Below are 125,582 nucleotides of genomic sequence, written 5' to 3'. Positions count from 1 at the left end.
CGACACGCCTTGCCAATCCAGACTCATCACTGCCTCGGCTCCTTCATTTGGACAACTTTTCCCTCCTTTCATCCTCCGCTCACGTGCTCTCATCCCTCTGTGTGCGGTAACCCTCCCCCGCGGTCTTACCCGTGCAGAGGAGGTTGCGCTTAGGAGGATCCGAGTCGGGGTTACCCTCACACCTGCCGTCACTCGCAAGTGGCCTCAGTACTGAGATTTGTTTCCTCGGCCAGGGTGTCCGATATGTAAACACGAGAACATTGAAGCCGACATTCATCACTTACTGTGGGACTGCCAAGAAGCCTACAAGGATCCGACACCTGAAGGTAGCGGGTTTTTCACCAAGCAACCCTGCTTCATACATTGCCTGGACGCAGGGACCGTACCATCGTTCTCTACTGGACTTCATCAAATCAGCTAGCATTTTTCCAATCATTTAATCACTACTACGTCTTTCATCACACCTTAAGCTTCACCGATCATTGGTGCCCTGGGGCAATAAATATCACTTAAAAAAAGAAAGAACTTATCCAAGCCCACTGGTCAGGTCAGCTAGTCACGCTCCGAAACACACGCACCAGCAGAGCTATTCTTGAAAAATTGGCAGCGGTTTAGCTCTGGCTAAACCTGGAGTGACTCGATAGCTACAGCTAGCCGAGTCCGTGGAACTTGCTGAGTTGAATTGCAAAGTCAGTCTTTCGCCGCTCCGTTTCGCTGGGCGGTCCTTCATCTTCGTCCCACTAGACACGGCGCATGCTCAGCACCACGTGGCTGGTCACATGACCAATCACGTGACAGTGTGGCGGCGCAGCCACGGGGTGGCGGCGGCGGTCCTGGTCCTAGTGGACGGGGTACTCTATCCAATGGATGGATTGATGGAAGGTAGGAGCGTCCCCTTTGAAACGGGGTGATGGCACTTGCCACCATGCTCAGCTTTTATTTCCTTTATTTTTGTTTAACTGTGTTGTAAGTTATTAAAATTCGCCATTTTCTTTAAATACGTCTTCCTACACTTTTAACCTTATGTCACCTCCCTGCTTTTGAGCCACCAATCTTCCAAACGCTTTTTGGTAATTTCCACCGCAGATTTATTTACATGGATATTGTTATTTCTAAACACCAGGGCCTCGGGAAGAGTGACTGTGCCTGAATCGACATCGGGATGGATACTATCGCATTTTAGTATGAGGTGTTCTATTGTTTCTACCGATTTACCACACACAGCACATGTGTCATCATCTTCGTTAAATTTCTTTTTGTAGCTGCGCGTTCTAAGAAACTCTGACCTAACTTCAAAGAGTAGGGCACTGTCTCTTGAGTTATCATAAAACGCCTCCTTCCTCATCTGCTTTTCCAGTATCGATATACTTCTACACTACGCTTCTTTTCCATTGAATCTGTCCAATTTTTACCTTCCGCGACTTTAACCTGTCGTTTAATGCTCTCTCTGTTTGTCCGTCCTCGTGTCTGGCATACTTACTGGTCAGCTTCCTAGTTCTTTTCCGTCATTGTGAGACAACGCTATTTCTGTATAGGTATTTAAATACCTTAGCTGCCCACCTGTTATCGTCCAATTTCCTCAGGCGTTCTTCATATAGAATTTTACTCTGAGCTTCCCGTGTTTCAAACGATGCCCAGCCTATATCCCTTAGATAGGTTCTGCCATCCTGCGGGCACTCCAACGAGAAGTGGTATAGAGTAGGTTGGGCCGTGCTGCATGACGGGTAGCGAGCGGGATATTAATGCGACCGGAAGAAGGTGTGGCGGAGCTTCGAGAAGGAGTTCGTCTGGAGCTGGCGCCATGCAGTGGAACCTACTATCTGAGAGCAGATCCAGGTGGCGCCAATACCAACGAAATATGCACTCCTAATACAGTGCGGGTAGGAGGCAAGCTCGAGTTGAGGCGACCATTTGGGGGAGATTCCTACGCCCTTGAAGAGGACGCTGCAAGCTACCCAGACAACCCGGAAGCCAAGAGCATGCATAGCGACCACGAACCGGACCGGCGACAAGCAGATATCAGGTTAAATATACACGTGCTCGAGCAGGACAGCAGACGAGGCAGCTATATGCACTTGCCGTCCGCTGCATCTCTGTCGACCCGGAGAATGAGGACATCAACAAATGAGAATGCTTACAACATTCGTATACAATAAGAAAGCACGGCGTAAGATGGCGGGTGCTGCCATCGGTGGAATTTGTGTGATACAGGTTGGTCTCGGGCACATAGAGAGACATTAGACGATTTTGCTCGGGTCGTAACCACCGGATTAGTGCTTTCGCATTAAAATCCGGACCGTAATAACCGATTCACAAGCGGCATGTCGGGCCTACACCCCCGGCCTGTTATCAGAACAGGTGCGGCACATCCTCCAAGAGTGTTCCACGGGCTCACTTCCCCTCATTCGACTCGTCTGGACACCAGGCCGCGCTTTCATTTCTGGCAACGAGAGCGCCCGCGCGCACGTGACCTGACCGCCGAGCATCAGGGGGAAGGGGGAGAGGGCAGGACATATGGCGCAGAGAACAGCATAACAACACCGCCATCCACGGAACCTTTAACATGTACACTCATCCTTGAACACACACACACACACACACACACACACACACACACACACACACACACACACACACACACACACACACACACACACACACACACACACACACACACACACACACACACACACACACACACACACACACACACACACGCGCGCGCACACACGCACGCACACACACACACACACACACACACACACACACACACACACACACACACACACACACACACACACACACACACACACACACACACACACACACACACACGCACACACAAATCCTTCAACAGAGCGGACGCCATAGCCTGGCGCCAGCTTCAGACGCATACTTTCCCAAACGTCTATCACAAGCACCTCTTCGTTCCCACGCAATACCCTGGATGCTGCCCAGCATGCAGCAGGCCAACACCCACACTCCTCCACTCCCTATGGTCATGCACCGACCCAATGGGGCACCAACTGCCCAGTTATAGGGCTGCGCATTCCCACTATACCCCCCCCCCCCCGCGCGACACCTTATACCAATCTAAGAATCTCAATTATCCTCCACCCCACTTTCTCCTCCTGGTAGGACGCTCTGTCGAGCACAGACCCACAGGACGAGCAACGGCTGATCGAGTGGACGCGCAGCATAGCTAACAGCAACAGAGTCCCGGACTGAGGACACCGCCTGAAGACGATGGCGATGAACTACTACCAACCTACCATTGATTAAAATACAAGCTTTACCTTTTTCACGTTCAGCACACGGCTGATAATGACGGCAGTTAGGGCGTTGATGAGCCAGTGGTCGTGGTGGCAGACATTTTATTGAAGACCTTTGCGCCCCCCCCCCCCCCCCGAAATGGGAGGGGACCTTATAGTCCAGGGCTCCTACAGCCTTAGCTGGTGGCCGGTGAGCGGGCGGTGAAGCGGTGGTTTAGCGAGACAAAACAGACATAGCAGTGTTTCTCATATGGACACAACAATGAGTGTAGACATACTACCACCCACAACTCTTCCTTTGTTGATTAACGACGCATATTGCGTTGCTGCGTCGACAGGTCACACTTCGTCGCCCATGCGATCATGATACTTCCGGACGGCAGTAGCACCGCACATCGTTTGCTACCTATAATGTGATCACAACCATCGTTCGGTCGAAAGACGACATTTTGTTTCTCAAGGACTGCGTGCAGACTTCTGGCATGGGCATAAAGCTTCTAAATTTCTACTTGAAAAACGACTCGTGTGTACGGCAGCTCTACGCAAATTTACATTGCAGCGTCCAGTCAGCCGAAAATACGTCCTCGCGGAATGTTTCAGTGCCGCAGAATTGACTCTGTGATATATAAAGTGGTGCATTCTTCATCACCCGAATTTGCGAAGCCTAACCATTTCAAGCACCGCTCGCCATTTCTCGTGAGAAATTTTATTTATCCGCCCAATTCATTTACGCATGCCTCAAGAAAGACATTTCGTCTGCGTGGTATACAATGAAAAACGCCAGCGGTTGTTACGCGGTAGCATAGAAGCCTCATCGGAGTAAAAAACCGGAGACGAACGTCCGACGTTCTCCAGGTGAATCCTAATTGGCTGGCGAGTAGTGACGTCATCAGTTACGACACCAGAGCGGAGAAGTCTCTTAGGCTGGAGGGGCGTGACGTCATCATCCCGGAGAATGGCCATCGACTGAAGAGACGTAGCGTCACCAGACCAGGTTCATTATGTGAAGCCTCCGCCTGTCATCCGGGGCACCGTGCAGGTGGCGTACGGGAAGGGCTCTGGAAGAGAAAAGCAAGTCTCACGAGCCCCAACAGTCACTTCCGGCACAGGCATCAACAGCTTCGAATGCTATCGCATTGCCAGTACACAATGTAATTAGGCGTCCCTGTCTTTTTGTTTTACTGCCACGTTAGAAATTTTCTACATAGAGTCACAACGGTCGAGAACTCTAACATCGAAACACCAGTATTTTTCTAAACAGTAGTCGAGGGGTCAGGGAATCTATTGTTTATTTCGAATACGAATATGGCGCCAGAAACGCAAAAAAAGATATGATTACGAGTGACAAACCTGCCTGCATAAAAACAGCGGAGGACGTGCTACCAGTCTCTCTGTTTTGAGTACTGTTTGCTGCGTCGGCTAGTTGATATAAAAAAGAAAAAAAAACTATTTGGGATACAAAGGGTGCTCAGTTCGTCGGAAACAAAGAAACCCGTGCATTGTGTGATGTCAGCGCACGTTCAAGAACCCCAGGTGGTCGAAATCGTCCGCAGCCCTCCACTACGACGTCCCTCATAGGCTGAGTCGCTTTGGGACGTTAAACCCCATGAACCTTAAGCCTAAAGAAATCGCTGCTAGCTATTGCAGGCTCCTGGAAAAGGCCCTGAATTTCTGAAAAAAAAGCCCTGAATCGACGCGTGCGCAACTGTGTATAAAAGGAGCCGTGGCACCCCGGCTAACCCTAATTTGCCGCAAGTCCACTGGTTCCCGTAAACACGTCCTCGACCTAACTCACGCGCCGCTGCTGTTTATGGGTAAGCGGTATACGAATTGGTATGCGTATGCGACGGCCGTCGCCAGCCATGCGACGCCGTACGATGGCGAGGTCGCGTGGGCCTCGTACATGCGTCGACCCAGTGCTGTTTGCGGTGTCGGGAAGTGCGTTGCGGCTCGGGATGCAACGGCGTTGACGGCCGGCACGCTGGAAAGGAAAAAAAAAGAACGAAAGAGAAAGGAAACGCGTGTCAGACAATGGCGTGAAAAACGACCGCGACGAGCTCTCTGCCGGGTCAAGCAAAAGTCGGATTCGCGCTTTTCCGTGCATCAAGCACGGAAGGCTTGATGCACAGCTCGACATATACTGTTCCGGCTATTGTTTCAAACCAAGGGTCTGCTCGCGGGGTCTGCGTGCTCCGGAAAAAGCGGCCGGCTATTTAAGAGCGTGAGGTCTTACTAGTAACGTTTGTCAAGGACACGTCTGTCTGCAACGAAGGTCAAATCGACCAGTTACCACGTGACCAGACTATATCCCGTAGCAACTGTGGGCGAGTAGCGCCTCAATTTATACCTGTATACTTACGATCCGTTATAGTATATGCACCACTGTACCAGACTGTACCAGAAAGTTGGAAGAATGCAAACATTATCTTAATTCACAGAAAAGAAAACAGACCGATCAGCTTACTGTCCGTTGCCTACAAGGTATTTACTAAGGTAATCGCTAATAGAGTCAGGGCAACCTTAGACTTTAATCAACCAAATGATGAGGCAGGCTTTCGTAAAGGATATTCCACAATAGATCATATTCGCACTATCAATCAGGTGATAGAGAAATGCGCAGAATATGACCAACATCTATATATAGCCTTCATAGATTACGAGAAAGCATTCGACTCAGTGGAAATCTCAGCAGTCATACAGGCATTTCGTGATCAGGGTGTAGAAGAGCCTTATGTGAAAATACTGGAAGATGTAGTATATAGGGCATGCACAGATACCATAGTCCTCCATAAGTCGGCAATAAAATTCTAATAAAGAAAGGCGTCAGGCAAGGAGACACTATCTCGCCAATGCTATTCACCGCCTGTTTACAGGAGGTATTTCGATGTCTGAATTGGGAACAGTTGGGAATAAGAGTAAATGGAGAATACCTAATTAATCTGAGATTTGCTGACGACATTGCCTTGCTGAGTCACTCAGGAGGTGAACTAAAACTCATGGTCAATGAGTTAGGCAGAGCAGACCGGTGGGTCTAAAAATTAACATGCAGAGAACCAAAGTATGTTCAACAGTCTAGCAAGGGAACAGCAGTTCACAATTAGAAGCGAGGGGATGGAAGTGGTTAAGGAATACGTCTACTTAGGGCAGGTAGTGACAGCTGATCCGGATCATGAGAGGGAGATAACTAGAAGGATAAGAATGGGGTGGAGCGCATATGGCAGGTTCTCTCAGATCATGAATGGCAGTTTGCCAATATCCTTCAAGAGAAAAGTGTACAACAGCTGTACCTTACCGGTACTCACCTACGGGGTAGAAACGTGGAGGCTAACGAAAAGGGTCCAGCTTTAGTTAAGGACAACACAGTGAGCCATGGAAAGAAAAATGATAGGTGTAACGTTAAGAGACCGGAAGCGGGCAGAGTGGGTGAGGGAACAAATGCGGGTTAATAACGTCCTAGACGAAATCAAGATGAATAAATGGGCTTGGGCAGGGCATGCAATGCGAAGGCAGGATAACCGCTGGTCCTTAAGGGTTACGGAGTGGATTCCAAGAGAAGGTAAGCGTAGCAGGGGGCGGCAGAAGGTTAAATGGGCGGATGAGATTAAGAAGTTTGCAGGCATAGGGTGGGCGCAGCTGGCAAAGGACAGGGTTAATTGGATAGACATGGGAGAGGTACTTGCCTTGCAGAGGGTGTAGTGGGATGATGATGATTATGATGATGATAATGATAGTATATCTGCCAGTATAGCGGCGACCTAAGTTGGCTCCCCCCTCCGGGACCACCATTTGCATACATTTTGGGGGCCAACCGTGTGGCGCAGAATGTTCGAAGTGGTGTCAAATGACTCGGCATGGTCAGGGTGATAAAATAACTAATTGAGATGAAGGCAAAATATATGTGGGATTCGCAACGACGACCTTTCCGCCCCCAAACCGTGCATTCCGAGGACTTTCAGACGGCTATTACGGCCGAGCCATTTGTCTCAGGGTGTTCTGGATGGTGTGAAACTATTCGTCGTGTTGTGATGCACACGTTTATAAAATTTATTAACTGATATAACGAGGAAATATACCGGATATAGCGAACGTGGCTGTAAATCGCAATAGTGCAAAATCCATGAGGCAGACGTCGCTGCTTTTGTCAGAAGGAACGTTTGGATTTGGTCCTCATGTTTGCTGAGCACACCGATGTAAACACTTGGAGCTCCCGTAGCTAACGCTCTCAAGTGGAACACTGAGGCAATGTTGGAGGAGGATTTTTTTTTTCAATCGGTCTTCAGCACAAGTGAAATAAAAAGGTAAAGGCCAATTCCTCTGAGAAATTCCACCAGGTTCCGCCACTGAGGCCCACATGCACACATGTACAAGTCGGTGTCCGTACATCTGGACCATACCCTAAACGCGACAGTAATCTTAACCTATACTTGAACAGTTCTGCGGCACAGATTGAATTTGGGCGAACAGAACTGCGAGATAAAAAAAATTACAGGATTGCACTGCCATATTTTGAAAAAATTGTCATTCCGAGGGTGGCGTCATACCTTAGAAGAGACAACAAAGAACAAAAAACTGAATTTGCGTTCACGGGTTCCACCCGCCGCGGTGGCTCAGTGGTTAGGGCGCTCGGCTACTGATCCGGAGTTCCCGGGTTCGAACCCGACCGCGGGGGCTGCGTTTTTATGGAGGCAAAACGCTAAGGCGCCCGTGTGCTGTGCGATGTCAGTGCACGTTAAAGATCCCCGAAATTATTCCGAAGCCCTCCACTGCGGCACCTCTTTCTTCCTTTCTGCTTTCACTCCCTCCTTTATCCCTTCCCTTACGGCGTGGTTAAGGTGTCCAACGATATATGAGACAGATACTGCGCCATTTCCTTTAATAATAATAATAATAATAATAATAATAATAATAATAATAATAATAATAATAATAATCATGTTTGGTTTTGGGGGAAAGGAAATGGCGCAGTATCTGTCTCACATATCGTTGGACACCTGAACCGCGCCGTTAGGGAAGAGATAAGGGGGGAGTGAAGGAAGAAAGGGGTGTCGTAGTGGAGGGCTCCGGAATAATTTCGACCGCCTGGGGATCTTTAACGTGCACTGACATCGCACAGCACACGGGCGCCTTAGCGTTTTTTCTCCATAAAAACGCAGCCGCCGCGGTCGGGTTCGAACCCGGGAACTCCGGATCAGTAGTCGAGCACCCTAACCACTGAGCCACCGCGGCGGGTAACCATTTCCTTTCCCCAAAAACCAGTTATTATTATTATTATTATTATTATTATTATTATTATTATTATTATTATTATTATTATTATTATTATTATTATTATTATTATTATTATTATTATTATTATTATTACTTCTTGTCAGCTTAAGAGGGCAAATGCGAGAGCCTTTTCCTTTCGTGTCTTTATCGCTCGATTTTTCATTTTTAATATTGAAAATTTCGTTGTTTTTATTTTCATTTGCATTTTTATTTTTGTTTTATTCCTTAATTTTTGTTTCTCATTTTATTTTTTATACTAAGTAAGCTTTCTCACGCCTTTCTATCGTTTTCCATCGAATCAGTCACACAAAACTTGATTCAAACACAGTATTTATTTTAATTAATCCATTTTAACCAATTACAACTAATTACAATTCATCAGCCAAACTTTTCCCATTTCAAGATCTACTCACGCACTACCTAACACATTCAAACTTTCGCGCATTTATCTCCACATAACGACATAATCGTGCGGACAAAATCTGCGGACACTTTTTGCTGACGCGACATAACCATATAATGCTTTTGCATCAGTAATGCGCTGTTAGACACGCGGATTCAAGAAGAGCGCATACGACAAGGAAGAGCGCTATACCTAATTGCAGTCTTAAAATCCCAGCTACAGCATTCACCATATCGTTTCTCACCCTTGGGAAGGAACGAAAAGTCTGAGTCTTTATTTTATTTATGGTTATCAGTTCGAACTGCCCTTCGGAAAACATGTCTAAGCACTCGAGGCTAACATTTGGCTAAAAGTTTCATCGACTGAATTCTCGAGAATACGAATTCGCGCCTTTTTCTGATTCTGACTGGAACGGAACTCGGCCACCAGCAACAGAAGCACACAGGCTTCGGTCGGTTCGTGCTGATAAGGAAGTTCTTCTTTATAGCCGCAGGGATGCGTACAACACATATGTCGCGAAGCCTACTCAGTCTAACTCGGATCAAGTGTTTTCTTCGCTAGGCGCTCGAATCGCCTGGCAGTCTGAAAGATAGATAGAACGATACATGAAATGACAATCTGTGTTAATACCGTTATTTTCAATGCCATTCAGTATGTTTCTATCCTGTATGTCTTTTTTTTTACTTAAGTATTCACAACGTTTTTTTTTTATAAATTAACCTCATGCAGTTGCACAGAAATCAAATCGACCGTATGTCATTGCACTGAACAGTACAAAATCAGTTTCTATTCAGCATATATAGTTGAAATTGCATTGCCATCTACGTAATTGTATGCGTTCACCGTTTTCCACAGTGTTTACACACTGCTGCCTTGTACGGACATCAGGCACCCTAAAGCTCTCAATGACAGCTTTTGTGCCCGATGAACCCCAACTCTTTGTTGCAAATAAAGCATTGGCTGTAACGGTCTCCTGGCGCCGTCAAGCTGCCTATATATACTTAGCTTTTAGCCTGCAGACGACCGGCCAGTTTTTTTTTCTGGAAAAACAGTGAATGAATGAATGAATGAATTCTCCTGAAAACCCCCGAAACGCGACACTGAGAACTGCACAACACAGCGCATATGTGTTGTGCACTCCTTAGTGTTGCCTTCCGCTTTTCGGGCTTTATAATTAATGTTAACGAACGAGAACACATCAGAACATTGGTAATCTTCATAACGTGGCAACTGTTCCATCAAGATGGGGTCCGTGCAATTGTTGAGAACAGGAGCAAACGGATGGAGGCACACCGCTGACACTAGCATTTGGCTTCAATAGAATTCAAACACACAAAACAAAGTCAAGAGCTATAGGGTATACAGTGGAAGAGTGTGACGTGACAAATGAAAAAAAAAACATGTTGACAATGAGATAATCCGCATAGGAATGTAAGCGCATGGCAGTTTTCTAATGTTAAAGCAAGCATTACTAGTCCTATTACGAGCAAAGCTGGCGGCGTCTGTGACTGTACTCGTAGATGGTGCACAAAATTTCAGCGATGGAAAGAAAAATAGGGTGACGTCATCAAGCGGTCGCAGAACGCACGCAGCAAGCTGAGCACCGCTATTTCAGGCAATCATATACATGTCGTTCGTCCGTCTATATGTATTCCCCACAGGCTGATCTCAATGTGGCGCCAGTTTTCCCGACTCATTTGTACAAAAATGTGACGCGACCTTTTGTAGTACAGCGTTCCAGGTGGTGACAGACGATTTATCGTTGCATGCATAGCTTAGACGTTTCAGTCAAGTTGGACGCTAGCTTGCCACAGGTATTCGAACCGGTGACATATGCACCTTCAATTGTATGCCTTCCCAGACTCCGTGCAACCTCGCTAGACAGCAAGTTGACGTTCTTTCCCATGATGCTGGCGCTCCTTTAGCCGACGCTGGCGTTCTTTCCCATAGCGATGTTTCCTTCGCGTGAAATTCTGAGCTGCACACCCACATGGCGACAATGTGACAGGAGTTATAAGGGTTCTCTTCATCAAAGCCATGTGTGTTCTCTGATTCATTTATTGGCAGTCTTCGAATTTGACCAATGTAACCAACACAGGTCGAACCAACCTGACTTCTTCGGATTATATGCATTGATTTTTGGGATTTTTTCGCATTCGTTCATTGCCGTTCTACCGTTGGCTGGACGGAACCTATATTATCCGATCTCCATCTAACAGTTTCAGTTAAAGGCATGCCGCCCACTCAAACACTCTAGCTAAGATTTAGGACACCTTTGGAACATGCCAACGATACAGGAAGTTATTTATGAATGCATAAATTAATTTACACATTTGTGCGTTTTTATCGCCCATAGAGCCTATTCGACCTTGCAGTAGAAAGGACAACACTGGCTTGAAATGCAAGAACTACAGGTATACAGGTCAAACAGTCGAAACAAAACGCTCTTCCGTCGACGCAAAAAAGGTCGTCGAACAACAGTCAAAACAAGTTGGCATCGACAGCAGGAATGCCCCCCCCCCCCTTTCCCAGCTCTTGCCGGGAGCGGTTGCAAACACAAACAAGGGCAACCGCAGCAGTAACGAACAGAGCAGGAAAGAGGGCCCCGTCGACTCGACCTCCTAACTTTGCACGTATACAACCTGCGTGCATGCTGCCAGGCTCCGTTGCATGACGACGGATGGAACCGGAATTCGGACGCAGGTCTGGCGCCACGTGACTGACGTCAGAAACTTCGGCCTTCTTCGTCATACCAGCTGCGTGGAGAGACCACGAGTCCCGTTTCAACGAACTCCGCGGCGCACATATCTCCGCCTGCACCGAAGCAGACTGGTCTCGACGGGTCGTAGTTGATGTCCTGGCTTGGCGTCGCCACGTCACTGAACCCAATGAAAACTGGCCGCCTGTTTCTTCAGGAGGGGTGATGACGTCATTCGCGTGCCGCGTTTCTGCCACGCGTGCCTGCCACGGTTTTCTCATGACGGCAGGGTTTTCGCACAATGAGCCAAGTAGTGCGACAGATGCTCTCGCATTAATAACTACGTGAAATTCGCTTCCGCTCTGTGCCTAACTTGTAATTGAATTTATTCTTCCATGCAGTTTCCGCTTTCGGTTTCAGCAGTCGATAGACGACTGCGAGCAGCCGCGGTGGCTCAGTGGTTATGGCGCTCGTCTGCTGGCCCCAATGACGCGAGTTCGATCCCAGCCACGGCGGGGTCGCATTTCGATGGAGGCGAAATGCTAGACGCCCATGTACTGTGCGATGTCAGTGCATGTCAAAGAACCCCAGGCGGTCGAAATTTTCGGAGCCCTTCACTACGGCGTCCCTCATAGTCTGGGTAGCTTTAGGACGTTAAACCCCCATAAAACCAAACCCAAAAGCCGAAGGGCGACTGCGACGTCACAGGTGAGTGCCAGATCATGTGAGACAAACAGAAACTTCAATAACTGTTACTTGTTCACTCGCTGCCGTTCCGGCTTCTGAAGCAGTTTAGCGTAAGAATTACAACGATCAAAGCAGTGACCGTATTGCACCAGCCAATATTTCTAAATTTATGCCGGTAGCCCCCATATGCATTTTGTGCTCTCGCCCCAAGGTCACCCTTACCCACATCCTCCTATCATCCCCGGCGTCCGCTCTCCCCGTCGGGCCGGTGCCTCTCTGAACCTGGGAGGACTGGAAGACCTCACTGCGGTCAGTGGACCTGTGTGCATGCAGGCAGAAGATTGCCGTCAGCCGGGCGGCATACGTCATGGACCAACACCGCGTGAACGTTCAGACCGTGAGTGGGGTCGTGAGGAGACCCAGGAGGCCCGCGGGCCTCGAATTCTCTTGCTGAATAAAGTTTTTGCATTCATCCATCGATCCATATTGCAGTCTTTATATGCCTCATGTGGTCTCATACTTACTTGTGACGTCACAATCATCGTAGGGCAACTGAAACTGAAACCGAAACTGAAGCTACAGAGAAAAAAATTCAATTACAACGTATTTATTGAGAACTGACCTGCTGGCAACGGGGGAAGAAGAAGACGAAGACCTAGTGGGTGGCTACGTGTCTGCTTCTAGGTTAACATTTCGTTAACATCGAACCTTGTGAAATTGGTGGAAAGGGTCCTTCTCAGCGGTGTCATGTCATTCATTTCAGAAAATGCTGTATTGAATCCATGCCAAATTGGTTTCAGGCCGGGTTGTTCAATTTGGTGTGCTCATACTGACCTTGAGAGTCGTATTAAATTATCTCGCAACAGAAAAAAGTTTGCTGCGCTTGTCACCTTGGATGTCAGTAAAGCATACGACAGCGTGGAGCACTCGACTCTATTACTAAGATTACAGGAACTCAACTTCCCAAGCTATTTTGTAGCCTGGATATCTGTTTTTTTTGGAAAATAGAGAATTTTACTGCTCCCAAAATGGTGTTTCCTCAAGGAGATTTCCACAGACAAGAGGTGTTCCGCAAGGATCAGTTCTCTCACCTGTTCTTTTTAACATTTTTCTAAGCTCAATTCTATGCATTCAAAATGTGAAAACTTATGTGTACGCCGACGATATTGCATTTTTTGCATCAGCGAGTGACATTCACACTCTTTATCAAACCCTACAAAATTACCTCAATGTTCTTGACAACTGGCTAGGAAGAATTCATCTGTCCCTTAATGTGAAGAAATGCGCATTGTTAGTATTTCCAGTTTCTGTTCCAGTAAATATCTGCCTGGTCTATAGAAATAACATATTACCTCAAGTTCAGACGGAAAATAGAAATAACATAGTACCTCAAGTTCAGACGGTGAAGTATCTCGGTGTAATATACGACCCTACTCTCTCCTGGCGGCCCCACATTGAGCAAGTTTCTGCAAAAGGAGTTCGGGCCATTGGCATCCTGCGCAGGCTTTGTAGTGCTAGGTCAGGCATGAGGAGGCATACGCTTCTGATGATTTATAAAATGTACGTCCGCCCAATTTTGGAGTTCGGGTGTGTTTTATTCTCAGGAGCTCCTGCCTATAAACTTCGCCCTCTTGTGCTTTTGGAGCGTGAGGCGTTGCGCCTTTGTCTGGGGCTTCCAAAATATGTCGCCAATGCTGTTCTGCACCTTGAGGCGCGAATGCCTTCGTTATCAGCTAGGTTTCGCCTTTTAACAGTTCAAACATTTTTAAAATTGTGCGACTCACCTCTTCACGCTTCCAGTATAATATTTCTTAGTCAACCTTCCGCCTTTTTTAGTGCTGCCTGGTCTCGATTTCATACCCCGCAGATATGTTACGTGCAGTCCCTCCTTGATCGCATAAATATTCATTTCACAGATGTCCGCCAAATATTTAACAACTCCTCATCTGTCCAGATTGAATTCGATGATATTTTCCCATCGAATGCAAAGCTGCAGCCCTTCCCACTTCTTCGGGGTCTATTGCAGGACCACCTAAGGTCCTTTCCCTCTCATGTTCTTATTGCTACTGATGCCTCGCAGGATCGCGAAAAGGCAGGTGTGGGAATTTTTTCGCCTTCACTGGATTGGTCTTTTTCTCTCCGTCTTCCTGACTTCACTCCATTTTTCTGGCTGAATTATTAGCAGTAATCTTAGCCTTACGAAAATTAGAATCTACAGTTTCCCAGGTCGTGGTTATGACAGACTCTCTGTCCATTTGCTCTTCCTTATCCTCACCCACTGACTCTCGGCCGTTACACCTCTTTAAGTTCCTGATTCCGCTCCATCTAAATTCGGTAAGGTTGCTTTGGGTACCCGGTCACATGGGCTTTCACTTAAATGAGGTTGCAGATTCCTTAGCAAGAGCCTCTCTCAGCGGCCCAATTGTTGCTGTCCTGCAATCATGTGCATATACAGCTGCGGTGAGGTTTCGCAGCTACACAATATTTCAGGAATTTGCTGCCTCGGCTCTTACATCATCTCCCGAATATCAGCATCTTCTGCATCCTTGGAGTAGCAAAGACTGGCGCTCACGCAGACTAGAGGTCTCTTTCACGCGCTTGCGTTGCCGGGTTCTCTTCTAAATTTCTACCTTCACAGATCTGGCCTGGCAGCTTCCCCACTGTGCCCTTTTTGTGCCGAACCTGAGACAATAGATCACTTCCTGCTGTTCTGCCGCCGCTTTTCTCATTTGAGGAAGAGTATTTTGCAGATTCCATTTCATCAACTGGGCTTGCCTGTGTCTTCCGCGGTTGTTCTTTCCATTGGCGCTTCTTTGCTTGGACGAAGCGACAGGAGTGTGCGCTCTGCTGTGCAAAATTTTCTTCAAGAAACGCAGCGACTCCCATTCTAATTTCTTTTTCCCGCCCTCAATCAGTACGACATTGCAACATTACAGGCATTGTGTACTATTATGCACATTAAGCAATTGTCCCGTCTTTGATCTCCAAGTTAACTGGACCCCTTTCCTTCCCTTTTCCAATCTCTTAGACTACATACTATTACCACTCCTTTTCCCGTCAAAACTTTCCTGTATCCAGTAAGTAACCGCCTGTGTCTTGGCCACTCCCCCGTAGTGGGTATGTGCCAGCAACGTCTGAGGCCTTCCTTCCTTCCTTCCTTCTAGGTCTGTGTTTTCGCTCTTCGCTGTCTTCTCGCGTGTGGCGTGGGTCGGACAGTGCCCTCCGTGAGACCGAATGCTGACGACGCCCCTGCAGAGAAATTCCCGGCACGGCGGGCGCATTCTCAAGTGAGAAAACCCAACCGGAGCCCTCAGGGGCAAGCTAGGCTTAGCTCGGCGCTGCCGAGCGAGGCCGCGCTACGCGTCTGCATGGATTCTGCGTTGTCGACGACGGCTACGCGGATGCCCGCTGTGTTGCCACCTGACGCAGCCTCCACGTCCACGCAATCGTCAGCGCCTCTCGGCCTCCAGCCTGCGCCGTCTTCCGATGCTACGACTTTGGCCTGTGACATGGACTGCTCTACCGCCTCCGTGCCCGTGGCACTCCCTCAAGAAACTGTGCCCGTCGCGCCAGTTCAGTATTCCCACCAAGGGCCGTCACCAGCGTCTGAGCCTCCTCCACATATGCCTCCCGTGAGTCAAGGCTCTCTTCCGCCTGCTGCGAACTCGTTCCGCGTTACCATCAAGCCTACATTGCGCTTTGATATGACTGCCATCCCTGCCCGGAATGTTCAAGCCACAATTGACCATGCCCTTGGCTCTTCGAACTACTGCGGGTTTGTCGTCCATCGCCCATCGAACACCATCACGGTAAACTTGTCATCCTTGATGGACGCCCAGAAACTTTGCGCAGTTACGCGGATCCCCCTGGATGACAGCAAGCATGTCCCGGTGCAAATATATTTTGCATCTGGTCCTGACACACTCCGCTGCATGGTTTATCATGTCGACAGCACGAGCCCTCCCGAGGAGGTGCGCGCAAATATTCGCTGCTCAACTCATGTTGTACTGCAAGCAAGGCCTATGGGTCGCCGGGGCTCATACCTGCTCATCCTGCAAGGTCCGTTGACTCTCCCGAAGTACCTTACCTACTACGGTGCGATCGTCAAGCCACAGCCCTTCCGACCTCGTCGTATTTTTTGCTATCACTGCCACAAAGAAGGACATATGCAAAATACCTGCCCTAATCCAGCAGCTATGGCCGACATGAATGAACCAACAGCTCATTGTGCCCTGTGCAAATCGCCGGACCATGACATTCGCTCCCCCGCTTGTCCAAAGAAGAAGCAAGCGAAGAAGTTTCACAAGTCGCCTGCAAAAATGGATGTTCCTACAAGTAATCGCTTTGCAGCTCTCGCATGTGACGACAACGACTTCCCTGAACTTCCTTTATCTGAGCCTGCTGCTCACCATACGTCTCCTCGCCAGCGTACATATGCACAAGCAGCTCACCTTCCCGGATCAAATGGTACGCCAAAACGTCCAGTGCATCCATCACATGTGGATACCACAGAGGAAGACACAGCTTTAGACAATGCAATCGCGGAGGCTCGCCGCCGACTAGACTCACCCAGCGCCGGGAACAGCGTCGTTCTCAATCCTCTCGAAGAATTCTCATAACTCGGGAGCAATCATCAGAGGAATCACCTAGGGTAAGCACTGGCCCACAATCAGGTGCCGACCACCTGTTAGCCGTGACTACCCCGACAGTGGATAAGATATTAGCGCTGATGAAGCAGGTGGGTGACATCCCTCATCGTGGAAGCTCTTCGGCCTCGTCATGGATAGCGCATCATCATCGGTGGTGGTGCAGTGGAACTGTCGAGGATTCGCTAATAAGGCCTCTGAAGTGTACATCCGCCTTCGCGACGGAAAGCTGAGGGCATGGGCGTTCCTACTGCAAGAGCATAATGCACTCCCACGCCTTTCAGGTTTCTGCGCATACCATTCACCATCTATCCCTGATCGCCGTTGCACCGCCTCCTCCCTCAGCCCAGGTAAATCTGCAATTTATATTCACAGTTCAGTTCCGCACACACCGCTCGACCTTTCACGGTGGTGCAACACACGTCAAGAGGTTGTCGCCCTTCTCGTAAAACCTGCACGCACACCCCTTATTCTAGTTTCTTTTTATAGTCGTCCTGGCTCCGCATCTCCCAATCAGGGATGGGTTCATTTTCTACGTTCTACCAACTCGGGTATCCCTATTCTAGTTGGTGGTAACTTCAACGGTGGTAACTTCAACGATGACCCTTCGGCTCTTCCTACTCTTCATTGTGCTACCGCACGGGCGCGGCGCTATGCAAAGCGGCTAGGCAGGCAACGCTGGGCTGCATGGTGTGCCCGCCTGTCCTCTACGCAGGGCAATCGACATCTTTGGAGAGTGTTTCACGCCATGGAGCGCCCTTCTCAGGTTGCAGATTACACAGAGAGCATTCGCCTCGCGCTCAATGTGGATGAGGACACGTTTGCACAACAAGCGGCCCGTCAATTTTTTCCAAACCATGACTGCACCGCTACGTCTCCACCTGATTTATCGGTAACAGAGCCCCCCGATGGGATTACTTCTGACCTCACCATGGCAGAGCTGCTGGCCTCCATTGACCGCTTAAAAACTACTACTACTCCGGGGCACGACGGCATACCTAACTCCTTATTCCGTAACTTGGAAGGGAGGGCTTTGGAAACCCTACTTGATACTTTTAACGAAGTGTGGCTTTCTGGCGTCATGCCGGGAGACTGGAAGCATTCTATTGGGGTTCCAATACCCAAGTCAGGCCAGCCTCCAGTATCTCTCTCGGCTCTTCGTCCAATTTCCCTTACCCCTACCATCTGCAAGCTTTATGAAAACATTCTAGCCGCACACTTATCATGGTAGCTGGAATCCCATGATTGTTACCCAGATTCCCAAATTGGTTTCCGCCCACAAATTGAAACGGAGGACGGCCTTGCTACTTTGGCTGCTGACGTGCTTGACCACTCTCCACAGAGTCACCTTGTACGAACCGTAATCGCTACTGACATAACAAAGGCATATGATAACATCCTTCACTCTGCCATTCTTGCCTCCCTTCAAACTCTTGGTCTCCCTCACCGGTTCCTCCTCTCCATTCACGCCTTTTTAGCAAATCGAACCTTCAGCGTGCGTGTCCACGGAAAGCCCTTTGGTAATTTCACTTCCAATAGAGGAGTGCCGCAGGGCTCCGTTCTCGCCCCAACATTATTTAATGTGGCTTTAATTCCTCTTATTCGAGCCCTAGAGACCATCTCTTCTATCCGCGTACTTGCATATGCCGATGATATCACCTTGTGGGGCTGTCATCCAGATGCGTCTATTCATCAGTCGGTCCTTCAACACGCGCTGGATGTATTGACATCTCGCCTCCCACCTCTGGGTCTAACACTCTCTCCTACTGAATCATGTTTCATTCGAATTGGAAATAAAGCCGCCTTACGGAAAGCTCCCCCTTTAAATTTTACGGTACATAATTCTCTGATTCCTCAGGTAGAAACTGTTCGTATTCTTGGTCTTCTCCTCCATACATCTGGGACTGGCACCCCGTGGCTGACAGCCACCCGTAAATCGGCTCACGCTACTCTAGGTCTGATTCGTCGCATAGCTATGCGCTCTGGTGGCGCACGTGCTCATACGGCCCGCCAGCTTGTGCGCTCTATCCTTCAGCCACGGATAGTATATCAGGCACAATTTCAACGTCTCACCCGCAGACAGTGGGACTCCCTTGAAGCTATCAATCGTGAGGCTATGCGCGTCATAACATATCTGCATCGTTTAACATACCTGTGCTACAGGAGTTCGCCCAACTTAATACACTCAGTGAAATCATCGACCAACGGGTGGCAAATAGAGCTCGAAAACAGTCTCTCAAACTTCATCGTTTAAAGACACTTCCACCGTGGTCCTATTGCCAGCTCACTGACAATCGCCCCACTGTTTCCCCGTCGGTATCAGCAGCGTATCTGCCTGAAGGGTGCATATTATACACGGATGCATCTAATTCTGCAGAGAGGGAAGTTACTGCTGTGTATAGTCCATCTCATCCGCATCTCAACTCTCGCACGACGTATACTGCGGATACGTGCACTCCCCTGGCATTGGAACTTCAAGCCATTTACAATGCCATTGCTTCCCTTCCGCTCGTTCCAACATTCAATACAGTTCACATTTACACCGACTCCCGCGCCGCCCTTAAACAGCTTAAGGCTGTTCGACGAACGTTCCAGATTTCACAATCTATTCATGTGCTCTGCGCAAAGTATCCATGTCCTGTGCGCATACACTGGATTCGCGGCCATGCCCAGGATCCACATAACATTCAAGCGGATGCTATGACTCATCTTCATACATTAGACGATCCACCACCTTCCCCTCTTCCCCCAGATCCGTTCCTGTCCCACGTTTCCGATTCCGAAGTTCTGCGCCAGCGAACACGCGCTCTAATTCCTCCGTGTTCGCACCCTCTCCCCCGTAGTCTTACTCGGCAGGAGGAGGTATCCGTGCGCCGGATTCGGGCAGGGGCGGCTCTGACACCATCTGTCCGTCATCGGTGGCGTGCCAAAGATCTGCCACTACCTGACAGGTGCCCTCACTGTGGCGCTGCACCGGACATATGTGATGTGCGGCACTTGTTGTGGACGTGCCCAGCGACGGCTGCTATCAGAAAACGGCTCCTCAGGGAGGTGGGCCTGCGGTGGAACCGCGACAGTGACTTCGTGAAGTGGACAATGGACAACCGTTTCATTAACTACCTCTGCGACTACCTCAGCGCAACGGTTCTTCACTCCTTCTTTTAACTTTCAATCCCGTGCATTCCTTCCCCCCTTTCCTTTTTCAACTTATGCCTCATGGCACACTTCTCGAATAAAAAAAAAGAAAAAAAAGAGAACTGACCAATTCCACGTGGTGATCCATGTTCACTAATTACGCATCATTCCAGAGCGAAAACACACTCAGAAAAATTTGATGTTCCCACTACTTTAAACCCTCCGTGGTGGCTCAGTGGTTAGGGCACTCGGCTACTCATCCGGAGTTCCCGGGTTCGAACCCGTCTGCGGCTGCTGCGTTTTTATGGAGGCAAAACGCTAAGACGCCCGTGTACTGTGCAATGTCAGTGCACCTTAAAGATCTCCAGGTGGTAGAAATTATTCCGGAGCCCTCCACTGCGGCACTACTTCCTTTTTTCTTTCACCACCCCCTTTATCCATTCCCTTACGGCGCGGTTCAGGTGTCCAACGATATATGAGACAGATACTGTGCCATTTCCTTTCCCCAAAAAACCAACCAACCAACCATTACTTTAACGTGCAGAGCACAGTAATTCTACTTGCGTTCTTATTACGAATAAACAATGTATCGTGCAATAGTTTGTGTTTTGAAATAGAATGTTGGGTTGCTTAGTTCTGAGCTTTGCTTTCGGTCACCTGATTTGTTGTCCCTTTGTGGTATGCATTCCTATCAAGGCTCCCAGTGATGTCTTGAATTTACAGTTTCGATCGGACATGCGGTTTCATTTTTCACTCTCCTTTCTTAATGAAATTCTACAAATTATGCTTATTTATACGGTTTCTGTGGTGCTTATCGTCCTTCAGTCTAAGCACCTGAGATGCTTGACCGCCAAAAATGCGCATATAGCTCTGTAAGCATGCATGCATGTCCAATGCACTACTTATCCTATGAATTGCATGTACAAATACAGTATAGGGATGTTTTTCATGTTTTAGTGTGTAACCACCACTATGACCTCTTAACCTCAATAATTCGGGCGTGTGGTGAAGCCTCTGAAATTAATCACATGATGCGGAAAATGGCGAGAAATAAACGAGACTTTGAATGAGGGTGACCTGGAGAAATGTAATAAATATTGCCGCAACTGGGTTTCACACCGGCTGCTTGGCTGGCCATTGCACGAGAGCACTATGCTATCGCCGCAGCCGATCACGGCTCGTATTGTTGTTGTTGCTGCTGCTGCTGCTGCTGCTGCTGCTGTTGTTGTTGTTGTTGTTGTTGTTGTTGTCGTCGTCGTCGTTGTTGTCGTCGTCGTCGTCGTCGTCGTCGTCGTCGTCGTTGTTGTTGTTGTTGTTGTTGTTGTTGTTGTTGTTGTTGTTGTTGTTGTTGTTGTTGTTGTGCTCATACTATGGCACATGCCCACATAGGGGGACTGGCCAAGAATTGGGGGGCACATAGAGTTTTTGAGGTAAATAATGTCTGGATGAAATTTAAATGGATGGTAAGGACGGAAGAAGTAAACAAAAATAAACAACGAAAGAAAACGGGAAATGCATAACGCACGCAGGAGATCGAGACTGATGTTTATAGCCGAGTATTTAAATGATAATGATAATTGTAAGAATAAAAATAATAATGAAAAAATAAAAATAACAAGGTAGCCGTCTTGATTCAATTAAAAAATATTGCACGGCAGTAAAAACAGACTTGTGGCTGTACCGAAGTATGGTGGCTCCAAACGACAGTAAGACTGGGCTGTTCAAACAAAGGCCAAGCTGTTGTAGAGGTTTCTCTAAAAACCGTCTTCGCATCATGGAGTACCGGCGAGAAAACAACAAAAAATGGTCTATGGTTTCGTGCTCACCACAATATACGCCGACGGGATTAAGCGCCAACCCAGACCTGTGCAAATAAAAATTTAAGGGTGGGATCCTGCAGCGGAGCCTTGATAGCAACTTCATGCTGTGAACTGTATACATCGTTGTCTTCATCAACTTCCATATGCGGCGTGAAGGAGCAGACAGGGGACCGCAAGGAAAATAAACATTTACTAATGAAAAGGAATAGCACCCTGGAATCCCAAAGTCTAAAGCCAATAACTCAGTCTATAGCAGAGGATTGAAAAGTAGACTTAGCCCTGTGACAAAATTTAGAAGAAACTAGTATGAGTAAGCCTCCTCCTCTTGACTGACGATCTTGTCGAAATGAAGAATAATTTTGCAAATGAAAAGAAGTGACCGACAGTTCCACTGGAGAACTCTTAACACCCCTATGGTTGAGAAATCCGGGCAGCAGCAACTGCCTGCCCTAAAATAGTTTCTTTCGGCTTACAGCCAATCTGTTGCTTCTTTGATTTTGGCTCAGGATGTGAAGAAGGGCTAAACATAGGAGATCCGCTGCGTTTGAGGATTCGCGTATCCGAATCCACCATCTCTTCATCATGAATAATCTGAGCATTATCTGAATTAGTGGACCGAGGAAGCGGAGAAACAGCAGTAACTTGTTCTTGGGGCTGAGACTGCTCAGACAAGGAGTGTTGGGTAATTAACGAAGGCATGGATGACATGGCAGAAGTCATTCCAATTTGCATGGCCTGGGTAATCTGTGTTGCCAGAGCATAGATATGCACTCTGTGACAGTGGACACTATCCTGTCAACCATCTTAGCCATAGAGGCTTCCACAGCGGTCGCTATTGCCTGATAGACGAATCTAGTGTCACTCCTGAACGGGCTGACACACCTGCATGGCCGTGAGCTCTGTCTTTAATTTCTGATATTTCCTCGCGCCGCGAACAGCGTGTGCGGTCGGTGATGTCTGGAATTTGCAATTCATGATCCCAAGAAGGACAGTCCATGGAATTTGCAGCGTGAGACCCGCCACAAAGGCAGCACTTCTCGTTTTGATCTGAGCATAAATCTGCTGGATGGTCATTGCCGCATTTGCAACAGCGCAAGGTGGACTTGCAGCCACGAGCACTATGGTCATATCGCCAGCAATTGCTGCACTGCAGTGGCTTAGACGGAAGGGGATCTACACGGGAGATTAGGGGCCATGCCTGAGGGGCAGGCTGTACCCGCAAAGGTGGCAATAGCTGTTTCCGTTGGCACCCATTCATTGTTCACCTCCCGGCTACAGCGATACACAGCAACGACACCCGCTGCAGAGAGAAGGTCGAGGGCCTCAACTGGAGACAAGAAAGAGTCCACACCGCGAACCAAACCTTTTGTACAGGTCAGATGAGACGGAATGAAACTGTTTGTCGGAAGAGACCCAAAAGAAGAGCAGTTTAGAAGATCCTTTACGCACGACAGGTCTGGTGAACGGCACAGAATCCCGCCACGTCCAAACTGGCTTACCTCAGTGATTGTCTCATAAAGGGAAGTGGCCGCCTGGAGAGCAGCTCGAACAGGCCCTGGATTGTTAAATTTGATAGAACCACCATGCTTTGGCGCCAGCGCCACAGGAATGCTGCGGACGCCGGAGCGTTGAAAGGCTTCCAGAGGCATCTCATGAGGTGGTAGGGAAGCCGACCAAGGGGACCTCCCCTGGCCGGGAGACTGCGTAGACATTACCTGTGATTTAGAAACTTACCGCGTGCGTTATACACACAAGAAAAAAGGTGCAAAGGCACGGGGGGAAAAGGAAAACAGGACCAGCTCCCCAATACTTAGCCAATCCCTCGGCAACACACTCTCACGCTGTGCGTCGCACGTCGTCGTCTTCGTCAACTTCAATCTATGCTCAAGTCACGAAACGAAAGGAAACGTGCTTTAAATCGAGCTTTCGCAGTGTTGTAGGCGTTACCGAAAAAACGTAACTAAATACGTTACTCGTTACGCTAAGAAAAAAGGAACGCGTTATCCCCCTGCGTTATCTACATAAAAAGTAACGCGTTACCGTTACCGTTACCGAAAAAAAGTACCGCACGTTACTTTGCCGTTAGTCCATGGCCATAAATTTTAATTAGTGCGTCTTCGCCTTAAGAACTCACGATAACAATTTCATAAAGCTCATATTTCACATAGAACCTCTAGCCCAAACAACGATTTTACGCGAAATCCTGATTTAAGGAAATTACTTTGCACAAAGGTGCAGGAGCTCAGCAATGTTATAGTGGCCTAAAGTTGCCTGTAGAGTTACATGTGGTGGATTCTAACTCTGTGGCATATGGCGAAGCCATTTTCTGAATGTGACATTAAACGCAATATGACACTGCATCATCAATTCTAACTTCACAAAGAAAACATCGCTGAACTCTGAACAAATTTACAATACTTCTGAAAAGTATGATGTTCCAAAATGCTCGGCACACTTCCACTCTGTAGAGAGTTGTGAAGGCAAGTGTGTGAATGCGTGTTCGTGCACGTGTTTCGTGCTTTATGGTTATTCTGTCTATTATTTTAGTTGGGTGCGTGATCAAGGGCAGGTCTTCTGGCATGCATGCGAGCCGGAAAAAAAGTCACCGAGAGCACCTATTTGTAAACCCGCCGCGGTGGCTCAGTGGTTAGGGCGCTCGACTACTGATCCGGAGTTCCCGGGTTCGAACCCGACCGCGGCGGCTGCGTTTTTATGGAGGAAAAACGCTAAGGCGCCTGTGTACTGTGCGATGTCAGTGCACGTTAAAGATCCCCAGGTGGTCGAAATTATTCCGGAGCCCTCCACTACGGCACCTATCTCTTCCTTTCTTCTTTCACTCCCTCCTTTACCCTTCCCTTACGGCGCGGTTCAGGTGTCCAACGATATATGAGACAGATACTGTGCCATTTCCTTCCCCCCCCCCCAAAAAAAAACAATTATTAGCACCTATTTGTTCATTTGCAACATCACTTTAGGTGCTCTGCGCTTTTTTTCTGAAAAAAAGGGGGGGAGGAGCGGAGTAGGGGGCAACTAAAACAAAAAGTAACTAGTAACGTCACACGTAACGTTACCGAAAAATGTTAACGCAAATACGTTACCCGTTACAGTTCCCAAATGGTAACGAGTTCGTTACTAAGTTACCGAAAAAAGTAACGCGTTACCGGTAACGCCGTTACTTGTAACGCGTTACCGCCAACACTGCGTTTCAGGTATACTAGTGTCCACCTGCAAAAACCTTCTTTCGCACAATACCCTTATAAAAGTGGTTTACGAACAGTCTTTAGACTTCTTATAGACTTTAAAGGTATTTCCTTCTGTCCATTGACAGTCTATAGACTTCTATGGACGAAAGTCTAGTGAATGTATACACTGCCATAATTCTATAGATTTTCTATGACTCTCTATAGAAATTGTATTGTGCATAGACTTTGCTCTAGGCTTTCTCTGTAGCCATTCTATAGACCTCTTAGACAAAAAGTCTATGGACAGTCTGCAGACTATCTAAAGAAATTTCTGTAAGGGTATTTCGGGGTGAGCAATGCTAAACCGCTGGAAATATTTTTGTGTTTGAGGATTTGTTCGTCGCAGGCCACATGGAGCACTATATTTCTTTTCATCGCCACGCGGGCTACCTGACGGCTCAGCGGAGGGCTCTAGAATAGTTAGTACCACTTGGTCCTAATCGATCTTCACATTCACTGAATCAATCGGTTGTCTCTCGGGGGCTATATGATTGTAACAACCCGGAGAGTTTCCGAAGGAGTAACCCTATGGAGTTTTCTTCTCGTACTCTTTATAAGGTTTTTCAAAAACATGGAAACTATAGACAGAGGGTTGCAGTTTCCTAGTTCTCAACGATCTCCTTCCTCCGAAGTATTGCTGCGCTCACAATTTCCGTTTTGCGAGTAATTGGAAACCTAAATGGGAAGAGCGTTCAAGGGTCGCAGAAACGTTTCCGGACCGCAGCCCTCTTACATCAGCTACATGTGAGCCGTATACACCCGTTCACGGATGTAATTTTTGTCGCAGCTGCTAGCGCGATCTAACCGGGGCTTCTAAAAAAGTATGATCAAAGAAATGCGTGATTTCTACGGCCACCTGCACGCTGACATTGCGGCGTCACAGCTTAGACACTTAGGTTTTTTTTTGTATTTTACTGCCAGCACACGTGCTCATCTGCCTGCGTATAATCAAAATAAAATAAAAGCTAAACATCTTATTGTTTGTCCTGGGACTATAATTCACGTCTGCTGTACGAAATCTAGGATATTTGAGGGGGAGACACGGCTACCAACTTCATACCCAGTTTTCTGGCTGGCCAAGTTTATTTTGCCTGTTTCAAACTTTTACCCTTACAAAAATTTCTTTAGACAGTCTATAGACTGCCCACAGACTTCTGTCTATAAAGTTTATAGACTATATATAGACAAATCCTAGATAACAGTCTATAGGCAATACAAATCCATTGACAGTCTATAGACGATGTATATATTTATGGCCATACGCTTTTAGTAGGCTCTGACTATAGACAATATACAGACTATGAATAGAGAAAATGAAATATCTATAGAAAGGCAGTACAGTTGATATGAAGTCTACAGACTGTCTATAGACCATTTTTATAATTGTATAGACCTAGCCATATATGTTTTTCACGATGCTCGCAGAGACTGGCGACTACACTCGCAGCATCTGCGCAGCGCAGTTGAAAAAAAAAAAACTATTGTAGAATTAGCTTTAGATTGCATCCTTCGCTTGGTACGCTAGCTAAAATTACCGCAGACATAAAGATGCGCAGGTCTGTTCTCTTAGAACAAAGTGACAGGTATATCTTGATTGAGCTGTCTGAATAAGAGTGGACCTTTTTCCAGTAACGTCCTTCGCATACGCGTATAGCCTCCTCGCCAGCATTTCAGCAGGGCATATGCCCTGCGAAAATAGCAGACTAGTTTGCCGTACGGGATCTGCCACGAACGGCGTTTTTACGACCACCGACGTGACGAACTGGAGGACAATAGTTAGGTGCAGCGCTAGCATATTATAGGCCGACGCATATGAGCACGTCCCCGCAAGCACCGGTCTCGAACAAGAGCAGGCGGTATGGTTCTCATGCGTCCTTGAGAGGGGGATTAAGAGGTTTAATTCCAGTGCTGGTTCTGCGGCAGGTATGTCCGCAGGTAGCTCACCACAAATAACAAAAAACATAGACCCATTGTCCTATGCTTTCCATGGTCTTGTTGACTGTTAACTTCCTTAACACGTGCACCTATCTGGTTGCACGAAGCCAGCACTGCTCCTAACTATGCCTTAAATGAAGCCCACGCTATATACCACTGCACATATAGTCGCTGTATAAGCTGAAAACTTATTCACTGACTCTAGTTGCACATGGAGGACAGGCATGGAAAATGTGTATTTGCTACAAATGTGTAGTATAAATGTGTATGTGCTACATGGTAGCCGATATAAAGAGTGGAATTCAAGAAAAGGGCTCAATGTGCTCGCTGTGCATACTATGCTGGCTGTGAACTTATCGTGAACGTTGTAAAGAGATTACATAATTATGTAATATACTGTGGTTGGAGTGGGGAGTTATTTTGAGGGCAGGGGAGGGGACGGTGTTTTGAACGAGTGGCGCGTTTGAAGGAGGAGGATGCAGTGTATGGTGTGTAGAGAGGCGTTAATGTTGGCAGTGTTGGATTGCTAATTATTTCAACTTTTTTGCGACTTTTGAATCCTTCTACACTGCAGTCAGTGTGAAATATAACGCACGAGAGGTTCTAGATCCGGGCCGGTAGCGCATTTTGGGCTGTTCCAAACACTGGATGCATTCCCCATCGCTCTTCTATGTCACCTGCATTGAAAAGCGGGACGACAGTGCGCGTCACAGGTCCCTACCTTTTAACGCGACAGCGCTAAGGAGCTCGTGTCGCAGAAAAGCCGGTGTCGTCGGCGTCTTTGGCCGTGAGCAAAAAATCCCTCCTGCTCCTCCTCGCAATGTACTCCACAGCCCCAACAAAATTGAAAAAGGAAATGGCGTAGTAATTACTGTCTGACATATATAGGTGGAAACCCGAATCGGAAAGGAAATGGAGTAGTAACTGTCTGACATATATAGGTGAACACCCGAACCGGAAAGGAAATGGCGTAGTAATTACCGTCTGACATATATAGGTGAACGCCCGAACCGGAAAGGAAATGGCGTAGTAATTACTGTCTGACATATATAGGTGAACACCCGAACCGGAAAGGAAATGGCGTAGTAACTGTCTGACATATATAGGTGAACACCCGAACCGGAAAGGAAATGGCGTAGTAACTGTCTAACATATATAGGTGAACACCCGAACCGGAAAGGAAATGGCGTAGTAATTACTGTCTGACATATATAGGTGAACACCCGAACCGGAAAGGAAATGGCGTAGTAATTACTGTCTGACATATATAGGTGAACACCCGAACCGGAAAGGAAATGGCGTAGTAATTACTGTCTGACATATATAGGTGAACACCCGAACCGGAAAGGAAATGGCGTAGTAACTGTCTGTCATATATAGGTGAACGCCCGAACCGGAAAGGAAATGGCGTAGTAACTGTCTCGCATATATCGGTGGACCCCCAACCGCGCCGTAAGAGGTTTGACCTCTGGCTCATTTGAAGGCCAAAATCAGCGCCTCCTGCTCGTCTCGTTCGGGCGCAGTGGAGCCGTGCGGGCACGCGGGAATCACGCGGTGAGCGGCGAACAACGCCGCGCACATCCAAAGCGCGTTCACCGCGTAGCTTGCGGCTTGCTGCCCGTTCGTTCGGCGCGGAAGCTATGCTGGCGTTCCTGGCATCGGGTTTGTCGAGAAGGCTGTGCCGACGAACTGCGACTGCAACTGGAGTCCCGCGCGTTTCGGCAAGGCTCCTGGCAGCGCTTCTATGTGGTTTGCTGCTCCGCGCGTCTGTTTCACCGTACGAGCAGAGCGATCTGTCTAACGGGCCAGGTGTCGCGCCGAACGGGTGGTGGCGTTCCGTGGAGTCCCTGGCAGTGCAGCAAAACGCTCTTGCGTTCCGCTCTGAAAGGCGAAGCTTAAGTGTCCTCCAATTTTCTATTCTTTAACTTAGACGCGCAGTTCTTATAAATGTTACTTTTTTGAAAACCTGCTGTTCTTAAAATTAGAGACTCGCCCGTTACAAGCGCAAAGGGGCGGGCCTCCAGTTTTTAGAACAGGCACGTGCAGCGCGGCCAGCTCCCAAAGGCATTCGCTCGCCTGTTCCCTTTTATACTTCTTTCGCCTGTACGCTATTCTTTATTTCCAGCACATCCACACGCGGTTAGCGCCTGCTGCATCCGCATCGTATCCGTGAATGCCTGCCAACATGAGCCATCGCGGTTGTGTTGCAGAAATCCTGCCTGCTGGCGCTGACGCAAACAGTATGCATTACGGCGGAAGTTGTTATTCTCGCGCTGTCGTAAAATCCCTCTATCGCGGATGGCACGTGCAGGCTTGCTCCGAGTTATTTATTCTTTTTTACGCTTTTCCTCTCGGGTCCGAACCAGACCACGGCGACCGCGTTTCGATGGAGGCGAATCGCGAAGGCGCCCGTGTGCTGTGCGATGTCAGTGCACGTTAAAGATCCCCAGGCGGTAGAAATTATTCCTGAGCCCTCCACTACGGCACCTGTTTCTTCATTTCTTCTTTCACTCCCTCTTATATCCCTCCACTTACGGCGCGGTTCAGGTGTCCGCCGATATGTGAGACAGATACTGCGCCATTTCCTTCCCGAAAAAGCAATTTTCATTTTCATTCTTTTCAGCCTTTTGAAAAAGCACGAAAGGCATGAAAAGTGTTTAGCCGCTGGGAGCAATAATATATTTGAACCAAATAAACCAACTTGGAAGGCGCTGCAATTCACCATGCATTAGAGCAACAGCCGTAGTGGTAGACAACACGGGCAAGCTGCTTACCTGAGCAACCACCGGAAGCTATACGGCAGCTGAGGCGGAGGAGGTCGCCGTGGCGCTGGCGGCGGCTGAAGGCAACCGGAGAAACAAGTCACTATACATCCTTACGGACTGAAAAGAGGCATGCAGAAACTACACGAAAGGTAGAATCTGCAGAGCCGCCCTAAATATCCTCTGTAAAGTAGGGCATCTCAAACACAACACAATCCACAGGATAATCTGGATTCCAGCACACACGGGAATAGAGGGTAAAGAAAAGGCGAATAGCTTAACTCACTCGCGAGATCACGTACCGAGCTGAGCAGCCACAAACCCTGGGTAACCACTATACCGTTAATAATAATAATAATTGTTTTTTTGGGGGGGAAAGGAAATGGCGCAGTATCTGTCTCATATATCGTTGGACACCTGAACCGCGCCGTAAGGGAAGGGATAAGGGAGGGAGTGAAAGAGGAAAGGAAGAAGAGGTGCCGTAGTGGAGGGCTCCGGAATAATTTCGACCACCTGGGGATCTTTAACGTGCACTGACATCGCACAGCACACGGGCGCCTTAGCGTTTTTCCTCCATAAAAACTATACCGTTGATATCGGATATTCGGAGATATTGAATTTTCACAGAGGAAGGAGGATTAGATACCCTCCTCCGCATAAGTCTCTAACACGCAAAAAAGACAAGGTACGAGGGACGAGGTTTCTTCCTCGTCCCTTGTCTTTTTTGCGCGGTTTCAAGATGCACTCTACTAATAGTCACCAACTAGCCCGTCTCTCACTATTATACCCCACGCTATACCATATCACCTGAAAGTGCGAACGCAACTACGCATTCCACCAACACAAAACCCCGAGTGCGGAGCAATGGAAGAGCCTGCTCACCAGCTGCGAGCTCACTGCCCAAAGGGCACTAGTGCAGCACGCAAGCGAAACAGCTAGGCTCAGTGGAGCCCTGGAATAGGGGCCCAACCTTGCCGAAAGAGGTCAAGCGTCGGCAGCGATGAAGACGAAGACCGAACCGCCAATCTCTTAAGAGATCTCAATAAAGCTTTTTTTCTCTCTCCATAGTGAGTGAGTGAAAAAACCTTTATTGTCCAACAGAATGAGACCACCTCATCCAGACCTCCCCTGTCCCATACCCTCAGTTGAGGGAGGAGGATCGGGAGAGATCCGGCCGCATGGGGTAGTCGCGTCAGATACTGGCCAGGATCTCTTGTATCCCGGCGGCCTCTTCAGCCAGTCGGACGGCGGTGAGCTGGAGCTCAGGGTCCGTGCTCCGGAGTAAGGTCTCCCAGGCGTCTCTACTATTAATGTCCTTTGCCCTGCCTGGGGATTGGCTACGCTCCCATATTATGTGGTCGAGGGTCCCTCTCGCCCCGCACTTCTTGCATTTATCGTCCTCTATTTCTGGAATGACATGTTTGCTTAGAATTGGGTGTGGGTAGACATCTGTTTGTAGACGCCTCCACGCCACCGCCTGTTGATTGTTGAGTGCTTTGCTAGGTGGGGGAAAGTACCTGCGATGTTGTCTATAATATTCTCTAACTTCCTGACAGGAGATTAGTCTCCCTTCTCTCCCGTGATCTGCGAACGGTGGCCCGTCTTGTGCAGCTCGGTAGTAGAGATCTCGAGCTACCTCGTTGGCCGCCTCGTTGCCACGGACAGATTCGTGCGCGGGGGTCCAGATTATATTGATTGTTCTATTCAATGTCGCTTGTCTTAAAATTTTGGCGGCGAGGGGAGAGACTCTCCCTCTACTAAAGTTTTGGACTGCAGCTTTGCTGTCGCTTTTGACGTATTTAGCTTTTTAACCGACGCAAGCTAGTGCTATTGCGACCTCCTCCGCCGTCTCGGTGTTTTGTCCCTAGGATAGCTGCGACCGTGATGGGGCTACCCGCTCCGTTCACTACCGCGACGGTCGTGTACTGACTATGTCTATCGCCCGCTGCGTCTACGTAGGCGACCTCCTCCTGAGGCTTGTCACCGTAGATGCGTTCTATCACCTCTGCCCGCTTTTGTCTTCTTTTCTTGTTTATTTCTGGGTGCATGTTCTTGGGTAAGGGGGGATTCCTGAGATTGCTCCTAATCTCCATGTCGATATCCTCCCTCTGTCTAGCTCCCCTGTCTGTTTGGAGTCCGACTTTGGCTAGTGTGGCTCTTCCCGCATGTGTTGTGCTGAGTCTCTCTAGCTGTGATGTCTGGACTGCTTCTGCGTGTAGTGTATGCCCAGTGCTGGGAGTTTTTCTGAGGATGTGCACATGGGCCGGCCTAGAGCTTTCTTGACGCACTTCCTTATGAGAGCGTCGATTTTGTTCCTCTCTGCTGCTTTGAGATTTAGGTACGGCATAAAAACGCAGCCGCCGCGGTCGGGTTCGAGAGCGAAAGAAGGCGCAACCTTGTCGCTGGTTGCCATGGGAACCAACGGAAGGGCAGTTACCCTCGAAGGAGGAGGAGGGGTACCGTGAGAGGAGGAGGGTATGGCGAGAGGCTAGGAAGGCGTATACGCCGGTAACCATCGAGAACATGGCTACAGCAGAAGGAGGAGGGAGGGTAAGGCGAGAGCGGAGGAGTGTCATCTGCTGGAGCTGCTGCGAATCGCACCGCCTGCAGAGGAGAGGACCATAGACGGCGCTGCGGTTCTAGAGCGGCGGACTCTAAAGGAAGCCTGAGCGAAAAACGGCAATGTGTGGAAAACTAAAAAAAAGAGCGCTCTAGAAATATAAAGATGTGAGGTCGCTCTCATATTTTCTACCGCAGCATATCGTGAAGTATGAATACCTTAACAGCTGTCGCTGAATCTCGCGTTAACCAGTGGTAAGCGTCCTGTCAGTATTTTTTTCCATTTGTGAACTTGGATAAAGTTCCCAAAAACTAGTCACTCTTTCTGTTTGTCAGTATAATTTTTAGAGGATGACATAATTGAAGACGCTTTTGTGAGGCTCTCCTCCACGAAGTACTACTGCTACCCGTATCCTGTGTTAGAATGAATGAATGAATCGATGGATCAGTCAAAAGGTAAGTCAACCAATAAAACAGTCACTCAGTTAGTCTGTAAATCCCTCACCCGCTGAAATGTTCAATGAAGTCGTCAATCAGTCAGCTTCTGTGTCTTGAGTAAAGCTTTGAGTAAAGCTTTTGTTCGGGCTAGTTGGTTAACATTCGCAGGCATTTTTTGGATTCAAAAATCATCAAAGTTTGAAGTTATCGCATTACCACGAGGCAACACGTCAATGTCATTCTCTATGTCGTCTATCATGCAGTCAGTACCCACGTGTGGTTTTTTCGCATTCTTTTTTCCTTTCCTTCGCAATAAAGTGCGCTTAAGCGTGTTGCCCGTCTGTTTTCGTTCCTTGTTACCATCGTCTTGAACTTTGCAGCGTACCAGTAGTAATGATATGAGACGCAAAAAGGCCATGTACCTCCGCTCGTCTCACACCGATTACGCAGCTCCAGACGCGCCTTGCCTGCCCTCTCGTGTCGTTGGTTATATCGTTGCAGGTTCATGTTGTGGCGGCGCCGCGCCACGAGTAGTCTGGCCGTCGGTCGATAATTTCAGGCTAGCTTAAGTCAGATGAGGACGATGAAACGCGTAGTGATGTGCACTCTCTCTAATCATGGCCGCACACACCTACGTACATCCTTTGTAAAGTTTAGCGCCCAAACAGTTGCTTTCTCAGCCAATGCTGCGTGCCTCGTTATGTATCCGCCTCGATCGTTTCAAATCTCCTGATAGTTATAGAGTAACCCTCATGCTAGCCCTTCCGAAGCTTAGGACTTCCACGGATACTGCAAGCGCCCCGCTACACTAAGTCGAAGCAGACCTCCTCCCTGGTCTCTAAACTTCTGTCAAATGCTATGCACGCAGGAGTGCTCCCAGGGAGCACAGAAATCCAGTCTCCCCCGAGGAATCTGAAGGGAGCCTTTGTCGCACAGAACGCTGCAAAAGCGAAAACGTTCGCGATTTCCGCCGCCGCGGAGCAAAAACCTGTTTCGAGCGATCGCGGCGGCTCGAGTGGCCTGAGCGAACAGATTGCCACGTTTGCAAATTTTTCGCCTAGTCGCGCTGCTCAGTTCGTTCAGTCGCTTGCATGTGAAACAACAGTCTTTGCACCATGTTCCGAGTAGCCTGGTTCAGATGAAGGCTAGAATCCTGATGTACAGGGTTGGTCAAAAGTTCGCAGGACATGGGGTCTGCTTTTAAGCATTAATGTCGGACACTTAAGAGCTCTGTAAATCTACCAAGGTTATCAAAGGTGAAAATGATGCTTCTCCTATACCGTACAGATATAGTGAGCTTCGGGGATGACTAAACTGCCCCTCTGCATGGCTCAAAAGTAGACCGTGTGGCCTGGGAACGTTTGACCAACCGTGTATATTCTGAGCTTAATCTTGTGTTCCACGGCTACAAATTGAAAGTGGCTACAAATGCAAAGTAAATGTTCAAACATGCTTTAGGAGGCCACACCCTAGGCAGATTTGGATTCTGGCTTCTACGATTTTATGTGAGAAACACTGCAGTATTTGTCAATGCAGCCCATGGGGGTTTGTTTGCTTGTACATCGTGTGGTGGCGCTCGCTAGCGCACCCGTATGTCCTGTAAGCCTCGGAAGGTTAACGAGAAAGTTGCTTTCACGTTACAGAGTTTAACGCGAGAGCGTTAAAGGCCCCATTCTCCAGAAAATCCACCGTGGCGTTGTCGGTGTCCGCATTGTGAGCGAGAAACCGCGAGCATGACTCTGGCAGCCGGCAGCCGACATGGCCGGGCACAGATTGGTCGTAGGGTTGTCTGACGTCACGTGACATGCCGATTTGGGAGGAGCTGCCAACTCGGGCTTCTGCAATCAGACGGGAGGCTGGGGGAAATGGAATCCTCCAGAACCCTACCATTCCGTGCCGCAAATGCTCCCCTAGGCCACACAGGCACGGTAGTACGGCTTGGTTAAGCGGGGCTTTATATGGGCGTTAACCCACTAAATCAATCGCGTCATACTCTTAAGGCGGAGCTTGAGTGTCGCCTATATTTTTTGAACGAAGCCAGAAACAAACCAGTCGGGCTGTATTTTTTTAGCAAGGGATGAACAAGCTGAATTCGAGGCAGGCATGCTCGTGACACTTCATCGGTGTGTAAGAGAGAGTACCGACAACTGTTTTCGAAAGGAACATACCAGTCAGTTAGTGAGCGAGCGATTTATAGCTTTAACTGGCTCAATCATATTACGGAAGGTTGCTCACTGAGTGATCAGTTAAGCTTCTGTAATAAGTGAGTAATCAGTTATTAAAATGGGGCTAGGTGGATAAACAAGCTTTTAAACGAAGGGCGGAGGGGGGGGGGGGTGATGCTATCCCTGAGCCTGTATTGGGAAGCCGAGTGGCGTGCAGCTCACAACCTAGAGACGCCCGCCACAGCCCTAGCCACGTGTGAAGGCAGCAAATCGGCGCCGAACGAAAGGCGACCCTCGGCCTGCGGTCGACAACGCCGCCCCGTGAAACCGAAAGCTCGTCGACACGATGCGCCGCGAGCGCTCCAAAAGAAAAAACAAGAATGAATGAAAGGAAACACTATGTATAGTCTAGCTGAAGCGAAGAGAAGCGACAGACCGGCAGTATCGTTCACCGATTGGTCCGCGCAGCACCGCGAGCGAAAGCAGCGCATTCTTTCTTCCTTCTCCCTCTCTCTCACTCCCGGGCGATCTCTGACGGCCGCGTCATCGTGTGGCAGCCAAGTTTGCGCGCCAACACGCGGCGCGGGGGCCAAAAGTGAAGCGGCGGCAGCACCTGTTGTTCGATAGTGTCGCGCGCGAAGATCGCCCGACGCCGCTGGGAGCGCAGAGCATGCGTGTTCCTTCTCTTTTCTGCGTCCCGCAGCGGATATTGCTCCGGCAGGTTGCGGCGGATGCTTTCGACCATGTTGGGGCAACGTGAAATCATCAGGAGGCTCGCAGTCTCGGACGAAGCAGGATCACAGTACTGAATGTGTGTCGCCTCTCGTCTGTTTTGGTTGCGTGCGTGTCTCTTGGCCAGAAGCACAACTTCCAAGAGTCGCTTGTGTTGCCACTGGCCCAGCAGCTTCGAGGGGCATAACCGTAACCGTGGTCACCTGCCTGACCAAGTTCAATCAACGTCGCTGGAGATTCGTGGTGATTCAGGGCAGTTGTTTCGAGGTTGCGGTGTAAACTACGCGGAGTTGTTCCGTTTGACCGTGCAGGTAACAACTGCCGTGACTGGCGGGAACTGCCTCCTTTTCGGAAGCGCGTCTTGAAGCATCGCTAGTGCTGTCGCCGGTCCAGTAGCTTCGAAGAACGCAACCATCGTCACCTGCCTCGTTATGCCCCAGGGACATGACTGAAGATCCCTGAACATTCAAGGACGCTTGCTTCGAGCATACGGCGTAAGCTATTTTAAGGAAGGCCTTCTTACTAGGTGCCACTTTAGAGAGGTCGCTTTGGGTGCATTTCGTTGCTTTCACGTACTTTTCACAGTGACTAAGTGTATCACTGAAAATAACCGAAGACTGCCGCGGACCTGGCACAGCGCGTCGCAGCTGTGTTACGAGAATGCCCGGAGCTACTTGCTTGTATTGGAGCGCACGTAAAAGCGCTGCTGCGATTGAAGGGCGGAGATGGTAGCAATGCGGCCTTTGTGTCTATGTGGGATCTTGATCTACCTGACGAAGAGGTAGCGAGGAATCCGAGTAGAGTAAATTCGTGAACACGCGAAGCACCGCAGTTTCAGCGCGGCCGCTTAAATGCTGATATTGACGTCTACAGACCTTGAAGTGATTGTGAGGGCTCCTTCAAGCATAGAGTCTCCACCCTTAGTCTTGAAGAGCTTATGCGATCGAAGAATGCGAGTATCTTCCCGCCATGTGTTTCGACTGGTGAGAACATGGTTGACGTAGCTTGTGTTTTGTCGGCCGGTAGCTTGAGAGAACGTCACCGAAAGTGATTTCATATTGCCTGGTGCTGTTAGGAACAGTTGGCCTTGTACTGTATATAGCGGTAGTCTCCGGAAAGGCAACCTCCTGAAACACAGTTGAAACTGGGAAAGGTACGGACTCTTGAGAAGCTTTCCTTAAGTCTCCTCTTCAGCTTGTTCGATGCGTCGTTCTTGGCAGACTTACAACTGCTGGCACAAAGCTTCTGTCTGTTCTTAGATTTGCGGTCGAGTCCGGTTCTTCATCATTGCGTGCTAGACATCGTCCAGTGAGATCACTGCGCGTTTGGATTCAGGTCAAAGTTGCACTGGGCGGGCACTGTGCGTTTAAAGTTAGCGATATATCATCGAGCGCGACAGAGACATCCAGGTTCGTTTTACTTGATCGAAGCGGGCACGTCTTTTTTTTCGTGTTTGGACGATGACAAAAAAGAACTTTGGTGCGTACCGCTTTAAGAACCGTGTCCTTGTCTTTCTCGTAAGTTCAGGCTAAACGATATAAGGTAGCCTAGGGTATGAAAGAAGTAGGGCTAATTAGTTGCATTGAATGTTTATAGACGATTTCCTTCATTGGCTATAGAGTCAGACATGAACGGACGACTGGTATTTTCTATATGACCAGATATTCGCGCCGCTATATCTGCCGCGTCTATTACCACAGACTCGTTTGTTAAACATGGATTAGTTCGAGCCAGAAACTAGAAAGGAAAAGAGCAGGAGTTGATTTTACGGTGTCGCACCGGTCTTGCGTCCTGTCTGAGACAACTTTTTTGTCGCTGAATAATAGTAGATACGGAGCGGCAGGAGTGATTTAAAGCACATGGGCACTTAAGGTACTCCCATGGCCTTCAGGTTCTTGCTGTCCGCATTCGCAAGTTTCAGATAACACGAGAGGCGCGGTGACATGTCTTGATCTACTGAGCCCAGAGTACAGCCCATTGTTCTCTCAGAGCGGGTCGCCGAGACATTATGTTGCAGAGACTTAAACCAATCAAATCAATTTGCCTTCTCCTCTGCACCTGAGTAGCGCTCCTTTGAAAGCTGGCGTAGGTTGGTAGAAGTTCGACATTTACTGTTTTTTTTAGCAGTGATTTGCCTGTTTCTCTCTGCCATTGTATATAAATGCGCATCACCCTAAAAGTCATGCCATAAGCTTGCGGCCTGGACGTTGTCAGTGACAGCTTTTGCGGGTGTATAAACATTTCACGTTACCACCTTATTTTTCTAGTCAGCAGCGTTCTAAGCGTCTGAATTAAAGCAGTGAAAACTGGGCAGCAAATCTCAGCCGTCAAGAGAAGTTATCACTCCGCTTCAGGCGCTGTATGTTTTCGGTCGAAAACGCTGACCTATGTGCGTGAGTTCAACTCTGTCGTTTCTCGTGCTTTTCCTGTTTGCTTGCTTCTCACTTTCCGTCTGCCTCGTCTTCAGCTTTACTCGTTCATAAGTTGTACATCAAGACGTCAAGGTGTTTGTTGAGCCCTTCCAATAACCTGCGCTGTTGGATCAAGAAAAAATAATTATTCTCACCTAATAGAGAGCTGAGCAATTACCGTGATCAGGTACACTTACCAGAAAGTCTTGTCTGCGCGTGAGAAAACCGTCGAAACGGTAAAGAATTTTTATTTCCAGCTTGGTGGCACGCTTAAAACTCGCACAGAAGCGTCCTTTACAGTATCTGTTTCAACAACGATCTTTGCGTCTGGCGATAAGTTGTCAAGTAATCTCTCAGTAGCTCCGATATTGAGTCTGAAACAGGGTCTGTGTAGCCTTCGGGCCTTCCAGAATGAATCTGAGTTGTTCACATTAGGGCGTGCCTAAAATTTGTCGCCGTAACCGAATAGATGGCCGGTCCATAAAGTAATATATAAAACCACAGTATCATATACTTTTTAGCCATACTCTTTCTGAATTGATGGAAGTGTGATTTTCGGCGCTAGAGCGTGTGTTTGCGCCATAGCCGAGCCTCACTCCAATTATTTTGAGTTAAAACGACGTTCCATTTCAAAACTGTCGTTTCTTCGGCTTTATTTGGCTCTTATTGGGTTAGGCAAAGCTTACGTGGACGAATCGGGTATCAGAAAAAGTTGGCGCGCTTCCAGCAGGCATTTCGCGTTGATATCAAAGCAGTCTTGTTAGCATTGCTTCTATCTTGCCCACTATTTTCAGCTGTCAATTATTCTCTCTCAAACCTTTTCATTCTCTTTTATTTCCAATCCATGACGACCCAGTGCCATATCTTAGACTCCATTCTTTGATATCAGACCTCACTGGTGGCTTTTCACTGGCAGAGATTATCGCAATCTCGTTCCATCGTCTTGCTGGCTCTGAAATAAGTTATTCCTGAATTCTGGATCAAAGATTTCGTATTTCTGATACGCTGTCGCGCCATTGGTTCCAGTCGAAGCTCTTGTGTGGTCACTTCAAAGCATTGTCGTTTAATCGCCCTACCCAGGAGGTCGAAACAGGGCAGTATAGAACAGGCGTGAGCTGCTTTCTATCGCTTTCTTTTGAACGTGATAGACTTTTATTTCACGTTGGTTTGAAACCGCTCGGATCTACCTTTTTACGAGACTAAGTGTACTAGCATCTAATGTCGAATTACACGTTAGTGTCGAGGTTCACCGCGGTTGCGAGTTCCTTCGCTTGAAGAGGCAACAAGTCCGTCGTAGCAATTCTGGGCAGCAAGCCTTTAAGTGTGGTTGGCGCATAAAGTTCCTTATTGTCATTGGAAATCGGCATTCCTGAACAGCGGACATTGAGCCTGTCGGCCGAGCTGTGGACAAGAACTTAAACACCGTTGTTACCTGCACTCTGCGAAGCTGTAAGTTCCGGCAATCTACGTCACCGTCAAAAGCGTTGGGAACAACATCTTATAAACAAGAGGCGACACCGGTCACCGCCTACAAACGTCTACAGCTGACACCACCATACGCACGTTATGACGACAATGGCCTGTCGAAACATTGTACACCTCTGAGCCCGTTTCACCTGGCCCGATAAGCGGACTCTGAATCCGTGGCGGGCAAAAAAAAGGTGTACAAACAAAAAAAGGGGAAAGCGTGCATTTAGAGGCTAGCACCTTATCGCTACCCTTATCTTCGACGCTCGGCGCTGTACTATCGACCTTCGGTGGGAGGTCCCCGGCTGAGGCTGCCCAGCTAGCAAGCACACGGCTTGACGGCCGGTGCTTTGGCGTCCGGCTTCAATTAAACAGCTGTTACAAGCAGTAACTAAAGTGCATCTATCGTGCGCCTTGCGAAAGTGCGAGACGCTAAGGATCAAACGTCAGCTTTCGGTGGCCCTTGTCGACAGCGTGTTGCGAACCTCCCAGGACAACAGTCTGCATCCGCTGACGTGTCGACTCAAAGGTCCGCTTCTGGCTTCTGCGTGTCTGACCGCGTCAGCGTGAAAGTTGCCGTGCCCTGTGGCTTGCGTTACTGCACCGGAAGAAAGCAGCTGTGGGACGAAGACGTTAAGCACGTATCTGCTGAAGGACCCGGCTGCCAGAATTATAGGAGCTACGTGCTATAATTAAGTTATCTTCTGTCGGGGACCCAAGTCAAAACCTGCGATGCTAACCTGTGAGTATGCTTTTACGTATACACAGTTTATAGTATCTAGACAAGTATATAGATATATGGTATTCCATACTCTATACTGCAGCTTAGAATATTATGAATATTGCATAATAGGGTACGGTGTGCTATTCTATATGTACAGATTAGGAGAGCATGTTCCAAGTAAGCGAGAAGCGAATATTCATAATATTCCGAACACCTCTCTGTATACATAGAAGAATAGTATATAGTACTTGGAATAGTGCAGAACAAATGGCACACCGCACTATAATATGTAGGTCAGTATATACATAGCATTCTGCATACTACCCTATATGTGCACTTTAAAATGACATATAGAATAGAGCAGCATATTGTAGAAGCGTGCACGTCATGCGACACCAGGTTTCATCAGCGTCAAATGAAGCGCGAACAGCATAACTGAAACCCCCAAATAAAAAAAAATACAATATCGGTTAGTGGACAGAAACACAGGCGAAATGCATTAACACTTCGGGGAAGCCGTCTTCACACCATCGAATTGTAAATCAATTGCACTAGAGTTCAGTACCCTTCAGCTAACATCTGTCGTTTAGAGGTTTGCTTTGCAGTGGTCTTGTTCGCAATTCATTCGACGCTGATGGTACATACCATTATGTATATGCACTGGGGGGCATGCATGGCACGCTTATGCTACGTTGGTTATATCGTTTTTTTTTGTGTTATAGTGACCCAGAATGATAATCTAGAGTGGCCGGCCGGGCGTATTTCACCCCCCACCCCCCTCTCTTCTCCGCCTTCCAGGGGTACCTACATTAAAGGGAAACTCCGGGAATCTTTCGAACATTTCGAGTTCACAGTCACAGCACATTCTTTAGGGTTCCCCCTTTTCGTCTCAACAAACCGTTTTTCAAAATACAGCCATCTTAAAACAGTGACAACATCGAACAGAAACCGAAACTCAGTCCATGATCAGGCACGATGCTTCGTCTGATGCAGCTATGACGTCACTAACCGTACTAAAAAAAAAACACTCGTACGTGCTTTCAGTAGTTAAAGTACCGACTGCAAATGCGACGAGTCCTTTCAAAGCATACCTGAGGCGACGAAAATTTTGTTACAGCAGCGGGCAGCGGATTTTAAACGTACTGGAAGAAAATAACGTCGACGTCAGGTTGTAAAGTCGTAAATGCAGTGTTGCCTGTAGAAATCATCTGAACTGGGGCCACGGAAACGACCAACTTTGATTTCTGTTTGTGCTAATATAAAATGTCGCATGGCTACCAATCCTGGTGCATGTAACCAAGAACGAGAGAGAAACAGCACAAGTTTCCTTAGAACATGGTAACCTCAAAAACCCCAGAGGTGCCCTTTAGCTAACGTGGCTATACTTAGTGCGCACACTTGGCGCTTAGCTTGCACTTTACGACTGAGCGCATGCTTTTTTTCCTATTTCCTTTTCTTTGTTTTCGAAGCACGATCGCTGCATGAACACAGAAGAGACGAGAGATGGCAAGGAGCTAAGAGCTAGAGAGTTCTGTCGGAGTGCATTTGTGCACGGACTATAACAGGTGGGCATGCTGTTATGACATATGTCCTTATTTCAGCAATGTAGTGAAGAAGTATATGGGTGCGGAAAATGTTCTGGGTGCCATTGTTTCGTTCTAAACAGACGGTGGAGACATCGATGACAAACCGTTTGCCGAAACCTTTGTCCATATAACAATTGAACGTTGAATGTGATATATTTGCACAGTAGGGGCTTCAGAGAGCGTGACACAATGTATTGCTGCAATTTTTTTAACCGCGGTTACGAACCACCTGTTTCTTTCATAACAGGGCCAGTCTGTATCGTTTCTTTTTATCTATACCAAAGAGCGCGTTTGTGCGCAATAAAAGAAAATGTATTCGCAGTACCTTTTAAAGCGCCAGCTGTACAGTCGGGAACAAAAGTCTCTGGATCACGCGTTCCTCAAATGAAGACGATAGCTCTACTATTAGCCGGCGGCTGCAGACCACATTTCTGGAGATGATAATAATTTTTTTTAATTGGTTTTGGGGGGAAAGGAAATGGCGCAGTATCTGTCTCATATATAGTTGGACACCTGAACCGCGCCGTAAGGAAAGGGTAAAGGAGGGAGTGAAAGAACAAAGGAAGAGAGAAGTGCCGTAGTGGAGGGCTCCGGAATAATTTCGACCACCTGAGGATCTTTAACGTGCTCTGACATCGCACAGCACACGGGCGCCTTAGCGTTTTGCCTCCATAAAAACGCAGCCGCCGCGGTCGGATTTGAATTTCTGGAGATGAAAGAACAAAATTTTGACTTTTACCTCTAGAAGTGTGTTCTTCAGCCGCCGGCTAATAGCAGAGCTATGAGGTTCGTTTGAGGAACGCGTGGTCCAGCGAGTTTTGTCCCCGACTGTACCTATAAGGGAAGGTGCGTACGCCGGTATCGCGACATTCGGAGTCCGCTTAACTCTGACGTCACAGGATCGCGGAGTTCTGTGCCGCTAATACGAGTAGCCTGGTGTGCAGTACTCTGAAGAACTTCGCGAACGTCGCCGCAGAATTGCAAGTGATGGCTGCGCGAATATCCGGATTTACGCACCCATGAAGTGGAGTGGAAGGGAAGAGGGCGAGGGGATACTGACGGGCTAACTATAGTTATGCCAAGAAGGCGAAACAATGGCGCAAGAATGAAAAAGCGCGCGCCTGCGAAACAAACTACCGGATACAAGATACAAGCGAACCCCTTTGACGCCACCACCAACGGGCGCCAACCCGTTCCGTTTTGGGTTTTCAGCCTGTTACATATGTGATATATGATATGGGACTTTCAAATGTCGCTGCTCGTTTCATGTCCAGATTATTGGAAGAAAATTTTGATTATTGGTAAATGGTAAGGTGCTATTATGCAAATATTGAAAGTGATGGTTCATTCTTCCGATGTGTAGCAGTATCTTTCTTTTAAAGTTTTTCCACCGCTTGCATGCAGCAGTTAAGACGGCCATAGAAAACCAATGGGGAACGCTTTTCACTACCGCATAAACGTTTATTGCAAAAAAAAAGCAAGCCTGTTGACGAGAGATCTGCGCATATATCGATTGTTGTAGAGAAATCTTACAATATATGGAAAATTTGCGTTCATAAACTCCCGGGAAAAAAAATGCTTTTCTTTCGGAATTGTTGCGCCGGCCGCGGTGGCTCAGTGGTTAGCGCGCTCGGCTACTGATCCGGAGTTCCCGGGTTCGAACCCGACCGCGGCGGTCGCGTTTCGATGGAGGCGAAACACTGAGGCGCCCGTGTGTTGTGCGATGTGAGTGCACGTCCGCCAGGTGGTCGAAAATATTCCGGAGCCCCCCCCCCCCCCCCCCAACTACGGCACCTCTTTCTTCCTTTCTTCTTTCACTCCCTCCTTTATCCCTTCCCTTACGGCGCGGTTCAGGTGTCCGCCGATATATGAGACAGATACTGCGCATTTCCTTTCCCCAAAAACCAATTATTATTATTATTATTATCCCCTCACCCCTTCCCCCCTCCCCCCGTGCAGGATAGCAAACCGGTTATTCTTCCGGTCAATCTCCCTGCCTGTCCTTCGCCTCCTCCCCCTGGCGCTGAAATTTGCGGTATCTTTGATATAGTCGGCTTTTAGATTTTTTCTTTCAATTCTTTATTTTACTTATGTGAGCCGCAAGAGCAACTGTGTGGTGGAAAGGAATACGACCGGTCATCTGACTAAGCCGTGAAGCATTTTAAGAAACAAAATTCATTCAGATGAAAACTAATACATATGCCCTTTTAAGCAAGGGTCACTATATACTTTTGAATAAAGCCGGAAAACACTCTTTCCCAACTCCGGAAAATCTTTGGCAATTCGAAGTTACCTGAAAGAATCCGTTTTTACAGGCAATCAACCTGAACGTAACAGCAGTGGATTTCTGACCTTTGGATAAATTTCGTCCCGAACATGTCCGTGTCAAGCAAGGTGTGCGACGAAGGACAGAATGTCAGGACTCCGACAGTGGAGAGAAAAACGCTGGAGATTCGCCATGTTTTCAAGATTGGAAATTCAAGACTTGCAAGCCGCTCTTCGCGCTCATAATGCAAGAAAAATAAGAGATTACCCGCCTTGGGCGTGAATTCTTGCAACATAAAGGGTGCGATGGGAAGGGAGCTGGTAATGATAATAAATAATAATAATTGGTTTTGGGGAAAGGAAATGGCGCAGTATCTGTCTCATATATCGTTGGACACCTGAACCGCGCCGTAAGGGAAGAGATAAAGGAGGGAGTGAAAGAAGGGAAGAAGGAGGTGCCGTAGCGGAGGGCTGCGGAATAATTTCGACCACCTGGGGATCTTTAACGTGCACTGACATCGCACAGCACACGGGCGCCTTAGCGTTTTTCCTCCATAAAAACGCAGCTGCCGCGGTCGGGTTCGAGCCCGGGAACTCCGGATCAGAAGTCGAGCGCCCTAACCACTGAGCCACCGCGGCGGGCACAATAAATTACAATTATTGTTTTACAATATACATTCACTACGTGATGCGCAAATCGTGCATTTTATCACCAAAATTAAAGAAGGGTACATTGGCCAAAAGGGAAAAACGATGAAGACAACTACAAAACAAAAGCCTGCGCTTGATTGTTTTTAATTGAGAAATGGTCTTACTTCCACTTATAAAGTAGGCATGGAAAGATATCTGCTACACAAACAACTTTTTCTCTGTTGGTTACCGCAGTTTGTTCGTAACTTAGGCCGAAGTAAGGTTATGAAGGCTATAGTACTTACGCCAGTAGTATGCAATAATAATAATTGGTTTTGGGCAAAGGAAATGGCGCAGTATCTGTCTCATATATTGTTGGACACCTGAACCGCGCCGTAAGGGAAGGGATAAAGGAGGGAGTGAAAGAAGAAAGGAAGTGAGAGGTGCCGTAGTGGAGGGCTCCAGAATAATTTCGACCACCTGGGGATCTTTAACGTGCACTGACATCGCACAGCACACGGGCGCCTTAGCGTTTCGCCTCCATAAAAACGCAGCCGCCGCGATCGGGTTCGAAGCCGGGAACACCGGATCAGTAATCAACGTTTCTGTTTAAACATTTAACTGAGGAGGAAATAAAATCGTGTTTAACGCTATGGTAAATAAGTACGACCACGCCGAGAAGTTGTAAAGCTTATCTAATGAATAAACAACGGCCTCGCCGCTGACGTGCGGTGCACCTCCGCCTTAAAGATCCCCAGGTGGTCGAAATTATTCCGGAGCCCTCCACTACGGCACCTCTTTCTTCCTTTCTTCTTTAACCCCCTCCTTTATCCCTTCCCTTATGGCGCGTTTCAGGTGTCCAACGATATATGAGACAGATACTGCGCCATTTCCTTTCCCCAAAAACCAATTTATTATTATAGCAATAGGCCCCGCCGCGGTGGCTCAGTGGTTAGGGCGCTCGACTACTGATCCGGAGCTCCCGGGTTCGAACCCGACCGCGGCGGCTGCGTTTTTATGGAGGAAAAACGCTAAGGCGCCCGTGTGCTGTGCGATGTCAGTGCACGTTAAAGATCACCAGGTGGTCAAATTATTCCGGAGCCCTCCACTACGGCACCTATTTTTCCTTTCTTCTTTCACTCCCTCCTTTATCCCTTCCCTTACGGCGCGGTTCAGGTGTCCAACGATATATGAGACAGATTCTGCGCCATTTACTTTCCCCAAAAAAACAATTATTTATTATTACAGCAATAGCTAACTGAAGGCGCTGCCTCCTGCGTAAATTACGCCACTGTCCTAATATGACTTAACTGAAAACTCCTGCGTTAACCTGCTGAACAAAGACAGTGTTGCCTAAGTTTGCCTGAGCCGTAAAGGAACTGTGGTCCTGAGACTGGGCACTTTCGAAAGTGTGCCATCCGTGGCTATATGGCTCAGCTGGGCTCAGCCGTGGGGTGCAATGCAGCTCTCATTGATACCTTCGGCGGCCAGTGGTAGGGCGTATGGTCTGAGGAGAAGTTCCGTCTCTTTCTTGCCCTCCCGTCTTCTACAGCCAGAGCTCTAGAAAATGAGCGTTTCTCGATACCGCGGCTTTGGCGTAACATCACGCGATGCTGATTGGTCAGCATGCAGCGACCTCTCGCATGACGTCACAGAAACGAACCACGATTTGTGGTCAGAACACAGTGACGTCACTAGTGACAGCATGGTGACATTAGGAGCACTGTAGGAGAGAAGGGTACCAATGAATAAACGATATATTCACCACCGCAAGCATATGCCGCTGGACCTCGCGTTAATCAGGGGTAACCGTCCTTAGAGCGTTTTTTTTTACTTTTTTTGCCTTTACTAATCGGCCCGAGAACAGGTGCCGGGACCTCTGAGGTGTGGCGAAAGCATTGTCGATACACCCGTCGTAGCCCCGCCGTGGTGGCTCAGTGGTTAGGGCGCTCGACTACTCATCCGGAGTTCTCGGGTTCGAACCCGACCGCGGCGGCTGCGTTTTTATGGAGGAAAAACGCTAAGGCGCCCGTGTGCTGGGTGATATCAGTGCACGTTAAAGATCCCCAGGTGGACGAAATTATTCCGGAGCCCTCCACTACGGCACCTCTTTCTTCCTGTCTTCTTTCACTCCCTCCTTTATCCCTTCCCTTACGGCGCGGTTCAGGTGTCCAACGATATATGAGACAGATACTGTGCCATTTCCTTTCCCCCAAAACCAATTATTAATTATTATACACCCGTTGTCACAATTTCAAGGTGTTGTTCAACACCGAGGGCTTATATCGCGCATCATGGAACCCGCGCCACGGCGAGTTCCCCTAGTGCACACTTATAGGGTACCTTTCCGGATTCAATGATGTGCGTTGACGGTGCAATGAACATGGGCGCCTTGGGACTGTGCGTCACTCATCAAATGGCTCAAGGCGATAACCTATCTGAAGCGCTATGCCCACGCCCGATGCCACTATTGTCACCTAGCGAGTGAAGTCATCTATCTCGGCTGACGCAACGTTCGATTAGCTCTCTGTTCGCTCAGCAGCGAAGCTTATCGCACGCATTGTAGTCTCCATATTCCAGGAAAGTGTTTCGTTCACAGAGGGCATTGGTGACAAAAGATCCATACAGGCGATATAGACACGTCATCAGATCTCAGCTCCATAATTAGCCGCCGCGGTGGATGAGTGGTTACGGCGCTCGGCTGCTGGCCCGAAAGACGCGGGTTCGATCCCGGCCGCGGCGGTCGAATATCGATGGAGGCGAAATTCTAGAGGCCCGTGTACTGTGCGATGTCAGTGCACGTTAAAGAACCCCAGGTGGTCGAAATTTCCGGAGCCCTTCACTACGGCGTCCCTCATAGCCTTAGTCGCTTTGGGAAGTGAAACCCCCGTAAACCAAACCAAACCAATCAGCTCCATAATTTTTAATGGAAGACAACTGCTGGGAAGTAGGCGTTCTGGTGGGTCTGGATTAGCAGACAGTGATGTTACCACCAGCTATACAACTGACTGATTGTGAGTGATGTACTGATGATGACTTACGATGACTGAGTGATGTACAACTAACTGGCTGACATTTTACCGCTGTTGACCGCGGATTCAGACAACCTTCAGAAGACAATCCATATGAAGGCATTTCCACCTTACACACGCTTACCCGAGTGGCTTTAAGTTTTACGTTCGCAAAATGCACATCCCATCGTTCTGTAAGCAGCTGACAGAGACTAATACTTTTAGACTCTGCAATATAATCCTGTAATTAGGATCGCAGAAGAAATTAGGATCGCAGAAGAAAAGTCGCGCGGAGAATGTTCTAGCTTTGAGAAAGTTCTATTCAGATTCTGTTTAGTTTGTACGCTTCCAGCAGTGTGTACGCGAGTTATATCTGAGGCCTTTTGATGGCTGCATTTTTCCTCCTTCGTAAAATGAAGAAATCCGTGAAATCGGGTTTTGCTGAAAACTGAGGTTTGCTTCGCACGCGAGACACGCTCCGCCCTTCCAAAATATTTTTTTGGACAGCCTATAGACTGTCCATATACTTTTCGTCTATAAACTCTGTAGACTTCCTTAGACAAATCCTGTAGACTAGTCTATAGAGAATACAAATCCTATAGACAGTCTATATGTAATCTATAGATTTATGGCCGTACAGTTTTAGTAGACTTCTTTCTTTGAAGTCTCCATAGACATTTGTCTATAAAGTCTGTAGACTTTTTATAGACAAATCCTATAGACAGTCTACAGACAATCTATAAATTTATGGCCATACACTTTTAGTAGAATTTTCTATGACAGTCTGTAGACTACGAATAGACAAACGGAAGTACCTATAGGAAGGCAATAGCGTCTACAAGAAGTCTATAGACAGTCTATAGACAATTTTAATTGGGCGGGGAGCTTCGAGGGGATCCTTGGATGTTCAAGGGTCTTTGGCTAATTATTTAAGGATCCTCCAGAGATTATTTGGCGTGATGTATCTTTTACTAAGGATTCACTGATTTGTTGAGAAATCGCTTGAAGCCCAAGGATCCTTTTATCCTTTCGCATTACGTGTAAGTGCACGTGATGTGCAACAGCACATCAACCTTGAGTTTCCCGCGTCGACTCGGGACCTTTCACAACGGAAGCACATCTCCCCGTCGACACCGTCACGTTCGTCACGTTTTCTGACGAGGTTGTCAAAACATATCCTCCAGTTTTGACTCTAGGAGAAGCGTAAAAAGGGATGTTGGCCTCCTCTCTATTTTGTGTGTGTGTGTGTGTGTGTGCGGCTATACTTTAAAACTGTACTCGGCGGTCTATAATGCCCACAGAAGGGCTAACTGCCAGTGCACACGGCTACACAGAGTGACTCTCACTTTTTCCGCCGTTCCATCCGCGGATGGACACGTTAGCCAACGGCCAGCACAGAATGCCATCCTGCTGTGCTTGAAAAACGAACAGTTTGAAACAGCGGCTCACCTTTATAACAACAGCAGCCCTGATCCGAGCTCCACTGAGTAACGGAATGAGCATCCGTGTATTTAGAAGCGCTCGCTACCCACGGTATACGTGTTCATGTATAACTTATGCATGCACACGTAAGCGCGTAGGTACGAAGAGGTTATCCGTGCTACTCAGACGACCTTGGGAGGAGACAAATGACAGGAAGAAATGTTGGAAGAATAAGGCCCCCTCGGTGGAATAATTTTGAATTTCTGTTTCTCTTTTTATTTTCCTTTTGCACATTTGTACAGTTGAACAGCTTTTCTATGCCTCCTGATTATTTTCCTATCCCTCAGAGTGGGTATGCGCCATTTGTTGCTAGGACAGAATGCGAGTGAGGTTTTTAAACAGCAATCCCCCCCCCCCCCTCTCCACTGATGCTCCACGGGTGGTTGTTGTTAGGATAGCCACGGCAAAAGCAGAATGAATTTTAATCTTAACTTTAGTCTTCACTCGGTTCGTTTTGTGAGGAACGCCTTTGAGCTACTGTCAGTCGCCGCCTGTGTCTTGGCCAATCCTCCGCAGTGGGTGTGCGCAATTTATTCCTTGAGGACAACAACTTCAAGATCATCTTAGCAAACTCCATACATACGCAACACTCAGTGTGTGTGTGTGTGTGTGTGTGTGTGTGTGTGTGTGTGTGTGTGTGTGTGTGTGTGTGTGTGTGTGTGTGTGTGTGTGTGTGTGTGTGTGTGTGTGTGTGTGTGTGTGCGTGCGTGCGTGCGTGCGTGCGTGCGTGCGCGCGCGTCGATGGGAACGCTACACGGAGCAGCACGCACGGATTGCATGCATCAGGACAGTCCAGGCGTAGCTTGAATGAACTGCAATCCTTTGATTCCTTTGTGCCTTTTTTTTTCTTTGTTGTCTTGGCGAAAGCAGTCTCAGCTCCTTCGCCGGGAACGGGGCACCCTCGGCTACAAACAACTGCTCAACAAGAAGAAGAAGCCAGGAGCGAAACTCTAGACGAAATATAGCAGAGCGTATACGTTCATATGTATACACGACAGCGAAGCCCCGACGTGACTGTATAAAGCTCCGCGGTCGTTATTTTTTGTTACGTTTGCGACGGCGAATGAACGCAAGGAACGGACGCGCGTCACCTCCAGGTATATTAAAAGGCCGGAGCACCACGCGCTGGCGTTGATTTAAAAGCGCCCTCGTCTTAATTGCTTCCTTCTAGGGAAGTACGCGACACATGATTGTAAGGCCGCAAGCTCTCTCTTGGTTTAAAGCGTCAGCCGTTTTTTTTTTCTTGGACCTGAATGACTAGAGATCTTTGTGGCGAAGGCGACAAATTCAGCTTTAATCTTGAACTATATTTACGGCGGAATGAAGGTAACCATCCTGGTCCGAATGAATGATACCTTGCGAGAATAGTTTCTTGCGCTTGCTTCTGAATGTGGCTGGGCCATTCTCGTTTCAATAACGCCTAGAAGCTGGCTCAACGTGAGGTTTAGTTAATAATAATAATAATTGGTTTTGTGGGAAAGGAAATGGCGCAGTATCTGTCTCATATATCGTTGGACACCTGAACCGCGCCGTAAGGGAAGGGATAAGGAGGGAGTGAAAGAAGAAAGGAAGAATGAGGTGCCGTAGTGGAGGGCTCCGGAATAATTTTGATCACCTGGGGATCTTTAACGTGCGCTGACATCGCACAGCACACGGGCGCCTTAGCGTTTTTCCTCCATAAAAACGCAGCCGCCGCGGTCGGGTTCTTTAGGTAAGATTACGAACCTGCCGGGACCTGCCTACGCAGTTAGGTTTAGTTGTAGTCTTCACCTGCGAGCTTTAGAGAAGAGCGATGAACTTTCATGAACTGCGACAGCTTCATTAAATTTCTTCTACGTTATATAGACTTGTGCAAGGTGCAACGCTGATAATATAAATGCAAACAGCGTCATTTGGCACTCAGGGTTGTTGAAAACGTGGATGCGGTCATTATGAGAGCTGTTGATGAAGTTATGTCGTTCTCCACACTTTGCGGCTTCTTAACGTGACTTTTTGCGTTTTGTTTGCTATAGTACCACTAGATCATCAAATCTTGAAAGATGTGGTATGGCTGTCCACATTTCTTCTTTAACGATCCAGTACATATTGCTGAGTAAATAAAATGTGTCCTTGAAGCGCGCTGTCCTCGTGATTATAAGCGGCATCAGCGCTGCTGTGGACGCACTATAGAAACAGAAATGACGTCGTCGCGTCACATCTTGTACAGCGTTTTTTTTTTTTGCCTAGGCATCAATGCACGCACACTCTGTGCGACGCACAATGAATGCAAATGCGGATGAGCACGGTAATCACGGGACAGCCTGCACCTGCCGAACTGCCGTACTTTGAACCTTTAAAGAATCAAGAGAAATGAAATTTCGGCGTTATAGTTTCCACTAATACGAAACCACATTAGAATGTAGACAGTCTACAATACGCGTATTCCGTAGTTATGCACCCATATATTACGAAGGACCTTCCCCACGGTAAACTGCTTCTGTATCACTATTTCTCGCGCCTCTTCGCTCACTGAGAATAGCGAAAAGCTTGGGAGTCGGTGCGGAAGGCTGTTACCTTTGTTGGCTACGGTAAGTGAAACTAACTTTATTATAGCCTGATGCAAGTCAGACCGAAGCTGCAAATGTCGCTCAATGGGGGCCCTCCGTCCAATGTCATCGGCCTGTTGTCACGACGTCGAGGTCAGCAGCCCTGCACCTGCTAGCGAGCATCTTTATGACGGCCATGGCCAATCAAAGCAGCCAAAAAGTAAAGATTACATATACAGTAAGCAAGAGATCGCTGTTTTCATACCGGTTCTAGCTCTGTCACAGCGTGATGGGAACTCGTTGACTGATTAATAATTGATTGGATGAATGATTGATTGACGCCTTTGCTATACTCCTAATTGATCGCAATCATCGTCAGGTGCGAGAACCGGCGGCTCTAAGCCTTGTTCGTTCGTGTACACTCTGCAAAGGACCAGCCACAGGGACAAGAAAACGTATGGCGACTCCCACGGACCACCCGTGCAGCACGGCAAATTAAAACTCCTGGCTGATGCAACCGCTAACTCTGACCTCTCCCCACTGCCTCCGAACATCGCGCGCAACAACCGCGCTCTCATCAACGCCACTTGATGGCCTTAACAGCAAACAGCTGCGGAACCGCGCCGAAACGAACCCGTCCCGTATGTAATATAGCGGCGGCTACAACAGAGGGCGCTGGCGAAAATCTACGATTAGGGGTTCCTCTATATTGAGAGGGCAGCACAGTTATTTCATTATGCCACCGTCTTCCTCGCTCTCACGCTTACTGTTTATTTTCACCTTCCTCCCGCATCTGTGATTGGTCCGGTGGGACCACGTAATGCCACCGTACGCCTAGCGGTGGTTTTTATTTTGCTTTGAAAGAGTACCAAGTTTTCTGCGAATGAGTAAGACCCGGTCGCGTCGAAGCCGATAGCTCGAGCTGGCGCACAAATAGTCACCCATTTAGTGAAATACAGTTTTGCATGAAAAAAAAAGTTGCCGCCACCGTATGGAAGGCGTTGAAGTAACGAGTGTTAGCTGTTTGGTTTACTAGAATTTATGTGACGTCATAACCATGTGGTTTCACTTCTGTCCGCCACATTGAATTTTGCCGTCATCATTGGCACCAGAACTTGGCTGCCACCTTGGATTAATTAATGACGTCATCAATTAATTGTCATTATTGGCTGCCATCTTGGATTTAGAAATGACATCACCAATCAATCACCAATTGTACATATCAGTGACGTCACCAATCAATCACCAATTAGATATGCTAATGAAGTCACCGGTCAATCAGCAGCTCCCTGAAAAAAGATGTAGCGCGAAAGAGACGAGCATCTTTTTTCAAGTATGTGTCAGCAACTCGCCCAGCAACAAGTTTTTTTGAATCAGCAGTTGGATTGCTATATCAATTTACTATGGGGGCCGCCACCTTGAATTGCAGCACAGTCCTGTCTTGTGTGTTCTTTTTCTTCTGTGTGAGTTTTATTTATGCTGCGAATCTTGTCTGCATTATGACCTTGAATTCCACGGACTTGAAAAATTTCACGCCGAAGGGAGGTGGTAGCAGACCCCAAGAAATCGAGAAACGTGATGAGTAAGAGCTAACGCTCTTAAAACTCGTTGTGGCATAGTTGCAAAGTTGCAAAACCGTGGCCATGCTGCGCTCTCTTCACATCCTCCGGCAAAATTTGACCGCTGTAGGAGGCGCTACTAGAGATGATGGGCACGGAGTCTCGATGAGAGCGGAAACCGGCGGGATAAAGGAATTGTCGCTACTCTCTCGGTACGGAGCGACCATAGGCGGGCCACAAAAGGTGCGGTAACGAACGCCGAGCAGTGGTTTGCCGGGACGCAAAGGAGGTCGCTATATGAAGGAGCGTTAAAGGGGCGGCGAGACTACAAAGGGTCGCAGAATGCGCCTTCCTTTGTGGGGAGCCCGCTGCCTGCAAAGAGTCTGTCAGTTAATTTACGTAAGGCGGACGCGTGTGAGTAGGTCCGCTTAGTGTCTCTACAACGTGGCCATTTGTGAGCATGTGGTGCGCGTGCGATTAGCGACAGGGTTTATCCCCGCTCGTTAGTAACGCTACACGGAGAGGGCGTACAAGAAGTAGAACGAACTCCGCGGCTCATTACGCTCCTTTGGGGATCAACGCGACTGCGAGCGGCGCGTGAAAGGCTTAACCCTTTCATGCCTATAGGCATTCAAAACGCGAAGAGTCACGAGCTGCCAGGATTTCATCACTAATTGCCGCTTCTCAGCAGGAATCTAAACAAAAAAAACTGATAGGTTTATTAAGAAAAAGCTAATAGGAGCGTAATTAAGTCTAGCTAATTTTGATGCTTTCCGAATGATTTGAACGATAAAATTGCTGGAAAATACGCACACGCAGAAAGTAATCAGGAAAGGCAAGATTCAAAACTGCTCCAATGTTCTGACAATGCGGCATCACAACCGCAGAAATTTTAGGATGTTTCGCAGTTAATAATAATAATAATTGTTTTTTGGGGAAAGGAAATGGCGCAGTATCTGTCTCATATATCGTTGGACACCTGAACCGCGCCGTAAGGGAAGGGAGAAAGGACGGAGTGAAAGAAGAAAGGAAGAGAGAGGTGCCGTAGTGGAGGACTCCGGAATAATTTCGACCACCTGGGGATCTTTAACGTGCACTGACATCGCACAGCACACGTTAGGGTTAGGTTTTGCATGGATTTATTATTCGGCCGCCGCGGTGGCTCAGTGGTTACGGCGCTCGGCTGCTGACCCGAAAGACGCGGGTTCGATTCCGGCTGCGGCGGTCGCATTTCGGTGGAGGCGAGATTCTAGAGGCCCGTGTGCTGCGCGATGTCAGTGCACGTTAAAGAACACCAGGTGGTCGAACTTTCCGGAGCCCTCCACTAGGGCGTCCCTCATCGCCTTAGTCGCTTTGGGACGTTAAATCCCTATAAACAGTAAACAAAACGAGTCATTATTCAACAGGCATTCTGCATTTCCGAAAGGTGACACTGACCTTGCTTCGATAAATGTGCTGAGAAGGGACCTCTTTGCAATTATGGTAGCAATTGAAGTAGATCGCCGAACAGAAGTAAAAATCACACTTCTACACTCTGCTGCATAGCTGATATGCTGACCTTTACAGGGTTGAAGGGACGTTGTGGGGCAACTCAGTTGAGTTCTTTTCTTTTTTTTGCGATGTCCGATAACTGGACCTGCTATGGAAGTTTTTGTTCTCTCTCTCTGCACCAAACTTGCTCATTGATTGGAAAGGGAAAGTTGGAATGTGTTTTTTTTTAACTCCCTCTACTGGAGCTCATTGTGACTTTGGTGATGACGTCAGGGGCGGCGGGTTTGCTTTCATTTGTTTCCCGCCGGTAAATTCTTTCCTCTCGTCTTCCTTGTGCGATAACAGTACGTTGACGCTTGCAGGCGCGCATCGTGCGCATTCTTATCTATGCAATAAAAAAAAAGATACTTCCCAGACGACACGACACTTTAAGCGGCCTGTGGTGGCCTTTAAGCGGCCTGTGGTGGCGGCGTCTTTTTATTTTGCTCTTTTCCAGGCTATATACTGCCAAAGTTTTCCATTCGTCTTTAGTGAAAGCAGCTTCTTTTTCATTGCAAAATGGTAATATCGACAACTTCAATTCGTGTACAGTGTCCCTATAAGCGCGTTAAGCCCTCATTCTCGAGGTGAGCCTTCCTGTTCTTTGAATGCAGAAATTAGGATGGGCGAGTAGAAGTAGTAAGAATATATATTGGCCAGCCCGCACCGCTTAAAGCACAACGGGCTATTATTTGAATACACACGGAACTCACCAATGTCCCTCTGAGGTGCGAGCTAGGCGACGATCTGGACGTTTTGTTGAGCGTGTTAGGAAAAGGTTTGATCGCCGTACAGGCTCCGATACAGAATAGTCTTTTTGTGCAAAACCGTCAATGCCTTGGCCGAGTCAGTCAAATGTGCGAAATGGGAATAAGTAAAAAAATTTGCCCAAGTTAGCCTAATGTGTGAAATGAGAATATGTAAAAAAAATTGTATAATTTTATTTTTTCATTTGCACCTTAATTAGCACTGATGTGCCCCCAGCATCACTAATCTAAAATCAGCAGCTAAACACACGTCCGGAAGAAGCGTTTAAGCAGGTCTGAGTTTTCTATGCTTAGCCCAGTGTATGGTACTGCTGTTTCGCAAAGCTCATTGAAGGATCTCCCGCGAAGTGTAATATAAGATGCTAAATTTGTCCGCTTGTAACACGTTGCCATTTGTAATTCACAAACTTTCGAGGCTATGTGTTTTTCCTTTTGCTGGGTCGCGTATAACTTGTCAAAAATGATACCGCAAAAAGATTTTTTTTGCAATTTTTAGCGCCGTTTTTAAGCTGAGGGGGCAACGCTGAATTTGCGCTTCCACGAGACATGAAAATTAAATAATAAATCGGTTTTTGAGGAAAGGAAATGGCGCAGTATGTCTCGCATCTCGATGGACACCCTAACCGCGCCGTAAGGGAAGGGATAAAGAAGGGAGTGAGGGAAGAAAGTAAGGAAGAGGTGCCGTAGCGGTGCACACATGAAAGTTCCACCTCTTTGCTTTTATTCGAGTATAGTTCGATACTTTCGCGGTGGCCGGCTCAGTGGTTAGGGCGCTCGGCTACTGAACCGGAGCTCCCTGGTTCGAACCGGACCGCGGCGGCTGCCTTTCGATGGAGGCGAAACGCTAAGGCGCCCGTGTGCTGTGCGATGTCAGTGCACGTTAAACATCCCCAGGTGGTCGAAATTATTCCGGAGCCCTCCACTACGGCACCTCTCTCTTCCTTTGTTCTTTCACTCCCTCATTTACCCCTTCCCTTACGGCGCGGTTCAGGTGTCCAACGATATATGAGACAGATACTGCGCCATTTCCTTTGCCCAAAAACCAATTATGCATATATATAAAGCTTGAGCATTTCTATGCCTTCCCAATGTACTTGCAGGAGAGCTCGGAGCTGTAAACGGAGTAAATCTTCTCTTAAAAGGGAAAAACAAAAAAATAAGCGCGACCTGTCTGTTGAACAAAAGCACACAGCACCATATAGAATCAAACGGGCTGGCTGTAATTGTGCCGTCCGCTATATATATATATATATATATATATATATATATATATATATATATATATATATATATATATATATATATATATATATATATATATATATATATATATATATATATATATATATATATATATATATTCAGCGCCAGATGGCGCTGTTCTTAATGCGGGGGCTACACGGGCTTTATGCGAAGCAGTTCAGTTGTATTATGCTTCACGTCTAGTTATTGCGGGACCTTTAGGCTGTGTGCCATTTCGGTGCATAAGTATATAGACGCGATTGCAGGCTAGTTTGTTCACGTCAAGGAATGTAGAAGAGTACATAGAGACACGGAGGAAGAAAAGCTCTTTTGTTGCCTTCCTTTCGGGCATTTCTACTTTCCTTTACTTCAGTGCTCTCATGTACCGCGTGTGCTCGAACTCTGAACGTGAACGAAAGTGTGCCGTCGAATAGAGCGTGTCTTTTCATCCACTCCATCTCCGTTCCTTCTTTACGATCGACACCTCGAGCGATCTTTCACTTCTGCTTTTTTTGTTTTGCTAAGAGACGGCTACTCACCTTTCATTGCGTTCTTGCTCTTGCAAGCGCCTGTTGTAAAGTACACTCCCCAGCTGCGTCGGCTATTTTGTTGAACGCCCCGTCGTCGTTACGCCTTCGCACCCCCCCTCCCCCCCTCCTATAACCCTTCATCCCTGCTCTATTCGTGAGCGTCGGTTGTTTCACTTTTTCTCGAGCGCATGCACATCATGGAGAATTCATTTTGAAAGGCGCGCGCCTGCGAAGGTGTTGCGGCGGGTTTGTTCTTGCTTGACTTATTTACGACTTGGCGTGTATACACTCCGGCGCAGGCGCCTCGTGGGAAGTTATGACTTCGTAATCATTCATTCCAGGCTTTAGGGGCCGTGCACTGACAGCATGGTTGGAGCGAAGTGCACGCGCCCAGTGTCGCTAAATGAAATCGCGTGCCTGAGCTCTGTTTTTGAAGTAAGGCCGCTAAGTGGTGAGAAAAATATTTAGAGCTATGAAGGGCTTCACCTCGAGAAAACTTGTCGGCAGTAAATTCGTCGCCTCTCTTAAGGAGGCGATTAAACTGTGAAGAACGTATTCACATTCAATGGATGTTTGCTGTCAATGGATGCGCTTGTGAATGTTCATTGCTCAGCTCTGCAATGCTCATTTGAGAGCCGAGTCATATTCAACCATAACGTTTTTTTTTTAAATCCTTTCTATCAAAGTCGTTCTTTGTAGGTACGTTGTAACCTCTACTAAAACTGAGCATTTGCGAGTTGCTTCAGTCGATGGCTGGTGCTGCACGTGAAGCATTTGAGCGTTTAAAATTATTTTGCTGGATGTTCCTCTTGCCCAGCAAAGCTGCGCATGGGTTATTGTTTAGACCGTGAAGGGAGCAGCTACAACGTTAGTTAGGCCGGTTATAGTTTTGCTGGTGAGGGCTTGGTGCCCATTTTTTATTTGGAATGTTTGTTGCCATTGGGAGGAAAGTTTTGCAGAGTGAGAGGCTGAGTATAAATATTTTACTACCGTCGGGGTCTTTTTTTGGCGCTCATTTAAATACCAGTACGCTGACGTATATTACATATCGCCCCCCCCCTCCCTCTCGGAATGCGGTTGCCGATGGTTTATATTCGACTAGCAACCTAGTGCTGAGCAGCTGAGGAACATAGGTGGAAGGATGGAATGTTCGATTTGCCTTAACCCTACATAATGCCTAGGCAATAAAACCGTCATATAAAGGTTGTGAACATCCGAAAAGAAATCGTGGCCCCCTGCGCATGGGCTTGCTTCTTGGGTGGAGGGTTTTTGAGGATGAAGATGGGGGCAGACGTTATGCAGAGTTGCGGTGGGTGGAGTGTGGGTGATGACTGGTAGCTTCCTCTCATGGGCATCATCTGGTAGCTGGCGGGTGGCACTTATGGGGGTAGAGGTGGGTAGTTTGTACCTCTGGACTGTTGAGGCTTCACTCCTTTACTGTCACACGCTGACGCCTGAATTTGGGGAAATGGCACTACTACTGCTGTCACTGAAAAGTCGTTCAGTCTACCAGGAGGTAAGAGCTGTGAGGCAGAAATATGAAGTAGAAGGTTCAGGAATAGGCGTGTAAAGATTGGTGTAGGAAGTAGAGGTGGGAGGCAGGTTTTTGAAGTAGAGGTGTAAGATAGAGGTGGAGTAAAGGTGTGAAGTATAGCTGCGAGATAAAAGTGTGTGAGTCGTGAGGAAGATGTATGAGGTAGAGCTGCCACTGTCACTTTCTGCTTCAGAAGATGCGAACTGTCTGCGATTTTCTTGCTATCCGGTCACTGAGCATACCGATTTTTGTTAGACTCACACCTCGTGTGCTGAAAAACGTTAGAACATAATGTCCCTGGTTATAATTTTTCGCGAGTATAGTTCCAATTGCTTAAATATTATCAAAGTCACATTGTACGAGACGAGCAATAACTTTGTCGCGACATGCTTTTCGTAGATACCAGTTCCTCATGTCGGCACTTTGCTGCTAACGAGGGAGGTTCGTAAACTGTCGGCCTAGCCTTTAACACTTGCTCACTTCCTAAAGAGAATCCCGCCGAGAGAACCAATGCATGCATGGGGTAGAGGATCCCGCTCGCTCCGACCTTATCGGGTGCACCGACTTACTGGGGCCACCCGTCCTGTTCCAGCATAACCCTTTGTCTCCCCGCACTTTAATTATCATCAGCATGCACCGTGAACTGCACCGCATGTTTTTGCACAGCATTCAGTGGTCTGAAATGCAAACATAACTGTCACAGAAATCTTGGGGCATGTGCAGAGCTGCGAAGAATCAGAGCTTCGAGCTCGAACCCCGCGAAGTGTACTTGTGGGCGAAGACACTGGACAAGCACACTCAACGCTGGAGGCTTGACCGCATGTACCACGTACGCTGCGACACGCAATGCCTGTTCATTACACTGGGCACCTGAAAGCCTTGCTCAGCTGTTATTTTTTTTTCTAGTGAGAAATGTTAACGTTCAGTAGAGAGACAATAGGTATCTACCAATCGACGCATCAACAAACTTGTGGCTAAATGCATCTTCGGCAGTGCTTCATGCACGACGCTTTGCATCGCATTCGGGCATGCACGGACCTGTTCGTTCCTGCACGCAAGGTCCTCACCTCTCCTCACGCATCGTCGCATCGCAGTGCACGCAGGCACGAGGAGTGATGACGTCACGAGAACTCTTCTGATCCTAGGCTACACGCAGGTGCCTGTCTGCAGAGTCCACCAGTGGCCACTCGCCAATGGTCCCTGCTGGCGCTGCTAGCGGCGTTCACCCTCTTCAACGTCACCTACTGGTACGCTCAACGAGACTACTGGAAACGAGTTCCCGCTCCGGACTTTTACCGCGCTACTCTGCTCAGTCATCACCAGGTGGAAGAGAGCCGTGAAGAAACGTCTCGCTGGAATGACGTGCCTCTGGAACTGTTGTTCTGGCGCCCTACGGAGGCATTGCTAAGTGGTTACGGCAGGCTGCCCTTTCCCGTGGAGAACGTCAGCTTCCTGCCGGTGGCGTACTCTGTGGTGCAGCGGTGCCGCAACACTGGTCCTCTGAACCACATCTTCTTCGTACACAGCGCCCCTGGTAACTGGGCCAAACGCCAGCTACTCCGCGAGACTATAGGCGACGCCTTCATGGCGCTAAAACACTCCTGGACCACCGTCTTCTTCGTGGGTATGTCTCGGAACCTGCGCGTCCAGCAGATGGTCCTGGATGAAGCCGAGAGGTATGGCGACCTTGTGATGCTCCCGTACATAGACGCGTATCGCAACCTGACGTACAAGTTCGTATACGGGATGAAGTGGACCATGGACAACTGTCCCGCCACCCGGTACATCGTCAAGATGGACGACGACATCGTGATCAATCTGACAAAACTCGTGGCCTACCTGAATCTGAGGAAATACGACGAGCGACTAGCCCTACATTGCTACGTCTGGACCAACATGATGGTAGAACGGAAGACCGACTCTCCGTGGTACATTCCCAAAAAGATGTACCGCAAGCGGGTTTTCTCCCGTTATTGCTCGGGAAGTACGGTCCTCTTCGACAGCAGGGTCATGGAGGCCCTTTACAACGCGTCCTTCTTGGTACCTTTCATGCCCGTGGACGACGTTTACGTGACCGGGGAGGCCGCTAAGGCTGCCTCCATTGGACACGTGAAGCTCAACCGCTTCTACGCACTCTTCGACGACAAGTGGGAAGAGGTGGCCAGGGGAAAGTACATGTTCGCCCAGATCTACAGGGCGAGGTACCGGAGGAGGAGCTGGGACCTAATTATGCGGGAGCTCAAAGAGCCAACGCTGGCGTTCCTGGACTATGAGACGCCTTCGAAAGACAGCGCGACCAGTCACGTGCAGACCGAAGAGTCGGCTTCTGCCGACGAAGAGGCGGTGGCACCTTCTGACGCAAACCTGACGGTGAAAGAAACGCGGATGAAGCCGATTCTCTATAAGGACCCTATTGTGTCGTCACATGATGTGGCTCTAGTGACCGCATTAGCCAACGGTAACGCTGCACCTCTTCGTAGTGTTCCCAACGTTGATGACAGGACAGAGTACCAGGACAAGTCTGTTCCTCGTTCTGCAGTGGAGATTAGTAAAGAGACTGTCTATAGGAGTGAAGAGAAATCTGCGAGAGAAAACGCGGTCAAGGATGATTAAACGCCCGTCACGCGTTTAAGAACAATAAGAAATTGACTACGTGTTGAATGTGCGATGCAGTAATGCAACTTCAAGACTTAGCCGAGTGATCAATTCACCATACCCTGAACTTCCAAACGAAAGGGTTCCTTGCTGTGACTTTAACGACTATTTGGTGTTAAGTGCTTGCGGGCCAAGGAACATGTGTGGTGTGTATAGAATGACAATGTGTGAAACTTTTATGATCGAGCACAAGGCAGCACACAAGTAACCACATCATGCGCTTACTAAATCAACTTTCTTATTTAATAACTCTGAGGCCCGCGGTTTGAAGCGCATAATCTCTGTCTGTGACACCCTTCCGAACAACGCGAAGACCCAATGCGACCGAACGCGGTTAAGCTGTCGCAGAAACTGATTCAGTCTTTTTTCATGACTCTATGTATTTTTCGTGGAAATGGCTGTATTTTGTGGGTGTTCGTTAAATATTTTTGGCCCAATATCTGAGGCTTAAAATTTAATTTAATACATCGATAGAAGCCATTTAAGCGCATTTTTAATATTGTTAGCTTCACGAATGTGAAATTTGATGCCTTAGTATCAAATACAATTTCCGAAATTAAAAATGAACAAAACGTGCAAACATGTGCTTGTGTTGAAAAAAAAGAAAATTGTAAACGAACTTTGGAACATACAAAATGTCTGTTTATCCTATAGCAAATAATTCTAAAAAAAAATAAAGTTCCAGCTCGTACAGTTTTCCAGCCAGAGAACAATCATTTTAGGCCCTGCGTAGTTGAGCTCGTCGTTGGACGAAACAGTCGGGTGAACCCCTCGCAACGCATGCATGCCGTTGCAAATCCTGTCCATATGACGTGGAAGCCTTACAAATCAGACAATTAAATAACAACGGTAAAGTCATTAACCTTTTGAAAACGGCCGCTGAGTTGACCAAAACGGGCCCGAATACAAAACTGGCTGAGGGGCTATCCACCGAACTTCTGGATTGATTCCTCGGGTCTGCTTTACCATCTGCACTAATGTCGGATGATGAGGCAGCACCCTCACCGTTCGCATCAGCGGGCTAGCGAAGTTCAATGGGTGCGGTGTACGGAAATAGTTAAGCATACGGGAGGATGGGGATTTGTTTCCAGGCAATCATGTCATATTCCTTGATAAAATATAAAGCTTTTAACGTTTAAAACCCTCAGGATCAATATGAAAACTATGAATTTTCATTTCACTATAGGGAACTCTTATGAAAAATATCGGTACCGATGCATATATTGCGACGCTACTTGTGGGTATGTAATGGTAGGTGCTCATTGTGTTTCCTAAATGCGCTTCGTTTGAAATTTGAGCATGAATTGCATTCAGATTTGTTTCTCTCCTCTGTAACGACCCTTATATAGAGGGTTAACAGCACGAATAAATAAAAAAAAAGCAACGGAGTTTATGTAATGTGGGACTCTGTTCGCGACGCCGTTAAGCAATGTGCTTGAGTTGACACACATGTCTGCCGGCTTAAATAAAAAGTACATTTAGGAACTCAAAAGCACACAAAAACGTATCGTAAGCAACGGGTGACAGTGAATCAGGCTTGCAAAAAAATATTAGGGAAGTTCACAAGGATATAGTTGGCCGCAACTGGCACAGGGCGGGGCTGATTCAAGATCTGTGTGCGAGCTGCGGTTATATATCGTCCACTGTACATAACTGGGCTGATAGTGATGATGAGTATGACATGTAGAAAATATAGTGTCTGGGGAATCGTACTACTCAGAAGTAGCAATTGTGACGGCGTCGCATATCTCATTGTTATGGATGAGCGTCGCAGGGGTAACACCGTAGAAAAGGGCATAGGGTGGTACTAGAACAGGCGACTTGTATTTTTCTCGTTAAAAGAAGGACGGCGTAGACATTTAGAAAAACGTAGGCGGTGATGGAGTGGAAGCCAGGAAAACCGGTTTCTAAATCCTCCTTGCAAGCCGCCCCGGTGGCTCAGGAGTTATGGCGCTCGGCTGCTGACCCGAAAGAAGCGGGTTCGATCCTCGGCCGCGGCGGTCGAAATTCGATGGAGGCGAAATTCTAGAGGCCCGTGTACTGTGTGATGTCAGTGCACGTTAAAAAACCCGAAAGTGGTCGAAATTTCCGGAGCCCTTCACTACGGCGTCCCTCATAGCCTGAGTCGCTTTGGGACGCTAAGCTCCCATAAAACCACAAAACCATAAATCCTCCTTGTGAGCACTGAGGAGGAGACCACCTGCCACGCCCTTCTCAGCCTGAAGTGCACCAAAAAGAAGGACGATAGAGACAGCAACGAGCGGCAACCGAGAAGCTACTCAGGTTTGCGCCAGGTGCCTCTGAGGCTGCTCCTCGTCTCCTATAGTTCCGGTTGTGATTTGTAACCCAGTTGATGCTCATCAACACTGTAGCAAATCCCAGGCACTGAAAACGTCGAATGAAAGTAAAGCACTTCTATGATTTCGTCACTTCTTACTATGAAAACATTGGCAGTGGCTTGGTTCGGCTATGCCAGGATATACGCAACGAGAGGTATGTACGTTTCCCTGGCTGAGCTTGTTGTGGTCACTGTATGTTTATCAATGAGAGACATTGGGTATACACATCTTCTATTCATTTTGCTTGACAGAGACGAAGACTGCCCGATGATCTGTGAGGTAGCATGCAGTGGTCTCAATTTTGTCGATACAGTGTTTCAATTTTGTAGAGCCGCTTTAGTATACAAGCTCATTAGTAGCTCCCCATTGTGTAGTCTGGGCGTGAGGGTCCAAAGCTAAATTAAAGTCAAATTTTTCTATCATACACTGGCTGAGAGAGTCCTGTTTCCTGTTGAAGTCACCCAAAGTCACACACAACTGTCAAACCGTGCGTAGGCTGATATACACGTGGCAACCACATCAATCGTTTGCTTGACAGATGTTCCCGGTGCCACGTAGACTCCTTGGATGATAATGCCGCTTTCCAGAAGCCGAACACACCAGGATTCACCATTATTCACCGCGATCGAAGGAAGGGAGATGTCTGACAGCGGTGATACCTTGTTTCACGTAAACACAGACTCCAGCGTTCTTATTTAGTTCAAGCCAACTGCCAGGCGACAACCTCAGGATCGGAAGAGTTAATCTTCTCTTGTCTATGCCGCCGTTTAGCAGCGGCTGGACTCTGCTTCTCTGCATGTATGTCAAGCGTTGCGATAAAGACGCCCACTATACATCTCCGCCTTTTATACGCAATCCTGCGCATGCGGCGCGGTGTTCGGCGGCGACGAAGAACGCGGCGCAGCTGTGGGGTCTCTCTGGTCACCATGGTATAGGCGCATGCGCACAACTGCTCATCCGCGTGACGTCACGCTCGGCTTTCACGCTGGAGCGGGCGTGCGGCCGCGGCGACGGCGAAGCGCGCGCCGCACTTTGTTCCTCTCCGGTTGCCATGGTAACGGCGCATGCGCACGACTGGCCTCTCCCATGTACTGCGAAATGCTTGACTGGTAGCCCAGTGTAGCTCTCGCTACAAAAGGGGATCACAGCCTGACTTAATGTCCCTAATCTAAATTATTTTTTAAACGCCTTGGACGATAAAACTCTGCGCAAACACGCAGATGCATCGAGTAAATCAGAATGAAATGTTACCGGAGGCACTTAAGGAACTTGCTTTATAGTAATGCGAAAGCATTTCAATTATATTTCAATTCTATTTCAATTCTATTCCAGTTCTATTCTAATGCTATTCTAAATCTACTCTGTTCTTTTGTAGTTGATACAGTTCTAAGTACTAGTATTTTTGGTTAACATTTCGTACTTTCCCGCTTTTGATGACTCACACTGTTTCGTCTAATCGCGAGTTTTGTAGTGCTACCGCTTTTTTTTTTTTTGGGCGGCGCCTGGTTTTCGTGTCTCTGAGCCACACGCTTCACAAAAAACAAACTCAGAACTACTCGATCATCTGCCATTGGAGCATTCCGACTACATAAATTTTTGGCTCTCTTGCCATTGGGGTTAGGTTGTGCAAGAATTTACCTTCACTCTGGCCTCCTGCATAATGGCAGCCGTTCTTTCTACCCTACCTTGATGAATATCTTTGAAAAGAAGGCTTCTTCAAGTAAGTCCGGAATTACTGCAGTCCTGCGAGCAGAAATAATGCACATTACTACAATCAGTATCACAAGTGATGCAAAGGGCATTACTGCGTTAAGTATCGTTTCAAAGAAACCTCTGTTTCTTCATGTAAGGAACGGACCCTTAAGGACCGCTCCACTAGCTCCCTGGATATATTTTGAAAATAAAGTTTTTCAGTCAGTCAGTCTTCATGATGATCAACCACTAACGGCAGTTCGCTCGTAAGTGGCGGTAGTCCTCCGCAGGTAAGTGAAAACAACTTATGTGGCGCGCTATCGAAGGTGTCCACTTCGCCGCCCACATGGGAGACGCGGCAAACAGGGCCCCGTAACCAACTTTTTCCTGGGGCCGTATTTCATAACGGCGTTTTTAGGCGCCTAACGTCGCTGCTCAGCAGCGCATTCGACAGCGGAGCCGCATGATGGCATTGGTCATTCACGTGTCGGTCAACGCGTCACAAGTCATAAAGGGCAAAGGTCTCGACCCGTTACGAAATACGAGCCCTCAGTAGAACTATCATTGGCTGCAGCCGGTGAACGTGTCGTCAGTATAGAACTGTGCCATTAACCTCAGAGAGAGCCTCATCACAAATCACCGCAAAACTCCGGCACCAATGACGTTAACACTATGGCATGCTGCCAATGGCTGGCAGAGAGGACTTTGTCGTAGGAATGAAGACTCGGCCTTTTCCTACGTTGTTATCAAAGTTGTTTCTTCGTCTTCTATTGTTTCAATGTCCGGACTTCTGTGTCCTGGACAGATAGAGTATAACTGGCCTTGGCACTGTAGTATAGAAAATATCACGAGGAGGTTAGGACTGTGTAAAGCGAGATTCAGTGATATCTGTTTAGGCGTTTAGTTTTTGGGATATTTTAGGGTAGAAAAGATACAGTGGCCTCATATCGCACTGGTGAAGTGGTCAAGTGATGCACCCCTGCAGTGGCAGGCGGCTGTTCCAAACTTAGGCTTATGCGTCTCAGGTTTACCGTGATATATAAGGGGAGTGCGTTAATGACCGGTGGGTGCGTTAATGACATCCACAAGGTGGGTGCATGTCATCACACCTGTTACGAGCGCCTAACAGCTATCACTGTAAAGAAAAATAAAGAGCGGAATAAGGTAAGCAGACTGAGGGGGCTCCGGCATAAGGGTTGCACTTCCAGCAACGTATACAATGCAGAGTTCACGGCACCGGGAACCATACTATAGCCGGTCTCAACTAATTTTTCTGCGTGGTTCGCATCGACACATTTTTGCCTTTCACTGGCCAGTATACCTGGGAAGCAAGTAAGTGAAAAAAAAAAGTCAGATCTCATGCCGCCATGATGGATTCTTCGGCCTCCGCCATGAATGTTGAATAAGCGAACGGTTGAGTAACAGCCAGGGAATGTGCGACGTTAGGAGACTGTTGCCTCTCGATTTCCTGATAAAGTTTGTCGCTCCTCTGGTTTACAGGTAAGTCGCGGCGAGCAATCGGCCTATGCCAAACTGCAAACTGAGATAAAATTAAGCGATACCGAAGTGAAAGGCACCGAGACGTTACCGACACGACGCTTCAAGAACAAATGACGAAATCTTTGGTGCCAGCGAGCCGCGTCTTTGAGACCCCTGGCTTATAGAGCAGCTACTCCTCTCCTATAGAGTGCGGAGAGGAAGGTACTGTTTCAGTCATTGTATAATGTTTCTTGCTGAACTTTACATAATGATATATTCAAGTTTACTTAGCTTTGTGCTTACCTTCCGATGTATTTGCCATTAATTAACAAAAAGGTCTTAAAGGGCCGAGGGTAAAAGTCTGAATATACGCTGTCGCGTGACGTTTGCTTACAGTCGGCCCAGGCCCATATTGTGTAAAAAGGCAGTTCCCGTCAAGTGAAATATTACCCGTCTATATAGTTACTACTATGCATGTACAGGCGAGTCATGAGCACTGAGAAATATCCCGCCTGTTGACTATTCTGAAGCCATGACAAGACAGTTACGAACTTTTATATTCAAGTTCGCGACCTTAGCAGAGTATGTTGAGAAAGAGGCGGAAGGGATAGTTGTGGCGACGCTTCGGGAGTTCCTGGACAACAGTAACCATAACTCTGATAACTGCACTTTATTACTTATGATTGAACCAATTAAGAAAGTAATGTCGCAGCAGCCATGTTTGAAGTGCAGACTATGGCATGGCACAATATCATTCAGTTCTTATATTTGATGTGAATTGATTAAAATTTGATATGCTCTTCGTGCGCTTCCCGCAGACGGTTGCCTAAGGACCCTGACGTCAACCGCCAAGCGGTGGCTGCCAATCTTGGGCCTCGTGGTTCTCATCTACATCGGATTCTGGACCGCGGGCTACAATCCAGTCGGCTGGCCGGTGCCAAGGCAGCAGGCTTTAGGCGCTGTAACCATCACACATGCCGAGCCTTCCTACAGGTATCCGCATAAGAGTCAAGCATCAATACGTCAAGGCCTTCAATTGAACGATTCGACGACAAGCGACGCTTCCTGGACGCCACCGACAAGTGAAGAGGTGTCTTCAACCGCAAGACAAGGTCCACGTGAGGTAACACTACGGAAACAAACGTCTCCATTACTTTTAACTGAACCAGAAACGCCGCTATCACGGCCAACGACATCTATGACGACGCGAGCAACTACAAGACGAACGAGAGGAACAACAGTGACGACTCCAGCTACGACGACAGCTGAAGACAACGGACTTACTTGGAATCCACCCGAGCAGTTACTGAGAGGCTACGGCAAGGTGCCTTTCCCGGTGGAGAACGTCACATCGCTGCCCACTGCCTTCAAGGTCGTTTCAGACTGCCAACGGGACCTGGACTACATATTCTTCGTGCACACAGCAACGACCCACTCGGACCACCGCCGCGTCCTGAGGGAAGTGGTTGCCAACTCCTCATTCGGCGCCCAGTATAACTGGACGACGGTCTTCTTCGTCGGCATGTCACCGGTGGACCAGGTGTGGGCCAGCGTTACGAAAGAAGCCGAACTCCACGGAGACGTGGTTGTGCTGCCGTACATGGACACCTACCGGAACCTGACGTACAAGTTCGTCTACGGAATCAAGTGGACCCTGGAGAACTGTCCTCGGGCACGGTTCGTCCTCAAGATGGACGACGACATCGTCTTGCACCTTCCAACGCTGGTGAAGAAGTTCACTGGTTCTTCGACCGGGGCATCTTCCTCCAGCACCCCTCTACCTCCAAAGTTCCACTGCTGCGTCTGGGACGGCATGCCAGTCATCAGACAGACTGCTTTGCCCTGGTACATGTCGAATGAAGTGTACCCGAAAAAATATTTCCCAAGGTACTGTTCCGGCAGTGCAGTGTTCATGGAGTCGGCCGCACTGAGGCCCCTGTACAATGCCTCCTTCGAAGTGCCGTACTTACCAGTGGACGATGCTTACGTCACAGGTGAACTTGCGGCAGTGGCGGGCATCGGGCACGAAGCGCTTAACCGCATCTACTCTTTCGATGGAAGCAAGTGGATGTCCGTGGTAGACGGTACCCTCCTGGTTGTGCAGGTGTGGAGTGCCGAGACGCGCTCTAAAGCATGGAGGCTCGTGGCCAATGCGCTCGGTGAACAGTGGGCCACGGTAATGCCTGTGCCTTCTTCGCGTGTGACACACAGTGCGCGGAGTGTTGTTTTTGTGACTACCTCCGCAACAAGTGCAATGACAGCAATTAATACCACTTCCAGGACGTCATAATAAGCGTGCTTATCAAGTGGTTTTGTGCCCTAGGTTTCAAGGACTGCTGTTTGCTTCCGACCACAGGTTGGTGCGGAAGGCAAAACGTACGAAGCAAGAAGTACCGCAGCGCTGGAGAATTTGACTACTTTTTTTGTCCTTTATTTTCTGTCACCGTTATGTTTTCGCTACAGATGTGCTTTGGTATGCGGTTAATAATTTAGTTTTGTTGATCGAAGGAAGCGGTACTACATGCGCGCTGAACCCTGTAGCTTGGGGTTTTAGCTTGTATATATGAAAAAGAGTCGCTTTACACTAGTTTTTTGCAACAGTATGTGCTCTTGACAACGCCGGTGTTTTCAGAAAACAACAGTATCTCGATTAAAGCGAGTTAGGACGGCACCAAGTGCATGCCGGAAGGCGACCTTGTCAAGAGCGGGTGGGGGCGAAAAAAAATAATTCTTATAAAAAGTGCAACTCTAAACTACTAGCAGGGGTTCTAGCACGTCAACTGTTTTTTTTTTTTGCGACGAGAGCTTATTTATTTCTTGTGATATTTACACTTGCGTCTCTAAGCGGCCAGTTTACTCGTCCCATTGGCTAATGGCAGCAGTTTGCGGCAAATGTTCCTCAACAGTCCTGAGGCTGTCAAGACGTCCACTAGCAAACAAACATGGTGTCCTTACGCAGTGATTTACACGAAATTTGTGGAAGCCTTTCTGTGGGCAAGGTTGAAAAGAGAACACATTGCTTACAACTCGTCTACACGAATTGTTTATAGACATGATAACATCATAATCTCATTTTGTTGTGTACTTAATTTCGGCAGTTAGGTGTACTGCAAGAGCATTATTGTCCACACGCAGTGTTCATGGATGATACGGCGTGGACAGAGAATTCATTTTCGATGGGCCGTTTTAGCGGGCTCTTGCATGTGATGTCATCCGCTTATCGGCAAGGAAGCGTAGTCACGTGTGAGCTTGTGCAGTTAGGTCAGTCTAGGAGGTTCTGTTTCGATCGGTCAACTTAGTGCTTGCCTCCATAAACGCTCAAGGGGCATAACAATGTACGGCGGTCGCAGCGTAACGCATAGAGAGCTTTTGTATATGGCTATCTTATTGCTTGAGGCATGATAAAAAAGACTATTGCCCAGTCTCGAAAAATATTGGAAGGCACTACATGACTCCAGACCACTGAATAACTTGCTCTTGCCCTGGCCGCTTAAACGTAATGAGCACTAATGTTCATTTGTAAGTCGTTTCGATTGCTCAGAGTCTATGCTTAAGACCTTCTTTGTTCTTTTTAAGGTTATGTTTTTGGACAGTTAAGAGAGTGGAGTATTCAAGCTGTGCCCTCTTATTCAGTATGCGTGTCCTCTCGGGCGCCTGAACCATCTTTCAAGTGAAACCCTCGATGTTCACGGATAAACTAGGATCTTTGCCACAAGCTTGAAAGTGTCGAGAGGTTACTCGCCGGCTACGATATTGAGGTGCGACGGTCAGCGAACAGTTCAGTTAAACTGAACCGTGGATCGGAACGCACCGCTCATCTAATAAACTTCAAACTTTTGTCAAATCGCCGCTGCAGCTTTGTCAGTGTCGGGGCTCGGCATGGGTCGTCAGGAAATAAAATACTTCTCTCTCTCTCTCAGCTTGTGTTGCACCAGAGCCTCATGTCACACTTTTCGAATAAAAAAAAAGTTTGAATCGGAGACCTTCGTTCACGCAAGCTGCAAAGTTCCTATAAACCCTACAGATCAAAATCCAGGACTCTGGTAAAACTAACTCGAAAATCGGGTTATTGTAACGCCACCTTTGACAATAAGATAAAATCTACGGAGTGCTCAACAACCATAGGTGGTGCGGATCGATAGCTGATTAACCAGCTCACAGGTGGCGCCACCATCACTTGTTTAAAATCAGCGCGTGACGGTCATCCAGTCCGTCTTTCAAGCTGCAGTATACGTACGCTGTAGCATGCGGCAAGTACAACATCTGATCATCCCTGAGGCCTGGATATCCTACGCTTTCCCTGGATTAGATTACTGTTGGCTGCCTCCATATTCTAACAAACACTTGATACAGTAACACTGGGACAGCACAGAAGACTGCGCTCAGACAAGAAGGCTGACTCGCACGCAGTCACAAACACGCTGTCCTCGCCGTATCCTCGCCCATTATCACGCGACATTACTCCCTCTCCTAAAGCGGCGGCCCGACGCCGGCAACTAACACAAGGTCAATGGGGTAAAGATGGCCCCGCCGTGGAGCTTTGTTCCCGCTGTAAAAGTTCGTAGCGTAGCTTCGGAGCTTGCACCTTGCGAGGTGGCGGGCTTCTTCAGCCTGCTGGACGAATGCGTCGACGTCACCATAGGCGTCGGCGTTATCTTCGCTGTGACCAGTGGGTAGCATAGCGTCCAGCATAGTGACACGACGCCCGCAGACCATTTGGAAAGGGGTAAGACAGGTCGTCTCCTGCTCGGCCATATACTGTGACTGGTGTAGCAGACTCACAAATCGTTGCGTTCTAGTGCGCAAGCACTACTCCCGACGTACCAACCCAGAGCACGAATCCTCGGGTAAGCTCGGTTTACTTCAGAGAAGGGTCGCGCAAGCTGCAGCCAATAGGAGGAAGCGATCGGGAAAGTTCGGAGGTTCGTTAGCCAGCTGCCGCCGAGTGGAGAGAGGACGATCAAGAGCGAGAAACGCAGTTGCGTGCACATGCACATGCCAGAAATAAGAGGCACCCTGGCCAATCCCCCCCTGCCAATTCCACCAGAGGCTAAAACAAGAGGCGAAGAATCATCACATGCTTTCACACGTCTAATCGGCTTAGCTACGTTAAAACCTTACCACTTTTTTTTTTGTTCAGCAGCACTGCAGGCGAAGTCCAGGGGCTGGTGGACGGTTGGACGACGTCGTCGGGAAGCATTTTGTGCACTGGGCTCCGAATCGCCTCTCGTTCCTTCTGCGAGACGTTGTATAGGTGCTGGGATATCGGGCTTATCTCCTCGTAGACGGTAGTGCGGTGTTTGGCTACTGATGTGCGCCCTGCTTTTGATGACGTAGCAAAGCACCCGACGAAATCCTGAACCAGCTCTAACAAACGCATCTGACCCGCCGACAAGCCGGGATTGATGTCCACGCTAGGCAGAACGTTGGCTCCATCGCGTCCTGCTTGCGACGGCGACTCCGGCGCACATATTCAGCGGGCGCAACAACGTCGCTAACATATGTGATGGCCGTTCCTTGCACAATGCGCTTAAACTCGGTCCTAACGTTGGTAAGCAAGAGTGTCGCACAGCGATCCCGTAAACGAACAAGCCGTCTTGCAGCGCAAATCCTTCTGTCTAGTAAAAAGCTCACGTTTCTCTAGGCGTAACGGTCGCGGTTACCTAGTGAGTCGCTTTGGACTGGAACCATCGTGCTGCACCATGGCTGCACCGTCATGTTGTCAGCAGCAATACGCAATGCGGACACCACCTCGGAGTCGTCTGTGTCGGCTCTCGCAATGACTTGGGTCGGCGAAAACGTTACGCGCGGCTATTGCAAATTGATAACTGCGCCGTTAGCTCGCAAGGAGTCCAGGCCGATTATGACGTCGCGCAAACAATGGGGGAGGACCACAAAGTCACAAACGTAGACGAATCCGTGGATTTCAACCCGCGCAGTATGACGGCCAGAAGGGGTAATTATAGGTGCCTCCCAGCCGTGCGAATTTGTGGACCAGTCCACGTGCGGTTAAAACTTTCTTGAGTTCGTTTGCCAGCACACTGCTTATCACGAGATAGTCCTCTCCCCTCTCGACTAACGCAGTAACTGCGAAATCGTCGATAGCGACCGGCAAGTCTGAAGCTGTATATATCCGTTTTTATTGCGAAGCAATACTACTTTAGGTCGCACTTCAGCCCGTTCCGTGGCGAGGCGGTGGTAGGCACCATTGACCTTTAGCGTGACCTCACCGCGTGACGTCACACTACGTGACCTAGAGTGACGTCACACCATCTGTGTAAAAACGGGGCCCCATCTCACGCCGTCGCGAGGCGAGGCGGTAGCCACCAACGGCGGCCTAACTCCTCTCACCAGGGGCGCTACGGTCAGAGTGACGTCACACCATATGTATAAAACAGCTCCGTTCCTCTCGCCAAGGCAGTCATACAGCCAGATGTTACGATGGTGCCTACGAACAAGGCAGCTCGGCAGAATGCAAAGAGGAAGCATCAGCGAGCTACGGAGACGGAAGAACGAGAAGAACGACTTTCTAAGCGGCGTGCTCCGCAATCACCAGGCTTAACCAAGCTAAGCCACGGCCGTTTTTATTACCACGTGTCCTCGTTGGAGAGCCGTCATCTAGTCGTAAACGCGATGGAGGATGTTCGACCGTTCGCTCCTTAGCCCCCCCCCCCCCCCTTCCCTCACTCCGCTGGCCGCTGGTTCTAGTTTTCCCGATGGGGGTTCGTGAGAGGCCATAACGGGGGTTCGGCGAACGATAGCGGGAAGAGGTAGGTGGGCGGGGCTCGTGACGAGGTAGATCTCTGTAACTCCGGCACGTCGACAGGTAGTCCTGGATTTCGCGTGGGCCTTCACCATTCCGTGGGCACGGGGCCCTGGGATGCAAAACACGAAGGCTATAGCTCGGCGATAAGGGCACAACCTCAACATGTAGTCAGCCTCGTCGTAGTGGTAATTAACAGAGGGGCCGGTGTGCGGGCGTCCGCCGCACGTCAGTCTTCCGTAGGCTTGCTTTGGCCAGTCAAGGCGGGGACTCGGCTGGAACGCAGTTGAGTTGGCACTGGAATAGTTGTGGCCGCCGTCCTGCAGGAGCACCGGCGCGTCGTACGTCAGCAGAATGGGCGGCGGTGGTACATAGGGCAGAAGCCGCAACATGTTTAGGGACCGCCTGCATCGCTTCGTCTCGAACATCGTCTGCGTCGGCGTCGGTGGCACTTCGGCGTCGGTGGCATTTCAGAGAGATGCATTTAGCGCAGCTTTTCTTTCATAACAGACCGGGCGAGCTCCTTAAGAGCGTCGGCGGAGCCGCTGGAGCCCGACTCAAAGGCGGCTGGTGACGCGATGTTTAGGTCGCGGCTGTAGTAGAGAGTGCGTGTTGCAGGGTGTCTTCGACGGTGGTGCACATGTCCTCCGCTAGAAATCCACTGTGGTGCCAGCTAGCCCAGCGAATAGTTCTTTCTTGGTGACATGCATCAGGCGGCGCACTTTTAGTGCTAAAACACTACTACAGGCGTACCAGCCCCGAGCCAGAATCTTGTCATCTAGTGCTTCAAACTAACCCGAGCTTACCCGAGTAAGCTCGGCTAAGTTCCGAGGAGCGTCGCGCAAGCTGCAGCCTCTAGGAGGAAACTCGGATAAGTTCCGAGGAGCATCGCACCAGCTGTAGCCAATGGGAGCCCTGCCCTGCATGCCCTGGCAGGTGGCAGTTGCGCTGGCACTGGTATGAGGACTCGCCGTGATCTGTGAATGTTAAATAGAGAATAACCAATTCTGCATATACGGGCATTAAAAGATCTTGCGTCAAACCCTTCAGAAGGACGAGTAGATGCTTTTGCACGTCTGCTGTGTTTAACTACTTTAAACGCCTACCACTTTCATTGTCCTCGGGCATGTTCGGATCCGCCCTTTTAAACCGGCGGGTCATGCCTTGACGGTACTCTGTGACGCGCTCATTCGGTCACTGGCTCCTGGATTGCAGCGCAAACTTTGCTCGTTTCCGTCGGCCGGTGTTGGCACATAGGTCGCCAGCAGCTGGCTACGAAACCGGACCCAAGTAGGTAGCATTGCCTCGTGACTCTCATGTCATGTCCGCGCCGAGTAGTAGAGAGCGAATTAAACATTGTGGAGCCGCTCCGCATCCCAGCCGTTGTATACCTATATATCGACGCGTTCAAGTTGGTCAAGCCAGTCCCGTCCTCGAACATACCTCGCCATGGTCGGTGGCTTTCGCGGCTGAAGGGACAGGAACTGAGCGGGTGAGCTCTGGTCGTAAGGGATAACGACCCGAACTCGGGTGACTGACCTTGGATTCGGCGGCTTGCGCTACTGTGAACAGGCTTCAAACTCGCGTTTATAGACGGCCGTGGGGGCGCGTTGAAATTGGAATTTACCCTGCCCCTCCACCAGAAAGTTAACGAACACTTAACACAGTAACACTGGGAAAACACAAAAGACTGCACTCCGACAACTGTTGTTGTTGTGGTCCTCAGGGAGTCAGTGGCGCGTACCCACTGCGGGGGATTGGCCAAGACACAGGCAGCGGCGGACAGGTGCTCAAAAATGTTTTTCAAATAAAAAAGGAAAACAAATAAGAATAAAGCAATGCATATTGAGTGGTGAAAATTAAGAGCAAACAGGTTGCTGTCATATGGGTGACTGAAAATTGGAATAGGGCTATATATGCATAGTTTTGGATGTTTCGATTACAGATGAATTTTGAACAAAGTAGCCATAAGATAGAAATCAGAAAGGTTTTACGCTGGCAGCCGTTCCGTGTCTAAAAGGAGACTTTGATAGATGGAGATCACATTCCTGTCGCTGTGCCCAAATGTATACAAGCACCAAGAGAAAGAACAACCTCAGCACACAAACTCGGACTGAGCTGTCGTAACGGATGTTCTGGCAGGTTCCTCCGTAAAGAGAAGAAACGGCAGCATGACAACAAATTATCTATCGTTTCTGGTTCAGCGCAAAGCGGTTACAAAGGGGAGACCGCCAAACCATATCTATGGAGGTACGCGACAACGTAGACGTGTGAAAGAAACCTCAAGCTTGCACGATCGCCATTCTGTATACTGCACCAGGGGAAGGGAAGTTGGTGGTAGTCGGGAGAAGTAAGCGCTGAGGCTGCAAATCTTTCAGTAGCAGACACCTGCGAAACCTGGCCGCTGTAATATATGCGTAGGTCAGAAGGAGAGATATGACGGGGCCTTTAAGAGACGCCTTCGCCAGGGTATCAGCAGCCTCATTTAAATGAATTCCTCTATGCCCAGACACCCAAACAAACCGTAACGTGAAGTGGTGCCAAAAAATTGGAGTAAGCGGGGTGCCTGTGACTGCGCAGACGTGGTTTTGAGAGGAAGACATTGATAATGAATCCGTTGTAATTATGGCAGAAGACAAAGAGCTGTGCACCTTGCGCAAAGCCAGGACTACTGCTAAAAATTCGGCCAGGTAAATGGGGGCATAGTTGGGAAGGCGGAGTGAGAATGATCAATCGAGGGAGGGAGAAAAAATGCGGACACCTGGTTTTTCTTCACACTATCAGGCGTCTGTCGCAATGAGAACATGAGAGAAAGGATATCAGGTAATCTGCTAATTAACTGTCGAGCAGATGGAAAAGCAAAAATGTTGCATTGTTTGAAAAGATGTCATCAAGGACAATCTGAATGGATATAGAATTGCTCCACACCGGAAGGACGTCCAAAATACAGATGTTTAAGGTGAGAAGGAGAGATTGCACAAAACAAATCTGTGAAGTAGGGAAACGAGACCGGCTTTCATTGAAAAAAAAATGTCTTTGGCTGACGAAGAAAGATCAAATTTGATTCATGAAGCGACGAATCGCACATTTTTACAAATGACTGAACAGTTAAGGGCCGAAATCTGGAGGGCAGTGATTGAATCCGGGCCTCTAGGTACAAAACACAATTAGCCGAAAATTTTTGAAAGCCCAGACAGAGGCGCAACGCCTCCCGGTCCAAGAGAAGCATAAGGCGAAGTTTATACGGAGGTGCTCCAGAGAGCAAGGCACAGCAGAACTCGTTTATTGGGCGGACGTACATTCTCTGTCTCATATATCTTTGGACACCTGAACCGCGCCGTAAGGGAAGGGATAAAGGAGGGAGTGAAAGAAGAAAGGAAGAATAGGTGCCGTAGTGGAGGGCTCCGGAATAATCTCGACCACCTGGGGATCTTTAACGTGCACTGACATCGCACAGCACACGGGCGCCTTAGCGTTTTTCCTCCATAAAAACGCAGCCATTCTCTAAATTATCAGAAACGAGCGCCTTCTCACGCTGGAACGTATGTTGCTCAGCGTGCGCAGCATGCCGACCGCTCGTTCTGCTTTTGCAGTGATTTTCTCTATATGGACCCGCCAGGAAAGTGAAGCATATCATAAAAAACTCCGAGGTATTTGATATTTTGCACTTGAGGAATTACATGGGGTCGATAAACAGTAGATACATTCATTGTATAAGAGCACGTGAAAACCAATAAAGCGCATTTATTTACTTTGAGGGAGAGGTTAATTCCGCCTAACCATTGGTCCAAGTCATTGACGTAAGACTGTAATGAAGGGTACAGAGAGCATATATTGTTCTCGGAAGCAGAAAAGGCGATGCCATTTGCATACGCCTAGGTTTTCACCTTATGACTGCAATCAATACAGTCAAGTAAGATGTTGTAAAGAACAGGGTAGAGGATATCACCTTGAGGCACTTCTTTCGCCTGTCGAAATCTTCAAGAGGAAACACGCGCCAGTCTGGAAGGAATGAAATTCTCTGTCAGCCAGAAATTCATAGAATCCGTGCCACAAAGTAGCTCGGAAGTGTCACAACCTGTGACCTTTGCAACAGCGTCCTGTCCTCAGCGCTGTCATAAGCCTTATACACACCTAAACTATAACAAGCGCGGCGTGTTGTTTTCGGCGACGGGCTAACTATGCGCCTCTCGAGGTCTGTATGAGCGCACCATATAGAGCACCATGGCCTGTAACCTATTTGGCAAGGATTCGATAACCCTTTGTCCGAACTGACTGACATGATTGGGCCATGCAACACCCTTTCAGTTAACTTTACTAGATTCGCAGTTAAAGAAATTGGCCTTATATTGTGTAACACGTAACCTTCACCCTGCTTTTTAAGCAAAGGGACAACCTAGGCTAGACGCCACTCATTTTGAATCCATGGACCTTTAAGAGAGTAACCTACAAGCGCCAAGAAGTCGTCGGGAGATTCCTCCAATAAAATTTCAATCATGGGAGAAGTGACACCATAAGGGCCAGGGGACACACGTTGTGAGAGCGCAGTGAAGGTGACCTCCTCGAAATCATCCAACGTGCTGAACGTTATCGGGGGATAAGAAGAGCCGTAAAGCGACGCTCCAGACCTATGCCTTCTCTAAAGACTTCGCACTTTCACCAAAAGTCTGAACTATAGGAAGACTGTTAGCTGCGGTTTGGACCATTTTCATTGTATTAAGGTAACTAAATAAAGCTCTCCGATTACCTGATTTAGAAGAAAATTCGTTGTGTCGAGTATCGTACGCCTCTTTTGCACGAGATACGGTGCGCTGAAATGTAGCTGCAATGAAATTATAATCCATCCAGTTTTGGGGGCATTAATTGCGTAGAAGTTTTTTTCCACGCTGCTTTCCGGCGCCTGTAATCCCGTAATCCCGTGTGAACTCCGCATTCCACCAGAGACATGGCGATGCGCCTTTATTTGCCAGAACGAAAACCTCATCTTTAATTATAGAGCTCCGTTAAAAATGGAACAAATGCGTATCGTGGACACGCAAAGCCGTAACGGATCTTTCATCTTGGTCGACCGTGAGCGCTCGAGCTGTAGAAAGGTAACTACACAGAAACTCCCAGAGGTCAATAACTGCTTCGCGAAGGAAATCTATCCCGAGGATTAGATTCCGGAAGCACTCACCCAAAACAACGAAGCACGTTGGAAAACTAGCGTCGCGGATTCAAACTCGGGCAGTGCATCTCAATCATCTTGACTGAATGTCCGCGTGCCGTACGAATCTGTGGCCCGTGCCCTGGCGTCATCACTTTCTTTCAGTTCGACTGCCAGCCTCATAACCGAGTCATCGGCGCCTGCGTCCGCAAAGGCACTTATAGCATGGCCGTCAACACACGCGGGCAGGTCGGCTGAAACAATTTCGGAATCGTCGAAGAACGTCGGTTGTGTGTCAGGTGTAGTACTGGGGGTCGTTGGAGGATGTCGTGGCCTAGTGGTCTGGGCGTCCGCTTCGGCTGAGGGAGGTGGTTGGTTCGAAACCCATCGCAGGACACCCACCGGTAAAAATGGGTACAAGCCACCCCGGCCCGGCACCCGGCTTCTTCAGGGGTGTGTGCTTGGGGGAGGCTCCGCAAACCTCGCTGCGCCCCTTCGGGGGCAAACCCAGTTTCGAACAATTCAGCCTGCAAACAGGTGGAAACAAGTGAAGAATACACTTGAATAGTTCCCAAGTGAAGAGTACACTTGAAGAGCTCACTCCCAAGTCCCAAGTAGCCGCACCCCCGGAGATCGCTGTTAAAAGTCTCCCCAATGCAGACTGGGGGACCTGGGTCCGGCTGGCTTTGATGACACACGACGGGTAGGTGAAAAACGTCGAGGAGAAGGCGACCGGGATGGCGTCTTGGTGAACCGGAGGAAGGGAAAAAGCAGCCGGTGAGATGTTCCTGAATATAGTGTGGGCATTCGCCATTACACGAGGACGTGGTACGTCGTGAAGTCCATCCGGTGGTAAGAACAGTTGCTATGCAGTTGGCCCGGCTCTCCGCAATGATAACAGAGCGGGCGGCGTTCGTCACGGGTCCGCCAAATGGCTGCCTTCCGCGTGGGGTGCTGGGGCTGGTCGCAGGGTGCAGAGGCCCAGAAGAGCTGCTGGATTCGGGGCTCGGGCTCTGGAGAAAAGCGGTTCGGGGTAGGCACAGGCGAGAGCAGTGCTTCAGCTTGCAAGAGACAGGAGGGTCGAGACGCGTTAGTACTATTGGCTATATCACTTGCCGTATCTCGTCAGTCCTGGGACGACAGAACAGGGGGGGGGCAGGCGGCCAGAGCCACCCCCCCCCCCCAAGTATTTTCATGAGGGTGTTCAGCCCCTCCCCCACCTGAATTCCTGCCTTGTTTACATTTATTTTGCTGTAACCTAACTTACGACCTCCGCGTTCGCATGACGTCCCAGTAGGAAACTGCGCGTTGAAGACATCCCCAAGTCTCTGGAACAGGCATGAATTAGAGTGCTAGCCCTCATTTTGGTTTTCATAGAACGGCAATTTTAATAATAAAAACACTCTGGCGCAGGTACAAACTCGCAGTAGCAGCAGAAGCAGGGAGCTGGCTTCGCCTTTCCTTTGTTAAAATGTGGCGAAGTCCATTAACGTATGCGAAGGGAAGTTTTCCGGGACTCCCAATCACCGTTGTCTTTGTGAGTCGGATGTGTCGTCACTCAGGAAGGAAGGAAGGAAGGAAGGAAGGAAGGAAGGCCTCAGACGTTGCTGGCACATACCCACTACGGGGGAGTGGCCAAGACACAGGCGGTTAATTGCTGGATCCAGGAAAGTTTTGACGCATGGCGCACGAAAAGGGGAAGACCGGTCTTTGTCGTCGCGAAGTGGCTGGTGGGCTGTTCGCCTGTTCATTGTTCGGGATAGAGGTACGGAGGGTTGAAGGGAGGAAGTTGGCGCGACGGTGCGGGATCAGTCTAATTTGTTCAGCAGAAAATTCTAAAGAAAGTTTAGTATGAGCAGAGTCACCATATATGAGGTAGCCCACTCCTGCCGCCACGAAAGCAAAGCCCGTTTTCTTGCATTTATTGCTTAACCTCTGTTGGGCATATATGTGCGCACAAAAATTTATTTTGTATTTTTTTTCTTGTTAATACTTGTATAATAGCACCATCTAGCGATAAAAGAAACACTGCATAAGGAAACCAATTTTTTTTTTTCACGCAGTTAATTGTTCTCTCTCGAGCCAAACTTGGATTGTAATATCTGGAAAACCTAGGTACATAAACAAAAAAACAAGTAAAAAGAAAATTCTTCGTAAAATGCACGTGCTTCTGCCTAAAACTTTTTATTTCATTACCCGCCGCGGTGGCTCAGTGGTTAGGGCGCTTGACTGCTGACCCGGAGTTCCCGGGTTCGAACCCGACCGCGGCGGCTGCGTTTTTATGGAGCAAAAACGCTAAGGCGCCCGTGTGCTGTGCGATGTCAGTGCACGTTAAAGATCCCCAGGTGGTCGAAATAATTCCGGAGCTCTCCACTACGGCACCTCTTCTTCCTTTCTTCTTTCAATACCTCCTTTATTCCTTCCCTTACGGCGTGGTTTAGGTGTCCAACGATATATGAGACAGATACTGCGCCATTTCATTTCCCCAAAAACCAATTATTATTATTATTATTCGCCAGTTACGAAACCTGCCTGCGATGTACCGAGCAACAAACAGTATCCGAATCGTCACCAGCATCGCTCGTGGACGCCGCCATCATTGGATTTCCATGTGCGCCGCTGCTACCGCTGGTAGTGCTTCTCGCGTGGACAACTCGCTGTCGGAAATCTCCTAGCGAGAACCCAATCCCGAGGTAAACAGCTATGGCAGATGAGGCTGGCGATGGAGCGAACTCTGACTCTGACTTCGAAGATATGGAGGACGTGGACGCCGAAGACGACGACGACATGTCGGACGGCGACGCGGGACCTAGAGCGGCGGCCGGAGGGACGGAGAGGAGAGTCTACGTGCCCGGTACTACGACGTCGAACGAGGATGGCGAGGAACTCGAGTGCGACCAGTCAGCTTACGTCGTCTATCACCAAGCGACCACGGGTTTGTTTCACGCGTCGTCGTATCTTGCGGACGCTTTGGTGTGGAGAGGAGCTGGCTTTGAAATCTAGCGGCATACGCATGCAAGCCGGTTAACGCTCGCTTTCTGTGATATCCGTGTTAGGGCCCAGTGCTGGGAGACAACGTAACCACTAAGCTGATCAAAAGGGTGTCAGTGCCTTTCTCAGATCTAAGTAAAAATTTTAAACAGGCTAACGCCAGACATACATATGCGCGCAGCGGGAAGCCGCGCATGATCAAAGCAAAATTGAAATGTGAAATTAATTTAAAGGTTTAGAAGCCCTGAAGATGTACGATGTACTTTTTGGCTTACTAGAGCTTTTTGACGTTATTCTTGTTTTGCTGTTGACAAAAGTACACTAAACTGCAAGAACACTTAGAGCCCAGGTTTCCCTTTCAAGTTGCACTGGCTCACAAGTTGTACCTGTGAAACTTGATTGTTGATTGTTTTTGGGGCAGACAGCAGACCAATTGGCTACTGATATATAGAACATATCAGTTGATCTTACAATGATATGCTTCTTTGAAAAAGTAGTCTTAGCCGAAAAGGATAAGTATGTAAGAAATCTGAACTGCGCCATGCTGTTTGGGTTGCAGATTGGCAGAGAGCTGAGAAACGCACTCATGCAGTTTTTAAGTGCAAAATTTTGAAGCTTGGGCAAGCTGCACGTAGTCACTCCATGCCACTGATGCCGCTAAGATAATGCTTTTTGAAAATAACAGTAATAGAATGTTCTTGGCACCTTGCATACAGAGATATAACAACGGCTAAGGCGCACAACATGCAGGTAAAAGAATTCTGGTTAGTGATTCCTGCCGCTTTCTTGTTTTTTCTTAGCGTACCGAACGGAGGTCAGCGCAGTGTTTCTAACATTTCGTTTTTCTTTGTTGAGCTTTCACATGCAGATACAGAATATGGAAATAAATGTTGGGTGCTGCGCCGCGCATGATAGGAGCACTCGGTGGACGGGCATGGAAATTGCTTGGTGGGGGGAACGGCCGGTTGCGGCCCACGCGATGTCTTCCACACTGGCAGAGATAGGCTGCCCTGCGCCAGGCAGAACATCGAACATCGCCAATCCTTTCTCACTATCGCTTCCCCCTTTCTTTTCCTCTCCCTGTCCTCTCCCTCTCCTTTTATTCCCATATGCCGCAGCTCAGGTGCTTCAGGTTTCAAAGGCAGATGCTGCGGCTAGCAATATCCTTTCTCTCCTTTGTTATTTTATTAATAAATAGCCACTAACAACAACTTTCACATCCCTTGCATTAAATCTGACCTTAGTGCTTACGTACTTTCCCATGATAAAGTCTTGTATGCGATGAGGTTTCTTATGGTTTAAATTTTCTATTTACTGACTTCGCTTGTCTTCATAGCTCTTAACGGCACACCACATGCAAGTGGAAGTTGACCTGTGCAGATAGATCACAGCATTCTAATGACAAAGGTGCTACTTGCATTCATAAAGAGGATTTTTATATGAGCTAGAAAACGCCAAAAATTGAAATGCAGATGCTATCATCAGCAGCCGATTTTGTAAGTTAACTGCATGCTTCGACACAGATTTTTGGGGCACGGATTTCTGAAGGTAAGCTGCACTGTCATTCACTTTCAAGGGGTGATCATGGAGTCGTTTTCACTCTTTACCGTCTCAAGTTTGAATTGAGTGACGGGAAAATCATTAAAATCAAATTTCCTCAGCAATAAATTCGTCATTTGCTGCCTAAGAAACTGCATAGCCAGAAAGAGGCACAGAATAAGTTTTCACTGAGAACAAAAATTTAATGCACTTGTCCCCAGTGTCCCATTAACAGCGAAGTGAATTGCATGTGAATGCAAGGCTAGTGAGTCAGTCATGTTCCGTGGTGCATCCAAAAATTCTCTCAGACAGAAAAATCCCTATCTCAGGTCCTTTTCCCCTAGTGCAGCTTGAAAACTCCGACAATTCGGAAGAAGTGAGACAATCTCGGCTCTTCAAATTTACTGAAACTGTAAAAATTCCTTTTTTGCCTAGCTTTACTCGTGAAATGCCTTGAAAAGGGAAAACTCGCTGAATGGAACATCAGTCTCTTTAGTGAGTGCTCACTTGTGTTGTTTTGCATCCTGTCTATGCGCTGTTTTCTTGTGAGTGATACAGGCAACCTTTCATTGCAGTTGCTCCGTGCTTGAGCTTCGACGTCATCAAGGACAACCTGGGTGATGACCGTGCGGACCGTTTCCCATTGACCTGCTATCTCACAGCGGGCACTCAGGCAGAACGGTCACACTTGAATCACCTCATGGTGATGAAGATGAGGTGCCTGTTTATTTATTTATTTTTTTCATTCTAACGTGAATAGGACTCTCGAGATTTGCAGCTTCACTGGTCTTTAACCCCTTAACGGACGCATTTTTTTCTTCTAAAATGGTACCAAATAGTCATTTAGTACCCATGCTGCAATCTGTTGACGAACCAAAAAAAATGTTTTGGACAAGCCCTACTCACTTTAAATCGTACACAGAGTGCTAGAAAACGCACAAGCTGGACTCGTCATGATCCAGAAATGACAGTCAGCTTGTGACGAGCCTGGCTCGTCGAAGTCCACTAGGGAGTTAGTAGACTCCGTGTTAGCATAAAGGAATGTGCCAGTTGCTAAATTGTGTCCAAGTCTTGTGACCTGGATGCCTGTCTGTAGCAAGTAAGCCCATTATACTCTGTGGCACTGGCCAGGGCCTTTTATTTTTCATTCCTTTTTAATTCTACCATAATATTTGTCTGCAGAAAATATATGTCCTGAGGGGATGTTCTTTTGTCCCGTTCTTTTTTTCTTCTAAGACTAACTAGATTTAGGCTCAATTTTATTTTTATGAAAATAAAATAGTAGCGTTGTTTGAATTTAAGGATTGCACTTCTTGTGTGGCTGGAAGTTAGAAGACTCTTACATGGAGCCTCGTTCGGAAGTTTGGAGGGCTGCCTACTACTGGGCCACCAGCTGTGTTTGGCATGCTGAAATATCTAAAAAAACAAAAAAAAACCAATTGTGCTGCAGGCCGACCTTGCTATTTTAACGCGATAGCATTAAAGGCCCGTTACCCAGAAAATCCGGCATCGGCGTTGTGAGCAAAAAACCACGAACATGGTTGTGAAAAACCATGAGCGTGGTTGAGGTCACATATCCTCCCTGCCACATGACCTTGTGGCGTCATCACAGCCTGCCCACCAGAGAGTGTGCAAACTGTCCACCATGGCAGGTGGCAGTTAAATTAATGACTGGTCGCTCGGGAAGAGCAATCTGGGTCGCACAAGGCCCACCGCTGGGAGCACCTGTCATCCCAGAGGCAGTGGCGCATCCCTTAACCGCTGCAACGCTGCGCCAGGATGGGATTGACGATTCCCAGAGATTATGAATGTAAAGTAGAGAAGGACCTTCTGCGTATATGGGAATCAACTCATTACGCTATCGCCTCATACCCTTAAGACGGAGCTTAAGTGTCTCCTCCAATTTTTGAAGTCTCTTTAACAAGTAACCCGTGACATGGCAGGACAAAATGATAGCATGTAGGGCTGTAAAATTGATCTGTGCTTGCAAAATCTGCTTACTCAGTAGCAGTAACGTTGAGGAATTATTAAAGTAGTAGTGTTTTGTTTAACATTTCTTCACTGTAGCAGTTGTAATGTCCGTGGCCTCTTAAGAAGTCAGCCGTACTGTATCTGTCCTGCAGTAGAGTTAAATTACGGCACTTCGCATGTTGAGGCACAGTGGCCGAGGTCGTGCCTTATTTTTCTGAACAAGCACCGCAGGCATAATGTTAAGGCTTGCAATAACATCTGCTCATCATCTCCGCTCATTCTTTCACTGTCTGCCATTTCAGCTGAGGTGGTTTTTCATCTAAATAGTCTGTGCATGCCTGAAGAGACCCATTTGTTTTTGTTTTTTTACATAGAACACTCGCTGTTAATTTTCTGCATGCATATGTATTGCTGTGTAAAAATTGTAACATGCTTTGACATTGGAGAGATTCAGACACTCAAGGGATTATGCAATGACTTATTTTTTCCCTAGCAGCAGATAACACGGAAAACATAGCATCAAATGACATGATGAAATTTTCGTTCAACAAGTCAGAGCACAGGCTACTGAGCTCATGATTTCGAGAAGTACGATTTCATGCTTTCACTAATTTATCATAAAATAAAAACCCTGGGAAGACATGATAAGTGCTGAATTCATCTAAAGCAAGCAGCTCAGTACTAGGCATGGCATACTCAGAAAAGGCTGTGAGCTTGCTATGCCATGGGATTGTGTGCAGTCGGCCGAGAAAGTTTATGGGGTGCGGGTGTCCAGAAAAAAAATATTTCAGCACCATCACAGGTGTGAAAGGACCTGCTTACTCCCTTCTCTGGTATCAATACCGTGGAGCTGGGCATTGACGCACTGCTGCAGTGAATTTGTTTCCGAGCATGCGCAGCCGTTAGCTTTTGCTGGCAACTGTATACTATAAGGTGTCAAAAAGTGTTAACCTGAAGCATGTAAGCTCTCTCCATTTGGAACACTCAGACCTTTGTTTCACATTTGCCTGGGGTGTTGCAGCATGTCACACTGTTTTCTTTTTTTCATTTGTCTTTAGCGTGGTAGTTTGACATCATCTGGCATTCTTCTCCTTGCAGTAACATGAGTCGCAACAAAGAGGCAGCACAGAAGGACGCCGGTGACGACGAGGACAGCTCGGACAGCGATGATGAGGATGCCAAGCCAGAGCTGGAGACAGCTCTAATACCCCACAATGGTTGCATCAACCGGGTCAGGGTGCGTAACGAGGCTTTCACATCTTAATCAAAGGCTAGTTTGTATATATTTGCACTTATCTCTTGCCATTGTGTAAGGGGCGACCCTTACGCGGACGGGCATTTTTCCGTAAAATTTTTCCGACCACAGCGGAGCCCTGATTACCTGTCTCTCAGTTTATGCTGCGAAGGCACATTTTTATGATGAATTAGCGCAGCCCCAGCGAATCCTTCAAATACACAATGCATTGAAAGTATAGATCGCGCACTTGGCGACCAGCGCCAATTAACTGCTTGGAGCAAAATAGGTTGCTAGATCAGTTTACTCGCAAACGTCACGTGATTTAAGATTCCCCAAAAATCAGGTGCTCGACTGACAGTATGCCTTGGCAACGGTTTGGAGCGCCGCTGGAAGCGTGCAAGGTTAGGCCGTTTATGATTAACTATGACCGGATTCAAAGCTTCAAAGCAATTTCACTGAGGCTTCGATGTGAAGCTCTGTGGACCTAGCAACACCGAGCAAAGAGTGCACTACTACGGCGCATATTGGACCAACGCCCGAGCCTGGCTGGCGGCGCATCGCCGCAAGGAAACGTGCTGCTAATGTGGGTGCACACCACTCTAATTTTGTGCACCATAACATTCGTCCTTTCAGGCGCAAATGTCGAGCACACAAGAATGTGCAGTTCTAGGCAGAGTCCGGTGTGCAGGACAATGTGTCTGTGGTCGCACTGAGTGTCGCAGGCATTATCTTTGTCTGTTAGCTGCCAGCGGAATGCGCCTTGTAAGAAAAATTACGCACATACAAAACTGTTCTTCTGGCTGACTTTTTTCTTTTTTACGAATTACTGGTGGCCAAGCTGCAGGTGCGGCCCTTACAAGAGTATACAGCATAGACCGCTTGTAACGCATACAACGGAAGTCTGGAAAATCCGCATTATAACCGGTACTGCGCTGTAACCAAAACGTATTTTTTCCATGCATTCATTCGCACTTTCAGAATTGCCAGCCTACCTTTCAGAGTGCACCTGACAATGCATCAGACGCACGACACTGCGAACACAAGCAACGAAGAAGTTTATTTGATCTTTTTGTCGAAGCGTCGTAATGAATGAAAGAACGACATTATTTTAGTCTGCCGCTACGATTGAACTGCGTTGCTAATGACATCTTCAAAAACAGTGAAGCACATGAGTGCTCGCTCGCTGAGGTTTCTCTGAGCACAGTAGAGGTGCAGTTTCATGCAACAATCAGGTGCATCTTTGCATGAAACTTCTGCTGCACTTTCACTCACTTCGTCAGGCTCATCCTCGGATAGAGGCTTATCGCAACCACGCACCGCTGCCACGGTGTCTTTATCTGTGGCGGCTACTTCACACGCAACGCCATCAGGGTCGGCGACGATGATGACGAGCTTATATCGTGCCGGTCTTTGAAACGCTAAATATAACCGTTCAATGGGTTGAAACCATCATGCCCCAAAATGTTTGCTAGTCACCTGGTCTTGGCTTGCAATATCAAGCCACTCAGAGGAACGCTCTGGGTCCGGACCTCGTGAAATCGCTCAAACAAAGCGGGGACATCATTTTACTTCGACGCACGAATCCACTTCCTTGCAAGCGGCGCGGAGTCTTCCTGCAGCTGTTGTCACAACTTGTCGCTCTTCCAAGTGGCGGACATAGTAACGTCAGCGACACCATACTTTTTTGGCATCGTAGCCTTTTTCAAACCGCTCTCGACGTCCCTCATAATGCTCTGCTTGGTTTCGAGAGCTTGCAGTTTCCTGGTTTTTGGAGGAGCAGACACCGTCAGAACTGAAGACAGCCAAGGCTGGTAGACTTCCTCACGTTGTCAGCTGACCTGCCTACAACTTTTCGCTACTCGCTACGACATATATCTCGTTCATGGACTCAGCAGGCATGAGTGAGAAGACACTGCCGCACCTGCGCATAGTACGAGCAGCACTTGCCGCTTCATGCCGCCCGCTCGCCGCCGCCGCCGCTCCAGCATGCTCATTTCGCTGTGCCATCACGTGCTTTCAAGTTTTGTCCAATCAGCGGGCCCAGCAGAGGCGCATTGGAGAGAGAGGAAACACGCCTGCCTTGTGACTTCTATTTTTTTTCTATCCTCTCCTGCCTTCAGCCTTGCATTGAATCACGCTGACAACGCTCCTCCGCCCCGCCTGTTGCCCCCTTCTTGCGCAATCTGGGAAGCACGCTCTTCACGCCCGCCGGTACTCACGGGCCCGCGCCGGCATGTGGGCCGCCAAGCTTTCCAGAACCCGCACTATATGCGGTTTGGGTTTTCGGTTACACGCTGTCGCGTATTAAGCAGTATGCCAATACTTTTAAATGTATGGGAAGTGAAGCAGTTGTCATAAAAAGCCGCGTACAATGCTGTCCTGCATTATAAGCGGCTACGTTATAAACGATCTGAGCTGTATACGCTATGTGCAGGCAGTTGCTATCTGCTAATGTTGGTGTTTGCTGATAGCTAATTCTGACTCAAACTTTGCGATGGCAAGAACTGGCAAGATTGTTTTTGCTAAACTTTTTCCTTTTGGAACACTTATGAGTCTGATCACAGCACAAGGGCTTCAGTTGAATGTTTATGCTATGTCTGAGATGATGCTTTAATACATGCTTTATTCATGTACAGCGTTTTTTGCTATGAATTATACAAGCCACATTTCCCCCATTGTGTGGTTCAACACAAAGCCAAAGTGTCACTTGAGTTACCAGAAATAGTGAAGGCTTGCTTTATGTTTCTGGCTCCAAAGTGGATCCACTCAGTGAAACAGCACAAAATTTTAATGGACATGCATCAGCAGGTGTCACTGAATGAACTAGAGCAGGTACTTTTCAGGTGCTCTGGCAGAGATCCTCAGTTGTAAAAATGTCAGGAACTGCTTGTGCACGAGTCAAGATGACTGCGAGACCTGGGGAACAGGGCTGAGAATTTATGGTAACAGAAGGGTAAGCTTTGCAACTACTCATAAACACACAGATGATGTTTTCTATAGATGCATAAATGGAACAGTCTTGGAAGTATCGCATCAGTGTATTTGGCTGGTTAATCCACCTGTAGTGCACAGGTAGTGTCGTACAGTACCTTACAGCTATGGTTCCTGATAAATGTGTGATTGAGAGGCATGCTTCAGTTAATGTGTTGGACTCAAACAAGTGCACATGCCTTCATCTGGTGCTCTCGAAGGCCAGGAAGGTTGCGGGAGTGAAAAACGTCTCCATTCAGTGCTTAAAGGGCTCTCAGATTACAGTTTGAGAACCACTATTCCATGGTATCGTCCCAGGTGTCCCGTGTCGGTGACAAGACCCTAGCCGCGTCTTGGTCGGAAAACCGTCGCGTGTACCTGTGGGACCTGGAGCGGCCCTTGTTTGTGCTTGACCATCCTTCGGCAATGTCGGCATATGTACGCAACCATGAGGCTCCCAAGCCTATCTTCAACTTTGGGGGTCACCTGGCCGAGGGTTATGCTGTCGACTGGTCGCCCACCAAGCCTGGTAGGTGGTGCTAGTGTCACATGCTAGTGCAACGCTTTCTCTTTTTCTTTTGTAAATCATGATCATTACGATCAGCAGTAAACTGCTCGCTGCAGGTCAGCGATCTCTCCTGCATTTCAGCAGTTAACCCTGTTCTGTGTCACCTGCAGGCGCCCTGTCCCCACAAAATTTCAGTCTTTCAAACGACCCTTTGCCGCCCCCTGCTGTATTGCCGTCTCTTGGAAACCAGTTCGTTACCCTCAGCGATGATCGGTTATCTTCTCTTTGCATTACATGCCTTGCCTATGCCTGTTCTTGATTTTAGTTAGGGTGTCATTAACTGGCATTTGTTCCCTGGTCCACTCCGCTCTCTTCGTGTCTTACCCCTAAAATTTTCCTCCATTTGTTTTATAAGTCTGAAAGGTTAAATGAGTGGAGTGTCTGAGGTGTTTCAGGCAGTTTGCGTGGTGAAATTAAGCTGAAAAGCAATCAAATCTAAAAGAATCTTTCCAGTGTCAAGGGCTGCCAGGCATGCATTAAAAAACAGTCTGTTCTGCAGCTTTTTATCTGTTTATAAAGTTCATTCCTGGAAGGACAGGCGCAGGATCTGAAGTGGCAGCGTAACAACAATATCAGATATTGCACAGCTGTGTTTCTTTGCACAATGCTATGTGGCACCCAGTGGAAACATTTGGGTCCACTACTGCTTTCAGCAATGGGATGGACCACTGGCTCTCAAACTGGGTTCCTTGTATTTGTTTTGGGGTGGGGTGTACCTGAATCCGTGCATCTCCTATGCCCACTTTTACCCACTTTATTTTGGGTTGAGTCGCATAGGGATACAACGAAACCTTGTTATAGCGGACAGGTAAAAAATCGTAAAATAGTTCGATATAACTTAAGTTCGTAATATAAAATTTAATCAGAAACGCATGCAATAGCAGCGCAGTTTAGTCGTTGAAAGGACAGCTACTCAGACGATCCTTACTAGAGAACCAGGGGGGCCGTCTCCTAGGTTTTAGCGAGGCTTCGAAGGCGCTAGTGGCGATTCTGGAGGCCGCAAAAGATCGAATGGCAGTTAGTTTGGCTTCTGCGTACTGCGTCACAAGCTGGCAACAATGGCATGTCAGGTGCAAATTAGGGTGGCTTCCCCACATTACAGCCGTGCTGCGTGGAAAGCGGTACGTCAGGGCGAAGGCCGTAGCCATTTTTACCATTTCTGTGACAGCGAACGTGATTGCAGGACGGTTACTGCAAGCCTACAGCCATCCTCATCGCCGCTTCCAGGGCACGGTTGATGGGTGTAAGAGGCGTGAACATGTGCTGACTGCCGGACTACAACCTTACACGCTCCTGTATCTTCTGTGCCGGTGTCTGTGAGTGCCAGATAAAAGCGCGAACCTTGGCGCAAACGCTTGCCACACAACCACCACTCACTTGTGTAGTGCAGTGAAACCTCTCACCTGCCATCTGAACAGGGTACCACTTGGTGTGCTGGGGAGTTCGATATATCCGTTTCAAGGCCATCCGCATTTGATATATAAAGTGAATATTGCATGTGGTTGATCAAAATATTTAGGAATACTTCGATATATATCCAATAATTCTTAATATTCATGTTCATTATATCGAGGTTTGACTGTATCACCCTCACTTCTCCATGGTGGAGGAGGTGTAGAGATAGCTATGTGAGCCCCAGAAAGTGGCTCTGCAGTGAGTCCCGTTTTCTGTGTGTTTTTGACAGAGACTGTTCACGGTTGGGCTTGTTTTAGGGTTTCCAGTGTAGGATACGACGCCATCATTGCAGGTGTGCTGGCGACGGGTGACTGCCTCAAGAGCATTCACTTGTGGAAGCCCCAGGAGAGTAGCTGGCACGTTGACCAGCGTCCGTACACAGCCCACACGGCCTCAGTTGAAGACATCCAGTGGTCCCCGAGTGAAGCCACGGTCAGTATTTGAGGACATTTACTTGCAGGAGCAACTTGTGTTGCATGTTTATTTTCGTTGGGCTGTTGCAGTGTTCTTTGTGAACTGTTTGCAATACTGGACATGTACATATTGTTATGCCTTCACCTAGCTGGGAGGCATAATACTTGTGTTGACACCATCTGGTGTTGTGTAAAACCATTACTTAGCACTGTGTGTTAGAACCGCTGTTATGCTGAAACTTATTGAGATGAGTGACCGTTTGTAGGGGAGAGTGAATGGTGATGATGCTCAAGCATTGCACTAAAGTACTCCAACACTCTGTGGGATGTCACTTGAGGCTGTTTAAAACTTTATAGCAGAGATTATTTTCATTGGAAGTTTCGCTACAACACCATTGCTGTTGAGGATGCCAGCTTTGTAGCTGTATGGCGACCATGCTGAGAAGAAGTTTTTGGAGACCAGAGAGCTGCTGTTGCACTTGAGCTGAGAAGTTGCTCAGTACCATTTGTTTCCAGTCCAGAGTTAAGTTTATTCAGAAGTACGCATGCGTTTGTAATGGAACTTAAAATTCCAGCTAGAGTGCTTAAAAAGTGTAGTGGCCGAGGTCGGATGTGTCACGTTTCTGGCAGCGCATGAGCTAAAAATTCAGCCCCTCAAGCCGATCAGCTCTGTTTTGTTCTGAAGTGGGGCTGTGTTGAGATCCGACCAGCACTCCTGGCGATCAGAGGGGCGCAGTCGCCTTGTTTCATTTCCTGAGCTCTACTACCAATCCGTGGCAATAGCAGTTATCGGCTGTGAATCAGCGAGCTAAGCCTAACTGCACGCTGTGACGCTGATTTTGGCGTGTTGCTGGCCCTTTTTTTTTTTCTTTTTATAAGGTGTCTCGCTGTTCCTGCTCTAATGTGCATTCCTCTCGATTCCGTCCGCGTGTTCCAGGGTGCCAAAATGCGAGCTCATCATGAACTGCTTGTTCTTTGTGTTGTGAAGCCATGGACGCAGCCATTTGTGAAGCAGCTGCACCACTACCACGTCGATGTTGTGAAGTGGGGCCGTGGAAGGCTGTGCTGTTTCGGAGCAGTTCTGCTTTGAAACTCGTAACTGAAGACATGCAGCACAGCACGACACTGTCGCAAAAAATCGTCACTACCACGTAGTTGTCACTGTAAATGTGACTACTGTTGCCAATTTTTTCTTCAAGCAATGCTGAGTGCAGCATCAGTGCAGTTTAAATATTTAAGTGCAGATAACTGGATATTATTAGCAAAGGAACATTGAACAAACCTACATAGAGACTACTAAGCAAAGGCAAAATGATAATAAAACAGAACTAATGGCAACACGAAATGAGCAAAACATGCAATGGAAATTAATGATAGGCGTCAGAGATGGAAAACTGGGAGGCTATTCAATGTTACCAGCAAAATGCTTGCCATTTGCAGACAGCATTGCTTCAGATGGATAGCATGGGTATGTGTGGAAAGTTGATAGTGTGTGTAAAACAGTAAATACAAGCTTTTCTTCAGTGATTGTGGAATTTACATGACGAGCTAGAGGAATGCTTCAGCCGTTCTAAAGTCGATAGTGATTTTGGGCAATAACACTAGAGTGTCAAGTGACCCAACAGATGAATATGATGATGAATTTTTATGGTGCGAGGGAAACTGTGGCCAAAGAGAGCCTTAGCACAAAGTGTGTTAATCTTCTCAAGGTGGGGTTAAAGACCCATCTCCCAAGCATTTCACCATAAAGAGTCCAAGCACCAGACCAGGGAAAAGCTTGTACTCATTGTATCACCAGCATGTGAATAGATGAAGTTTGATTTGGGTAGCACTGCTACTTGTATTTTGAAAAAAATTGAATGAAGAGCCCTAATGTCTGGACTTTTAATTATTTGAACCCACATTCCTGATTTTTTTTTTTTTCAGATGCGCTCAAAAACCTTGCAATGATTTATTCATTGACAGAATAAGATATGCTCACAATGGGAGAAGGGAGCACAAGATGAAGGTCCTTGGTGGGAAAATGGACGACTGGCTCTGATTTCAGGTGATGGCCTCGTGTTCAGTGGACAAGTCCATAAGAATCTGGGACGTGCGAGCAGCGCCCCACAAGGCATGCATGCTAACAGCTCCGGATGCCCACGATGCCGACGTCAACGTCATCAGCTGGAATCGGCGGGACCCTTTCCTGCTGTCTGGAGGGGATGATGGTGCTATTAAGGTTTGGGACCTGCGAACCTTTCAGGTTAGTTTTCATGTTTTAGAGCGCAGCTCTTACATGCCCGCTGGTGGTTTCAGCCGCGTCGCCTTTGGTGTAACCTTATGTGAGGGGAGGAGAGGGCCACGAGCACGCTCCTCTTAAAGGGACACTGAGGAGAAATTGAAGTTGGCTTGTATCGATAGAATAGCAGCTCCTGATCACAAAAACGCCACTCTTACTGAAAACAAAGCTCTTGTAATGTAGAAAATAGCAAGAACCAAAATACAGGTGTCGCCGCCACAGGCCAATCTCGCAAGTACAAGCGTGATGACTTCCTAGGACAAGAGGCGCCACCTTGGAGGAATTTTCCTTACTTCATGGAAGCTACGAAACTCTGAGGCTGGTAAACGAAGGTTGCGCACCGCACCGCTAGCCGTCAGAAATCACGGAGTCTGCGTTTACGTCACGTATCACGTCACTCCGTTCTGAAACGTCATAAGAGTTGCCGTGGCGTCGTAAGAGTTCCCTGAGTTTGAATTAGAGCGGCGGGAAAAACTTTTTCATCTTCGAATCCAAATTTTTTTGAAATAAATGCATCTTTTGCGCCCGGACAAGCGGCAACAAAGCCATGAAATGCCGAACTATCAGATTTTGCTAACAAAAAAAAAATGATAGAGTTCTCCTCAGTGTCTCTTTAAGACTGGTTGTGCCGAGCAAATGTAAGTACCGCCGCTCGCTCATAGATGGCGCCAGAGTGGTGCGCGCTCCACTCATCCATCACTACTGCATGTACGGAGGTAGATGACTGGGGAGGGGGGGTTTGTCTGCAGCGGCATGCACACCCACTAACTGCCTCCTCACAGTCGCACCTGTTGGTGGGCAGTGCTGTGAAGTGTGCTGCAATGCGATAGATTATCCGCGTCAGCCACGCCACTCACAGCGTTGTCTTATTAGTATAAACAATCTGCTTATGAACTAGGCGTTGGTGCAGCAGGTTGAACATATCTCCATCCATTTCTCCGATCGGAAATTCATCTTCATTACAATCAGAGACTGGAAGAGGAGTGTTGCTGGATGAATGAGTGTCCCTTGAAAGTAAACAGTGAGTGCTTTGTAACTCTACATACCGTAAAAACCGGACTATAGGTCGGACCGGAATATAGGTCAACCCCCCAACTAACAATTCTGAAGGTTAAAAAAATGTATTTCAATGGAAAAAGTACCGAAAGTCGCCCTTACCTCGAAACAAATGCGACTCAACAGGTTTCACATTGGTGACAGTATTTATTTTCATTTAAATGCTGCTCATATGTACACCCGGCCAATTTTTAACAGTATCGCGTGCCCATCGACCCGCGTGTTTGTCAGCACGGCATGGAGCAGCGAAAACAAACGAGGTACGCGCATGTGTACACATGCGCTTACTCTCACTTCTTTCGCCGCTCCGTGCCGTGATCTCTACCGCTTTCACGCGGATGCATTCGGCAGTCACAAGCAGCAATCTTGCACGCAGCTCCCCGACGAACTCCGCAACCTTTCCTTCCAGTTCTGGATACGCTGCGGTCCGCCCATGGAATGACGTTTTCTTCTCGTTGCTCCAAGTTGTAATACGCAGCTTCTGCCTCCGCCAGCACCCAATACTCTTTTCAGATACTCCAAATTTGCGCTGTGCCGCCAGGTTGCCGTGAGCTTCCACGTACCCAGTCGCGTTTTTCTTGAAGGCGACGGTTAATTGCTGTCGGGTTCTGCTCATTTTGAAACAAAATGTGAAAAAGCAGCCTTTAACCAAAATAGCTTTGCAACAACGGAAATGCAAAATGGAGGTGCCACGCCGCGCTGCTGCAGATGGTGATGGAGGCTGTTGACTTCAGCTGCCCATTGTTGCAAGACTTCCGTAGTTTTTCCGCCAATGACCGGTATATGAGATGGGGGGTCTACTTTTTGCCATGGTTTTTTGAAAAACAGTTCGACTTATATTCCGGTTTTTATGGTACATACATGTATCTCTCAAATTCTTTACCTCAATATATTGCAAAATCAAAGCACCTATAGAACTGCGCTCAAATTTTGTGTTAGAGAGTATCGTAATCGTTCTTGAAATTTTATTTTTTTGCTACTGCTATCACTTCCATCTCCGTGTGCCATTTGCTGTAGTGCTTTGATACGGCATATGACTAAGTTCAAGTGTTACAGGCGTGCGGTACTCCTTGAAATTTTTTTCTGTTTGTGGCCTTACCATATTGTGCTTTTCACTACTCTTGTCTCTGTGAATTGAGGAGCAGCTAAGGTTCTCAGCATGGCAAGCAGGAATATGCAGAGGTTTTCGTAGATTTTAGGCACATTCAACTTACCGTATTTACTCGCGTAATCCTCGCACTTTTTTTCCCTGAAAATCAACGCGAAGTTTGGGGGTGCGATAATTATGCGGGGAAAATTTTCAAGCAAATGTTTCGGAGTGTTAAAATGCAAAGATGAATGGGTGCAAGATCAGGATTGTCAGGTCCGCAATTGTAAATATAACGAAAACATTACTTTCAAGCGTAACTTACCTTCGTTATGAAAGTACAGGGTGAACGTAAGCTCAAGCTGCTAAAGCACTTTATTTGCCACGCGCAACCTCCCCGTCACTACTCGCGTTGCGTATGTCCTGCAGGCAATTTTACTCTTCATCACAGTCCGTGTCGACACTGGAATCGATGGTTTCTTCATCTTCCGATGCTTCTTCGTCGTCCCACACCAGGTGGTCCTCGGTCGCATCAAGGGCGTTCGAAATTACTGTTTTCTTGAAGCTTCTGGCCACCATGTTTATATCAATCATCCCCCATGCCTCTGATACCCAGCTGCACAGCAGCTCCACGGACGGTCTTTTGATCTTGCCGCCCGGCGTCAGAGCATGTTCACCTTTGGCCATCCATTCTGCGTACAGCCTCCGGACGTTATCTTTAAATGGCTTGTTCAAAGTTACGTCAAGAGGCTGTAGCATTGATGTGAGGCCGCCGGGTATAACAGCCAGGTCCGTGCGCAGTTCCTTGAACTTCGTCCACACCGACTCTTGAAGATGGCCCCAAAAGCTATCAAGAACAAGGAGCGACGGAAAAAGAAGTGCTCCCGGTCGCCGCCCCCACACAGTCTTCACCCAGTCCACCATAAGGTCTGCGGTCATCCACCCCTTTTCTTGGACGCGCACGTGTATACCAGGGGGGAGCTTTCCTTTCGGGAGGGTCTTCCGCTTGAAAATGACGTACGGTGGGAGCTTCCGCCCGTCCGCCGTCACGCCTAGCATGACCGTGCACCTCTGTTTTTCGGCACCTGTAGTCCTGACATGCACAGTCCGAGCGCCTGTCTGTTCGACTGTCCTGCTGTTGGGCATATCGAAATTCAGCGGAGTTTGGTCCGCGTTCCCTATCTGGGAGAGCAAGAAGTTTTTCTCTTGCCGGATCCTGATAACGAATCGATGGAAGTCCACTATTTTCACTTCATAGGCTGCGGGCAGGCGCTGGCAAAGCGTCGTTCGCCTCCTGAGCGAGAGTCAATTGCGCCGCATAAATCATGTGGCCCACCCGTTACTAGCGCGGAAGTCTTGCACCGGGTTGCCCTCCTTTCTTGCGATTACGAGCGCCTGGTTCCGTATCAAATCAATCGACACAGCACACCCATCCGCTCGTCGAGCCTTGATATATTCCAGTAAAGAGGATTCGACGGCAGGAAATTTCCCAGTCTTCGGTCCACGGAAGGCCCGGCGCGTCTTACCAGTCGTCTTGAGTTCGTCGTGCTGCCGTCTCCAATACCGGACGCAAAACTCGTTGACACCGAAGTGTCTGCTGGCGGCGCGGTTGCCATGTTCCAACACATGCTCAATAGCTTTTAGCTTAAAAGCAGCTGTGTAGCTTGCATAGTGTCCCATGGCGAAGCGGCACAAAGAGCACGGTGCAACACGCAAACAAGGCAAACGAGGCCTACGAGACATCGGAGAGCTGGAGACACCTTCGCAAAATGGCGTAGCGGTGGTGAGTGGATGAGCGGTAGCGGCGGTGGCAGCGGATGATAGCACAGTACCGCCGCCTAGTAGCACGCGCCCCCAACCATGGCAGTTAGTTGTGGCCGCAGTCGATAGATGGCGATCGCTACGACAAGCAGACGGACGGCTCGCGGCAGTAATTTTGGGGGTGCGATGATTATGCGGGTAAAAAAAATTTTCCAATTTTTGATAGCCAATGTGGGGGGTGCGAGCATTACGCGAGTGCGAGCATTATGCGAGTAAGTACGGTATATTTGAAGCGGGGAAGTCAGCTGGTGTCTTCGCTAAGTTCTTTACAATGAGAGTGCACCCCGAATAAGAAAGACACCTTGCTGCAAATTCACCAGTGAGATTTGTGCGGTGCATTTATGTAGGCCAAAAAATATGTGCTACATATCTAAGGATTTGACACTGTAGAAGCTTTAACGTAGTCGGTCGGTTGCCCTGCATCTATAGGGCCAGTAAGAGGGTATGAACGGTGCCGGCTCTGTTCTAGGAATTGGAGAACAAGAAGATTGCTTTGATGCTTGACCAGCGTGCAGCCCACCCGAAACAGATGGTTAAGGCTCCTAGTTTCCCTCGATTCTGCAAAAAATTGCAGATTTAGGCATTTTTCGTGGAATTTTGTGTTGGCAGCCAAGTTCTTACTCTTTGGTACAGTTGCTTTTACGGACATCAATAGTGACAGAACAATGGGAAAATTTCTGATTTACCCTACTTGCACATATACAACACGAGGGGGAGTTAAGACTCATTTGCTGCCTACGGTCAGTTTCATAACCGCAGATGACAATTTCACAGTCTGTGGTGTGCAAACAGTGGCAGACGTCTTGGAGGAAGTGTTGACATCGGAGCCTGCAATTTCGAGCAGCGATGATCAACCACCGACAGCAGCTGAAACGATGCACGCCCTTGTTATTGTGATGACCCCCATAATGCGCAGGTCCACACGGGACGGAGAGGCAAAGAGACACCGTATGGCTCAGTTTAAACAAACGGGTATATTCAATAATTACACATGGTTAAGGTTATACATCAGAGGCTGGGGCGTCCGAGCTTACGTGCCGACGACTTCATGGGGGCGATGGAGTGGCTCCGGAGTTGGGCTCGAGCGGTTGCTGGCAGAAGCTGCACGCCGTCGGGCTTCGGCACTGAAGGCTCTCTTGGCGAACGATGTCGTCCTCAGCGTGTATGCAGTAGAATTTCAATAGTCGTCCGTTTCTTCGAGGATGGTTCACAAACCCTTCCTCTAGTGTCGTTCGGCTTGGAAGATGAACAGGAGGCGAGCTTGTAGATGATGACAGCAGAGCATAATTTTACAACAGAACAAACTTTGCACTACTTTACTCATCGACCGGGCAGGTTAGTGCCTAAGTAGCATCACATTACATGCTAAGCATGGAGCCCCAGCTCAGACTGGCCTGCATCCGTTTACATGTGCTTTTAAGCACTTGATTAACAAAGGACTAAGGGCGGTCATTTCCAGTGGCCCGCCCAAAGCATCAATTCTCCAATCCAAAATAACATGCGAGATGGGGACCACCCCTTGGGTGGGGCTTAGCCTCGAACCCAGAGTCTGTTAACAATACAAACTAAATAAACAACAAAAACGCCACCACTCTCTCTCAAGTGAGAGTATACACAGGCTCTCTCTTCGGAGCTAATTCACTAGCGCCTGTCTTTCCACATTCTTGGCGAGTACTGCCTGTCCGCCATGACAGGTGTCCGTCGCGGCCCTTCTGGGAAGCTGTGGGTGCCTTCCCGGCGATAGCCCACGACAAAGGGGGGGGGAGGGAAAGAATGTCGTCTTCGCGGTATCGCATAGCGTCGGCTGTGGTACGGGCGCTCTGGCCCGCTGACAGCTCCCTTGTCCTGGAATGTGCCCGGAAATTGGGGAGGACAAAGCCTGTTTCCCCGGGGCGGCGGCGGGTCCGGTTGTTCTGGTCGTCACTCAAAGAGCATGGCTGGGTAATTGATGATGCCGCTGTCACGGGTCTCCGTCCACGCCGCGCCGTCGAACGTGGATCCCCGCAGCACACACGGAATGTCACACTCGCTCACCCTCCAGAAGAATGTTCTCCGAACATTTGAGTCCACGCAGCTCCCCTTGTCTTTCTGAATCGCCTCGCACAGTGCGTCCGACAAAACACTTTTCGCTGCACTCAACACCACTGCACAACACCATATGCCTCCGCTGTCAATACTGGCGTCTCCAGGGGCAGCACTGATCTTCTTTTACAGATAAACATGAAACTCAGCACCCAAGCCTCTCCTTTCTAGTCCAAACTGGACGAAATAAATTTACCACAGTTACAAAGGAGCTCCCACTTCTAGCACGATCACGGCACAGACAAAAATATAGATAACGAAAGGAAGTAGGGCAGGTTCTGCATGCGCTCCGCATGCTCTCCTGTGAAGGTGTTACTTAATGACAGAAAGGTTTAACTACCAACTCCGATAACTTAACACATAAGCACATAGCAATGTTATGAGCTGTGGCATTACACAATTCTAACCAGTTCAAAACTCCGCTCTGTTTACGCCATTAGTCCGACTTAGCTTTCCGATTTCGCAGCGGATATCGGTCTTCATGAGTCATACTAAGTAAGTCTGTACCCCTTTGTCTGCTTTGGGACTCGCGAGGGCTCGTGGCAGGAGCCTCTCCTGGCGTTATCTGCGCGGCAACCTCGCGCGCTTCTTCTTCTAGCAATGCATGAAGTAAATCCGGTGGCATTCCGGCCGTCACCTCGGGCGCCTGCCGAACAAATGCAGGAGAGGGCGTTTCTTGCGAACTATCTGCGCGCTCCGCTTCACTTCTGTCCCCATCAAAATCCGCGCTTTCCCTTTCCTCATTTCGTGAATACTGAACCGGTGCCGACTTGAGGCGATTTGCGTGTATCCTTATCAAACGCCGGTTCACGTCTCGGACTCTGAAGTTTACCGGAGAAAGCTTCTCGACAACCTCGCACGGTCCTCTCCACTTCGTCTGGAACTTACGAGCTAGCCCAATCTGCCTTTGGCAGTTTTCAATGTACACGCTGTCCCCCACATCAAACGGCGCGTCTTTAGCATTGCGATCGGATCGTGCACCTCCTTCCTGCGCTTCGCCGCTTTCTTTAAGGACTCCTTTGCGATGTCCCTCGCCACTTGCAAGCGCGATTCTAGCTCAACCTTATAGTCGTCCAGTGAAGCGTATGGGACACGACGGGGGCCCTCTGGCACTTCACTAGGCTGGTCCGGGTCTCGGCCGTAGAGAAGAAAGAATGGCGATTCGCCCGTGCTCTCGTGTGCTGCGGAATTGTAGGCAAACATTGCATACGGGAGCCACAAGTCCCAGTCCCGCTGGTCGCGCGAAACAAAATGCGACAGGAACCCGGCCACGGTTTGGTTCAGTCGCTCCACCGCGCCGTTGCAAGCCGGATGGTATGGTGTTGTCTGCTTCTTAGCGATCTTAAGCAGCTCGCAAACTCTCCTCATTAGCTGCGACACGAAGTTCGTTCCCCGATCTGTCAAGAGTTGCCTCGGGGGTCCATGTCGGAGCACGATCTGTTCGACAAATGCTCTTGCAACCGTGTCTGCCTTCTGATCTGGGAGTGCTACCGCTTCCGCGTATTTTGAAAGGTGATCGACAAATACTAAAATGTACTTGTTTCCGAAAGTGGTCGTGGGCAATGGGCCCATTATGTCCATACCTGTCCGCTCGAAGGGAGCCGAAACCTCAGAGAACGGCTGAATTGGAGCTGGTCTTCGTCCCTTGGGTGTTTTTCTTTCGAGACAGGAATGACACTTCGCACAGTAGTCTCTAACATCCTGTCGCATGCCACTCCAAAAGTACAAACGCTCCACACGCCTGCGTGTCTTCGCTACGCCAAAATGACCGGCGCATGGCGCATCGTGAAACGCGCGAAGAACCCTTTCTGTCCACGACCGAGGTATGACGACTCTCTCCCAAGCGGTTTTCTCTAATCTCCCTTTCCTGGTTGGCCTCGTGCGCCGACACAGGGTGCCGTCTTTGTCAATGAAATAACCTAGCTGTTCGGGGTGAGACGGTGCGCCCTCTAAGCTTTCGATTATTCGCTTCAGGTCAGGATCTTTGCACTGCTCTGTGCGTAATTCAGCGGGGTCGACTACGGGGACAAACTCATCTATAGCTGCCACGGCAGCTGTGCGGCTGAGTGCATCAGCATTCAGATGTGTCTTTCCTGACTTGTGCTCAACTTCAAAGCAGTATTCCTGCAGGTGTAGATTCCATCTAGCGAGTCGCGAGCTAGGGTCCCTGACACTCATCACCCATTTCAGAGGATGGCAGTCTGTGACTAGCTTGAATTTGCGGCCGTAAAGGTAGCATCTGAAGTGCTTTACTGCCCAGACAACGACGAGGCACTCCCTTTCCGTAGCTCCGTACTTTTGCTCTGTGGGGCTCAGCTGTCGGCTAGCAAAAGCAACGGGATGTTCTTTGCCCTCGATAACCTGAGATAGCACGGCACCAACTGCGAACTTTGACGCATCTGTGGCCATAACAAAGGGCAAATTAAAATCCGGGTGGCGCAACAGCGGTGCACTCATTAGCTTCCCTTTCAGGGCCCCAAAAGCATTCTCCGCGTTTTCGTCCCAGCGAAAGGCGACATTTTTGGCTGTTAAGGCGGTGAGCGGCTTAGCGAGCTTGGCGAACTCCTCTATGTGCCTTCGGTAGTAACCGATCAGGCCGAGAAACTGCCGGACCTGGCGGACGCTAGTCGGGGATGGAAAATCCGAGACACACCTTAGTTTCTCAGGGTCCGGTCGCACGCCGTCAGCTGAAACAACGTGCCCGAGGTATTTCACCTCGTTTTTGAGGAATTGGCACTTAGAGGGCTTCAGCTTGAGACCCGCTGCTCTTAGTCGCACCAAAACCTGCTCAATATCGCGCAAATGGTTATCAAAACTGTCACTGTATATGATAATGTCATCCATATACACGAAGCACAGCCTCCCCAGAAGACCTTCCAGGATAACATCAGCGGTTCTCTGCCAGACAGCAGGGCTGTTGGCCAGACCCATCGGCATTCTTTTCCATTCATAGTGCCCTGAGGGCGTGTTGAATGCCGTTTTCTCGGCATCTGCCGGATCCATTGCTATCTGCCAGAATCCCGCCGCCATGTCCACTACCGTGAAGTACCTGGCAGAGCCCAGCTGAGAAAGCGTCTCCTGTATATTGGGGATGGGGTATGGATCGATGCGAGTTACGGCATTTAGTTTGCGGTAGTCCACTACCAATCGATATGAGCCATCTGGCTTTTCCACCAATAGTGCTGGTGCTCCCCAGGGTGACTTTGAGTGTTCGACAATGCCGCGATCAATCAGGTCCTGCACCTGCCGCTCCATCTCCTCACGTTGGGAGTAAGGAATCCTGTACGCACGCTGGTAAACGGGCGATGAAGTGCCGGTTTCTATCCTGTGCTTTATAACGCCACAGCAGCCCAAATCCAGGTTGGACGCGGCGAATACCTCCGAGTAGTCGTTCAGTAAACCAGCCAGAGCCTCCCTCTCCCTGGATTTTACGTGAGAAAGATCGAACGACACCTTTGGAGCAGCCGAAGAACTAGCATGCTCTACAGTTGCGAGTACCGTATCGGTGGGCTCACGTTGCTCTATCGCAGAGGTGAAGAAAGCCAATGTTTTGTTCTTGGGAAGGCTCAGTGGCTGCTGGCTACAGTTAACCACCCGTAGGGGCACTCTGTGGGCGTCATTAACTGTCACGAGGCACGCGGCTGCCTTCAGGCCATTGCTGAGAGAGTCGACCGGCTCAAGCACTCCCACGGCGCCGCTCTCTACATCTGAAGGCACAAACGCGTACAAAATGTGCTCCGACCAAGGAAGGACGACCGCCTCCTCGACCAGCCGGACGGCAACCCGCGAATATACCTTCTCCAATGATCCCACTGTTTGACGGGTGTCAATATCGGTAATGCGAATCTCAGCCCCTCTCCTGTTCAAAAACGGAACTTTTGAGCCGCCCGCATTAACCTCTTCCTCAGAGAATGAGACTACTACCTTCCCTTTTCTCAAAAAATCCTGCCCTAATATACCTGACACTCCGTTTGGCAGAGACACCGTGTCCGGGCATACGTAGCAGGGGTGCTCCAATGCAATTCCGCCGAGAGAGAAGTGTAACCGGTAGAGTCCACTTATGCCAAGAGGATCCCCCGTTATGCCTACAAATTTGGTTGCCATACCACCAGACGCTTCCAACACCTCGCGGTCCCCCTTCCTTCGAAGCGTGTTAAAACTGCTCTCCTTAAGCAATGTCACCTTTGACCCCGTATCTATCAACAATTGCATACAACAACCATTTAACTTGCAACGCACAACAGGGCATGCCTCGTCGGCCACACAAACTACCACCACCTCATCATCTACTGCTCCCTCCCCACGCTCCTCAGGCTGGGGAGGACTAACTAGTTTTTTGACTCGATATCTGGAGCCCCGCTGTAGGCTTGCTTAGGGCGTGTCTCGCCTGCTTCTCTTTGTGGCTCCCCACGGCGCACGTTTTGGCAGAACCTGGCGATGTGTCCGCGACCCTGGCAAGCGAAGCATACGATTTCTTCAAAATCTCGCATACCGCGCCTGTAGCTTTGTGGCGGTCTCCGGTTTCCAGCGAATGGGCGCTGTTGAGCGCGCGCTTCAACCTGGCATTCTACCTGCTGAGATAGCAGCTGTTCTAAGCGATCTAACCGCTCTGTCAAGAGAGCAACCTCAGGGTTGGGCACCGCTCTCTCTATGACGCGTACTCTCGCTGCGGCTGTCGTTAACGCCTCATTTTGTTCCTCATCCAATGCGGCCTCCACGGCTTGGTCGAAATTGCTCGGCTTGCGCGAGAGCACGAACCGGCGCACGGGGTCTTGCAGACCAGCCACGAACAAAGCGGTCATTTCCTCTTTAAGTATATCCTCCGCGTATTTCTTCTTTAGCTGGTCTCCTTCCTCCTCCCTGCTTAACGTATCGCTTGCTAGGCGCTGAAGCCGCGACGCAAATGTTCGCACGTCCTCCCCTACCATCTGTCCGGCGTCACGGAACCTCTGTACCCGCACGTGACGTGGTTCAGTGTCGAAATGCTCAAACGCGAGCTTCTTAAATTCCGCAAATGATTTTGTGGATTTTACTTTTTCGTCTCGCCATGCAAAATCATGAGCAGCTCCTGCCATCTTACACCTCGCCATTCCCAGCATTTGAGCATCGGACCATCCCCCCATTTTCCCAATCTCTTCTAGCATCGAAAAGAAATCGCAGATTGAAACCCCTGTCTTATCTCCCGTAAACGTCGGAATGACGCTTCCTAATGCCAGCATGCTTGCTCCGAGCGACGGCTGTGGAGTGGGAGCTCCCTCAGATACAGTCATTTTTTTTTTTTTTCAAGCCCTCCAGTGCCTCAAGCCTCTCAAATGGGGGTAAAAGTCCCACAATCAGTCCCGTGATTCCCTTTTGATTACAATTTTGAAGTCATGAATGTCACAGCATTCAGAGGACATTTGCTTTTGAGACCCCACTTCTGACACCAGTGTGATGACCCCCATAATGCGCAGGTCCACACGGGACGGAGAGGCAAAGAGACACCGTATGGCTCAGTTTAAACAAACAGGTATATTCAATAATTACACATGGTTAAGGTTATACATCAGAGGCTGGGGCGTCCGAGCTTACGTGCCGACGACTTCATGGGGGCGATGGAGTGGCTCCGGAGTTGGGCTCGAGCGGTTGCTGGCAGAAGCTGCACGCCGTCGGGCTTCGGCACTGAAGGCTCTCTTGGCGAACGATGTCGTCCTCAGCGTGTATGCAGTAGAATTTCAATAGTCGTCCGTTTCTTCGAGGATGGTTCACAAACCCTTCCTCTAGTGTCGTTCGGCTTGGAAGATGAACAGGAGGCGAGCTTGTAGATGATGACAGCAGAGCATAATTTTACAACAGAACAAACTTTGCACTACTTTACTCATCGACCGGGCAGGTTAGTGCCTAAGTAGCATCACATTACATGCTAAGCATGGAGCCCCAGCTCAGACTGGCCTGCATCCGTTTACATGTGCTTTTAAGCACTTGATTAACAAAGGACTAAGGGCGGTCATTTCCAGTGGCCCGCCCAAAGCATCAATTCTCCAATCCAAAATAACATGCGAGATGGGGACCACCCCTTGGGTGGGGCTTAGCCTCGAACCCAGAGTCTGTTAACAATACAAACTAAATAAACAACAAAAACGCCACCACTCTCTCTCAAGTGAGAGTATACACAGGCTCTCTCTTCGGAGCTAATTCACTAGCGCCTGTCTTTCCACATTCTTGGCGAGTACTGCCTGTCCGCCATGACAGGTGTCCGTCGCGGCCCTTCTGGGAAGCTGTGGGTGCCTTCCCTGCGATAGCCCACGACAAAGGGGGGGGGGGAGGGAAAGAATGTCGTCTTCGCGGTATCGCATAGCGTCGGCTGTGGTACGGGCGCTCTGGCCCGCTGACAGCTCCCTTGTCCTGGAATGTGCCCGGAAATTGGGGAGGACAAAGCCTGTTTCCCCGGGGCGGCGGCGGGTCCGGTTGTTCTGGTCGTCACTCAAAGAGCATGGCTGGGTAATTGATGATGCCGCTGTCACGGGTCTCCGTCCACGCCGCGCCGTCGAACGTAGATCCCCGCAGCACACACGGAATGTCACATTATTCTGCGATATTCTGCCGAGTTCTATAGTTTTTAAAATTCTCTGCTGTGCAGCCTGGCATAAAAGAATATCGAGAAGGACGTACACGACATTTTTGCATATAAATACCGTATTTGCTCGAATCTAGGCCGAACCCGATTTTAAGCCGACCCCCTAAAGTCCGAAGCCAACAAAAGAAAAATATATTACCTCGAATGTAGGACAAACAAAAAAAGCGAGGCCAGCGTTCATAAAATGCAAACAGCAGTTATTGAATCTGAATGTGCAGAGCTCATTCAACGTTGTCGTCGCTGTGTTCCTTGTCACTGTCACTTTCAAACAGTGCACTATCTTCGGTACCGTCAAGCGCATTATATATGCTGCACTTTTTAAAGGCGTGCACGATCAAAGTACCTGGGATGTCATCCACACTGCAGCTACCAAGCCCGCCAGCTGCGATAGCGATGCACGTTTGATGCGGCCCATTGCCGTTAGCATGTGGTCTTCGTCAGTCAACCAGTCCATGTAATATTTCCGCAGACGATCCTTGAAAGCTTTGTTGATGCAGACATCAAGTGGCTGCAACTGGCCCGTCATGTCGCCCGTCATGACAGCGAGGTCCGCGTTCGCTTGGGCGAGCGCAGCCTTCATGTTGTCGGTCAAGTGCCCACGGTAAGAGCTGACGACAAGGAGCGAGTTCTTTGTCAAAAGGGCTCCTGGACGCCGTCGCCACACAAGGAGCGAGTTCTTTGTCAAAAGGGCTCCTGGACGCCGTCGCCACACAATCTTAACCCACTCTTCCACCATCGCACCCATCATCCACCCGTTCTCATTTGCCTGCCCAATGACATTTCTTGGGAAAGTTTCTCGAGCAGGCAGTGTCTTCCTTTTAAATATCACATAAGAAGGGAGTTTATGTCCATCAGCTGTGCAGCACAGCATCACAGTTGCGCGCTGCTTCTCGTATCCCGCAGAGCACACCTTCACCTCCTTGGCACCCTTTTCATTCACAGTGTACGCCACTGGCATATCAAAATACACAGCCGCCTGGTCGGCGTTGCCAATTTGCCCAAGGTTGTAGCCTGCCGCTTCTCTCTTTGGCAGCACGTAGCGCTGCAAAGCTATCCGCTTTTCTTAGAAATCGCTTGGCAGCTTCTGGGTGATTGAAGTGCGAGGTCGGAGGCTGCGGCCGAAGCGCTTCATGAATTTCTGAAGCCAGCCCCGGCTGGCTTTGAAATCCTTTGGCGTTAGGCCTCGCTCCCTCGAAAGTTCCCTAGCTTTCGCTTGGAGCACATCTGTTGTCACTGGAAGGGCAGCTGTTCTCGGCGTCCGAACAAAGTCGGTCAAAGCTGTCTCCACTTTATGGTGACGGCCTTTCTGTGGTCCTTAAATGCCATCCTCGTTGTGGCGCACGCAAAAAGCTGCTGTCATTGTCCCCTCCAACGACGGACGTTTTTCTCGTCGACGCTGAGTCCCGCCCGGCTTGAAGGTTCGACGATGCCTCTGTGTCTATCACAAGTTTTCGCTTGAAAGCGGCACTGTAGTGGCATCTCCTGCTTGGTGCCATCGCGATAACGCCACGCCGCACACCGATAGGCCGACACGACACAGGTGAAAATGGCTACCTCGCTTGTGTACGGTTGGCTACTGGCACGGCTAGTAGTAACTGCAATACTGATTTTTCTAGATGGCACTAGCTATGCACCATATTTAGCAGTTTCAATGAAAAACTGGCGCGTTTTTTAAAATCCTCGAATCTAAGCCGACCCTAGAGTTTGGAATATGATTATTTGAAAAAAAACTATCGTCCCAGATTCGAATAAATACGGTAAATGTTTACGCATGTCTCATGGTTCAAAAACAGATTTTGCTTGTTTTGCAGTAACAGAAAATTTCGGGTGGTATGAATATCTTTTGCCTGAATATCTTTGCCACCCCGTGAGATTCATATCACTGAGATTTAATAATCTAATAGCCTATCTCTGTATTTTGTGCATTTCAGGGTGGACGTCCTGTTGCAACCTTCAAGCACCATCTTGCTCCGATCACGTCCGTCGAGTGGCATCCGACAGACAGCACGGTCTTTTGTGCCAGTGGCAGTGACGACCAGCTAACCCTGTGGGACCTTGCTGTCGAGCGTGACCGCGATGTCGAAGGCGCTGCCGGCGATGAGGAGAGCGATGAGGTGTTGAGGGGCCTGCCTCCGCAGTTGCTGTTCATCCACCAGGGACAGAAGGACATCAAGGAAGCACATTGGCATCCGCAGATGCCTGGATTGATTCTGAGCACAGCACAGAATGGCTTCAACGTGTTCCGGACTATCAGTGTCTGAATGGTGGTCAATGAGATGTCTTCTGAGCTGGCTTGCAGGAACAAAGCAGATATGGTCGTATGTTCAAGGCGGCTGAATGGTCATGGACGTTGGGATTTGTGTGAGCTGTGTGGTGTGTGCAGCCATGTTTCCATGTAGCTAACATATAAGCAATGTGAACATGGTTATACACCCGATTGCAGTGCTTGTAGATTACATCTTTACTGGGCATGTGAGCATGACCGTTGTGTGACGTAGTTAAACATCCCATTGCTGTGAAAGTAGCTTACATCCATATTTGTTGTGTGAACATGGCTTACAACTTTGCAGGTAAAGTGAACATGTAAATCATGTGTGCATGTAGTGAATGAGGTTATATTTGGTTGCAGTTAGCATGGCTTGCATCATCACTGGTTTTGTAAACTAGCCTGCGTTCACATGTAGCGACCATGTAAGCCATGTGGATATGGTCGCACCTGGTTCCAATGAACGTGGCTTACATGTTCACTTCACCTGTGTGAGGTTTTAACTTTTTGTATTGGCTGTATGGGTGAATCTTCTTTTGTGCGGTGGTTGTTCTCAGTGGAGCACATTGTGTTTGCGGTTCATATAACACCATGCCTGGTTTGTCTCTGCAAGCGGGGCATTGTATAATGTTCATCGTCCTGTTGTCTTGTGGAGCCCCCCTGTTCGGCTACGGCCAGGGGCATGAGTGAAATTCCAGCCATCACCTTTAGAACCTATCTTTAGCAAAGAATAGGTCTAGAGTGCAGTGGTTAATGGAAAGGCGCAAAGGAGGCTTTTAAATATTACATTAAACTTAAGATTGTTTTATTGGGGCTACTGGAATGTCCTCTTCTTGGAAGAGCTGTTCCGTGGTATCGAGCAAGTGGAATGAGCAGAACTCCTGGAGGTGAAATGTATCCCCTGCACCCGTCTCCGTGAGCTTATGTTTTTCAGAAGAGCTTCAGACAGCAACTCCAGGGTGCCATGTTACCATGATTATTCGATTATGCTTATTGGTTCGTATAAGCGATACCAGTAAGAAGGCACGGAAAGTAGGGCATGTGTATGTGACCGATGTCGAGGGCAGATGTATAACTGGTGCCTGTGTCTGTTCTTTGTCTGTTGTTTCTAGTGTGTCGTGCATTTACTACTGCTTTTTAATGTTGCACCATTGCTAACCCACATTCTTTTTCACACTGTTTGCTGCTGCTCTTCTTACTGGGCAGTCTTCTTCTTTTAATCTGTGCTTGACATTCGAGTCTTGCATCTGTCGAACTTATTCACTTGTGGTGTTGCTGTGAAGTAGTGGAAGAGATGAGTTGTGTTCTGTTGTGGAGCAGCAAGCACTTCAGGATGCTCTGATGGCCAATTTCGAGTGAGGCGACGCAGTTATGGTTATCATGTGTGCTCTGTACTTCGTTTGTGTACACTCGTCCACACACTTGTCTGGAGCGGACGACCGCCACACCGAGGAGTTCACTGGCATCGCTCGCGAGTGGCCTAGGACTCTAAACAAGACCTTATCGTGCATGCACATTCATGTGGATAGTCTTAACTCCTCGTGTCTTTAAAAGCTATATCATGCCCGCCAGACAGCGGCAACTGTCATAAATGCACAACGTAGCACGCTGCCCAAACGCTCTAGACAGGTATGTGGATGACTGTATTAATGCTCATTTAACCTCTGATGGTTTTACTCACTGCTCGCTTGAGGTGGTTCGAAGCATCCTTTAGAGGGTGGTGGTTCAGTTTGAAACATAAAACCAACAGGAAACCTACTTTTTTTGGAATGGACTTTAGTCGCAAAGGACTGATGGGTGTCATAGAGGCCTGTGAACACTTGTTAATTCTTGAAACTTTATTTTAAGGTGATGCCTTTAGTGTTACTTTTGTTACTTTCACTTTTGCTTGGCATTGTATCCAACAGAGCACTCAGAGCAACAGAGCTACAGAGATTCAGTTAGGTGAATTATTTGACAAGGCCGTACTTTCTGCTACCACAGTGCATCAAACACAGACCACTTTTCTACAAGTTTTGAGCATCCTATGGGGGGCAGTGAGACTGTGTTCTCGTCCATGGGACCAACTTGACGGTCAAAAACGCAGTTGTTAGACTGAGCGAAGTTGGCATGCAAAATTCAGTTTCCTTCATCACACCCTATCAGCAACAGTTGGGTCATCATCTGTAACTGCTAATTGCCTAATCCCACTACCCAACTAATCTACCAGTAAGCTCCATTCACATAAGATCTAAATGTCCCTCTCATTCTTGCAAATTTTGCAGCTTCATCACTCAGACTAATTCTCTGCCAACTCTTATTGTGCTTTTCTTCCTTTTGTGGCCGCTTTGTTGTTCAAACAGGCCGCTCTTCATATTTGTACATGTGTGCTGCGAAAGTGTACTGTTTCCTGTCTTTGTCTCAATGGATACTCTACCCTTTATCTCATGGTACCCTTACTAATGCACTGATAAACCCAACATAACTAAATGACACTAGAATGGCTGTGCTTGCCTTCAGGTTCTTTGTTTTTAATTTTATTTTGCAAATATATGGTCTTATTGGCGCATTTGCATGCTGTGTGCGCATTTCAAAAGATCACTTTAAAAGGGATTGTCTTGGATTGTGGCCCTCAGGTCCAGCCCGGACACTGACCGTTGGGCACAAGTTCGCTGTTGGCTCCATGCCTGGGAGAATGGTGTTTGGCATCTTGCTGCCACCCTTTCTGTGGAAACACTGTTTCAGTTGCCTTGTACCATATTTAGTTGTTTAACATTGTTGTACGTGTGTGGCTGGAGTGCTGAGCAAAAAACCATTGTTTATGGTGGTCACTGCTTGTAATGATGTCCGCACAGTACTGAGTGAATGACAGTGATGAATTAGAAATAAATTGTGCTCCACAGAATAAAAGTCGCAAGAAAGGTGCCCTTTTCTGAGCATGCATTCATTTTCCAGTTGCAACCACGACGGTACCAAAGAAGCATGTTGTCACATACTGCTACCTGTACACATCCTTGGGGCTGCATAAACAAACATCCGTGCTTGAAAGGTTCTGGGAAATTGTCAGGAACTGGTGGTTCCGGAGAACTGCAACTGGTCATTCCTGATTGGCCTGTCCGCTGCTGCAGTCGCTACTGAGCCCAATGTCGTGGGATCAAATTTGGGCTTTGGGGGCTGCATTCCAGTGAAGTCAGTATACGAAACTGCCCATGTGCTGTGCAATGCCGGTACAGATTGAAGAGCCCCAAGTGGTCGACATTAGTCTAGAGTCCTCCGCTGTGGTCTCGAACACGTGCAGCTTCTGGATGATAAACACTATAGATAACCTGACCTAACCCTTACCATTCACCCATATTTAAATAGGTAACACTACAAGCTGCGATGCAGGGTAAAGGCAAACGTTTATATTTACCAGCATGGGGCAGACGTTGGCTTGCCCAGTCACCCCATGTGTTTGGCAACATGCCTAGCTCGTGGCTCACAGCTGTGTCACTGCCTTTTCAATGCTGTTTGAGTGTGTCGAAGTGTTTCTTTTCACACTTCATGACATTAACCTATTCCCTGAATGTACCTAGCAGTCTGCCATTGGCCTCATGAGCTTTCAGGCATACACACGAAAGTGCCCTCGCCTACTCACGGGCATTATACTAGTAGACAGGCATTATGCGAATGCGAGCGACATTCACCATTCAGTGACCTTCCTGCCTGCAGCTTGTGATACTACTGATATGGCTGCAAGGTCAACATGTCCCCTTCAGGTGCCAGTTATTATCCAGTTGAGAGCAAATGTTCAAATTTTTGTAGGGAGTTTGCCAGGACGGCACGGAAAAATTTTTACCTTCACAGAATATTATGGGATTTCTTTCGTGTCTACACCAACTCAACTCTTTTTTTCATGGTCTCAGTTGTACTTCTTTTGACCCATTCCTCTCATAATCAAATCATCACAATTTAGGCCTTTTAAAGTGCTCATGCTGCAAAACAAGCAAATGAGAACTCGCTCACAAGAGCTATGCCGGAGTTGCCAAAAAACTGGAGGTGACGATTTTAAAAATTTCCTATGGTCATTTGGAATGCCTGGCATAATATGATGTATGCCCGATTTTCAGTGGCACATGAGGACGACATACATGACTGGCTGGCAATTTATCTCCAATAGCCAGTGGCAAAGCATCTTTGTATTTGATTTTGACAAAGCAAATCGACGTCTGGAGAGTTTCTTTTATGGCACGGTGGCATGTGACGTGCCTTAAAAACCAGGCCCTCATAGTGGGAATGGCTTCCTTGGCCCATTTAGCATTAGGTAAGGCACGTTCAGAGGCCACATGTAAAAACATTTTTCAGTGAACACGTACAGAAATACAAATAATGTGAGACAGTTCTTTTACTCTGTAGATGCTGCACACTTGCCCAATGCACTAGCTTGTTTGGTAAATGCCACATTTAGTTGTGCAATGAACCCACCCATCGGTACATGGTTTGTGGGGGCTTTGTGGCTTTGATGCTCGACTGGTGATCCAAAGGCCACAGGCTTGATCATGACCATGGCAGCTGTATTATGATAGAGGCAAAATACAAAACCGTGCACTGTGCATGTCAGTGAACATTAACGAACCCCAAGTGAACTAAATGAATCTGGAGCCCTCCACTGCAGAGTTCCTTATAGCCCAGGCATCGCTTTGGGATCTTAAGCCCCACAATATAATTTTTATTAATGCGATGGCATTAGAGGTCCCAATCACGAGAAAAGCTGTTCGTCTGTGCGTGTCGCAAACAAGCAGGCGGCTGACTAGCCACAGTGGACGGGTGGAAATGAGGTTAGTTCAAATAAATTAAAAGCAATTGTTGCCCACCCGCAGTGGCGTTGCGCATCAGCTGATTGGTTGAGAGACAGACAGCCTCCCGAAGAACTACCTGCAAAAATGAGCCTCTTGGGAAGAGAAATCTGGGTCTTGCCAGCCCCACCGATGGCAGTGTTTGAATGCCAGGGCAGTGGCGCATTGCTTAACCACTGCATCAGTAGTGGTATGAGTACTCCCTGCGATCTATGAAAAAAGAATGAGTACTTGCGTGGGAGGCATCTCTAATGCTCTCGCATTCTACTCAAAATATAAAATTTCGCTAATGTGTTACTCCACATAATCAAGGTGCCCCAGGTTCTGGCAAATTTTTGTAAAAAAAGTTTCGTGTGGAAGTCAGTACAGTACATAAATCATGGGAAGTCAGCTCGCCAAAACCAGAGAAGGCAAGTTGTATTCTTGGCTTTGTTTTGTTATATGTGGTGGCCATCAAATGTAGAAAACTAAGCCAGTCAATAAAGTGAATTTTATGCGCAGTTTTCTTACGATTATTGAATACCTGGCACAATTTGCCTGGCTCTCCTGATCACACACCAGACATGGCAGATTCACCAACGAGAATAAAGGTGACTAAGCTACTTTTATTGAAGCTGCATCTAGCATCAATTACAAAGAGCTGCTCCACGCAACAAGCCAGCTGGGCTGTAAAGCACCACCAAAAAATTTACCGGGTTCTCAAAATGTGCTTCTTGGCAGGAAATGCTTGAAAACTGACGACGATTTTTTCAGAGTATTTCAGCACAAACAGTGTCGATAAAGCTGCAACAGCTATGCCAGTTATGCCCGAAAGCTGGTGTAGGTATACACAAGAGGGAGCAACGCGGGGCACTGTGTTCTCATGTCCTGTGCCATTGCACTGTTTTCTCACCGTGCTCATGAATCTGCACCAACAACCCCAAGTACACTCTGTTAACATACACGAGCATGAACCTATGAACCTAATTTGCCTCAGTACTGCAACTGCAAGTACAGCTGGAGAGTGAAAGGCATAAGATGGCTTGAAAAAACCCTGTTATTTCAGTACTTTAAGAGCAGGGAACGGGGAAAGCTTGGCAGCACAAAATGAAGAGAACAGCAGAGAAGTATCAGTTCATAACCATTTCAACAAGCATATCTGCATTTGTCTGGATGAAGTCTTCCTTGTCAAAACATTGGTCAGCCGCCGCGGTGGCCGAGTGGTTATGGCGCTCGGCTGCTGGCCCGAAAGACGCGGGTTCGATTCCGACCGCAGCGGTAGAATTTCGATGGAGGCAAAATTCTAGAGGCCCGTGTGCTGTGCGATGTCAGTGCACGTTAAAGTACCGCAGGTGGTCGAAATTTCCGGAGCCCTTCACTACGGCGTCTCTCATAGCCCGAGTCACTTTGGGACGTTAAACCACCATAAAAAAAAAAAACATTGGTCAGCAAACAGTGCTTTTGCCATATTTTCATAAATAAGCTTCTTGGGGTAAAAGCGTGCCTTCTGCAGTATAGTATTACCAGTGTTGTTGAACATCAGGAGGCCAGTAAGCTGGCGAACAGTTTCTAGTAATCAACATTTTAAGTATTAAAATTTAGGCAGCTTGTTGCAATGCAGAAATCTGTAGCTGGCTGTTAGTAATAGCCCTATCAGTTTTTAAAATTTCGAAGCGATTAGTCGATGCTGTGACTCAGCAAATTTTCGCTTCTGCATTCTGAAAATTGGATGCCTGCGGCGAGCTATGCCGAAGTTGCGTTGCTCTGTCACACACATGCCTCGAGACTTTCCTGTCCCATCTACGCATCGGTGCTTGCCTCTCTTCACTGCACTGAAGTATGGCAGAGAATGTCACATAGTACATACGCCACTGAGTGACGAGACTCAATTGGCATTGCTCGCCACTAGCCACAGATACGGGATTTTCGAACTGCAGGAGAAATTGCTCAAATTTGTTAAGCCACAGCACCAACTGTAACTGCAGTTTCCAAAACCTAAAAGCTGATGTGGCTGTTACTATTTGTAACCAAGTGCTGAACTCTATTAGTTAAAAAATTAATTGCTAGAAACTAGTCAACCAGCCTACTAATGAAGATGATTCACCGGTTCTTTGGAGTCCGCCAGCATTGGTAATACTACAACTGAAAAGCTATTTTTACCTCAAATATTTCAGAAAATTACTAAGGTCTTTTCGGAAGCACACTGCACATGCTGTCGAAGAGAGAGGTAAGAAGCACAGCCAAACAGGGTGGGCGGCAAAGGGTTTATTTCTTTTCCTCGTGTGCAGTGCATGGCTGCAATTTTCAGTTTGTACAACTCTGTACTCACGTCTCAAAAACCAAACACAGGTATAATATGCCACACACAGGCCCTTTTCAGAATGTTGTGGTCAAAGGAACTATGGTACAAGTTTGTACCAAATTCACCCTTTTCTCCTGGCATTGCTTCTTGACACAGGGATCTAACAAAAATCAAGCCGTCATTTGGTTCATGGTCCACAAAAACCATCCAGCAATTTTCAAGCCAGCATAGTAACACTTATATCACTAGGTCAAACTATGCAGGCCAGTAAAAACAAGAGATGCCATGATGAGTATACAGCAATACGAACACCTCCTCGAGCAGTTCAGTTTCTTGACCTAGAAACACAGCACGGTCATAGCACAGGGCACAGAGAAAAACACTGCATGCAGGTGAATTTCACACTCGGAAAACACATCGTGCCATGCAAACAAACCGGTGAAACCACAACAACATAACGGAAATCGTCGGGGTGTAAAACATTAACCAGGTTTTGCATCTCTGCTGTCGTCCTGGCACCTTCTTTCATACAAATGTATCAAAAGCTTATCACTTGGTCTTCTTCTTCTTTGGCTTGCAGTACTTGGCTTCCAGGCTAGCTATCATATCTCCAAAGTCGGCTTCCCTAGACTTCTGCCTCTTGGCGATCGCACTGAGCAGCGACTCTTTGCCATCATCCAATCCCAGCTCCGCCTTCATCTCTTCAGCTTCTTCGGCTTCCTTCATGCACTTGTTTCTCCGTGCATTCCGCGACTTCTTGGTCTCTTTGGTAAACTTGGGGTAAGGCTTCACCTCACCGGTTTTGATGAGCCTGTTCAAGATCTCCCGGTAACGGTCTTCCTCTTCAAACTCGTAGCCAATAAGGTGTTCACTGATGGCATCAAAGTCACCTTCAAAGCGCTCATAGTGGGCTTTCAGGTCGGCTTCCTCATCCTTGGAGCCTCGGTACCTGTCCAGGTATCTGCCAAGAAATGAAGAGAACTGAATTCGATGCAGTGAAAACGAAACAAAAGGCATTCCTTTGTGACAACCGATCAGACATGACAAGGCATCCAAGCTGAAAAAACATTACGTGCCTGCCTTCAGCTGCAGAACACAAGCAGCTTTACTGTTTCTCACTAAACAAAACACATCACAGCACATAAAACTTTTTTTGCTGACTGATGAATGCTTTGTTGTATTTTTGGTAGTAGGTGAGATTTCCAGTCTCCGTCGCGCGCTAGAATCGCACAGCCAACGGTCGTTATTGCATTTCTCCATCGAAATGCAGCCGCTGCGGAAGGGATTTGGTGCCAAATTTATGATAGTCTGGCGTGGCGACCAGACAAACAACGATGCACTAAACCTTGAAGACGAGAGCAAAGGAATCGGACCTTTATATTTACAATCCCAATAGAAGTGGCAAGCATACACGTGGCTTTAGCACTGTTAAAGTATTTACAGAAAAAAAAAAAAGCACCAACGTGCTTGCTTATGAACTGCTGCAATCCTTGTAATCGGGGCGGAAAACGCCCTTGCTACAAGGCTCCAACGTCGGCGAGCTACTGAAAGCGCTCTTCCTTCCAGTCACCCTGAGTCAAAATTGGCGGCACTTACTTTTCTATGTCGGCTTTTGTGATCTTCGGAAACAGGAGGCGCCAGTAGGACGTCCAGTCGCGGTCACTGGCCAAGTCGTCGTCTTCGTCAACGCAACCAGTGTCGTCATACGCAGCACGCCTGTCGCTGTCACTCAGCACCACGTGCACCTTGGAAAGAACTTGGAACTTGCGAGTGGCCGCATCTTTTTGGGCTTCTTCAGCGCGGTCCGGGTGAACGAGCAGTGACAGGCGTCGGTAGGCCTTTTTGACGGCTGCTTCGGACGCTTCCTTGGGCACGCCGAGGAGCTTGTACAGATCGGACGTCCCGAACAGCTCCTCACAGTCCGCGAGAAGCCCCATTCTGTAACGCTAAGTTACGCCGAACCGTGCGCCGAACGTTACAACGAGGGCAGTGCGCGAACTGTCCAGATAGCTCAGCAAACACCTGGAAATTTTTGGCGCGAATGAACCGGCTAATCCGGCGGCAGCTTATGGATGCAAGCACGACTCGGATTGGATTGAAGACAAATACAGTTTCGGTTTTGATTAGCTGGCAACCCGTCGCGGTGATCGAGAGCACGGTGGATGCTTGGTGGTTAGGCGTTAAAGATCCCCAGGTGGTCGAAATTAATCCGGAGCCCTCCACAACGGCACTTCTTTCTTCCTTTCTTCTTTCACCTTTAACCCTTCCCTTAGGGCGAGATACTGGGCCATTTACTTTCCCCAACAACCAATTTTCAATTTCCAGCTCGGAAGCGCTCAGGATTCAGGCGCTGGATCCCACTGATCCCACCTTGGCGTGGTGATGGTGGCGAAGTGAAAATCATGACGCTTACTCTGCATGTGAGCACATAAGGAGCATGCTCGATTTATATTTAGAAACCTTTAAAATTGTGCTTAAGAAGTTAGTAAATCGCCCAGAGCTCCGTCTGACAAAAGCCCCCAAGGTCATATAAAAGTGTGTGCGCTACAGCACTCAGTGCCAAATCGATTTATAATAGAGACCTTTAGAGTAGGGTGACGCTATCTGTTAGGGACTTAAAAGAATAGCGGGGGGGGGGGGGGCGAGGACAATAACGCACCTCCTTCCGATTATTGTCCTGCGCCTGCGCACTGCACCCCCCCCCCCCCCCACCCCCCCGCTATTTCCATATATCCCATAACCGATAGAGTTACCCTGTTCTAAATGTCCCTAATCCCACATCTAGCCCTTAACACCGCGGGCGGCTCTATGCATATGAGTCATTTGTTTGTGCGAAATTTAAATCACACGGCAGAATATTTTTTTTCTGACACGAACTGCGCCTTTTTAGGCACAAGATGAGAACATTCGTAGCGCGCTTGAAGGTTTGACCGCGTAAAATACAAAAAAAAAATATCGGTACCTCCTGGTGACACGGGCTTGCAAATGACACTGATTTGTGGCTTCATATCAAAGGCGCGGCAATCGATGCTGCGCCTCGGCGCGGTCGATGTAGAAGGCTGTGCCTCAGTGCTACGCAGAAGCTTCATAACCAACGAAAAGTACCAACATACCTTGCTGGATACGCTGGTCGCTACCGAAGTCGCGGTTGCATGGACGAAAGGCATCATGTGAGTATTAATTCGTTGCAAATGTGAATATATTTTTGTGGACGATGCATATATCGCCGTCAGCTAATTCAGGAGCGGATTTGTCAGCAGTTCTTGAAGGGCGGTGTGGTTGCGCGTGTGTGCGTGAGAGCAGGGAGGGGGTGGGGGGGGGGGGGGGGGGGTGCTGTTCTATGTGCACAATGCATTTCTAGAACATTTTTCGCCGAAAAAATGGTGGTCAATGTGGTTCCCCCCCCCCCCCCCCCCCGCCAAAAAAAAAAAAAGAAATCTCCCTGCGGCAACACCCCCTCCCTCCCCTTATATGCGTCCGTGGTTGACTACTTTATGGTTAGTCATTACATTTTGCTGTCTAGGCTTAGCGTTTATTTACCCCCATAAGCAAAATGTGGTTTTAATAGTTAATCGCAAGGCAACTGATCGAAAAAGGGAAGGCACTGAATACAGGAAATAGTTCCAGACAGGGGTCTAAGACTGTATGTTACTTAAAATCTTAGTTTTTTTAGGGGTAAATAGCTTGAAGCAGGAGTTGTGCACGAAGGGTCTAGAGAATATAAAGTTCAGCCCCTTCCCCGTTTTTTTTCTTGACTATAAGACCTGCAGGACTAATTAACTTGCCGTTATGGAAAATCGTATCAGAATGCGACTCGATAGTATAGCTGTGTTTTTGTTGTCTAATGCTCTACTAAAATATACCTGACGTCGTCAAAAAGAATCATGATTGTGTTCAAATCGTCAGTTCATTTCCTTGAACCAAAAAAAAAAAAACTTGTGCAACTACTGCACCGTGAACGCTGACGGTGAATGTGTGTGTGTTTTGTAGCGGTTGCTACATTACGGTAGCATTTCGAGCCTTCGGCGTGGCGGCGCCGCCACGCTGTCACGTGGTTAGTCACGTGGTGCGGAGCAAACTGCTGCTTCCCGCGGCGCGCCGGCGAAATACTGACTTTGCAATCCAACTGAGCCCCGCCGCGGTGGCTCAGTGGTTAGGGCGCTCGACTACTGATCCGGAGTTCCCGGGTTCGAACCCGACCGCGGCGGCTCCGTTTTTATGGAGGAAGAACGCTAAGGCGCCCGTGTGCTGTGCGATGTCAGCGCACGTTAAAGATCCCCAGGTGGTCGAAATTATTCCGGAGCCCTCCACTACGGCTCCTCTATCTTCCTTTCTTCTTTCACTCCCTCCTTTACCCTTCCCTTACGGCGCGGTTCAGGTGTCCAACGATATATGAGACAGATACTGCGCCATTTCCTTTCCCCCAAAACCAATTATTATTATTATTATTATTAATCCAACTGAGCAAGTTCCACTCGGCCAGATGTAGCTATCGCGTCACTCCAGGCTTAACCAGAGCTAAACCACCGCCATTTTTTTGTCATTTTCCTTTGAAGCGCAAATAGACAGCATTACGTAAAGACAATAGCCGTTGGTGATCTCACAGTCACAAGAAACGTGCAAGCAAGCACTTGCTCGAAGACGTTACCTAGGAAGATTGAAAAAAAAAAACTGGCCTCATTAACGACTGCTCTGCGCCTAACACATAAATACAAATAGCATCTAGGAATGCGCGGTTTTGCGAATGGCACTTTGCAAAGATTATGACATGTGGCATACAGCACTATCTTCTCTGGTATATAAGAGGGCAGTATAATTGCACATAGCATCTACATGCACAAACCATGCATGGCATTTACATAACTGCACATTCGCAGTTTTTAGCGCTTAGTAAAACTCAAGTAGCGTAAACATTCCAGGAAGCATTAACTTCGTATTTGCAAGAGATATATAGATGTAGAGCTACAAATTTCGCCATTATGAAAGCAGTTCCCAACGTTTAGTGGGATATGAATCACCTGTATACTTCAAATCCCTGCAAAGTGCACGCTCATCATAGCGCTTCTTCACCACGAACGCAAATAATCACACAGTATTTCACTCAGTACCGCACAATAATTCAGTTTCGCTGTAAGTGCCAGGAAATTAACAGAATTCACTATACGGAACATGGGCTTACGTGCAAACTCCGTCTGCAAAAAGTATGACGTAACGGCCTCTCTTAAACCATTGCCTCCCCTAGAAAGATGCCTGCGGCGTCGCTCGCTCTCCCATTGTAGCTGCCGTGCCCTAAGTTGCGGACGGTGTTTAAGAGATGGCGCTAGCTACTTCCCTATCTGCGCCAATGCGGGAGGCTGGTCAGGGTGATGAGGTGCCGCGGCGGTAGCAGCCAGCAGCGGGCATCGGCGGCGCTGCTCTAGCTGCTCGACTAAAGCCCCTTGATCATTTTTATGCTCGACAAGCACGGCGCGACCCGTCTATTCAATAGTATTTGAGTGAAGTCGTTGTGTTCTGGCCACTTGCAATGAAATGTTAGTTTTTTGCACGTATCGCTTTTGTTTTCGTTTGCTTAAACAGTCGAAAACGCGCGGAAGGTGCCGTCTGGCGCAGAGACGTCGTTTACGGCGCGGGCGCGCCACGACTGCGCGGTGATGTGCGCATGCGCGCATAAATGGCAAGCGGCCGCCACAAGGATCGCTAGCTGCTACCTCAAGTGGAAAGGAGGAAAAAGGGAAAGGTAAGGGCAGCAGGTTTTTGGCTCACACGGCAGGCATCTTCCTAGAGGAGGCGATGCTTACCTTTGTTCTTGTATACCGTCTCTGAGCAGCATTTTCTACGATCGCGAAGTTCATTCCGCAAACACTCGGCTTTAGAAAATTTGCCTTCATAATAACCGGAGACGCACGCACGAACTTTGCGAAGTTACTATAATTACGATTACTCATGGTGTACTTCTTTTCTTCCATTTATTGTGCGGCATGGAAGTGCGAACTTGTCCTTTCCATTTTATACCACCATCAAAGTGTAGTTATAGTCACGCACTAGTATACATCTTCTTACTAGAAAGCGATAAGATTTAACTCGGGGGCGATGCCAGTAACGATTCGCAAGTGCATATCTTCCACTCACTGTATTAGCCGCGATATTATGCCTATGCGAATAGTCGTTCTTTGGTTAGAAGTGAATAGTAAGTTTCTTCGAATAATTTCGGATCCAAATATTTCGAATACTTCTGGTACACAAAAAGATTGAACGGCACAACGGGCACTTTCAAAAATTCTTTCTAACAAAAACAAGGCCGTTATATGAAAACAAAAATACTAGGCGTGAATTCAAGCTTGTTCCCGCGCATGAGTAAGTAAGTGTTTAATGAATTAAACTAAAACAAAAAGGCAGGTAAAAGATTTTTGCTAACCACGGCATCTGCTATCACTGCGGCTGCGGCACCTGAGCTGGGGCAGCTCGGAAATAAAAAAACAGCAGACAGTTTGAAGAACTGAAATGAAAGAGGTGAGGGGACAGTAAGAACACTGTTTCGGCTTTCTGCAAAAATGGCCATCGAAAATTGGGGGAGTCGACCTTACACGCGAAGCAGACATATTTCCGGGGTGTGTAACCTATTTGTGGTGCCTCCAACTGCTTTTAAGACCAGACTCCATGGACACATGCATAGCGATAGGCACTGCGAGCATGCGTGCCCTGCGCCACCCCGCGTCAGGCATCGGAAACCGCACAAAGCAAGCGTGTCAGAAACGGTATTCGCTTGAGGACGAGTATTTCGAGATTTCGGATACCGAACATTCGGGTCGAATCGAATGTCGAATACTTTACCATTAGGCCGAATATTCGAAATCATCGAATATCCCACACAGGCCTAGCCGCGATGGTTCTGTGATCATTGCGTTCGGCTGCTGAGCCGAAAGTCGCGGGTTCGAATCCCGGCCACGTACGCCGAATTTCGATGGAGGCGTGGAATTCAAGGTCGCCCTTGTGCTGTGCGATGCCAGTTCACGTTAAAGAACCTCAGCTATTCAGAAAATGGCGAAGAAACCTTGTGGAACATCCCTCAAATGGATGGTGTGTGTTGTTGCTGTGACTGCAGGAAGAATGAAAAGGAAAGTGCACGGGCCTGCCCACTGGCTCAAGCTGAGCCACAATCGCTGCCACGTGCAGACAGTAGGAGAGTTAAAGGAGATATGAATGGATGGTGTATCAAAACCAGATAGCATTCTGCGCTACTAGATGCACGTGCTCGATCATTCGTACCATTTCTTTATCATGGTAGGCCTAACTCAGCCACTCTGATGAGCGGCACACGTCACCACCGATAAGCACGAATTGCGAACCGTTAATCTTGGGTCAATACCACACACATGAACAAAACGGACCACGCAACATCGCATGCGCAAATCGAACGCCTTTGTTGGTGGAAACGGCGCGGCAATGGGCTGGTATGGTTGAGGGCTAGGTCCAGGTGGTCCAGGCGAGTCCGGTAGGAGTGACGTCACATCCGGTATTGTCGGAGTTATCAGAAACGGCCGCTAGGTGCGGTGGTTCTGGAAATAGTCGTTAAAACGATTACTGCCCGCTTATTTCTATTCAAAATCAGCGTTGTGATGAACCTCAGTTGCCACAGCTATACCGCGTGTTTTTTTTTAACTGTTCACAGATCGTTATTTTAAACCCTATGAGATATACGTTGGTGCGGTCTGTGAAGATGGATTGTACAGCAAGGCGGACATTATGTACGTGGCAGAGCTTAGTGATTAAGCGATTAATTAACTAAAATTTATTCGTCAACTTTTTTACTGTTCATTTTAGAGGCCAAAATTATAGTAAGAAATTGAAGGCTTTTAACATAAAAGCTAAGTCAAGTTTTTAAATTTTCTTTATCGACATTGCAGTTCAAAATATTTTAACGTTAAAAATACGCATTTTATAGCTCGCAAAGTTGGCTTCTCGCAATGCACATTTTTAAAATGGCGTCGCTCGCATTTCTAATACAGCAAATACGGAAGCCATTTGCCTATTTTATACCATGAAACCAGTTATTTGGATATCCGCAACAATACTACGCCCAGCGACGCCATTTTAAAATATGCATTGCTAGAAGCGAAGTTTGCGAGCAAAAAAATGCGCATTTTTGACGTTAAATATTTCGAACTGCATTGTCGATAAAGAAAATTTTAAAACTTGACTAGCTTTTATGTTGACCGCCATCAATTTCTTAATATATTTTGGCCCCCTTAAATGCACAGTAAAGAAGTTGATCTGTTAGTTTTAGTTAATTAATCGCTTAATCACTGAGTGCTATCACGTACATAATGTCCGCCTTTCTGTGCAATCCAATTGCACAGACCGCACCAACGTATCTCTCGCAGGGTTTAAAATAACGATCTGTAAACACCCGGCATAATTCGCCGATACTCAATGGCACAGTAAAGCGGAGGCTTGAACTTAGATTGAGAGCTCCGTAGCGAGCTATAGTACGGAAAATGTTAGATATAGCATTAACAGAGAGTAAGAAAGCAGAGTGGGTCAGGGAACAAACGCGAGTTATATTACCCTGTCTGAGGTCAAGAAATGGGCATATGCAGTGCATGTAATGCGAAGGCAAAACAACCAATGGTTGTTAAAGGTAACGGACTCTGTTCCCAGACAAGGCAAGCATAGCAGGGGGCAGCATAGATTAATACCCCTGTCACACGGGCATTTGTAAGGCCTTAGAAATTAAGATCCTTTGCCCCAAAGGCGCGTGACGCGCATCTACACGGCAAAGCGTCGAGACCTTTGCGATAAAGTTCCGTAGCAATAAAGGCGGCCGTCAGCGGCCTTAAAGTTGCTTAAAGGAGCAACCCAGACGGCAGCGCCAGCTAGCGAGCTCAAAGAATAAAAAATTGACGCAATTTTTAGTTTTGAAACCCGTAAAAAATATCTAATTTATCTTATTCAATGGTTAATTTTGCGTTACAGTGCACTTAACCGTAGAGGAGGCTATGACTAAAGACATCCACACTGCTAAGAAAGGACTTGAA

The 125,582-nt window shown here is 48.1% G+C and overlaps 4 protein-coding genes across 6 annotated transcripts; 2 read left to right on the top strand and 2 right to left on the bottom strand.

The window, feature by feature from the left end:
- Positions 1–4,112: 4,112 nt before the first annotated feature.
- On the bottom strand, positions 4,113–35,775 carry LOC144102305 (uncharacterized). The gene is made up of 4 exons (XM_077635609.1): positions 35,644–35,775; positions 29,881–29,945; positions 5,149–5,253; positions 4,113–4,330 (listed from the first exon to the last, which is right to left on the bottom strand). Exons 1-4 carry the CDS (start codon positions 35,773–35,775, stop codon positions 4,255–4,257), a joined length of 378 nt encoding a protein of 125 aa, XP_077491735.1. The 3' UTR covers positions 4,113–4,254.
- On the top strand, positions 35,580–71,164 carry LOC144101341 (acetylgalactosaminyl-O-glycosyl-glycoprotein beta-1,3-N-acetylglucosaminyltransferase-like). Of its 3 annotated transcripts, XM_077634448.1 has the most exons (3): positions 35,591–36,649; positions 36,767–40,382; positions 68,009–71,164. In XM_077634448.1, exons 2-3 carry the CDS (start codon positions 40,373–40,375, stop codon positions 69,478–69,480), a joined length of 1,482 nt encoding a protein of 493 aa, XP_077490574.1. In that variant the 5' UTR covers positions 35,591–36,649; positions 36,767–40,372; the 3' UTR covers positions 69,481–71,164. The 3 variants fall into 3 exon arrangements, with proteins under 3 accessions (XP_077490575.1, XP_077490574.1, XP_077490573.1); XM_077634449.1 differs by lacking the exon at positions 68,009–71,164 and adding an exon at positions 60,182–62,299 and having other exon boundaries at positions 35,580–40,382; XM_077634447.1 differs by having other exon boundaries at positions 35,591–40,382.
- Positions 71,165–81,675: 10,511 nt separating this feature from the next.
- Positions 81,676–112,311, top strand: l(2)09851 (WD repeat-containing protein 1 l(2)09851). Its single transcript, XM_077634446.1, has 7 exons — positions 81,676–82,034; positions 84,205–84,346; positions 86,699–86,837; positions 90,126–90,336; positions 92,123–92,262; positions 94,291–94,488; positions 109,118–112,311. The coding sequence occupies exons 1-7, from the start codon at positions 81,803–81,805 to the stop codon at positions 109,445–109,447; spliced, it is 1,392 nt and encodes a 463-aa protein (XP_077490572.1). The 5' UTR covers positions 81,676–81,802; the 3' UTR covers positions 109,448–112,311.
- Positions 112,312–116,494: 4,183 nt separating this feature from the next.
- On the bottom strand, positions 116,495–118,615 carry LOC144101339 (dnaJ homolog subfamily C member 9-like). Its single transcript, XM_077634445.1, has 2 exons — positions 118,144–118,615; positions 116,495–117,508 (listed from the first exon to the last, which is right to left on the bottom strand). The coding sequence occupies exons 1-2, from the start codon at positions 118,482–118,484 to the stop codon at positions 117,097–117,099; spliced, it is 753 nt and encodes a 250-aa protein (XP_077490571.1). The 5' UTR covers positions 118,485–118,615; the 3' UTR covers positions 116,495–117,096.
- Between the last annotated feature and the right edge of the window lie 6,967 nt (positions 118,616–125,582).

The sequence above is a fragment of the Amblyomma americanum genome, chromosome 8, assembly GCF_052857255.1.
Source record: "Amblyomma americanum isolate KBUSLIRL-KWMA chromosome 8, ASM5285725v1, whole genome shotgun sequence".
Taxonomy (NCBI): domain Eukaryota; kingdom Metazoa; phylum Arthropoda; class Arachnida; order Ixodida; family Ixodidae; genus Amblyomma; species Amblyomma americanum.
Note: the sequence above shows the minus strand (reverse complement) of the source record. Positions and strands in the feature narration are given on the sequence as shown.

Bases quoted from the DNA above. Each gene is read 5' to 3' on its own strand.
- LOC144102305 (XM_077635609.1), bottom strand. From the start codon at position 35,775: ATGGTCGAAAGCATCCGCCGCAACCTGCCGGAGCAATATCCGCTGCGG. The intron at 29,946-35,643 runs GTGCTGCCGCCG...GGTTGCCTTCAG, and splicing joins GCGACACTATCGAACAACAG to CCGCCGCCAGCGCCACGGCG. The intron at 5,254-29,880 runs GTAAGCAGCTTG...TTTCCTTTCCAG, and splicing joins AGCTTCCGGTGGTTGCTCAG to CGTGCCGGCCGTCAACGCCG.
- LOC144101339 (XM_077634445.1), bottom strand. From the start codon at position 118,484: ATGGGGCTTCTCGCGGACTGTGAGGAGCTGTTCGGGACGTCCGATCTG. The intron at 117,509-118,143 runs GTAAGTGCCGCC...ATTTCTTGGCAG, and splicing joins ACAAAAGCCGACATAGAAAA to ATACCTGGACAGGTACCGAG.